We start from the raw sequence: 144,179 nt of genomic DNA on the forward strand, positions 1-144,179 counted from the left end.
ACGGCAGGAAACGGCGCAAAATGCAACGTGGTCGCACCTCAATTTCCCAGTGAAATCTTGCGCTCTTTGGACAAAGAGACTATCTTTTGTTTTTGAGCCCTAGCTCTGCCGGCACCTAGGGAAATCTAGCAAAGCTATATATTTTTTAAAAGTAGACACCCAGGGGAATTCAGGATGGGGTGACTCGACTACCTACCACCAGGTTTTGATACCCAGAATCCCTTGCAAAGCTAAATATTTGACAAAAAAAACACATTTTACTCACATTTCTGTGGTGGAAAGTTCCGGAATCTGCGTGGTTCAACAAATTTCCATGCACCCAGCGTTCCCCCAGGTCTCTCGAAAAAAATGGTACCTCACTTGCGTGGGTAGGCATAGTGGCTGCGACATGAAACAGCGCAAAACGCAACATGGTCGCACCTCAATTTCCCAGTGAAATCTAGCACGTTTTGGACAAAAAGACTACCTTTTGTTTTTGCGCCGTAGCTCTGCCAGCACCTAGGGAAACCTAGCAAACCTATACATTTTTGAAAACTAGACACCCAAGGGAATTCAGGATAGGGTGACTCGTCTGCCTACCCCCAGGTTTTGTTACCCAGAATCCCTTCCAAACCTAAAAATTTGACAAAAATAACAAATTTTCTTCACATTTTTGTGGTGGAAAGTTCTGGAATCTGCGTGGATCAACAAATTTTCACCCACCCAGCGTTCCCCCAGGTCTCCTGAAAAAAATGGTACCTCACTTGCGTGGGTAGGCATAGTGGCTGCGACATGAAACAGCGCAATACGCAACATGGCTGTACCTCAATTTCCCAGTGAAATCTAGCACGTTTTGGCCAAAAAGACTACCTTTTGTTTTTGCACCGTAGCTCTGCCAGCACCTAGGGAAACCTAGCAAACCTATACATTTTTGAAAACTAGACACCCAGGAAAATTCAGGATGGGGTGACTCGTCTGCCTACCTCCAGGTTTTGTTTCCCAGAATCCCTTGCAAACCTAAAAATTTGACCAAAAAAACACATTTTCCTCACATTTCTGTGGTGGAAAGTTCTGGAATCTGCGTGGATCAACAAATTTCCACCTACCCAGCGTTCCCCCAGGTCTCCCGGAAAAAATGGTACCTCACTTGCGTGGGTAGCCATAGTGGCTGCGACATGAAACAGTGCAAAACGTAACATGGTCGCACCTCAATTTCCCAGTGAAATCTAGCACGTTTTGGACAAAAAGACTACCTTTTGTTTTTGCGCCGTAGCTCTGCCAGCACCTAGGGAAACCTAGCAAACCTATACATTTTTTAAAACTAGACACCCAGGGGAATTCAGGATGGGGTGACTCGTCTGCCTACCCCCAGGTTTTGTTTCCCAGAATCCCTTGCAAACCTAAATATTTGACAAAATAAACACATTTTCCTCACATTTCTGTGGTGGAAAGTTCTGGAATCTGCGTGGATCAACAAATTTCCACCCACCCAGCGTTCCCCCAGGTCTCCGGAAAAAAATGGTACCTCACTTGCGTGGGTAGGCATAGTGGCTGTGACATGAAACAGCGCAAAACGCAACGTGGTCGCACCTCAATTTCCCAGTGAAATCTAGCACGTTTTGGACAAAAAGACTACCTTTTGTTTTTGCGCCGTAGCTCTGCCAGCACCTAGGGAAACCTAGCAAACCTATACATTTTTGAAAACTAGACACCCAGGGGAATTTAGGATGGGGTGACTCGTCTGCCTACCCCCAGATTTTGTTTCCCAGAATCCCTTGCAAACCTAAATATTTGACAAAAAAAACAAATTTTCCTCACATTTCTGTGGTGGAAAGTTCTGGAATCTGCCTGGATCAACAAATTTTCACCCATCCAGCGTTCCCCCAGGTCTCCCCAAAAAAATGGTACCTCACTTGCATGGGTAGGCATAGTGGCTGCGACATGAAACAGCGCAAAACGCAACATGGTCGCACCTCAATTTCCCAGTGAAATCTAGCACGTTTTGGACAAAAAGACTACCTTTTGTTTTTGCGCCGTAGCTCTGCCAGCACCTAGGGAAACCTAGCAAACCTATACATTTTTTAAAACTAGACACGCAGGGGAATTCAGGATGGGGTGACTCGTCTGCCTACCCCCAGGTTTTGTTTCCCAGAATCACTTGCAAACCTAAATATTTGACAAAATAAACACATTTTCCTCACATCTCTGTGGTGGAAAGTTCTGGAATCTGCGTGGATCAACAAATTTCCACCCACCCAGCGTTCCCCCAGGTCTACCGAAAAAAATGGTACCTCACTTGCGTGGGTAGGCATAGTGGCTGCGACATGAAACAGCGCAAAACGCAACATGGTCGCACATCAATTTCCCATTGAAATCTAGCACGTTTTGGACAAAAAGACTACCTTTTGTTTTTGCGCCGTAGCTCTGCCAGCACCTAGGGAAACCTAGCAAACCTATAAATTTTTGAAAACTAGACACCCAGGGGAATTTAGGATGGGGTGACTCGTCTGCCTACCCCCAGGTTTTGTTTCCCAGAATCCCTTGCAAACCTAAATATTTGACAAAATAAACACATTTTCCTCACATTTCTGTGGTGGAAAGTTCTGGAATCTGCGTGGATCAACAAATTTCCACCCACCCAGCGTTCCCCCAGGTCTCCCAAAAAAAATGGTACCTCACTTGCATGGGTAGGCATAGTGGCTGCGACATGAAACAGCGCAAAACGCAACACGGTCGCACCTCAATTTCCCAGTGAAATCTAGCACTTTTTGGACAAAAAGACTACCTTTTATTTTTGCGCCGTAGCTCTGCCAGCACCTGGGGAAACCTAGCAAACCTATACATTTTTGAAAACTAGACACCCAGGGGAATTCAGGATGGGGTGACTAGTCTGCCTACCCCCAGGTTTTGCATTTTCCTCACATTTCTGTGGTGGAAAGTTCTGGAATCTGCGTGGATCAATAAATTTCCACCCACCCAGCGTTCCCCCAGGTCTCCTGAAAAAAATGGTACCTCACTTGCTTCGGTAAGCATAGTGACTGCGACATGAAACAGCGCAAAACGCAACATGGTCGCACCTCAATTTCCCAGTGAAATCTAGCACGTTTTGGACAAAACGACTACCTTTTGTTTTTGCGCTTTAGCTCTGCCAGCACCTAGGGAAACCTAGCAAACCTATACATTTTTTAAAACTAGACACCCAGGGGAATTCAGGATGGGGTGACTCGTCTGCCTACCCCCAGGTTTTGTTTCCCAGAATCCCTTGCAAACCTAAATATTTGACAAAATAAACACATTTTCCTCACATTTCTGTGGTGGAAAGTTCTGGAATCTGCGTGGATCAACAAATTTCTACCCACCCAGCGTTCCCCCAGGTCTCCCAAAAAAAATGGTACCTCACTTGCATGGGTAGGCATAGTGGCTGCGACATGAAACAGCGCAAAACGCAACACGGTCGCACCTCAATTTCCCAGTGAAATCTAGCACGTTTTGGACAAAAAGACTACCTTTTGTTTTTGCGCCGTAGCTCTGCCAGCACCTAGGGAAACCTACCAAACCTATACATTTTTGAAAACTAGACACCCAGGGTTTTTCAGGATGGGGTGACTCGTCTGCCTACCCCCAGGTTTTGTTTCCCAGAATCCCTTGCAAACCTAAAAATTTGACAAAAAACCCACATTTTTCTCACATTTCTGTGGTGGAAAGTTCTGGAATCTGCGTGGATCAACAAATTTCCACCCACCCAGCGTGCCCCTAGGTCTCCCTTTAAAAATGGTACCTCACTTGCGTGGGTAGGCATAGGGACTGCGACATGAAACAGCGCAAAACGCAATATGGTTGCACCTCAATTTCCCAGTAAAATCTTGCACTTTTCGGACAAAAAGACTACCTTTTGTATTTGCGCCGTAGCTCTGCCAACACCTAGGGAAACCTAGCAAACCTATACATTTTTGAAAACTAGACACCCAGGAGAATTCAGGATGGGGTGACTCGTCTGCCTACCCCCAGGTTTTGTTACCCAGAATCCCCAGCAAACCTAAAAATTTGACAAAAAAAACACATTTTCCTCACATTTCTGTGGTGGAAAGTTCTGGAATCTGCGTGGTTCAACAAATTTCCATGCACCCAGCGTTCCCCCAGGTCTCTAAAAAAAAAGGTACCTCACTTGCGTGGGTAGGCATAGTGGCTGCGACATGAAACAGCGCAAAACGCAACATGGTCGCACCTCAATTTCCCAGTGAAATCTAGCACTTTTTGGACAAAAAGACCACCTTTTGTTTTTGCACCGTAGCTCTGCCAGCACCTAGGGAAACCTAGCAAACCTATACATTTTTAAAAACTAGACACCCAGGGGAATTCAGGATGGGGTGACTCGTCTGCCTACCCCCAGGTTTTGTTATCCAGAATCCCTTGCAAACCTAAAAATTTGACAAAAAACCCACATTTTCCTCCCATTTCTGTGGTGGAAAGTTCTGGAATCTGCGTGGATCAACAAATTTCCACCCACCCAGCGTGCCCATAGGTCTCCCTTTAAAAATGGTACCTCACTTGCGTGGGTAGGCATAGTGACTGCGACATGAAACAGCGCAAAACGCAATATGGTTGCACCTCAATTTCCCAGTAAAATCTTGCACTTTTCGGACAAAAAGACTACCTTTTGTATTCGTGCCGTAGCTCTGCCAGAACCTAGGGAAACCAAGCAAACCTATACATTTTTGAAAACTAGACACCCAGGGGAATTCAGGATGGGGTGACTCGTCTGCCTACCCCCAGGTTTTGTTTCCCAGAATCTCTTGCAAACCTAAACATTTGACAAAAAAAACACATTTTCCTCACAATTCTGTGGTGGAACGTTCTGGAATCTGCGTGGATCAACAAATTTCTACCGACCCAGCGTTCCCCCAGGTCTCCCAAAAAAAATGGTACCTCACTTGCGTGGGTAGGCATAGTGGCTGCGACATGAAACAGCGCAAAACGCAACATGGTCGCACCTCAATTTCCCAGTGAAATCTAGCACTTTTTGGACAAAAAGACTACCTTTTATTTTTGCGCCGTAGCTCTGCCAGCACCTGGGGAAACCTAGCAAACCTATACATTTTTGAAAACTAGACACCCAGGGGAATTCAGGATGGGGTGACTAGTCTGCCTACCCCCAGGTTTTGCATTTTCCTCACATTTCTGTGGTGGAAAGTTCTGGAATCTGCGTGGATCAACAAATTTCCACCTACCCAGCATTCCCCCAGGTCTCCCGAAAAAAATGGTACCTCACTTGAATGGGTATGCATAGTGGCTGCGACATGAAACAGTGCAAAACGCAACATGGTCGCACCTCAATTTCCCAGTGAAATCTAGCACGTTTTGGACAAAAAAAATACCTTTTGTTTTTGCGCCGTAGCTCTGCCAGCACCTAGGGAAACCTAGCAAACCTATACATTTTTGAAAACTAGACACCCAGGGAAATTCAGGATGGGGTGACTCGTCTGCCTACCCCCAGGTTTTGTTTCCCAGAATCCCTTGCAAACCTAAATATTTGACAAAAAAAACACATTTTCCTCACATTTCTGTGGTGGAAAGTTCTGGAATCTGCTTGGATCAATAAATTTCCACCCACCCAGCGTTCCCCCAGGTCTCCTGAAAAAAATGGTACCTCACTTGCTTCGGTAAGCATAGTGACTGCGACATGAAACAGCGCAAAACGCAACATGGTCGCACCTCAATTTCCCAGTGAAATCTAGCACGTTTTGGACAAAACGACTACCTTTTGTTTTTGCGCTTTAGCTCTGCCAGCACCTAGGGAAACCTAGCAAACCTATACATTTTTTAAAACTAGACACCCAGGGGAATTCAGGATGGGGTGACTCGTCTGCCTACCCCCAGGTTTTGTTTCCCAGAATCCCTTGCAAACCTAAATATTTGACAAAAAAAACACATTTTCCTCACATTTCTGTGGTGGAAAGTTCTGGAATCTGCGTGGATCAATAAATTTCCACCCACCCAGCGTTCCCCCAGGTCTCCTGAAAAAAATGGTACCTCACTTGCTTCGGTAAGCATAGTGACTGCGACATGAAACAGCGCAAAACGCAACATGGTCGCACCTCAACTTCCCAGTGAAATCTAGCACGTTTTGGACAAAACGACTACCTTTTGTTTTTGCGCTTTAGCTCTGCCAGCACCTAGGGAAACCTAGCAAACCTATACATTTTTTAAAACTAGACACCCAGGGGAATTCAGGATGGGGTGACTCGTCTGCCTACCCCCAGGTTTTGTTTCCCAGAATCCCTTGCAAACCTAAATATTTGACAAAATAAACACATTTTCCTCACATTTCTGTGGTGGAAAGTTCTGGAATCTGCGTGGATCAACAAATTTCTACCCACCCAGCGTTCCCCCAGGTCTCCCAAAAAAAATGGTACCTCACTTGCATGGGTAGGCATAGTGGCTGCGACATGAAACAGCGCAAAACGCAACACGGTCGCACCTCAATTTCCCAGTGAAATCTAGCACGTTTTGGACAAAAAGACTACCTTTTGTTTTTGCGCCGTAGCTCTGCCAGCACCTAGGGAAACCTACCAAACCTATACATTTTTGAAAACTAGACACCCAGGGTTTTTCAGGATGGGGTGACTCGTCTGCCTACCCCCAGGTTTTGTTTCCCAGAATCCCTTGCAAACCTAAAAAGTTGACAAAAAACCCACATTTTTCTCACATTTCTGTGGTGGAAAGTTCTGGAATCTGCGTGGATCAACAAATTTCCACCCACCCAGCGTGCCCCTAGGTCTCCCTTTAAAAATGGTACCTCACTTGCGTGGGTAGGCATAGGGACTGCGACATGAAACAGCGCAAAACGCAATATGGTTGCACCTCAATTTCCCAGTAAAATCTTGCACTTTTCGGACAAAAAGACTACCTTTTGTATTTGCGCCGTAGCTCTGCCAACACCTAGGGAAACCTAGCAAACCTATACATTTTTGAAAACTAGACACCCAGGAGATTTCAGGATGGGGTGACTCGTCTGCCTACCCCCAGGTTTTGTTACCCAGAATCCCCAGCAAACCTAAAAATTTGACAAAAAAAACACATTTTCCTCACATTTCTGTGGTGGAAAGTTCTGGAATCTGCGTGGTTCAACAAATTTCCATGCACCCAGCGTTCCCCCAGGTCTCTAAAAAAAAAGGTACCTCACTTGCGTGGGTAGGCATAGTGGCTGCGACATGAAACAGCGCAAAACGCAACATGGTCGCACCTCAATTTCCCAGTGAAATCTAGCACTTTTTGGACAAAAAGACCACCTTTTGTTTTTGCACCGTAGCTCTGCCAGCACCTAGGGAAACCTAGCAAACCTATACATTTTTAAAAACTAGACACCCAGGGGAATTCAGGATGGGGTGACTCGTCTGCCTACCCCCAGGTTTTGTTATCCAGAATCCCTTGCAAACCTAAAAATTTGACAAAAAAAACAGATTTTCCTCACATTTCTGTGGTGGAAAGTTCTGGAATCTGCGTGGATCAACAAATTTCCACCCACCCAGCGTTCCCCCAGGTCTCCCAAAAAAAATGGTACCTCACTTGCTGGGGTAGGCATAGTGGCTGAGACATGAAACAGCGCAAAACGCAACATGGTCGCACCTCAATTTCCCAGTGAAATCGAGCACGTTTTGGACAAAAAGACTACCTTTTGTTTTTGCGCCGTAGCTCTGCCAGCACCTTGGGAAACCTAGCAAACCTATACATTTTTAAAAACTAGACACCCAGGGGAATTCAGGATGGGGTGACTCGTCTGCCTACCCCCAGGTTTTGTTATCCAGAATCCCTTGCAAACCTAAAAATTTGACAAAAAACCCACATTTTCCTCCCATTTCTGTGGTGGAAAGTTCTGGAATCTGCGTGGATCAACAAATTTCCACCCACCCAGCGTGCCCATAGGTCTCCCTTTAAAAATGGTACCTCACTTGCGTGGGTAGGCATAGTGACTGCGACATGAAACAGCGCAAAACGCAATATGGTTGCACCTCAATTTCCCAGTAAAATCTTGCACTTTTCGGACAAAAAGACTACCTTTTGTATTCGTGCCGTAGCTCTGCCAGAACCTAGGGAAACCAAGCAAACCTATACATTTTTGAAAACTAGACACCCAGGGGAATTCAGGATGGGGTGACTCGTCTGCCTACCCCCAGGTTTTGTTTCCCAGAATCTCTTGCAAACCTAAACATTTGACAAAAAAAACACATTTTCCTCACAATTCTGTGGTGGAACGTTCTGGAATCTGCGTGGATCAACAAATTTCTACCGACCCAGCGTTCCCCCAGGTCTCCCAAAAAAAATGGTACCTCACTTGCGTGGGTAGGCATAGTGGCTGCGACATGAAACAGCGCAAAACGCAACATGGTCGCACCTCAATTTCCCAGTGAAATCTAGCACTTTTTGGACAAAAAGACTACCTTTTATTTTTGCGCCGTAGCTCTGCCAGCACCTGGGGAAACCTAGCAAACCTATACATTTTTGAAAACTAGACACCCAGGGGAATTCAGGATGGGGTGACTAGTCTGCCTACCCCCAGGTTTTGCATTTTCCTCACATTTCTGTGGTGGAAAGTTCTGGAATCTGCGTGGATCAACAAATTTCCACCTACCCAGCATTCCCCCAGGTCTCCCGAAAAAAATGGTACCTCACTTGAATGGGTATGCATAGTGGCTGCGACATGAAACAGTGCAAAACGCAACATGGTCGCACCTCAATTTCCCAGTGAAATCTAGCACGTTTTGGACAAAAAAAATACCTTTTGTTTTTGCGCCGTAGCTCTGCCAGCACCTAGGGAAACCTAGCAAACCTATACATTTTTGAAAACTAGACACCCAGGGAAATTCAGGATGGGGTGACTTGTCTGCCTACCCCCAGGTTTTGTTTCCCAGAATCCCTTGCAAACCTAAATATTTGACAAAAAAAACACATTTTCCTCACATTTCTGTGGTGGAAAGTTCTGGAATCTGCTTGGATCAATAAATTTCCACCCACCCAGCGTTCCCCCAGGTCTCCTGAAAAAAATGGTACCTCACTTGCTTCGGTAAGCATAGTGACTGCGACATGAAACAGCGCAAAACGCAACATGGTCGCACCTCAATTTCCCAGTGAAATCTAGCACGTTTTGGACAAAACGACTACCTTTTGTTTTTGCGCTTTAGCTCTGCCAGCACCTAGGGAAACCTAGCAAACCTATACATTTTTTAAAACTAGACACCCAGGGGAATTCAGGATGGGGTGACTCGTCTGCCTACCCCCAGGTTTTGTTTCCCAGAATCCCTTGCAAACCTAAATATTTGAAAAAAAAAACACATTTTCCTCACATTTCTGTGGTGGAAAGTTCTGGAATCTGCGTGGATCAATAAATTTCCACCCACCCAGCGTTCCCCCAGGTCTCCTGAAAAAAATGGTACCTCACTTGCTTCGGTAAGCATAGTGACTGCGACATGAAACAGCGCAAAACGCAACATGGTCGCACCTCAACTTCCCAGTGAAATCTAGCACGTTTTGGACAAAACGACTACCTTTTGTTTTTGCGCTTTAGCTCTGCCAGCACCTAGGGAAACCTAGCAAACCTATACATTTTTTAAAACTAGACACCCAGGGGAATTCAGGATGGGGTGACTCGTCTGCCTACCCCCAGGTTTTGTTTCCCAGAATCCCTTGCAAACCTAAATATTTGACAAAATAAACACATTTTCCTCACATTTCTGTGGTGGAAAGTTCTGGAATCTGCGTGGATCAACAAATTTCTACCCACCCAGCGTTCCCCCAGGTCTCCCAAAAAAAATGGTACCTCACTTGCATGGGTAGGCATAGTGGCTGCGACATGAAACAGCGCAAAACGCAACACGGTCGCACCTCAATTTCCCAGTGAAATCTAGCACGTTTTGGACAAAAAGACTACCTTTTGTTTTTGCGCCGTAGCTCTGCCAGCACCTAGGGAAACCTACCAAACCTATACATTTTTGAAAACTAGACACCCAGGGTTTTTCAGGATGGGGTGACTCGTCTGCCTACCCCCAGGTTTTGTTTCCCAGAATCCCTTGCAAACCTAAAAATTTGACAAAAAACCCACATTTTTCTCACATTTCTGTGGTGGAAAGTTCTGGAATCTGCGTGGATCAACAAATTTCCACCCACCCAGCGTGCCCCTAGGTCTCCCTTTAAAAATGGTACCTCACTTGCGTGGGTAGGCATAGGGACTGCGACATGAAACAGCGCAAAACGCAATATGGTTGCACCTCAATTTCCCAGTAAAATCTTGCACTTTTCGGACAAAAAGACTACCTTTTGTATTTGCGCCGTAGCTCTGCCAACACCTAGGGAAACCTAGCAAACCTATACATTTTTGAAAACTAGACACCCAGGAGATTTCAGGATGGGGTGACTCGTCTGCCTACCCCCAGGTTTTGTTACCCAGAATCCCCAGCAAACCTAAAAATTTGACAAAAAAAACACATTTTCCTCACATTTCTGTGGTGGAAAGTTCTGGAATCTGCGTGGTTCAACAAATTTCCATGCACCCAGCGTTCCCCCAGGTCTCTAAAAAAAAAGGTACCTCACTTGCGTGGGTAGGCATAGTGGCTGCGACATGAAACAGCGCAAAACGCAACATGGTCGCACCTCAATTTCCCAGTGAAATCTAGCACTTTTTGGACAAAAAGACCACCTTTTGTTTTTGCACCGTAGCTCTGCCAGCACCTAGGGAAACCTAGCAAACCTATACATTTTTAAAAACTAGACACCCAGGGGAATTCAGGATGGGGTGACTCGTCTGCCTACCCCCAGGTTTTGTTATCCAGAATCCCTTGCAAACCTAAAAATTTGACAAAAAAAACAGATTTTCCTCACATTTCTGTGGTGGAAAGTTCTGGAATCTGCGTGGATCAACAAATTTCCACCCACCCAGCGTTCCCCCAGGTCTCCCAAAAAAAATGGTACCTCACTTGCTGGGGTAGGCATAGTGGCTGAGACATGAAACAGCGCAAAACGCAACATGGTCGCACCTCAATTTCCCAGTGAAATCGAGCACGTTTTGGACAAAAAGACTACCTTTTGTTTTTGCGCCGTAGCTCTGCCAGCACCTTGGGAAACCTAGCAAACCTATACATTTTTGAAAACTAGACACCCAGGGGTTTTCAGGATGGGGTGACTCGTCTGCCTACCCCAGGTTTTGTTTCCCAGAATCCCTTGCAAACCTAAATATTTGACAAAAAAACACATTTTCCTCACATTTCTGTGGTGGAAAGTTCTGGAATCTGCGTGGATCAACACATTTCCACCCACCCAGCGTCCCCCCAAGTCTCCCCAAAAAAATGGTACCTCACTTGCGTGGGTAGGCATAGTGGCTGCGACATGAAACAGCGCAAAACGCAACATGGTCGCACCTCAATTTCCCAGTGAAATCTAGCACTTTTTGGACAAAAAGACTACCTTTTGTTTTTGCGCCGTAGCTCTGCCAGCACCTAGGGAAACCTAGCAAACCTATACATTTTTGAAAACTAGACACCCAGGGGAATTCGGGATGGGGTGACTCGTCTGCCTACCCCCAGGTTTTTTTCCCAGAATCCCTTGCAAACCTAAATATTTTACAAAATAAACACATTTTCCTCACATTTCTGTGGTGGAAAGTTCTGGAATCTGCGTGGATCAACAAATTTCCACCCACCCAGCGTTCCCCCAGGTCTCCCGAAAAAAATGGTACCTCACTTGCGTGGGTAGGCATAGTGGCTGCGACACGAAACAGCGCAAAATGCAACATGGTCGCACCTCAATTTCCCAGTGAAATCTAGCACGTTTTGGACAAAAAGACTACCTTTTTGTTTTTGCGCCGTAGCTCTGCCAGCACCTAGGGAAACCTAGCAAACCTATACATTTTTGAAAACTAGACACCCAGGGGAATTCGGGATGGGGTGACTCGTATGCCTCCCACCAGGTTCTGTTACCCAGAATCCCTTGCAAACCGAAAAATTTGATTAAAAAAACACATTTTCCTCACATTTATGTGGTTGAAAGTTCTGGAATCTGCATGGATCCACTAATTTCCACCCACCCAGCGTTCCCCTAGGTCTCCTGAAAAAAATAGTACCTCACTTGCGTGATAGACATAGTGGCTGCAACAGGAAACGGTTCAAAACGTACGGTGGTGAATTTACAATACCCTATTGCAAAACTACCTTGATTTTGGGGGGGGTGATCTGAGTTTGTTGCCCGGGGCTTGGTGGTATTCTTTGCAAAGTAGAAAACCTAAACAGTTCTGAAAACTAGACACCCGGGGGAGTCCAGGGAGGTATGGCATGCGTGGGTCCCCCAATGTTTTCCTACCCAGAACTCCTTGCAAACCTTACAATTAGGTAAAAATAGCACTTTTCCAAACTTTTTGGCGTGGGATCGCCGTGCCGGCAGAAATGTCCTACCACCCTGCGTTCCCCTTGTTCTCCCGAGTAAAAGGATACCTCACTTGTGTGGGTGCCCCAAAGCAGAACACGCCCAAAATGAATTTTGAAAAAAATAGTATTTAGTCGTATTTAAGTTTTACAAATTAAGCCCCCCAGCCTGAGTCACATGCCTTGGGCCCACCCACACAAGTGAGGTATTATTTTACTCGGGAGAACAAGGGAAACGCTGGGTGGTAGGACATTTGTGCCGGCAGCGAGATCCCACCCAAAAAAGTACGGAAAAGTGGTTTTTTTTACCAAAATTTAAGGTTTGCAGGGGTTTCTGGGTAGGAAAACATTGGGGGACCCACGCATGCCATACCTCCCTGGACTCCCCTGAGTGTCTAGTTCTCAGAACGGTTTGGGTTTGGTAGTTTCCAAAGATGCCCGCAAAGCCCCGGGCCAAAAGCTCAGGTGACCCCCTCAAAAAATAAGATTATTTGGCTAAAGGTAATTTTTTGGTCTCCACAGTAAGAATTGGGCCTTTTCCTAAAGCAGCCACTATGCCTACCCACGCAAGTGAGGTACCATTTTTATCGGGAGACCTTGGGGAACGCTGGGTGGGAGGTAATTTGTGTGAGCCTAGTGATGCCACTCTTTCCCACACTAAAACGTGTGAAAAAACTGATTTTTTCCAGCTAAAATGAGGTTTGCAAGGGATTCTGGGTAAAGGAACATTGGAGGATCCACGCAAGCCATACCTCCTTGGAAGCCCCCGGGTGTCTACTTTTCAGAAATGTGTGGGTTTGGTAGGTTTCCCTAGATGGCTGTCTCGCACGGGTCCACAAACCCAGGTAACCCCTCTTGCAAAAGCTGGTGGACTTGACATTGTCACCATTGTCAAATTCACCAGCTTTTGCAAGAGGGGTTACCTGGGTTTCTGGCCCCGTGCGAGACAGCCATCTATGGAAACCTACCAAACCCACACATTTCTGAAAAGTAGACACCCGGGGGCTTCCATGGAGGTATGGCTTGCGTGGATCCTCCAACGTTCCTTTACCCAGAATCCCTTGCAAACCTCTATTTTAGCAGAAAAAAATCAATTTTTTCACACGTTGTAGTGTAGGAAAGCGTGGCATCACTGGGCTCACACAAATTACCTCCCACCCAGCGTTCCCCCAGGTCTCCCGATAAAAACGGTACCTCACTTGCGTGGGTAGCCATAGTGGCTACAACAGGAAAAGGTCCAAAACGTACGGTGGTGAATTTAAAATACCCTGAAGCAATATAACTTTGATTTGGGGGGGGCACCTGAGTTTTTGGCCAGGGGCTGGGTGGTATTCTTTGGAAAGTAGCAAACCCAAACAGTTCTGAAAACAAGACACCCGGGAGAGTCCAGGGAGGTATGGCATGCGTGGGTCCCCCAATGTTTTCCTACCCAGAACACCTTGCAAACCTTAAAATTAGGTAAAAATAGCACTTTTCCAAACTTTTTGGCGTGGGATCGCCGTGCCGGCAAAAATGTCCTACCACCCTGCGTTCCCCTTGTTCTCCCGAGTAAAATGATATCACACCTTAACAGAGTTACTCAAAAGTCAAACATTCAAGCACGGCTATCTATTCCTCAAAGACACACACATACAGGTTGGATTTGGCACGAGGGCGAGTGATGGTTCAGTACATAAAATTTAATTAACAAGATATTTCAAAAAAATGAAATGCTCTGTCAATAAATAAATGCATAAAAACCGAACCAGTGACTCGCAACTCGTGAGCTGTAAAGCCACGACAAGGCACCAACCGTTTTACAGGCCATTCACGCACCTTTCATACCTGATACAAACCAGACCATTGACACCATCCGAATGGAAAAGCAACACATAACAACAATCACAATAAGGGACAAGGTACACCCTACTGCAGACAGAGAAAAAAAACAATTATTACTGCACACCCATCTAATCCGCAAGCACACACACATACTGGTTGGATTTGGCACGAGGGTGAGTGATGATTCAGTACATACAATTGGATACGCAAGTAATTTCATCAAAAATGAAATACACTGCGTATAATTGAAAGTATGATAAACTGAACCACTGACTCACAGCTCGTGAGCTGTAAAGCCACGTCAAGGCACCAACCTCTTTACAAGCCATTCATACACCTTTCGTACGCGTGACACATACAAAACCTTCACACCGCCAGCCGCGGACGCATCACATTTAAGCACTCACACCAGCAAACAGCGCCGTTCAAGGGCCCATCACTTTCACACGCCCACATTTCTGACACTGCAACTATACAAAATGATGGACTGTGTGGAGTGTCACTCAACTAGCAGTGTGTGTCGTGACCAACAGAAAGTAACTACTCACACACCGCCTGCCGAGCGCCAGTCCACCCACACCACCATCCAAGCACCAGACCATGCACACCGCCAGCCAAACACCACTCAGCGCACACCGACAGCCAAGTACCACTCCACACACACCACCAGCCAAGCATCACTCCACGCACACCACCAGCCAAGCGCCACTCCACAAACACAACACCAGCCAAGCACCACTCCGTGCACACACAGCCAAGTACCACTCCACGCACACCATCCAGCCAAGCGCCACTCCACACACACTGCCAGCCAAGCGCCACCCCACACACACCGCCAGCCAAGCACCACTCCGTGCACAGACAGCCAAGTACCACTCCATGCACACCACCAGCCAAGCGCCCCTCCACACACACCACCACCCAAGCACCACTCCACAAACACAACACCAGCCAAGCACCACTCCACAAACACAACACCAGCCAAGCACCACTCCGTGCACAGACAGCCAAGTACCACTCCACGCACACCACCAGCCAAGCGCCACTCCACACACACGACCAGCCAAGCGCCACTCAACACACACCACCAGCCAAGCACAACTCCACACACACCGCCAGCCAAGCACCACTCCACGAACACCACCAGCCAAAGACAAATCCAAACACAACACCAGGCAAGCGCAAGAGCATGCACACCACCAACCAAACACCAGACCACGCACACCGCCAGTCAAGCACCAGTTCGCAGACACCGCCAGACAAGCACCAGTCCACAAACACCGGCAGCCAAGCGCCAAACCATGCACACAGTTAGACAATGGACACTACACGCAAACCAACATCATACTTTAGTTTTTTTTTAAATAAAAGAGAAACAAAAACAAATTGCAAATTGATACAAATCTACTAACTCGACAACTAAATCTAAAAAGACTACACAAATACAAACTTTGAAACTGAACAATAAGTTTAACAGAATAAAGACCAACCAGTTCACTTTACCTCTCATTGATACTCCCAAAAATTCTTTTGCGTGTGGTACAATCTAAAACAAGCAGGTACACACAGCCCGGGGTTTGAAGGGCAGACGGGGCAGTACATGCGAACCTCCTTCCGCAAACCTCTTCGCCAACAGACTCTACATCTCCGACTGGGAAAGTCTTTTGAGGTTGTAGGAGGAATTGTATCAGGAAAGTGGCGATCTTTCAATCTGGCAACATCCTCCACCACTCCAACTCTAGGAACACTTGCCTGTTCCACTAAAACAAGGCTGCCTATTACAGACTCCTGAAACTTTACAAAAGTCATCTTTGACTGGGGACAAGATTTCTGGAACACAACAAAAGCATTAAAGGTTGCCAAGTGGAAAAGATGGATAGCCAACTTCTTGTACCAAATGTAAGCCTTATGAAGAGCAGCATACGGTTCCAACCTCTGATCTACTCTGTCAACACCACCCATGTACTTATTGTAGTGCAGTATGCACACAGGTTTGCGCACTTCTGCAACCTGACCCCAAACAGTCACCGGTTCAGTGCTTTCATCATGTATTGTAGTCAACATGTAGACATCTCTCCTGTCCGAAAACTTCACAGCTAGAAGCTCCTCACAACGCAATGCACTGCACTGTCCCCGAGCAAGCTTTCGACAAACAAGTTCTTTTGGGAAACCTTTACGGTTTGAGCGGATTGTGCCACAAGCAACAGTGTCCACTTTGGCCAATTCCCTGAACAACCGCACACCAGTGTAGAAGTTATCGACATACAAATGATGGCCTTTGTTAAACAATCCACGACCAAGTTCCCACACAATTTTCTCAGTCACTCCAAAAGTCGACGGACAACCAGGGGGGTTAATCCTGGATTCCTTACCAGTGTACACCCTGAAATTAGAGACATATCCTGTCTCACTGTAACACAGCATATACAGTTTGATTCCATAGCGTGCCCTCTTACTAGGAATGTATTGCCGAAATACCAAGCGGCCCTTGAACAACAGCAAAGACTCATCCACTGCAATTTCTTTCCCAGGATAAAAGATCTCAGAAAATCGATCAACCAAATGATCAATGACAGGCCGAATCTTGAAAAGACGGTCACAATCAGGGTGATCTCGTGGCAAAGCAAGACTATTGTCAACAAAATGCATCATCCGCAGCAAAAGCAAATACCTATCACGACTCATGACTGACGGAAATATAGCTGTTGCCATCAAGGGACTAGTAGACCAATATGAAGCCATTGATGGTTTCCTAAGCAAGCCCATCAAAAAAGTTAAACCCAAAAACTTTTTCATCTCCTCCAAATTTGTGGGAGTCCACTGGGTAGCTCTAGCGTGGGGCTTAAAGCTGGCACTGTTCACCCTCAAAAAAATTTCAGCATACAAATTAGTCTGCTCTACAATCTCTGCCAAAAACACATCATCCATAAACAACTTGAAAAAATCAATAGGCAAAACGTTTTCATTGTTCACCCTACACCCTGGAACACCAGTAAATTCAGGCAATGCCGGCTGCACCATGCCTGGTGCAGCCCAGAGGTCAGAACTTTCATCGTCAAGTCTTGCAGCCGCAGGCCGCCGCCCGGCTGCCTCTTGTCTCACTACACCAACTGGAAGTCTAGCAGCCCCAGGCTGCAGCCCAGATGTCTCTTGCCGCACTATTGGCACAGCAATGTCCTCCGCAACCACAGGCAAGACAATGGCCTCCCTAACCACAGCCACAGCAATGTCCTCCCCAACCACAGGCACATCATCCACACCAAAAGTAGCTTCATCAGCACTCAAAGTGTCTTCATCATCAGATGAAGCCATGTGTAGAGAAAACTCACTACCTGAATCTTCACCTCCCACCTCTGGCTCAGAACCAGAGTCAGACTCTGGACCATGGTCAGAGGAAGAATCAAAAAGCATTCGAACAACTTGCTGAGCAGTAATCCGGCGGCTAGCCATTATCCTTACAAATAAAGGAGTCTGCACAAACAACTCAACAACCCCAACACTGCGCAAAGTAAGATAAAAAATGTAAGACTTTTTCACAAAAAAATATATTTAGAAAAAATATACAATTCACTTACAAGACACAACTACACTCACCAGCACCTACTCTGCAAAGACACAGCAAATAGGCAACGATATCCCACTAGAAAGAAGAAAAAAAACTTACATCTACAGAAGGACACATCAAAAACAAATGCAAAACATGTTTTACAATCACAACAAACAGAAACAAAACATACTCGTATTACTACACACTTTGCAAAATAAACAATCACATTACAATTGAACAAAAAAAAGGTCTCTTACCAAACACATGCAACTACAGAAACAGCAGAACAACAGAACCACCAGTAACAGAACCGCACACTGCAACAATCTAAAGAGAAAAAAAAACAATACACATTAGAAGAAAAAAAACAACACACATTACAACAGGCTATGTCACAGGGTATGTCACAAATGGGGTGTCTGTCCCCAAGGGGGGAAGATTATAAATCATTATAAACGTGGGCCCCCTGGAAGCAACCCTACGGAGGGCAGAGAGGCCAAATAAAGACACGGCAGAACATACTGAAAACAAATGGGCCCAAGGAAGCAACCCTTGGCCAAGTGGTCGTTCCCTATAAAAAAAAAAAATAACGCTGGAGTCTAGTGGGCTTTTCTATTCCCCCCCCCCCCCTGGGTCCAGAAACGGTAAAAAAAAAACAGCCAATCTGCCCCCAGGGGGGGCAGAAAAGTCTATAAAAAAATTAGGGCCACTAGGAAGCGACCCTTCCCCAAGGGGTCGCTTCCTTTTCAAATCCAAACAAATCCCTGGTGACTAGTGGGCTTTTCTGCTCCCCCTGGGTACAGATCGGCCGAAAAAACTGCCGATCTGCCCCAGGGGGTGCAGAAAAGTCTGAAAAATATTTTATCCCCCAGAGGAAGCGACCCTTGCCCAAGGGGTCGCTTCCTTTATAAATAAAAATCAATCCCTGGTGTCTAGTGGGCTTTTCTGCCCCCCCTGGGTGCAGATCGGCCAAACAAAACGGCCGATCTGCCCCAGGGGGGGCAGAAAATTCTGAAAATATTCATGCCTCAAAAGGAAGCGACCCTTGCCCAAGGGGTCGCTTCCTCGACAAATAAATATGGCCAAATATCAATCCCTGGTGTCTAGTGGGCTTTTCTGCCCCGCCTGGGTGCAGATCAGCCAAAAAAAGGCCGATCTGCCCCAGGGGGGGCAGAAAAGTCTGAGAACCATTATAGCCCCCAAAGGAAGCGACCCTTGCCCAAGGGGTCGCTTCCTGCACAAATATTTATGGCCAAATACAATCCCTGGTGTCTAGTGGGGCATTCCTGGTGCACGATCGCGACGCTGTGCGCGATCGTGCACCAGGAATGCCATGCATTGGGACATCAGGGGAGAGGAAACACAGTTTCCTCCCCCGATGCCTCAAGGCACCGAAAACCGCCCCCCCGCCCCACCGGAGCACAAAACACGAACCTCTTTGCTGGACGCGCTGGAAAGAAATGGCTTCCAGCGCGTCCAGCGCTTCCTGATGACGTTGGCGCGCGCTGTGCGTGCTGACGTCACCAGGAAGCGTGGGGGGGCCAGGGGGTGGCAGCGGAAAGTCTTCCGCTGCCACCCCTGCAAAAAAACACAAGATCGCTGCACAGGGGGGGGAGCGCCAGCGCTCCCCCCAGGGCTGTACTGATGACGGAACGGTTCCGTCATCAGCACAGCCCAACCGATGCTGATGACGGAACCGCTCCATCATCAGCATCGAAGGGGTTAAGTATCTTCCAAACTAAGGATTTCACACATACTATTTGGCCATGAGGAATGGTATTTGAAACAAAAAATTAGTATTTCGGGTAAATGTTGGTAGCATATGTTTGTACATTACTTTATTTAGAGTGTATAAAAAAGAAGTAATAATGTTTTGTTACTTTGTGTTTGTTGGTAATATCCCTTACTTACGTAAAAAATTGCTGTTCGAAAAAGACATTTAAGATATGCTTTTTCTAATTGTTACATTCATATTAAAAATTTTGAATGTTTTTTTTAAAGACAATCTTATTGATTTGCCCGCTGTTATATGAGTACTATTGAACTCACTGTTTTCAGTGAAATTCAATATATTCTGAGAACAGCAAAATAAAAGACATAACATATTGTACAAATTATTTTGTATTGTGAAATATATATTATAACTCAATTTTTTCTTCTCTTCCACAGATATTATATTTTTTTCAAATATATTATTAACTTTTTATTACTTATAAGGTGAGTATGTCAAACAAAAAATACTTTCTCATCACTCTCTTACTTCTCTTTCACTTTTTCACTTTCTTCAGTTTGTCTCTTACTCCACTTTCTTTGCTCATATTACTCTCCTTCACTCACTCTCTTTACTCCCCATAATTCACCTTTACACTCCTTCTCTCACCATCAGTACCCTTCCCTCACCCTCACTTACCTTCTCCTGCTCCCTCTTTCCTCTCTGTGACCCTCACTTCTCTTTTCTTTCTTCCTCATCACTACCCTTCTTGTGCTCTATCCCTCACTCTTTTCTCTCTCCCCCTCACTCTCTTTCCTTCTCAGCATCATTCACTCACTTTCAGTCACTCCCCTTCTCTTATTCCCTCACTTCCTTTTGCTCACTCCCCTTCCTTTATTCCCTCCCTCACCCCCTTTCCTCCATCCTTCTCTAATTCTCTTCCTCTTTCTCATTCACTATAACTGCCTCACTCTCTCACAGTCCCTCACTCTCCCTCTCTTTCTCTCTCTCACTGTCTCCCTCTCTCTCCACCAATCTTCCTTTTCTTTCCTCTCTCTTTCCATAAATTCTTCTCTCTCACTCACTACTTTTTCCTCTATCTTAATATGCTTCTTTTTCCCTCACTGTCACTACACTTAACTCAATCTCACTCCTCTTCTCCTACGTCATATTCTCCTCTCTGTGCATCACTCCCATTCCCTTTCACCTGCTCCCATTCCCTCACTCCCCCTCACTTTCATTCCCACACTCCATCCTGTCCTTTTCCCTTACTTCCCTTTCCTCATTCACTTTTGCTAACTCCCATTCGTTTAGTCCCCAACTCCCCTTCACTCCATTTCTCTCTCCCTGTCTTCCACTCCTTATCAGTCACTCACTCTCCCTCTCTTTCTCACTCACTCACTCTCTCTCTCTCTCTCTCTCCCTCACCCTTCCTGTCGTTCTCTTTCTGTTTCCTTCACTCCTACTTTATCCCTCAGTCCCCTTTCCTCTCTCTTAATCTCCTTCCTTCTCTCTCATTCCCCTTTCATCATCCTCATACCCTTTCTCTCACTGTTACTGCCTATAACTCACCCTCAGTACTTTTCCCTCACTCACCTTCCCTCACTCCCCTTCCTTCACTCCTCTTTCCTCACTCCCTCACTCCATCTCACTTACTCCCCTTCATTTGTTCCTTCCCTCACTTTTTTTCATCCATTTTTCTCTCCCTGTCTCCCTCTGTCTCACTCACTCTAACTGCCTCACTCCTTCTCAGTTCCTTGCTCTCCCTCTCTCTCACTATCTCCCTCTCTCTCCTTTACCCTTAATCTGCTTTCCTCTCTCTTTCTGTCACCCCTCCTCTCTCTCTCACTCACTTTCCCTCTCTCTTAATTTTCTTCCTTCTCCCTCATTCCCCTTCCCTCACCCTCATACCCCTTCCCTAACTGTCACTGCCCTTCACTCACTGTCACTCCCCTTCCCCCACTCCACTTCCTCCTGTCTGTATTTCTCACCCTTTCACTTTCCCGCTCCCTTTTCCTCACCCCCCCTCGCTCTCCTTCTCTCACTCTATTCCTTACTCCTCTTCTCTCACTTCCCTTTTCTAACTCCCTCCATCCCCTCACTCCACTTCCCTCTCCTTCACTCCCCATCTCTCACTTTCCCTTACCCCACTTTTCTCATCCTCATACCCCTTCCCTCAACATCACTCCACTTCTCTTACCTTTACTCCCTTTACCCTGGTCTACTTCTCCCTCTCCATCTCTTACGCCCCTTCCCTGTCTGTGTACCGTGCTCCCCTTTTCTCATTCCCCCTCCCTCACCTTCCTTTCCTTACTGACCTTCCCTTACTCTGTCACTCCCCTTACCTCACCCCCTTACCCTTAGTCCCCTTGTTTCAGTCAGTCTTTGACTCCCCTTTCCTCTCTCACCATACTACCCTTTCCTCACTCATTCAATCAGTCCCTTCCTCCCCTTCACTCAGTCATTTCAGTCATTCATTTATACACTACACATTCATTCAAAAAAGTATGCCTCAGTATATAAGAAATGTAGCTCTTCTTTGAGAAGTGAAGTTAGTTCTTAAAAGAACTGGTTTTTTTTGGGGGGGGGTTCTTCCAAACAATTTTATATTTTTTTGGGATTTTTTAGAACAAAAATAAAAAACAGGTAATGAAAAATTGCTCAACAGGAACAAACAAAATAAAGAATAAAAATGATCTGCGGGAGCATGTGTGCTGCCTAATCTTCAACTCAATCACGTTGACACTCTGTTCACCATAACATAGAATTTCATTGCAAAAGTTGCAACGGAAATGAGCGTTAGCCAAAAGTGGACGGATATCCAAACTAGAAGAGGAAGGAGATAGTCCTGCAGTAGAGGTGCTGGGGACAGCAGCTGGAGCATTCACTGCAAGGGCTCTAGTTGAAGCCTTAGCAAAGATATTCGGGTGTACATTCTTCACGTGTCAAATCATGGTATGTATGCTGAAGGAATAATACCAACGATTAGCGATATTTATCGCTAACAAGGCTTAGCAACTATTTTTTTATCGCTAAGCATCGCCGGAAATTATCGCAGAGATAACTTGCTATTAGCAAGGATTATCTCAGAAGTGATAAAAATCCATGCTCTAACTGACAAATGAGAGATTATCGCTGTTAAACCAACGATAATCTCTCGAAGTTTGGCGTTAGCTTGATGATAGGGGCTCACAAACTTAGCCATGATATCCTCCTTCCATAGGATATCATGGCTAAGTCAGGAAAATACCAGGTGTAAAAAAGCGGTTAGCGCTGCTTTTTTTATCACTAACATGGTTAGCGAAATCCTTGATAATAGGAGAAATGTCGCTTAACAACATTTCTCCTATTATTTTTCTCTGGAACGCCCCCTTTGCATCTCATTAGAGATGCAAGGGGAAGCATAGAGAAAAAGGGTGCTAACATGTGAATTTGCGTGTTAGCACCCTGTTGCTGATAGGGAGATAATTTTATCTCCGCTTTCTTGGCTTTTAAAGCCAAAAAAGCGGAGATAAATCCCTTGATAATATGCCCCAATGTTTCTTTGGATTCCCTCTTGACAGCACACTTCTACAGATTTTACAGGTGACCTTCGGGGCATTAACTTTCCTCTGCCCCTCTGGAAAGGTGAAAAACTTCCAGAAAAAGGACTCCTTGCTCTTCTTAACACGTGGCTGTTCTTCAACAAAGTCCACATCCTAGTCAGATGATGTATCCTGTGGCTGCTGTTGCTCTGCCATTTTGTCAAGATGAAAAGCTGGAAGAAATCACCAAAGATTCTTCTCCCAGGAAAGTGAAAGAGATAGTGAGGGAAGTGGGTGGGGTTTTTGAAGATTCGGGAAAAGAAACTAGTATAAACCAATCAAAAGTGTTGTTGTCTAGTCACATGACTTTACGTGTGCGCACGGGTGCGTGCACGGTCGCGCGCACGTTGCGCGACCGTCGCATATGAATGACGTTTTACCCGATTTTCATAAATACTTTTAAAAACAAGAACAGGAGGCAGGGAAGTGACTCCCTGACCCCCTCGGCCTTCTCATGTGGTCCCTGAAGGACCCCTAAGGGCAAAAAAAATTTTATAAAAAAAAAATCGAGAGGTGCACGCACTTTGCACGCACCCTCGAGGCAGAAGTAACTCAAAAAGAAAAGTGGGGAATGTGAAAAGGGGGGCAGGGTAGAGACTCTCTAACCCCCTAGGCCTTCTCAGGGGGTCCCTTAAGGACCCCGAAGGGCAAAAAAAACTTTTTTTATTTTTTTAAACCGCAAGGTGTGCGCACGTTGCACGCACCCTCGAGGCAGAAGTGACTCAAAAACAAAAGTGGAGAACGTGAAACGAGGGCAGGGTAGAGACTTCCTGACCCCTGGGCCTTCTCAGGGGGTCCCTGAAGGACCCCAAAGGTCGAATAAATCTTTTTAAATCGCCAGGTGCGCACACGTTGCGCGCACGTTGGAAAAAAAACGTTAAATAACAAATTTGAGTGTTTATATGTTGATTGAAGATGTAGACTATACTGTTCAACTTTATCCAAATCATAAAAACTAGCTGCGCCGTTGCATATTACAGAATACAGTCAATATATTACAATATACAAAGGCAGTTTGTTGAAAAATAAATATATAAATCTAAAAATTGATACAGAAATTAGCATTTAAAAAACCTTGCAAATTCACTGAAAAAACCATAGGTTTCACACATGTTATAGTTAGGAATTAGCATTTAAAAAACCTTTGAAATTCACTGAAAAAACCATAGGTTTGACACACGTTATAGTTAGGAATTAGCATTTAAAAAACCTTAGAAATTCACTGAAAAAACCATAGGTTTTTACACCAGTTATAGTTAGCTGGACATTTTACTCATACAAAACCATTGAAATTCCCCCGTTATAGTTATAGTTAGTTGTACTCACTATAACTCGCGCGTCCGCAATCCGCTGCTGATGCTGTCACATATTACATCATTCATGACATGGTCAGTGACATCACCGATGACATCACTGATGACATCTCAAATGACATCACTGATGACATCACTGATGACATCATCCATGTGACAATGAAATACACCTCATCACACACTAGTATAATATTTCTACACTCACTGTAAAATAGAAAGTGTCATATTTGAAACGATTGACACACCAATAGTAATTTCTGAACACCCGCTCAGTGATTCATAGATCTATACACACATCTAATCACTTGCCTATAGATTCAGTGTTATATGCAGAGAATAATTAACAGAACACTAACAAATATACTTATACGCCTATTTCAACATTACACACCAGCACTTATAAAGACATCTAATTGACTTATGCAAACAATGGATCATACTTACGTTTACTCACCTACACACTTATACAAATACCACTTCATCTATTCATATAGATAGTAACACACACTTAGTGTGTTATAAAATGACTATTAGAAATATACAGTTATCCATACAGTGACTCATACAGTCTTAGGCTCACTTAATTAGATATTACTGTAACATACACTGCTTTTTTTCAAATTTAATGGAAATATACTATTGAGAGACATTTTTCAACACCACCACACCTATAAACATATACACTCACTGAAAGAACTATTATAACATGTAGTCCTAACCTCATTTACCTACTGAATTAACTATTCACACATTTTTAGGCAATTACACCCCCCCCACCAAACCACATAGACATTTATTTACCCATACAAATACTTACTTAAAAACCCAATAACAAACATAGGGGCACATTAGGGCTTTGCCCGCCCGCCACCCTATCGGAAAACGGGACTGCCCGCCTTATGGGCGGGGGTCCCGGGAGTGCCATTAGGATGTGCCCGCCACAGTGGCGGGCACATCCTGTATTTTCAGCATTGTGGCGGGCGGTGCTCTCTGCACCGCCCGCCACAATGCTGAAAATGCATTACAGCATTTGCATGATGAAAGCGACAGGCACCGCGCGGTGCCTGCCGCTTTCATTATGCAAATGCAGGGGGGTACCATAGGTACCCCCCTGTGCACCCCCCTACTGTGCTACTCTCTGGGGGCCCACAGGGGGCCCCCAGAGTGAAATCCGCCTGCCTTTCCGTGGCAAAGGCATTGAAATATGCCCATTATAATATGTCTGACGGTGTCTGATAGACACCGCCACCATGTTATCCCTTTTCCGCCCTGGCCGCAAGGCGACCGGGCGGAAAACAGGTGGGCGGTGTTTCCCACCGCTGCGGTCCCCTCCGCCATCGTAATATGGCGGGGGGGAATGCAGGGAAGGATGCCGGGTGGATTGCCTCCACCAGGGTGGCGGTGGCCATCGCTACCCTGGCGGAGGCAATCCGCCCGACATCCTAATGGACCCCATAGTCTTTAATATACCAATTAAGACAAAGCTATAAAGACTTTAACACAGTTAAATAACTACATATTATATATAGTGAGACTCTACAAATTGGACAAGGAAACAATCAATGACACTGTTACTAAATCCATCAGTCACACATTTACATTTATAAATCCACTCATTCTTCAATGCAAACTAGTGTATTTATAATACATATTTAAAAATCAAAGCAAACCACATTCACTGGATGATGTCATCAGTGATTTAATCAGTGATGTCATTTGAGATGTCATCAGTGATGTCATCAGTGATGTCACTGACCATGTCATGAATGATGTAATATGTGACATCATCAGCAGTGGATTGCGGACGCGCGAGTTATAGTGAGTACAACTAACTATAACGGGGGAATTTCAATGGTTTTGTATGAGTAAAATGTCCAGCTAACTATAACCGGTGTAAAACCTATGGTTTTTTCAGTGAATTTCTAAGGTTTTTTAAAGGCTAATTCCTAACTATATCGTGTGTTAAACCTATGGTTTTTTCCAGTGAATATATATATATATATAACCCACCTGGCAGGCCCATTGTGTCTGCCAACGATAGTCTTCTTGAGAGTACATCCATTTTCCTTGACACCTTTCTTTTCCCGTATGTCCTCAATCTTCCCTCGTACTGTAGGGACAGTACAGATTTTATTACCAAGATAGAGGGAATCAGATGGGAGGACAGTTTCTGGTTGGTCACGATAGACGTGGTCTCACTGTACATGTGTATCAGACACGCTGATGGTTTGAAAGCATGTAGACATTTTTTGAGGGATCGGTCTGTTTTCTTTTTACAACAAACAGAAATGCTGCTTGAAATGCTAGAATTTTGTCTGACGAACAATTTTTTTCTCTTTGATAACACTTGGTTCAAACAAGAGGTGGGGACGGCGATGGGAAGCTGCTTTGCTCCTAGCTTTGCCTGCATGCTGATGTGTTGGTGGGAGGAACAAGTCCTATGGTCATAAGATAATACCAGTCTCACTCGTCATATTGCCTTTTACACCAGGTATATCGATGATATTTTCCTGATCTGGGATGGTACCAAACTTGAGCTAAACAAATTCCTTGCCAGCATCAACAGGAATGGGGTCAATCTGAAATTTGCCAACAAAGTAGACCAAACAGAAATGGACTTCCTAGATGTTACATTAAGAGTGGTGGAGGGAGTGCTCCAAACCAGCCTATATAGGAAACCTACCTCAGGCAATAGCATCTTACGTGCTAAAAGTCACCATCCCAGTAACCTCAAGGACAGCATCCCATATGGAGAATTCCTGAGGGCAAAACGTAATTGCAGCTCAGAGGCAGCATTTAAGAAAGAACAGATCACCATGACCCAGAGATTTAAGGCCAGGGTCTATACTGACCAGGTACTGCTGGTGGCCAGAGAGAAAGCTAAAGCTAGAAATAGGGAAACTCTCCTGACCCAAAAAATAATGAGAGCAAATGAGAATCAGGGATTCAACAATGTCAGGATGATAACAACTTACAGTGCAGAAGCAGGCAAGGTACGTGAGATCCTGAAGAAACACTGGCACATCGTTAAGAGTGACCCAATCATAGTCAAAGTGATCAATAGACAACCACAGTTGATATATAGAAAGGCACGCTCTCTGAGGGACATGCTAGTGAGAAGCTACTTTGAGACACCTACAAAGAAAAAGAATTGGCTAAAAGAGCAGAGAGGCTTTTACAAATGTGGGAAGTGTAAGGCCTGTGCAACGAGCAAAAATGTCAAATCCTATCCACTGCCTACAGGCAGGAATGCTATGATTGGGAAATTTATGAACTGCAATACTGACCACTGTGTGTATGTGGTTGTTTGCCCATGTGCGAAATTTGACATTGGGAGCACCATCTTCCCAATAAAGAAACGTATATTGGAGCACATGAGGGCAATCAAGAATGTTGACATGAGCTATGCCACTGCGCGCCACTGGTTACGCTTTCATAACAGCGATGTTAATCAATGTTCCTTCTTTGGCATTGACAGAATTCCTGCGAACCCGAGAGGGGGCAACAGACTCAAGCAGCTACGAATCCTGGAATCTCAGTACATCATACGTCTGTACTCAAGAAACCCCTTTGGCCTGAATGAGGATGAGGAGTTACATGTGCACATTGGCTGAAAACCCTATGTTAGGCCTTCGATAGTACCTACCTGCACCTGACCCTCATCCCTACCATATCCCCAGCTGTTGTGCTTGCAATATCCAACTCATTCTTTCTCTCAGAGTGGGCTCTCTCTGTCGTTAGACGTGGAATTGGAAGCTTCACATAAGAGCTTAGACTAGACGACCTCGGCACGACCCACCTGGTCAAGCACATGGTTAGCTCACACCTGATGAGCAACCCATCACCACGTTAAATTGGTTTAAAACATTTTCCCATTCCCTTAATTGCACACTACCCAACTTTTAACTACACAATCACACCCAGATCAATACCTTTGCTGTAGGTCCTGTTAGGCTCTCAACAGATAGTATATGGTTCACCCTCTGCACCTTTCACAGTGCTGAAAGATTGATTTTAGCACATTTTGCTTGTACCCAGCCATTTCTTTGGATTGGTCTTTCAATTCGGTTTACCCCCTCACTCCCCGTGACCCAGCCCCATCCCACTGGACATACAATCTCTGTCACATTCTCTTGAGAGTCCGTTTGTATATATATATATAGAGAGAGTTATAGGGATTTAGTACGTAGGGTCCCCATTTTGTATATATTTATTTCGCCTTTTTTGGCCACTTGGCCTTGACTCAATCTGTATCCTTTGGTGAAATTTTGAAATTTAACCTTTCCTTTCTCCTCTCTTGAACTATTTCCGTGACGAAGTGTACTGACCGAATGTCAGGTTCGGAATGGATTCCTCATAACAAGAGATAACTAATTAAATATACTGACCGATGGTTAGGTTTGAAATGAACTTTCATACTAAAAGACAAGGAATGGCCACTTGGCCTTCATTTTCAAATGTGACTGTAATATTGTTATGGACCTGGACTAAATTTAGCAAATTTGTAAAAGTATTTTATTTGGCGCATAAGATTTGGCCACTTGGCCGGAATGTAATTTAACTTCTGAATTATTGCAAATGTGTAAGTTGACAAATCTGCTTGTTTATTTAAACATTAGAATGTCACTTTTATTAATTTGCTTTGTTTGTGCTCCAGTCTGTATTTACTTCGTATTTACTTTGGCGCTACAGAGTCTTTCTGTTATTTCATTTGTAGTCCTTTGAAAGATTGTAGTTCTGAGATGGGCTGTGGTCCTTTGTCAATTTTCACTACCTCTTTGGTGCACTTTAAAATGGTGACTGTGTGTTTATGTGGCTGGCTAACGAAAAAGACCGCCTGGTCGAAACGCGTCGCCAATAAACTAACTTCAAACACGGACCCTGGAGTGCGAGTCTTCTGTGTTTCCTGAAGCTGTACTGTGTGGGGAACCCTTTCTAATATATATATATATATATATATATATATATATATATATATATATATATATATATATATATATGTATATATATTTAAGATAAATATTAAAAATATGTTAAATGATACAATTAATATAAGAAATAAAGTAGATTTAATATCAATTTTAACAAATATAACAAACTTAATAAAAAAACACATACATCATTTATATATATTTACTTTAAAACAATTATTAAACTATACATCTTTATTTATTTTATAATTTTTAAATTGTATACACATTTACAAATATATATATATTCACTGAAAAAAAACTTAGGTTTCAGGGACATTATAGTTAGTTGGACTTTTCACTCGAACAAAACCAGGGAAATTCGGACATTATATTTAGTTGAGCTAACTATAACTCATGCCCTCGCAATGCACTGCTGATGATGTAACACATTACATCATTCAGGATATGGTCAGTGACATCACTGATGACATCACTGATGACGTCATCCAGTGACTGTGCGTTTCTGTAAAGTTTAAATATGTTTTATATATATGCCAAGCTGTATTGAAGAGTGAGTGGGTGTACAAATGTCTGAATACATGATTTAGTAGCTGCATGACTGACTGTATAAGTGAGTGATTAATCATTTCTTACTCAATGCATGGGTTAGTGACTAAACTGTGTGAATGTCTGTATTAGTCTGTAAGTTGGTGTGTACGCAGCTGCATGGCTTGGTGAGTAGCTACATGAGTGTCTATATCGGTTATTGATTGCTTGTCTAAATATTGGTATGGGTGCCTGAGTGTCTCTGTGGGTGGGTGGGGGGTGGATGACTCTGTGCATAGATGTGTGAGTGGGTGATTCACTGGGTGTATAGGTCCAGTAGTGCTTCTTTGAGGGACTGTATGGGTGGTTTGGTGTGTGTGTTGGTGAGTGAATGAATGTCTCAGTGGTACATGTTTGAGTAACTCCATATGTGAAAGGCAGGATATGTGAGTGTTGGAGTATATAAATGACTATACGTGAGAGTGAGTGATTGTGAGAGAGGATGTATGGATGAGTACGTGTTTGTATCAGAGATTGTAAGTAGTTGTTAGTATCTGTATGACTAACTGAGGTGGTGTGTGTATAACTGTATAGGTGAGTGAATGGGAATGTGATATATTCTTTGCATGACTTGTTGTGTTTTGATTTAGATTCCGTATGCATTCCCAGATTCATGCCCTTATATAAGTATAATTCATGATGCCCTTATATAGGCATAGAAATGCAGTCCTTATTTAGGCATAGCCCATGCTACCCAAATACAGGCATGGCTACTTACATCCGTTCATCTACGTCACAACGACTTCTTGGAAAACCAGACTCGTAAGCTTTAGGGACTTCCCCTTGCCTGGATATTGATTTCTACAAGAACTCATTTAATATGTATGAACATCTATTCCTTAGGGGTTCATTCGTGACGCTCATATGCCAAACTTGTACGTCAATACTGGCATACCTAAACACCTTCAAGGTATAAATATACCTTCACTTGCTATCAATTAATCAATCAATCAAATACAGCCGTCTTCAGCCGGGCTTGCTTGACTCCAGTGGCAAAGTGAGCAAGAGACACAGGGTCAGTCTGAATTGCATATGGCCATGTCTGAACTGGGGTGGCGGAGTGAGCTAAAGAACGGTGATGGATTAAATCCAGATCAGTTGACTGGGGATGAGTGTTTGTATTGTCAACGCTCCGTCCATCACCACCTTTGTTTTTTCTTTGTTCGCCCTAAGTTGGCAGGGTATGCTCAGACGTGAGTCCCTTACTCACTTTGCCACTGGAGTCAAGCAAGCCCGGCTGAAGACGGCTGTAATGCCAGAAACCGGTCCTGGGAAGCTTGATTCCGATCCAGGGAAGACATGGCTTGGCAGTTCGGGCTGGACTGTTCCCATGAGGCACAGGGTCAGACTGATTTGCATATGGCCATGTCTGAACTAGGGTGTCGGAGTGAGCTAAAGAACGGTGATGGATTAAACCCAGATCAGTTGACTGGGGGTGAGTGCTTGTATTGTCAACGCTCCGTCCATCACCACCTTTGGTTTTTCTTTACTGCTGACTAGGGCCTGGGTGACTGTTTTTCTTGTGTCTGTTGGGATCCATATATAAATCTTGCGGAGCATACGGAGGGTGTTGAAGCAGGTGGAGGAGACAGCGTTGACTTGTTTGGTCATGGTGAGTTTCAAGTCGAGGATGACTCCTAGGTAGCGTGCGTGGTTGGTGGGTGCGGGGGATTTCCCCAGTGACGTGGGCCACCAGGAGTCGTCCCATGCTCAGGAGTTGGGCCCGAGGATGAGGATCTTCGTCTTGTCTGTGTTCAGTTAAGGTGGCTATCCTCCATCCATTCGGCGACGACCTTCATTCCCTGGTGGAGGTTGGATTTGGGGGTGAGAGGGTCATCGGTGAGGGAGAGGATGAGTTGCATATTGTTGGCGTAGGAGATTATGTTGAGGTCGTGATGTTGGGCGATGCGTGCGAGGGGCACCATGTAGACATTGAACAGCGTCGGGCTGAGGTAGGATCCTTGCGGGACGCCGCAGATAATCTTGGAGTCTTCAGATCGGGGGAAGGCAGACTCTCTGGGTTCTGCCGGAGAGGAAGGAGGAGGTCCAGTGCAGGGCCTTGTCTCAGATCCCTGTGGAATCGTGTGCGTAGTGTGCGGTGGCAGACGGTGTTGAAGGCGGCGGAGAGGTCCTGAAGGATGAGGGCCGCTGTCTCGCCATTGTCCAGGAGAAGCCTGATGTCGTCTGTGGCGGTGATGAGAGCGGTCTCGGTGCTGTGGTTGCTGCGGAATCCTGATTGGGAGGGGTCCAGGATGCTGTTGTCTTCAAGATAGCGGGTGAGCTGGATGTTGACTATTTTCTTGATGACCTTAGCTGGGAACAGAAGCAGGGAGATGGGCCAGAAGTTTTTGAGTTCGCTCGGGTCCACCTTGGGTTTCTTCAGTAGGGCGTTGATTTAGGCATGCTTCCAGCTCTCAGGGAAGTTCGCGGTCAGACGGCGAGCCGGAGTGGATCGTGCACATGCTCTTGATTGTGTCTTCGATGCTCACGTTGGCCCAGGTTGTCAGGGGGTCGTGGTCGGTGGGGTGCAGTGGGTCCAGCGTGTTCAGGCCAGATGGGGTCATCCTTGTGTTGAAGCTGTTGTGCATGTCGGTGATCTTGCGGTGGAAGAAGGTGGCGAGGGAGTCGCACAGGGCTTGCGACGGTGGGATGTCCTTGGCTTTGGATCTGGGGTTGGAGAGTTCTTTAATGACGTTGAAGAGCTCCTTGCTGTTGTGTGCATTGTTGTTGAGGCAGTCTCTGAAGGAGGTTCTCTTGGAATTCCTGATGAGGTAGTGGTGGTTGCGGATGGCGTTTTTGTGGGCTGTGTGGCTGTCTGGTGACTTCATGCTGAGCCATATGTTCTCCAGCTTCCGGCAGGTGCGCTTAGATGCTATGAGTTCCGGGGAGAACCAATTGGCTCTCTTTGCTGGTGTCTTTGCTGGTTTGTTTTTTCAGCAGGGCTAGGGTGTTGGAGCAGTCGTCCATCCATCATCTGAGGGTGTGCGCACCATCGTCGGGGTTGGCGGGACTGGTCGGTGGGTTGAGTGCGAGGTTTGTCTGTGGTTGTACTTCATTGATTTTACCCCAGCAGCGACGGGGATCTGTGGGGTGAGGTGATGTGTGACGGGTTTCTGAAAGGTGAAGTGGATGCAGTGGTGGTCGGTCCAGGTGGGTTCGGACAATTGGCTGAAGGAGACGTGGGGGCTTGAGGAGAAGATGGCATTAAGCGTGTGTCCAGCGATGTGGGTCGGCGTCGTGACAAGCTGCTCCAGTTCGAGGTTGGCGAGGTTGTCTATCAGGGTGGAGAAGTTGCTGTTGTTGTTGTTCTCCAGATGGAAGTTCAGGTTTCTGAGGAGGATGTAGTCACTGGAGGTCAGTGCGTGCGTGCTGATGAAGTCGGCGATGGCATTGCAGAATTGTGGTCAGGGTCCGGGTGGTCTGTAGATAAGGGTGCCTCTTATGGTGGTCTTGGGGTCCGTGTGGATCTGGAAGTGCATGTGACCGGCGGTGCTGAGTGTGTCGTCGGTGTTTGTTGAGACCCTGAAGGTCTTATTGTGGACGATGGCGATTCCTCCTCCGACTCCGTTGGTGCGGTTTCTGCGGGCGTACTTGTATCTGTCAGGGATGGCTATAGCGATGTCTAGAGAGGAGGCTTCGTTCATCCAGGTCTCGGTCAGGAAGGCGATGTCTGGTGATGTGGTGTCAAGTTGGTCCCAGAGCTCGACTGTGTGTTTGCGTGCGGAGCGGGTGTTGATCAGGATGCATCGGAGCTTGTTGTGTTCTGTCATCACGGGAGTGTCTGTGTCTTCTATGCAGGAGAAGCTGCATTTCTGGCTGGTAAAGGGACCATGAGTGCGCTTTGGGGTGGCCCTGCTGCAGGTGGGGGTCCGTCCTGGGTTGAGAGTGATGAGGGTGCTGGTGTGGTGGGGGCGTGGCTTGGGTGCCGATGAGGACGGCGGCGTGAGCTCGGAGCTCCGCGCCAGATCCCGCATTTCTGAGAGGCGAACAATCTCCAGAGCACCGCTGGGATAATGTAAAATAACAATAACAAAACTTAATTAAAAAAAAATTAATTATTTTTTTATCAATATATTCAAATTAAATTCTTTATTATTCCTTTTTCATTGTTTTTTTTATAAACGTACAGTACGCGTACCGTGAACGCAACTTTTTAAATATATTAAAATTAATTTCGATATCATTCCTTTTTCATTGTTTTTTTTATAATTGTATCGTACTCGTATTGTAAACGCACCATACTTTTACAGTAAATTGTTCTATACGCGTACCCACGCACATTACGAATGTGCTTTGACGTTACGCATCGCATCTATGCTTGCGTATTATGTCATATACGTCGCACCGTGCGTGCACCCCGCGAAAGTTTCTAACTCTTTAAAATCATATATTTATGTATTTAATGTAGATATTAAGGGAAGACATTATCTAGGATACTCATAGCAATAATTTTTAAAACTTTTAATAAGCGTATATTACTTTTAAAATCAATTACGCACATCGCGACGGGACATCGTATGTAAACGCAGCGTAAGAGCACCGTAAGCGCACCGTGAGAGTCCGCAAAGCCATGTGACTTTAAAAGAAGAGATTTCATTGGTTCATAATACTTCCTACTCCAATTGTTGAAAGACCCCTCCCGTTTTGATCATTGTATTTGGACTTTCTTTGGAGCACCATCTATCCTGAGAAGTTCTAGTCCTTTAGAACAAAACTGAAAAATGGCTGGTCAACCTGAGATTTTTTCAGAACCTTCTTCAGAGGAAGAATTTGTAGCTGAGCCTCCTCAGAAAAAAAGGAAGGAAGCATTTATTCGGAAATTGTTTACATTTCCAGTGGGGCAGAAGAAAGTAAATGCTCCTAAGGTAACATGCAAAATATGCAATGTTACTCTTTCAAGGGGAGACCCCTCAAAAAAAATATTATTTTGGAACTGCTAGCATGGATCGCCATGTAAAGAACTTGCATCCTGCAAACTATGCAAAGATAGCCACACAGAGCTTGAAAGAGAGTCAACCACCTGCAGTGGCTTCTACTTCAACTGCACCACCACCACCACCACCTCCTTCAAGCACTGGTTACCGAATTATTGTCCCTCAGTTTGCCAACCTGACTTTTCATTGCAAGTTCTGCAAAGAACTTCTTTGTTATGGCGAGCAGTCAGTTGACCTTATTGTAAAGAGGGAAGAGGAGCACTTTGCCCCCAAATTTTTTTTTTTTTTTTTACTTTTTTGTTGCAGTTTCACATATTTTTTGGTTGTAGTTCTATTTTTTTGCTTAAAAAACCCCAAGAAAACCCAAAAACGTGTTAAAAAATTACAAAAAAACCAAAGAACTAAAAAGACAAAAAAAACAGTTTTTCTCAGAACTACCTTCACTGGTCAAAGAAAGAACTATATTTCTATGTTAGTGTGTCAAAGTTTGTCAGACTGAATGTGTAGTTTATAAATGAATGAATGAATAGATTAGTACTTTATGATGAATATGAAAGTGTAGAACTATAAGGAAGTGCTACAGCATTAATCTATAATGTGTTTACCGATAGTATACTGTAGTACCGCCGAAGCACTTGAATGTAACATATGCACATAAATATGTTACAAGTCTATGCTTCTATTTGTACACCTGGTGAAAGTGCCTGGATGAATTTGTATGTGTTAAGGGTGAATTTACAACCCCCTTCTGCCACTTTTACACAGCAGTGTTGCAAAAGATGTGCCATGGTAAGTGGTATTTACAATGTGATGCATTTGGAAGGTGCATCACATTGCAAAGCCCTGCGCTAGTAGGAGACATTCCTGCACAGGGAGAGGATGTGCTGGTGCAGGAACGCCTCCTAAAAGAAACTAGGTGAAATCTATAACATTTAATTCTGACACTTTTGGGCCTATGCTGCGTCAAAACCCTGCACCTGCTTGCAGCAGGTGTAAGGATTGACACAGCATTATCAGCATAGGGTCCCAACAGCATTGCTGGAGCTGTAATGCACTTGCAACACAAGTCAAGCAATGTGCCACCTTCCCAGCAGAGAAACATCACATATCTCTACCATGTTTGCTCCATAGTGCAACACATTGTAAATACGGTGCATGCATGTTGTTGAAGTTACACTGCACAATAACTGGCATATCTATGGGGATCTACTACTTATTGTCCATCTACTGATTAGGGTTTTAATGCAGTGAATACCTTACTACACAATGATCAATGAGTCACTATAAAAGTATACCAAGATTGACAGAGTGTTTGGTGAAAATGTCAGGATAGAAACTGTAGAATTCAACATATATAAGGCAAACTTGCAGGTGCATATAACAGTGTGTACATAGTCTATAGGGGTTTGAAGTAGTCTTTGCTCTAATGTGCACTTTGCACTATGAATACTTGGCTACTGACATAACGCCTCATTTATGAGATTGTGCCGTAGGGAAGCACAGCAGGCCTTTCTGCTACACTTCCGTACGTCAAATGAAAAAGAGAAGAATGTGCCGTATCTGAAACAGTAGAGTGAGAGTGATTGCTGAAAGTCTAATGATACAGACTGAAGAATTCAATGTATGAAGGACTAGTTAGTAGTTACATAGAAGATTGCATACATAGTCTATACAGTTTAAAGCAGTCCATGGTCTAAGGCACAGCATTTCAAACTTTGGGGTAGATTAGGATCGCGGACGGACTTGAGTCCGTCCGTGACCCCAGAGTAGGAGGGAACGTCCGCATGGGCTGCAGCGTTCCCTCCGTGCAGATTAGGATGTGACCGCCTGGTGTGATGACATCAATGCTGGGGCACATGCCTCAGCATTATCTGAGATTCTGACTAGCTTGAATTTGAGTCAGCAAGTCACTTCACCGACGCATGCAAAAGGCCACATACTAGATCAGGTCTGGACCTCGAATATAACCCTTTCAACCCCTTTTACACTCCCATGCGTTTGGTCAGACCATTTCATAGTCGACCTGACCATCACACTCAGTGGGCGAATCAAGGCCCCTCTAAGGGCAGGTGGCTCTGCACGCAATTGGAAGAACTACGACTCCAAGGGTTTCATAACCACCCTGGCTTCTACCTGTCCGAACACCCTCCCTTATGAGGATATCAATAGGTTCGATACTAACATCTGTAGCTGGCTGAAAGGGGCTAGTGATCAATTTGCCCCAGTAGTCAAATTTCCTTGTACCAGACATCCTAATGCCAACCGTGGTTCTCTGACAACCTCAAGCAAATGAAACTTGAGGTTAGTCAATGGGAACGTATCTGGAGGCGGGATTACTCCTTGTCTTCCAGACAGAAATTTGTTACTGCTCGGAGGGAATATAAATTGGCTATCTTATCAGCCAAATCGGAGCACATCTCTGATAGAATCCTCACTGACACCAACAAATCTCGTGAGGTGTTCAGGATTATGAACGAACTGACCACGGACGATAGGACTCTTCCAGCTCAAACTCCATCTAAAGAGACCTGCGATGCTCTTAACCTCTTTTTTGCTGACAAAATCATTAAAATAAAAAATTCTATCACCCTTACCCCTCAGCCGTCACCATCTTTGGACACCCCCCCGGGCAATCTATCCTCGTTCACTTTATTTCCCCATTCTGGATAGCCAATCGTGTAAAATCGGGCTCGCCGGAGGATCTTTGCCCTCCCGCGGTACTGCGTGAGGTTTGTCTAAAATTACCGGAGTGTATACTTCCCTTTCTGAATGCCTCCCTCACCTCTGGCACAGTCCCTGGAACCTTCAAGGAGGCCATTCTCTTGCCCCTCCTGAAGAAGCCAGGGGCTGATGCGGCTGAACTTTCCAACTATCGCCCAATATCTTTGCTGCCCTACCTGTCAAAACTCCTTGAAGCCCATGTCGCCTGGTGTCTCTCTAATTTCATCGAGAGCTCGGGCCTCCTTGAGCCCAACCAGGCCGGCTTTAGGCCGACCCACTCTACGGAAGCAGTCATCTTGGCAGTCATGGACACCCTGAGAGAGAACGCAGACGCCAAGAGACCGCAGGCTCTGGTTCTCTTGGACTTGTCTGCCGTGTTCGACACGGTGGATCATGACATCCTTCTCCACCGTGTCGAACAAGCCGGCATTCGGGGCATGGCCCTCAAGTGGGTGGAGTCATTCCTGACGGGAAGATCACAAGCCGTGCGCCTTGGTCCCTTCACCGCAACCAAATCCCCCATCACTTGTGGTGTTCCCCAGGGCTCTTCACTTTCCCCGTTATTATTTAATCTTTATTTGCGCCCTCTAATTTTTTCCCTTCATAACTGGGACGTCAGCGTCTTTAATTATGCTGACGACTTGCAGCTCGTCTTTCCACTTGATTCTCTTCAGGCGACTAACAACTTCCACGCCGCTATGATCCATATCCATCAATGGATGAATCAGAATCAATTGAAACTCAATCCTGGAAAGACTGAGCTACTCCTTCCTGGTTCCAGTGCCGCTTTCTGGGGTCCGCAGTTTTGGCCTCCCGACTTGGGCCCCCCCCCCGACACCTCTCAAGTCTGTCAGGAGTTTGGGGGTGACAATCGACGCCGAACTGTCACTCAAGGCCCAAGTGGGTGCCACGATTTCTTCGTGTATGTTCCAACTCCGAAAAATCCGGAAGATCAGGCACCTACTTCCTCATGCGGCCCTGTGTCAGGTCGTTATGTCCCTTGTCATATCGCGCCTGGATTTTTCTAATTCCCTTTATCATGCACTCCCACGCTTTCTCTTACATCGTCTCCAGGTGGTACAAAACCAGGCAGCCCGCCTCATATTTAAGATCCCTAAGTGGCAATCGGCGAGGCCTCTGCTCCGCAGGCTCCATTGGTTGCCAGTGAAGGAGAGAGCAGCCTTTAAGATGGGCTGCCTGGTATTCAAATCCCTTCACTGTCCTTGTCCTGCTTTCCTGAAATCTCGGATTACCCTGTATCAACCTGCTCGCTCTCTTCGTTCAGCTTCCCATCACTTGGTTGTCACCCCCAAATTTAAACTTCATAAATTTGGAGGCCGTCGTTTTGCTTTCCTTGCCCCCAAGTTTTGGAATTCCCTCCCTTTGATTATTAAATCCAGCAACTCCCTTTTTCAGTTCAGGAAACTCCTTAAGACTTTTTTGTTCACCCTTCCTGAATAAATTTTTCTCCGCTCATTCACATGTCCCTCCAGTCAGCGCCAAGAAACCTTCGGGTGTTAGCGCGCTTAACAAGCCTCATTTAACATAACATAACATAACATAACATAACATTGTGGCGAGTGCAGCTTCAAGCTGCACCCGCCGCAATGTTAAAGATGCATGCATCGAATTTGCGTGCACAAAGCAGCAGGCACCGCGCGGTGCTTGCTGCTTTGTTCACACAAATATAGGGGGGTACCATAGGTACCCCCCATGTGCATACCCCACCCCCCCTTCACCCAGGGGGCCTGCTACGGGCCCCCGAAGTGAAGGTCCGTATGCTTTTCCACGGCAGAAAAGCCGCCGCGGAAAAGCATACATCTTACACCATCCTAATATGGCTGGCGGTGTCTGATAGACACTACCAGCCATGTTAAAGCTTTTCCACTGCGGTCGGAAGGCGACCGCAGCGGAAAAGCTGCGGACAGATTTCAAGACCCACCGCCATCCTGATATGGCGGTGGGTCTTTTGAGGCTCCGCAGCGGTTTTCCCGCATCCTCCGGGCCGGTGGTGGCTTCCGCCGGCCCGGAGGATGCGGAAAAACCGCGATCCTAATCGACCCCTATGTGTCCCGACACAGTATTGTGTTATCTACAAATAGTGGTTGTGTCGCAGACACTTAGCACATAACGGCTGGGGACTAGTGAGGAAGATATGAAATCTTCTATCCCTGTACTAAACCTGAGTCCCATTAAGAGATGGACAGTCAGGGCCCTACAGATCAATGCCCTGACATTGGAATACAACCTGCGGGCTCTTAACGGGAGAACAACTTTGGACCCCAATGGGGCTATGACTTTTAACAGGCTGAATGGCCCCTCACGTATTGATTATATCATCTTAGATTTAAGATTATGGGGGAACGTGGTAGATATAAAGGTCAAACAGATGCCCGATAGTGACCACATTCCACTTTGTGCTGGCATCAGATGGGAAGTTAAAGGGCAGCTTATAAACCCTTACCTTTCCTCAAAAGCAGTAGTTCCATCTAACTGCAATCGTAGATTAAAATGGCACAGGGTGGCATGTCAGGAGGAAACACTGTCTATTATATCTCTCAAGGTGTAATCTAAGACAGTGGAATTCTCCCTCTTCAATTCCATGCTTAATCCTGTGCCTGGGTTTGATCTCAGTGAATCTTACAAGGCCTTTTTAGATATCATAGGCTCCCATTTTAAGATTGAGGGGACCAGAGGTAGGAAAAATCTTGTATATAAAAGTGGTAATCCCTGGTCTACCGCAGAATGCAGAGAAAGGAGAAAAGCCATCCCTATCGCTCTACGGAAAAAAGACCTTGTAGCCGTGAGGTTAGCGAGACGGGAATATAGAAACATCATGGTATCTGCAAAACGGGCATGGGAGGAGGATCACTGGCAGAAACTCAGGAAGGCGGCCTTTTTAAAAGACCCAACTCTTTTCTGGGACCTAATAAATAAACTAACTAGAAGGGGAACTGACTCTGTCCCAAACAATATAACCGAACAACAATGGTTTTCCCACTTTTTAGATCTTTATAGTTGTGAGGATGGTGCAGAGAAAATACCGGCTTTCCAAATAGACCCCGAGCCAGAGAGCACTGACCTTGAATTAGTTGACCCCATTACACTCTCTGAGGTTCGGGCAGCCATTAATAGCATAGCCCCTGGAAAGGCTGCTGGCCCGGATGGCTTACCTGGCGATTTAATTCTCCATGACCCCATTGTTTGGGCCAACCTCATTTTACACCTGATGAATCTCCTGCTACAGGGCCATTCAGTCCCAGATTCCTGGAAAGGAGCGGAAGTGGTCGCAATACACAAGAAGGGGGCGAGAGAGGATCCTGCCAACTACAGACCCATAAGTTTAATTGATGTAATCCAAAAGGTGGTTGGCAGGGTTCTGATCTCCAGAATGGTGGCTTGGTTAGAGGAGGGAGACATATTAACGCACCTACAAACAGGATTTAGGCAGAAAATAGGTACAATGGACCATGTTTTCAGATTTACAGCTACATATTGGAAAACTGTGTCCATTGGCAAGGGGTTGTTGTACTTGGCCTTTATTGACCTTAAAACTGCTTTCGACCTTGTACCGCGTACCAAATTGCGGCAGGTGCTGCATGACATGGGCCTACCGCGATATCTCCTAGAGTTAATCAAAAGATTGCACGATGGTACCTATGCGAGAATCAAATGGGGGAGAGCAGGAGAGCTGACTGAGAGAATACCAGTACAGAGGGAGGTCCGCCAGGGATGTGTGATGGCTCCCACCCTATTCTCCCTCTGGGTGGCAGACCATTTGAGGGAGGACCCAGTGGATGCCCCCACCCTGGCGGGTGAAAAGATACCGACCCTCCTCTTTGCAGACGACACCCTCCTAATGTCCAAAACCCCCTCTGGTCTCCAGAAACTTTTAAATAGGTTTAGTGCCTTCTGTGAGGAACGTGGGCACACAATTAACACCACCAAAACTAAACTGATGGTGCTGTCTAGCAGCAACAAAGTTAGGAGGATTAATGTTTCCCTTAATGGTATTTCACTAGAGGAAGTGGAAGCTTTTGACTACTTGGGAGTCAGGATAAACCATAAAATGAAGTGGGACTCCCACGTAGCTAAAATGATTTTAAGCCTCAAAAGAGTGGCCATTTCAAGAGATCATCGTGCGACCTCTAGTAGACCCATTAGCCCTGCTTTAGCAGTCTACGATGGTAAGGTCTTGGCTGCTGCAACTTATGGGTCAGAACTGTGGGGCTTCGGCAGAGTCCCAGATCTAGTTAAAGCAGAGAATACGTTTCTGAGAGAGCTAGTATGTCTCGCTATCTCCACCCCCCTAAAACCATTACTCCATGATATGGGTTGCCGCTCTTTTAAAGACATTGTTGGCCTCCGGCCTTTACTTTATTGGGTACGCCTCAGAAGGACACCGGAGCTTGTCAACCATGCTGCTGTCCTTGATGATCTTATTACATTGAACTCTCCAATGAAGATTGGCTGGCTGAAAAAATTGAGGGATCTGGCGATCAATTTGGGGCTAAGTGAAGAGTGGATTTGTCAGTCACCACCCCCGAAAGAAACCATTGAGAAACTCTATTGGGAGTGGATCCAAGCAAGAGACTTGAAAAATCTAAAGGGGGGCCCCTTAACCGATCAGTTCTTGGACCAAAAGCCAGAGAGGAAGCTAGAACCCTTTCTTGATTTCATTAGAAATCCGAGAGATAGAACATTGTTTTTGAAATTGAGGTATGGAACCCTACCCCGAATATCTTTACTAGAAGCTGGAGAGACTTCTCTCACCATCAAACTACCTGCCCGGGGTGTGCTAATCCCACTGAGTCCATAGCTCACTTCTTGTTTGCCTGTAGGGCGTACAGGGGGCCCAGAAGAAGATGGTTAAGACCAGTTTGTAGAGAACTGGGAACAAGGCAATACTCAGTGGCTCTCCGTATTTTAACAACAGATACTACATCCATGATGTTAATTTGTGGAGTTGCGAAATGTCTGGGGAAAGCATGGCAAATACGAACAAAGCTTGCTCAACTGAGAATAGGGTAGGACACCAAGTGGTATAACTGTGTTATTATATCAACTAGCACTTTATTAATTAGCACTTTCTAGCCCTGGAACAAACCAGACTGGACTTCTTTTTACTATTGATGTGTATTTTAATTCATTTTTTAAACTTGTTTCTTCGCTTTTGTATTTCGAAATCTGTTTTTATCTAATTTTACCTTTTGTGATGAAATTGTATTTACTTTCATGATACTCTGTTATCGAATAAAGTATTATACTACTACTACATAACGGCTGCTAATTAAGAGGCATTCCTTGACACTCTACTCTATGGTCTTTGAAACACCTGTGTAGTGCAGCAGTTCTGACAGCTTTTATCTCCAGGCTAGAGGAAGTGAAATGCCGCCTGTCTATCAGCTCCAAAAAAAGTTTACTAAAAGCTTTCAGTGTAAATTAGGGCACTACATTTACTTTCGTGGAAATTCCTTCAGTGTCTCAAACTTGCAAAACAAAGCCTTAACCTAGGCCTCAACTACCTGCGCTCAGCAAAGTCAGGAAACCCTCTTGCAGAGAAGCTGGATGTACAGTATGCATGCCAAGTTAAAAATGTGTGTCCATGCGTTTCTAGTTTATCTTCACTTTTAGTGCACACCAGAGCTATTCTGCATAGAACAATTTGAGACACGTTCCATGGCTACTTTCTGAAAATTCAAGACACGGTCTCTCTGCTTGCTCTCTTATTTATTGATGTAGAATATTCATGTTGTGTTGTAAGTTAAAGCTGTGCACAATTTAGCAAGAGTAAACCCTATTGAAGAAATGCTCTGCATATGGATCAAGGCTTGGCTTTTCTTGTGTTAGTGTTCTACACGCCAGATATCTGCTCTTGCAAAGAGTCTAGTAAACCCCTTTCAAGGTAGAAACCAGTATAGAACTCAACTTCACTTGGGTTTAGGGAGGGTTTCTTGCTGGAAGAAAATTACAAAACATGCTGAGTTCCCTCTCTGCGACCTTGTAGCAACAGAGAGAGAGGGAGGCAGAGAGACTGAGTGACAGAGACGGAAAGAGAGTAAGAGAGAGTTACAGAGCAAGCAAGAGAAAGGTAAATAGAGAGAAAGACGAAGGGAGACAGAAATAGACAGAGAGAGAGGGAGATAGACAAACAGAGAGACAGAGAGAAGGAAGGTGAAAGAGATAAAAACAGAGACAGACAGATACTGATAGATACAGACACAGAGACAGAGAGATAGAGACAGAGACAGACAGAGATAGAGATACAGAGAGGGAGACAGAGAGAGGAAGACATGGACAGATAGAGATGAACATAGAGGGTGACAGACAGAAGGAGGGAAACAGAGTAAAGGAGACAGAGAAAGTAGAATACTATGAGAGACAAATAGAAAGGGAGAATGAGGGAGACAGAGAGAGAGAGACAGAGGAATATAGACCTGGTAATAAAACCTATAAAACACAACTTTGCTAGTACATAGAAGAGTGTATACATAATCAATAGAAATTTAAAGCAGTACGTCTCCTAAGGTTCACTTTCCACCATGAGTACTTAGATACTACCTGAATGATTACAATTCTACAAGAACAGTCTCTCAAACCATTTTTCATTTTAAATCATAAATTTATTCCTGTAACATTTCATAATTTAATAGAGCGTCTAACATCAATCTGTCTAAAATTTCATTTTCTGGATGATCCATTTCAAAATTAATTTAATGAAACTCGATGTCATCTAATGCTTGAGCAAAATCATCATCCAATGTTTTGTCTAAAAAATCGCAGGTGACTTCTCCAGCAGCAATACCTTCATCTTCATTCTCGTTGCCCATGAAAGGTATATTTAGATATTCAATCAAAGTGTTACTAATTTCAAAACTAATTTCCATATTGATCTGTTCTTCTTCCATGGTACATTTTTTAATGTTGTTATTCCTTGTAGAAAAAGATAAACACTTCATGTTATCATTTTTCCTAATACATAATTCAAAACTAGGTTTATCAACTATTTTCCCATTTAAAAAATATTACACAAAAACCGTTCTCAACTACTTTATCCGATTATATCAATGAAATTGCTTATATTAATTTTTAGTTTTCATTTTTTCTTACATTTTTAAATCAGTCACTTTTTACCACTATAGAAAAAAACTAGGGCTATTAAAATAAAATGCAGTACTAAAAAAAGTACAAAATATCTATTCACCTTACCAATTTCAAAGTAGTTAATGTGTTGCAGTTAAATGCAAAGAATACAGGTACACTCTGTATATATTTTTCTTAATTTCTTGAAAAATCTTTAAAAGATACAAACCGTTTTTACAAACTTATGTATACCATGGACGTTCTCTTGCTTCAGCTCTGTAGAAGTACATCCCATCGATCATTTTTAACACTTAGTTATACTTACCTTCAAAATAATAAATACAAAAAAATATATATTATAAATTTAGCATCTGTAGAAGACAAAAAAATACAATTGCAATTTATCTTTTACAACACAAAATCATTTGTAAAGCATTTCAGATGCCTTTTTTGCTGTTCTCAGAATATATTGAAATTCACTTGAAACAGTGAGTTCAGTAGTACTCATCGCATAACAGCGGGAAAAAAAAGACAATCAATAGGATTATCTTTAAAAAAAACATTCAATATTCTCAATAACAATCTAAAAAATAGAAAGAAACATATCTTAAATGATTTTTTTTCTAAGAGCAATTTCTTACATAAATATGACACATCTCAAACAATCATAACATAACAAAACATTATGATTAATTTTCATATACTGTAAATAATATTACTTACAAATATATGCTAACAAAATATATAACAACAAGTACTTTATGGTTTCACATACTATTCCACACGGCCAAATAGTATGCGTCAAATTCTTAGTTTGGTAATTGTTCAATAGTAATCCTGAGCGTCTGCCTCCCAGCCTTCTGATCAAAAACCACCGACACCATTTGCTCTGTCTCCCAGTGCTTATCCCTCAGCCCGACGGTATTAAACAACTACATGGCCACCCTCACACAAATGACCCACCAAATGAACCACAACATTATCTACTACATCAACTACACCCAGCTCATCTTCTTCCTTACCAAGGACCACATACTACCAAAAACAACTTCCATGAGACAATTAAGCACATCACCAAGTGGATAAGGAGCAGCTCTTTAAACATAAATTCACACAACATGAAGATAATCTTTCTCAAACTCACCTCCTTACCTTCAGATACCTCCTGCTGATCAACTACACTGTGAACAGTACCAACATCTACTGACCATGTACACAACCTTTGATTCATATTGAAGTCCTCCCTCTACAAGTGTAAACAAGTCTATAGCATTTCCTCATACTGTTATAACACCCTCAACATTCTCCACAACATTTACAAGTACATCCTAAAGAAAACAATGAGAAACAGACTACACTGTGGCAACACACTCTGCAAAAGAATTACAGCCAAACACCTATAATTACTACAACCGATCCAAACCCCCTCCATCTAATTGATCAAGACGGAGGTCCTCATCCTGGGCTCCTCGCCCTCCTCCTGGGACGACTCTTGGTGGCCCCCCGCCCTGGGCACCGCACCCAAACCGACGGACCACGCACGCAACCTGGGCTTCATCCTGGACTCCTCCCTCTCCATGACCAGACAAGTCAACGCCGTCTCCTCGTCATGCTTCAACATCCTGCGCATGCTACGGAAGATCTTCTGGTGGATCCCCACCGAAACCAGGAAGACTGTCACCCAGGCCCTCGTCACCAGCCGACTGGACTACGGCAATGCCCTCTACGCCGGAACCACCGCCAAGCTCCAGAAGAGACTCCAGCAGATCCAGAACGCCTCAGCCAGACTCATCCTCGACATCCCACGAAACAGCCACATCTCCGGACATCTGAGAGACCTGCACTGGCTCCCCGTCAACAAAAGAATCACCTTCCGTCTCCTCACCCACGCACACAAAGCCCTACACGACCAAGGCCCGAGCTACCTCAACAACCGAATCAACTTCTACGCTCCCAAGCGCCACCTCAGATCAACCAGCCACGCCCTCGCCGCCGTCCCCCGCATCCGAAGAGCGACAACAGGAGGAAGGTCCTTCTCCTACCTGGCCGCCAAGACCTGGAACTCCCTCCCGACCGACCTGCGCCTGACCCAAGACCACCTCTCCTTCAGGAAGAATCTCAAGACCTGGCTGTTCGAGCAGTAACGGCACCCCCCCCTCCTAGCGCCTTGAGACCCTACGGGTGAGTAGTGCGCTCTATAAATGTCTTGATTGATTGATTGATTGATTGATCTACAATGTCCCCTGCTACAGCCACATCACCTATGACATCAATCACTTACTCTGCCTCAACATCAATAAGAGGATTACTTCCAAGTTCCTCACCCTCACTTACAAAATACTGCACAACACAAGACAAATCTACCTTAACAACAGTAATCCTGAAAGCCCAAATTTTGATCTTAAAATTGGGCTTTAAAATATTAGGTAAGAAGTTTGTAACTCTTTAGGCAAATGTTGCTTAAAAACTAATTGAGTATCATTACAATGTATCCGACCTTTCAGACATTTTAAATAAACAGTGTAATGTCCAGATGATGTAGAAGGTCCATCATGAAAAATAATTGAAACAGCTACAATAGTTCTTCCTGGTATTGAAACTTGACCAGCTACAACATTTTTAATTACAGTTTCCAATTTTCTTCCATCACCTCTGCAACGTTGCAGCATTAAAATAACATACTGTCCATATCTTTGTATAAATAATGTTGATGGCATTTCTGATTTACATTGACTACACTCCATGTTTTGACTTGCTCCTCTAACTGATTCACAGTCTGGTAAAGTCATATATATGAATCTTTCACTGTCTATGTTAGTGTTACATGTAAACAAACACTTTTTACACTCATGTTGCCATTTATAAGAAAGGCCAAAAAGATTTTCAATATCTATACCTTCATCTTCCAGTACACTAAGCATAAAGATTAAAAATTCCTGACAATCTTGTTGAATATTCTGCATACATTGAGTAGTACTAGAACACATGTCCAAAACATTTCGAATATCAGAAACACTTTGTATTTTACTTTTATCACTAGTACCTTTCTCACTAACAGAATACAACAATGAGCAGAATCTTTTGTCCCGATTTTCAAAAATTTGCTGTTGGAAACTTTCAAGAAATAAAACAACATTTACTACTACATTAGCATAACAGTTGACACCACAACTATTTTCAAACTGATAACCAACATTCTCTTCAACACTGTCCTTTTTCTTTTTGCTTGCAGGCGCAACTTCATCTTGTTTTTTTTCTTTCTCTACAGATTCGCTACAGATATTCTCCAATCTTCTTTTTCTACCTACCACACGCCAATATTCACTAAAGCACTATCTACACTTAAACTTTGAGATTTATGAATGCTCACGGCATATGCCAAACAAATAGGAAACTGTTTACAGCGTACATACAAATCTTTTACAAGCAAGAACCGAGATGAACAATGACTAAATTGTTGTATTTCAGAAATGTCATCAAATTTGATTTTCAAAAATTCAATTCCATCTCTATTTACATGATTAACAAAATCAACAATTTTACCCATTGCTCCATTTACTAAACCTTTTTCCACATTCAAATTATGTCGTAAAATTTCCCTACAGTTTACACATGCATTTAAATTCTTTTTTAACCACATCAATGCTGATGATATTCCCCTCCTGTGCTGAGATTTGTTGATTCCCATGTTTCATGACGAGCTGGGCTCGTCATGAGCGTGCGAGGAGGCTACCTCATGACGAGCCCAGCTCGTCATGAGCGTGGAAGGGGTTAAACCAGCAGTTTTTCTTTTCGATTTCTCTAAAGAATCCAATTTTCTCTTCAACTTTTTAGTCAAAATAATAGTGATTCCTTCATGTTCTATTTTATTAAAAGCTTCCAATTTTATAATTTCCTCATTTTCCAACTTTAGCATTTCTTCATCACGTAGTGTTGGCATTAAGCAGATTACAGATTGCTTTTCTGCAATTCTCATGTAGATTTTCTCTGGCACAATATTTTCATTTGGAAACAAATTCAAAAGTAATCGTCTCTGTAAAGCTTCTTTGCCATGTTCAGTCATTTTTCCAATTCTTATATCCTGAAGAATAGTTCCATAATCAGCATCATTTGCCTGTCGCATATTTGTAATAAGCTCCTTATACTCAAAATATGACCAAATGTTTACATTTCCAATGCTCCTCAAAGACTTTCTGATATCTTCATGCTACAGTGTTTTAAACACTGGCTGTCCTTTTACAGGAGTAAGTTGTAGAAGATCTCCAAAAACTATGACGTGTTTTCCTCCGAATAATACGTCATACTCTGTTTTAAGAATTTGCTGCATTCTTAAATGCACAAAAGCAAGCATTAAGTTTGATACCATGCTCACCTTATCAATAACAGAAGTTTCATTTTACTCAAGACACTTGAAACTTCACAAGAAGCTTCTCCAGATAGCTTATGGTATTCTAATTTATGTTCATGCTCTACTGGTAGCATTAATAAACGATGTAAAGTAATTCCTTTAATATTGTGAGCCGCCAACCCTGTTGGAGCAGTGACAACAGAAGACAAATATGAGTCAGTTGTTTTGTGTAAATAAGTTGAAATTACTTTAATTAAGAAACTTTTTCCTGTTCCAGCTTGTCCACTCACATTCAATCGGATAGGTTGAAATGATGAGCAAGAGCAGTCTTTCTTTTCATGAAGTAATCCATGGTTAATCTGTTCTCCCACTTGCTCATATATGTGTTTCTGCTCAAAATTAATTTGTTCTTCCAAATTTCTAAAATTTCTTACATCTTCTTGAGCTTGATGCATTGTTGTTTCAACCTCTTCCATAGCAGTTGCTGCTTCATTTTGAATAACTGGTTCTCCTAATGGATCCTGACTTAACGGAGCAGAAGATTGACTGTCTTGAGAACTGTCTCTAGCAATCTCAGCTGCAATTGTAGATTCTTGTTCAATTTCATCTTTCAACATTTTCACATAATTAGCAAAAACAGGACATTCTATACTATCTTTAGTTGCATTGAAAGAATCTTCATAGCTGTCAAAATCTCCAAGTAATTCCAATTCTGAACGCCATGGCTTGAAAAGTTGGAAAAGAGCTAAGTAGTAAAATTCCCTTTTGTCAGGAGTATCGTAACTCAGTTTTCGGTGATTAATCAAATGTCTTTTCTTTGTTTCACCAAACATCCTTAAAAACCAATCACAGCATATATTCCATTATTGATGTTTTCTGTAATATTCCATTTAAAAATATAGTTTTGCAACACTTCATAGAGACAAATGTTCTCAAGATGATAACTTCTATTTGGATAATATGATCTGTGCCACACTCAACTTGTCATTGCAACTTGCCAGTGTCCCAGCTTGCTGGAAACATGCAATGGTATCTCCCTTGCTGAAGAAACCCACGGCGGATCCTAAAGTTCTCTCCAACTTTCGGCCAATCTCATTACTGCCGGCCTTTTCCAAGGTCATGGAAAGGCATATTCTCCAGCACTTAGCCCAGTTTGTCGCCACCAACAGCGTACTGCACCAGTCGCAATCTTGGTTCCGTCCAGGCTTCTCGACAGAGACGACGCTCTTGCGCGTCATCGAGAACCTCCGCCTCATGCTTGACGGAGGAGACTCAGCCGCACTGATCCTTCTTGATCTTAGTGCGGCTTTCAACACTATCTCCCATGACATCCTCCTCAGATCATTGGCCGCCTTGGGTATCGGTGGCAACGCATTAAAATGGCTGGCATCTTTCCTAACTGATCGGACCTTTCAAATCTTTTCTCAGTCCTCGACATCCAAGGTTCACTCCTCACCTTATGGTGTGCCCCAGGGCTCGATTCTCAGCCCTCTTCTCTTCAATCTGTATGCCACTTCCTTGGCTTACATCGCCGACCGTGCAGGGCTCACGTTGTTCACCTATGCTGATGACTCGCAGATCGTTTTCTCCCTTAATTAGAAATAAATGACTTCCCAAAATGAACATTATAAAAACACAATATAATAAATATTAATAAATATAAAATCACCAATAATTTATTCGAACTCAATTACTTCCCAACCTATTCCCCTATAAACCCACAACCCACTACAGTACTAGAAAACACGAAATTCACTTACAATAAAATTGATAGCGACTAAAAATGTAACACATATGTTAAAAATATAAACAATACTTCTACAAAAAAACATACATCCAATACATTTAAAATACATAACATTAATTAAAAAAATGAAATTTTAAATAACTATATTTTTTCAAACAATATTAATAACTTCGATATTTTTTAAAACAATATTTCTTACCTTAAATTCGATATTCCTGACCCCGATATTCTTGCTTTCGATATTTTTGTGTTACTATATTTCCAACTCGATATTTGTGTAAGTTGACATTTCCAACTCGATTTTCTGTCTGAATACCACAATTTCTAGCTGGTACTTTTACGGAAACAGGCTTTTAGTGGTACACAGGTGGAAATACAGCAAGTTATAAAGAACAGCTGCTCCAGTAAGTATTAAGTCAGGATAGGTAATGGACGCAAAACTTAATTAATGTACTATTCCCACTCCAGTTGGTATTTATTAGGGGTCGGTGCTGGACACTTACCTTAATTAATTTACTATTTCCACTCCAGTTAGTGTTAATTGGGGATATGTGCTGGTCACTAAACATAATTAATTTACTACTCCTACTCCAGTTAGTATTAATTAGGGGTAGGTGCTGGACACTAAACTTAATTCATTTTGTATTCCTACTCCACTTAGTATTAATGAGGAGTAGTTGCTGGACACTAAACTTAATCAATTTTCTATTCCCACTCTACTTAGTATTAATTAAGGGTAGGTGCTGGACACTAAACTTAATTAATATACTATTCCCACTCCAGTTAGTATTAATGAATGGTAAATGCTGAACAGTAAACTTTTTTAATATACTATACTCACTATAATGACATTAAAATAAAAAGGATTGGTAGACAATTAACATATATATATTTCTTTTCCTAATAAAATTAATTTAATATAACTAACTACACTATACCTTACATGTTAATTGTTTCACAATACCTATATTAAATTAGTGCAATATTTAATACAATTAATTTCAATATTTTCTTACGTCAAAAAATATTTTCTCTCAATTTCAATATAAATGTACTAATTTCTTAAATTTTTAAATACATTATTTTAAACACTTCCCACCCTTATCCCCTATAAACACAAAATCCCACTACTAAAAAATATTTAAAACTTTAAAAAATATAATTTCTAAAATATACATTTTAATTCCAAATTTCTAAATTTTAATATGTATCTTTTTTTAAATCATTCCCAAGCTTTATCCCTATAAACCAACATCCTGCTCCTAAAACCTTTTTTTACATTTGAAAATATTATTTCTAAAATCTAAATTTTAATTTCGAATTTAAATTTTAAAAAACATTATTTTAAAACATTCCCCACACTTATCCCCTATAAACCCAACATACCACTCCTAAAAAATGTTGTTCTAAAATTGAAGTTATAGATTTTAAATTATAAATGTACATTTCAAATTTTTTATGCATTCAAATCGATTATTGAAATAAACTCCCCACCCTTAACCCCTATAAAGCCAATATCCCGCTCCTAAAAAATATTATTACATTTTTGTATTACATTAACTATTATAATACTACAAACAAACTCTATATACATTACAATAACCTGCAATAATGGTATTTTAACATAAGGATAGTTTAACACTCGATATTACAAACTTTGATTTTTAAAAATACTTAAATATGATATTTTTAACATTGATATACATAACATCGATTTTTAATAATTTGATATATTAAACTTGATATTTATGTATATCGATATCAAAAGTTTGATATTATGTCTACTTACCCCTTGGGCATGTGTGTGCCTAACATGTGATCACATGCAAATTTCAGGGGTGCATCGGGTAGCCTTTTGACCCCCTTGCACCCTTGAAATTGCATGAGCAATTTGTGAGTACCTATTTGGTACTCGCAAATTGCACATGAACTTCCCTTTCATTCCAATGGGCCTCTAGGCCCATAGGATTGAATGGGAAGCTATAACTTATTTGCAAATTGCAATTTGCAATTCAGAATTAAGGAATATGTTGGAATCGCTAATATTTTAGCGAAACCTACATGCATAGGCAATTGCGATCTCATGATTGTGATTCCTTAATAATCACAATTATGGAATTGCAATTGCCTATTATGATGCATGTGCCTCTAAATGTCATAATTATAAGAATACAAATCTTTTTACACTTGTCAATGCTTGTGGCACTGGCTGGAGGGAATTAGTGAACTATGTACATATACACTTTCAACATATTTGTGAAGAAACAAAAGAATATTATAAAGATATTAGCTTGTTTCAAACAATATTAATTAACCTATTGAGTATTTCACACAAATGGGGTTTCGTTGACAAAGCATCACAGCCGGAAAGCACTTAAAGTAGACATATAATCCTGACACCCACTGCTCTGAAAACAAGTGAAACATTGATATTTATAGAGTTTTTCACAAATTTCGCTATTCTCGCAGCAGAGATTGTGATGGAAATGAAAAGGGTTTCACCTCCATTTAATGTCAGGGCCTTTCTCTTGCTTGCTGCTGGTATTCTCTTTCCTGGTGCACAGCTCCTTAGAAAGCACTCCAACCTGTGCAAGCCCTGACTATATCTCAATATTGGTGTTTCTTTTGTCACTGCCACGTTCTGGGTGTCATTTCCAACCACAACTTATTGGAAAATGAGGAGGTGATACTGATGGCTTTTTCTAGGGGAGAATTTGCAAAATGGGATGATTGTACCATCCTCCTCAATAGCTGAGCGACCTTCTCTTTTTCCATCAAAGTGACCAATACCTTCAACCCTTTATTGGATATAAAGACTTAAACCAATTTATGATCAAGGATTGACATGATTTGAATCTTATAAATGACACTTTAGACTCAGTCACAGGAGCAAGAGTGTTCACTGATCCTTATTTGTGAGGCTGTTATTATCTTATGCGTATTAAGAAGGGCAATAAGTGGATGATAGCTATTTCCCACTCCATTTGGGTATCTTGAAAATTCTGTAATTCCTTTTGCGTTGTGTATTGCCCATGTCATTTATCAACGCTACATAGATTCAATATATTTTGATGGTTCGAATCAATCTATACTGCTTTATCTTGGTGTATTCGAACAACCAGATGGAACACCAAGGTAATTTAAGCTTGCTGCTACCATGACTCTTGCAGCATAATAAGTCCTGTAAACATTAGGGGGTTGATTCTGATATGGTAAAAAGCGCTCCGAATTGCCGTTCGGAGCGTTTTTTCCATACGAATCGTACCCTGCTACGCCCCCGTACGTACGACGAAGTACGATCCGTACCGGGAGCTGGACTCCGTATGAATCGTACAAGAACCGTACGAATAAAATCCCCGTACGAATCTCCCTCGGGAACCCGCTGTACGCGACATCTGTACGGTTCGCAGCTGCTTTTTCCGAACCGGCAAGTACGATTCGTGTTGGGTACGCACCGTATGACCCTTTTTCTACGGGAGCTGAAAACAGCCGTAAAAGCAGAGTTCGCCCCGAAACAGGTACAACCCCTCCCGGGTACGGTGCATAACCCCCATGATCGCAGGGATACGGTGCATACCCCTGCGATCACTGGGTGTATGCACCATACCCCGCAATCTGGGGGTGTACGCACCGTACCCCATGTACGCTGGGTGTACGGTGCGTACCTCATGTACGCTGGGTGTATGGTGCGTACTCCCCATGATCGCAGGTATACGGTACGTACCCCTGCGATCATGGAGGGGTATGTGAATGTGCGCTTTTCCGTACGAATCGCCCTTACCTGACGTGGACCTTACGAATCGTGTCCTGATACCCCGGTTCGGATCGTACTCGGCGAGTCGTACGGTGTGTGTACGAGTCATACGGAAATGGCTCCGGATGCGAATCGTACGGACGGGAATTTTACCGGATCGGAATCGGCCCCTAAGAGTGTGAATTTCGAGTAAAAATATTTTGTTTCTGGGATTTATGTAGAAGACTTCTTGCTTTTCCGTAATTACAAGGCAGGTTCCAGCTATTTTGGAATTGCCCTCACCTGCCTATGTTATGTTATGCTATGTGTATTTGTAGGGCACACAACTCACCTGGGAAGGCGTCCTGTTGCAGGAGAAAGAGATGTATGGGCTGAGCTAGGATCTGGGGTAGGTGGAGAGCCAGGTCTTCATTTTCTTGCTGAATTCAAAAACTGAGGAGGAGGCTTCCATGTACAGGGGCAAGTCAACCTGGGCTTCATGAGCAAGGTAGGAGAAGGTACAACTGCTGGATCTGCTTCTACACAAGTAAGAGTCTGGCTGAGCGGAGGTGTCTAATAAGTTTGTGGAAGTTTATGAGGTACGTCGGGCCAGTGTTGTGTAAGGCTTTATATGTGCATTAAGAGTTTGAAGAGTGCTCGTTTGTGGATTGTAAGCCAGTGGAGCTCTTCATGGTGTGGGGAGATGAGAGTGCATATGCGAGGTTGAGGGTGAGCCTGGCTGCTGACTTTAGTATGGTGTGGAGTCTTCTGGTCAGTTGAGTGTTGATTCCAGAAGAGACCATTGTCGTAGTACACCTTACTGGTGATGAGGGCTTGGGTGATGGTTCTGTGAGTTTTTGTAGGGAGTCATTTGAAGATCTTCTTGAGCATCTCTTGAGTGTGTCAAAGCAAGAAATGGAGACTGTGTTCACTTGGCTGGTCATGGTGAGGTGGTTGTCAGTTACTATTCTGGTTGTTTCGTGGGTTGCTGGGAGGAAGTGTGTCTGAGTTTGCAAGTCCACAAAGTGGAGTCCAGACCAAGCTGTCTTTGGCAAAGATTTCTACTTTCATCTTGTCTGTGTTGAGCTTGAGGTAGTTGTTCTCCATCAATCTGGCAACTGCAACCGCTTAGGTGGAGGAATTGGTCCTGGTGTTTGTGTCTTGATGGAGATGGAGATTATGAGCTAGGAATTTGATGTTGACTCTGAGAGTGAGGATGATGCTAGTGAATGGGGTCATGCAGTTGTGTAACAGGGTGGGACTAAGTGAGGATCATTGTGAAACTCCACAGATGAAGTTGACACCTTCAGAAGTGAAGGAGGCCAGGCTGACCGGCTGCGTGCAGTCTATCATGAAGGAGCAAATCCTGCAAAGTGAGGGACCTTGAATGCCAGCTTGATGCAGTCTGTGAATGAGTATGGAGTGTTAGAAAACATCAAAGGCAGTAGAAAGACCCCAGAGGATGAAGGCCACGGTGTCACCTCCATCCATGATCATCCATATGTTGGCCGTGGTGAGGATAATCGCAGTCCCTGCAATGTGGATGGGCCTGCATCCGGACTGAGTAGTATTGAGAAAGTGTTTATCAGTGAGGTGCTTGGTTAGGCATTTGTTAATCATATTTTCCATTACTTTTGCTGGGTGTGCTAGTAGGGAGATAGGCTGGTAATTGGCTAGCATCTTTCGGTCTGCTGAGGTTTCTTAAGGAGGGGGAGTACTGTGGTATGTTTTCAGGCATCCAGGTGTGTGACTGTGAAGATTGAGTCATTTAGGATTAGAGTGAGGGCTGTGCTGATGTCGTCATGCCCTTCAATGAAGAAGTGGTGAAGGCATGGGTCTTGGGTGGTCTATGTTATCTGGACTACATGGTTGTTGAGGTTTCTTGAGTTGTGATGGTTGGCCAGGTGGTCAGAGTGGTCCTCTTGATGTTGGTAAAAATGAGCTAGAGGGCTGTATTAGCCACAGGGTCTGGTATGAGCTCGAACATTTTATAGATCCTGGTGATCTTGTTGCTGAAGATTAGGGACAGCTGGGTGCAGAGGTCCTGAAAGGGGATTACACTGCTGTAGCTTACTGCTGAAGAGTTTTTCACTATGTCAAAGATTTTCACCAGTGCTGTTGGTGGTGTGTTCAATGCAATTGTTTAGCACAGAATATTTAGTGGCACTGATTGACTGAAGGTGGTATCTGAGGGCAGATTTGTAGGTGTTCTTCTCACTGTTGTTCTGACTTTGTCTCCATTATCATTCAAGTTGCTTGAAGTGGCATTTAGTGAGCATGAGCTCTTCTATGTACCAGCTTTCTTGCAGTCTCATTCTCATGGCCTTGTTGGCTTTGAGAGGAGTCAGGGTATCTGTGTAGGTAATAATCCAGGTGTTGGAATTGTAGATGAGTTCAGTGGGGGTAAGGGGGTTGTTGTTGTATTGAGGCCGGTGGTGTAATGTTTGGAAGACAAGGATGTTTCTGAGAACTTGTTCCAGTCGCGTTGTAAATGTTTGCCAATAGTGTTTCTGCACTAATGTAGGATGAATATGCTGAAGTGTATGAGGGGGTGGCCGGATGATTGGTGTGGGTTTGTCTTCTGTGATGTTGCTAAAGCTGGTGAAGATGGTGTCCAGTAGGTGTCCGGTGGTGTATGTGGAGCCTTCCACTTGTTGGGTGAGTCTGAGGTTGGACAGGTCCTGAATGAGATTGGCTGTGTCAAAGGATAACATACCTTCAGTGTTGGACAGCAAGGCATGGAGGCATGGAAGCAGCGCTGGGCAATGCAACTCAGGTTCAGGACATGGAGGGGTGTAGTGGAGAAGTGACAGGAGTGGTGGTTGGGAGGAGGACCAAGGTTCTTGGTACTGGGCATGGACAGGTGTAGATGTGCCTGCCTCATCTGCTGTGCATCTACGCTGCAGGCTATATTAACTGAAGACAGTTTTGGTTGGAGACCAGCAATGTCACTTCCTGTCAAGATGGATCTCAAGTGATGTCACTTCGGGTGAAGATGGATGATGCAAACTCAAGTGATGTCACTTACAGTGCAAATAGATGATGGGAAATCCAGTAATGTCTGTTCCAGTGCTGATGAAAGAAGGGGAATTGTCACTTCCTGTGCAGATGGATGATGGGAAATCCACTGATGTCACTACCTGTACAGACAGACGATGAGAAATCCAGTAATGAAATTTCTGGTGCAGATGGATGTTGAGAAATGTGTCCTCTTGCTTGACTTCTTTTTTAATACAGTTATGGCGAGACACCCTTGACGTTACTTCCTGTCCCAATGAATGATGGGAAAGTCAATGAATGAGCAAATGTTATTTAAAAGGTTTCTTGGAGTTACTCATTTCTATCATTGATTAATTAAGATTTCACAGAAATAACTAGACATCACTGTCTTCTAAAAATGGAAAGCAAAATAAAGTTTATTCAGAAACAATCAAGCTGTAAGAGCATTTCAATATATTGTCTTTCATAATGAGTTGACTATTATTGCAAGCCGTAATTATTGCACCCAATAAAATCCAACCCAGAGGTGTTCGGTATTTTTTGACTGTAATAAATATCACCTATCATGATATTTGAGGAATAAAATGCATACTTTGGTGTTTTTCACACCATAATCCGCGCATTGCAGTATTTCCTGGGCATTCCCCCCCCCCCCCGATAAATATCAGCAGGTTTGATCTGCTAAATTATATCCATTAAATTGTTTTTATAAAAACCAAACTTACAATTTTTATATTTACAGTAACAGGAGATAATACACATGTCATCCTTTAACAACCAACTTGCAAGGAACGCCTCAAAAGGATGTTTGCTCAATCCCCATCAGCATCTCTGAAATCTTTAATGCATAAATAGTCGTTAAGGTAGTTGGGCATTTTTCTTCCAACAATATTTCTGTTGACAGATGCCTATTTAACAGTCAATGTAAGGAACCACTTATTTATGATCAGCCTATTATTCCTTATCAACACATGGTTGGAACTGTGCAGTCGTGTTACCATAAATCATAAGATTCTCATCATTTTGCACATTCACAGCCTTTTTCAGCGACTCTTGAACATTGGCATATACTTTCTAGAGATTTTCTCATGAACGTCCTCTTTCAGAAGAATATTGTATAATATTGCTTAGACTATTAACGATTAGGGTAGATATCTTCTGAAAGATCGCACATTTTTCTCCATTATCCATGTTCCTCACAGCAGATGGAATGGCTTAATATTTTTGATTGACATTTTTTTTGTCTCACACCATTATTTCTGAGTGAGGAACTCCATATCTTTCTTGATTTTGGAAGGCTCTGTGGAAGGCATTAGGAATTGATGAGGACAAGCTCTTTTTTCTGGATTCCATCATCGTCCAATTGGCAAACTGGTTGAGTTTCCCGTTTAGAACATATCTGTGATTCTATTGTAATGCTACGCAAGATAATTGAGCTTTCAACTTACGAATTGTGCAATTTTCCTATACCAGTGCAACGCATAGTGTTACTATAGTTTCACCATTTTTCACTGTGCATGTTTCCCAGGTTTTTCGGGACTTTCCGTTTCCTTGGCATATTAATCTTTTGATTTTACTGACTACTGATTGTTTGAATAATAAAGGAAACACAGACAATTGACTTCTGAACGTTTATGCGGTTCTAAGATGAAGCAACATATTGATAAATGTACAGCAACTTCTCCTTTTCTTCTTGTTCATACATTTCCAGCAACATTTCAATCACAGTGTTGGTTAATTTTTCATTGCTCACAAAATTAATCCTGTGTTTTTTTCCTTGACGTTGCCTTTCACTTGGAAGTTTCATTCTGTTGTTAATTGTTGTCAATTAAAACCATACATTCCTGATCCTTACCGTTGACTTCTGCTTAATACACTGCCAGTCTTTTCACACTGGCCACCAAAATGTGAAGTTCAAGAAGTCTGAGACTCTCTGATGTTTTGAGGTCGACTTCAATTCTTGATTCACCAGAGTCAATATCTAGAGAGCTGTCGTGGAAAGATACTTCTTCTGTTCTTTCGACATTTTTTTCAACAACGCCCTGATAAGCCCGGAGCTTCATAAGGAGAGAACACTATTAAATCCATGCTTGCAGCTTACCTGGAGTACTGACTGTTGCAAAGAGCATGCTGTGTTTCCTGGGCATCCAGAATGTATGTCTCATGGCTTTATGTTTTGGTAAGTGGACGGGATATCCCTGTGCTCTGGACCACTCTGGTATTCCTGTTATTGTGACGAACGAGAGGGGTACTCTGCAACTTGCGTTGGTTACCTGTGTCAAAATGCAGGGGCTGGGCTATGGAATCTTGTATCAGAGGAATGATGTTGTACTTGGTTTCTGCCTTGCAGGACTTATCGAAGCTAGGTGTTAGAATAAAAGGGTTGTACGCCATCTGAATGTGGTGTACTTTAAAAGCATACGCAGCTGGCACAGGTTATGATGGTGGGATGCTGTGGCGGTGTGGGGGAGGGGAGTCAACTGACCATGGGATAGGTACAATTAAATGAAGAAAAAAAATAAAACCACTTGCCTTGCGCTTGCCGCATTGCCAAGTTGGGGATGCGGTGAGCGCAAGGTAAGAGGTTCTGTTTTAAAAAAAATAATTTTACCTATCCCATCATCTGTCGACTCCCCCTTGCCCCGCCCCACTGCTCATACCTGTGTTGTTTGCCCCTGTTTAAAAGATGATAGCCTGTCCTAGGATTGCTTCCTAAGGTTTCCAATTCACAATGAAGTCGTGTATTTTGCTGTAATCCCGGTTCCTTTTTCAATCATGTAGAAAGAAGACACTGAATGATTGATCCACCTCAAAGCATTCTCTTCCTTATTTGAGAATTCACAACATATTTTCTTTTAGTTTTGTATCTGATATATGCTCGTTGCAGTTGGATTTGCATTTGGATTCTCTACCGGGAGATCTTTTATAGCTTTTATCCCTTCTCTGATATCACGTGGGCTTGGCGCCTTGTTTATGTTCTTCTACATAAAGCTTTATCTTCACTGCCAAGCTGCAAGATTGCCAAAACTTATTTTTTGCCTTCTATGGCTGAAACTGTACATCTAAGTTCAAGGTATAAAATGCTTTATATCCTTGGACAATCAAGCAGTAACCTGACAGACTATACCAGCGACCAGTCCCTGACATATTGCCTCAATCACATTGATCAAAGTATAAGCAAAAATCGGCTGTGATATGCCTAACATCATTGCAACTGCTCCTTGGAGGAATAAATTGCACACAACTGCAGGATTTTCAGCAAATTTACTGGTGGTGCCACAGGCCTGTTAATACATATATAGAGTTTTAAAAAAAGACAAGCTCCCTCACATACCGCTATATGTATCAACAAACCATTTTGCATTTCCTAAATAGCGAATTTTAAGGAATCGCTATTTAGGAAATGCAAAACGGTATGTATGTACAAAATCGCTTTCCAATAGCGATTCCTTAGCATTCCTTAATTTGAGATTAGCAAATTGTCAATCGCAAATTACCCCTTCATTTCCATGGGCCAGGAGGCCCATAGGAATGAAAGTGCAATTTGCAATTAGCACTTTGCTGATCGCAAATTAGGGATGTTTCCAAGGGTGCAGGGGTGTCTCAAGAACACCCTGCTGCACCCCTGAAAAAGACATTTGGGGGCATATGGCGCACATACATGCCCTAAGGGCATGTATGGGCGTCATTTGGCACCTTTGGTTTTTATCAAAAAAGATTTTTGATAAGAATTCGCAAATTACCACCAACTAGAAGTTGGTGGTAATTTGCTACTCCTTAATGGCATTTTTTGCATTTTATTTGTTTGATACATTGCATTTAAGGAATCGCAAAATTTGCAATTCCTTAAGTGCAATCGCAAAATAAGAATTAGCAAATTTTGCTAATCCTTATTTTGCATCAAACTTGTTTGATACATTCCATTTGTCTATTTAGCATTCGCAAAGGCCGAAATTCGCAGAATTTCGGCCTTTGCGAATGCTAAATAGCTTGATACATATAGCGGATAGTGACCACTGAGAGTGCTAATGTAAGGCTTGATCTATGTCACAGTTATGAACTGACTTTTGATTTCAAATAGTTGAGGAGCAGGGGAGGTATTTTGCCACCTTAGACAGTGGTAAATGGTTCTTTGACACTGTACGTTTTCTGGAATATGTTGTTTAAAGATGGCAGCATTTGTTGACCGCTCTAAAGATATTATGGAGTACAACATTACAACACAATAACATAACACTAAGCAAAATAGAAGTACAACAAACATACAGCAGGGCACCCGCTACAAAAGAATCATCACAGAATAGAACACAACGGCAACCATGGTACAGCAAAACAACACAATATAATAACACAGCAGATAACATAACATCACAAACAACAACACAACACATCAGTACAAAAAAAGAACAACAAATATGTACAAACATTTGTGCTACACATTACAATTTCAGTAAATCAGCTATCATATTAGAGAGTTAAAAGCTATTAGCACCAAGCACTGCCTTAGTTAGATGCCACACCAAATGTATTTTTCAATAATAGAACATTCTTTGGCGTTTTTTTTATTAAACTGTCTCAAAGCATGTGGGCAGGAACAATTCTTAACATGAGGACAAAGCCTTTCCAGACCCTTAGATGAAACAAGTTAGGAGAACTAAGAATAACAGAAGGTTGTCCCTTGACTCTTGTCCTTCTCTCCTTCTTCACTGTGGAAAGACAAGTTGGGACATATGTACAAGGAGTTAACGCAGCCGTTGAGAGAGTTTTCTTTTGCTACAGCAGCTTTTCTTTTAGCACCGTATGTACAAGCTGCACTAACTGCAGTTATAGACAGTTTACGGGCGGTATCGTTCGTTTTCCTATCGCCACCACTGTTAGCGATAGACACCCAACATGAGATGCAAGGTAGGCGTTCCTGTGCAAAAACCGCTGCTGACCCCACTTCGCGATATTTACAATGATCGCCGGGCCAATTGAAATGTTAAAAAAACAGTCGCTAAGACCCGTTAGTGGCAGGTTTTTAAGACCAGAAAAAAGGTGTTCTTAAAAATGGAGATAACAAAACAGGATATAAGGGGGAGTAGCCCAGAACCACATTTGACAACCCACTGATGCCATGGATGTGCTGCTGTGCAGCTTGGAGCACCAAGAAGACCACAACAACCACCACCACCGCCCCTGCCCCCAGGACCACCAAGGAGGCAGCGCCAAAGAAGACAGTGGGTCTATTGTCAACACATCACCCTGATAGACCTAACGCCAGGAGATGTGATAACCCTCTACAGGCTGTAAAGGTCCTCCATCCTCTGCATATTGACCCAGATAGCCCCCAGGCTGCAAGCACCAACACAGCGTTGCAACAACATCCCTCCGTAGACGAAGCTCCTAGGAGTGCTGCACATGTTGGCCTCAGGTACCTTCCAACTAACCACTGCCAGAGTTGGGGGAGTCTCCCAGTCATCCTTTTCAAGGTTCCTCCCAAACATCTTGGATGCCATTATCAGCATGACACCACAGCACCAACGCTTCCCCAACACTGCTCAAGAACATCTTGACACAAAACAAGGCTTCTATGCCATTGCTGGGGCAATTTACTGCACTCATGTCCTACTTGTGCCTCCTGTGGACACTGCACACATTTACAGGAACAGGAAGCACACACACTCCATGAATGTGCAGGCAATTGTGGACCACCGGGACTTGTTCACCGATGTTGTAGCCAAGTTTCCCAGGAGGGTGCATGACTCCTACATCTTCCGGCAGTCCATCATCAACCAGCGGTTTGAGAATGGCACATATGAAAATGGACTGCTAGTTGTTAAGTACAAACTGAACACACCACACACAGCAAGTGTCACACACAAATGTGAGAATGCACATGTAGCAAATGTCAAACAACATGGCTTTGAATATCTCCACTCACCATACACAAGAACCTAAGGTAATGCGGTCTTTGGGGTTAACCTTGTAGACAAACTTCCATCCAAGGCCTTTGCCCTCCGTAACACAGCTGCAAATTCTGGGTGAGGTTGGAAACAAATAGGTGTGATGGTGGGTCAAGACCAATGTGGAAAGTGTGAACACAAGCCAAAGTATGGTGGCGGTGTCCTGCATAGTCATGAGCTTGCGGAGCACAGACTGTCCCATGCTGGTGCAAAGGACACGTCTGCATCCCAGTCTGATGTTGTCAGATCTCGCCTTGGCCCTCACAAGATTCATCCTGCTCACGTTAAGGGTCCTTTGATTTCAGGTACCACTCCATTCCTGTCCATTTGGACTTGGCGGCAGAGAGTGGCTCAAAAGTGGGCCGATGGAATGTAGGTTGGTTCCTGGTTGTGCCGCCCTAGTTCTTAGGTCAGCGTTCTAGTGTTCCGCTGATTGTCCGCCATTTCGTGCGCTAGAGTTCTCTGCTCTGCGCACTTCAACTGTCGTTTTGGAACGGAAGGTCGCTTTTCCTCAGCGCTTCCGAATTTGAACATATGATTCGTAATTTGGGCACAGTTACCTGTGCAGGGCTCTTAGTAATTTAGGAGCCTATTGTTGCACACGAGACAAGACTTTAGAGTTAGTTTTTTGGTCCGCGTGCAAGTCTCGTATTTTCTTCAGTTCACGGAGGAGGTAAATCCTGCCTCGCTTCTTCGGAAAAGCTTGGTTCTCAGCAGACTCGTCAAGAAGTCTCCAGCTACTCTCGTTCCTGAAGAGTCCAAGTGCTTGCGGGTCCCGGCAGCAGCTCCGACTTCACCGGCTGAGCAGTAGGATAGTTCTTGTTGTTTTTTCCAGTTGAACTCATATGTGAAACTCTTCCTGCAATTAGACTTTGTGTACTCTGCCCTAGATAGTCTCTTTCGGGGGCATACCTATAAATTCACTGAACTACTGGAGTGATTGTAACTTCAGGAACAGTTATTCATTATTCTTCATAGCTTCCTGCAGCGTCCAGCAATCTCTCTGGTTGAGCATAGTAAATGGGGTATTCATTGTATGCATATAATTAATACTGCTGTCTACCTCCATATCTTCATCCAACCAACTGCAACTTCTGGATATTGAACTGTATGCATCGAATATTAATAGGAAGCATGTTATATCCTATGAAGAATTAGAGAGCTGCAAATTCCACACTTGATCAAGGTAAAAAGAGAACCTAGTGGGAAACTAGTAGTTTAGGAAGTCAATCCTTGTGGGAACTGTATTAATGATGTTCTTCATGTTTTAGGTGCGGTTGGGCCATATAAGAAGAGTCCTTAGGCACCTGTGTGGCAGTCTCTCTTGTCTATCCACTTCCCCTTTCCCTTCCGTTCCTGGCCTTGGAGAAATCCGGGTCCAGGGAGGTGAGGGAATTAGGAAATACTCAGCTGGGCTCCTCCCTTCAGTCATCTGCTTCCACGGAAAAGCCAAGAATTCAGGTACACTTCTGACAGATTGAAGTGCCCTCTAATTCTCTTCCGTTGAGCAAAATGGCTTAGGGGTTTGATGTAAAAGCGCTAGCCTCTATTTTGGAAGGGTTGCAGAAACAACTTAGTGAGACTAGGGAAGAGGTTAGAAAATCTAATCAAGAGGCAAGTTTTCTTCGGCAAAGAATAGATCAGATGTCCACAAGTCCTAGTCCTAATTTTGGGGGTTTAAGGGCCCCAGCTTTTGATCCTTCCCCAACTACTTCATCGTCCCTTACCACTCAAGTAGTGCATGCTATGTCCCCCACAATTCCCTTGGCAGCCCCAGAGAAGTTTCAGGGGACCCCAATAAAGCGCAGATATTCATGACTCAGTGCTCTCTCCATTTTTTATGTAAGCCCATTTTGTTTAAGGAGGATCAATCCAAGGTGGCTTTCGTGCTCTCTTACCTGAGTGGAGACGCAGCTTCGTGGTCTATGCCATTGGTCTCCTCTAATGATCCTGTGCTGTACAAGTTTGAAGATTTCAAGAAAGAATTCTTACGAATTTTCGACAGAAGAACCATATCACAGGCTACAGATAATGAACTATTGGATTTGAAACAGGGCAATCGCGAACTAGTGGCATACCTGGCTCAGTTCAATAAATTAATTGTGGAAACGAATTGGCCTTCAGAAAAAAGAGCAGCAATTTTTTACAGGGGTCTTAAGGATGAGTTAAAGGATGGGTTGTCGCAAATTCCCCAGAGACCCACGGATGTGTCAGAGCTTATCGATCTTGTGCTTCAAATTGATCAGCGTCAGTCAGAACGACGTAGTGAAAAAAGAAAAGACTTGAAACCATTTCCCCCTAGATTTGATCGTGCAAGAGCTGAACCGGTAAAGAATTCTGAAGGGATCGTTCCTGAAGAACCCATGCAAATTGGCACAGTTCGTGGACCGCTTTCGAAGGAAGAAAGGGAGAAATGCCAAATGGGAAGGCTCTGTATGTATTGTGGACAGCCTGGTCATTTTGTCAGAGAATGTACCAAGAAACCAAAATCTAAACAATGGGTAAAAGACAGGCTCCACCAGTAGACGGAGTTGCTCTGGTGGGAGCTCCTTTAGAGTCAACTCCCAAACCTCAATCATTAGCGAACACTCTCCAATCTGCAGCTCCACATCTGATCTTGTCCTGTAAAATTCGCTTCGGGGAAAGACGAGAAGAAGAGGTTGACATCATGTTGGATTCTGGTGCCACGGGAAATTTCTGTGATATCCAGTTCGCGAAAGCTATGGGCATAAGATTTGAGAAGAAACCAAGGCCGGAGCCGGTTAGAGTTGTGGATGGTACCAACTTATCTTCTGGTCCTATTGTCTTTGACACAGAGGCAATTTTGGTAGTAGGTCCTGGAGAACATCGAAGCAATATTAGTTTCAATTTAATTGATGCGCCTCAATTTCAGATGATCTTGGGATTGCCCTGGCTCACAGAACACAATCCACAGATCGATTGGTCAAGGCGTACTGTGGAAATGAATTCAACCTTCTGTCATGAGCATTGTTTCTGTGAGCAAGTCGAAGAGGTGCAGACCACGTTGTCGTCCAGTTTGGCAGATTAAGTACAGATGATTTGTGCAGTAGAGATTCCTGAGATTCCACAGGAATACCAAGATCTGGCAGAGGTGTTTAATGAACAAGAAGCCAGAAAATTACCGCCTCATCGGGACTATGATTGTCAAATCGAGTTGGAGCCTGGAGCAACTTTGCCCTGCAGTCGCATTTATGCTTTGTCTGAGCCAGAGAATTTGCACTTGAAAGAATACATAGAGCAAAGTTTAGCGTGTGGATTTATACGACCCTCCCAGTCTCCAGTGTCATCTCCTCTCTTCTTCATTCCTAAGAAGGATGGTTCTTTGAGAACCTGTATAGATTACAGAGCCTAAAATCTAGTGACAAAAAAGAATCGCTATCCTTTACCTCTCATTTCGGAACTCCTAGATCAGGTCAAGGACGCGTGCATCTATACCAAGTTGGATCTGCGAGGAGCGTATCATCTTGTGCGAATGGCGGAAGGAGAGGAGTGGAAGACAGCCTTTCGAACGCGGTTGGGGTTGTTTGAATACCAAGTTATGCCCTTTGGGTTATGTAACGCCCCAGCTGCCTTTCAGCATTTCGTAAATGATGTGCTTCGAGAATTTTTGGATCGATTCGCTGTGGTCTACATCGATGATATTCTCATTTTTTCGAACAGTCTGGAGGAGCATGTTGGTCATGTTAGGGTGATTTTGGAACGTTTGTTGGAACATCACCTGTTCGTGAAATTGGAAAAGTGTGTCTTTCATTCTTCTACGGTGGAGTTCTTAGGATTTATTCTGTCTCAAAAAGGGGTTTATATGGATGACTCCAAGCTACAGGCAATCAAATCTTGGCCAGCTCCCAGATCTGTGAAAGAGATACAAAGTTTTTTGGGATTCGCCAACTTCTATCGGAGGTTCATCCAAAAATTTTCGGAAAAGGTGGGTCCCATTACCCGCCTTTTGAAGAAGGATGCGCGATTTGTTTGGGGCCAAGACTCTGAAGACTCTTTTCAATTGCTAAAAGAAGCGTTTGTATCAGCCCCAGTGTTACAACACCCGGATTTGAAAGAACCCTTTTACATTGAAGCAGATGCCTCAAATCTGGCCATTGGAGGAATCCTTTCCCAGCGTCATAAACAGACGGGCCAGTTACATCCTGTGGCGTATAATTCGCGGAAATTATCTCCTGCAGAAATCAATTACTCCATTGCGGACAAGGAATTATTGGCCGTAAAGGATGCCTTTCAGGTTTGGAGGCATTATTTACTCGGGGCAAGACATGTGATAACAGTATTCACAGATCACCGCAATCTGCAATTTTTGAAATCTGCTCGTACCCTCACACCTCGTCAACTGCGATGGTCGCTTTTCTTTGCAGATTATGACTTTGTCTTAACCTACAAGCCTGGATCCGCAAATGGAAAGGCAGACGCCTTGTCCCGCCTCAGTTCAGAAGGAGAGATTGAAAAGGTTTCCGAAGGATATATTATCCCTCAAGAAAGAGTCATAGCAACTGTCGCAGAAGATGACCTGGGAAATCTAATCAGGGAAGAATTTCGAGGAGAAAAATTTTGCAATTGGCTGGCAGAAGGTGTGGATCGAGAAGTCCGAGATGGAAAACCTTATATTCAAGGAAAGATGTTTGTGCCTAGTGAGGAACTTCAGAAAAAAGTCATTTGGCTTCTACACGATCATCCACTTGCAGGACACAAGGGAGAAGTCAAAACTGTGGAATTGGTGAAGAGGACCTTTTACTGGCCTGGAATGGAAACTCAGGTGAGACAGCACGTAGCCACTTGCGAGCAGTGTGTTAAGGGGAAAAGTTCTAGGCAGTCCCCACAGGGTTTGCTCATGCCTTTGCCATCAGCCCCGTCCCCGTGGCACACTATCCTAATGGATTTTATTGTGGATTTGCCCTCCAGCCAGGGATTTTCTGTGATTTGGGTGGTGGTTGACCAATTTTCTAAGATGAGTCATTTCATTCCACTAAAGACCTTACCTACAGCTCCACAATTAGCCTCCTTATTCATTCAACACATTGTCCGGTTACATGGGATTCCGAAGGTTGTCATTACTGACCGGGGACCACAGTTTGTTTCTAGATTTTGGAGGTCCTTTTTGAAGGGGTTGGGGGTGGATTCTCGTCTGTCCACCAGTTTTCATCCAGAAACGGATGGACAGACGGAAAGAGTAAATCAGGATTTGGAGCAATATCTTCGTCTGTATTTAATGGATCAGGAAGGGGAATGGCCTTCTTTATTAAGTACAGCGGAGTTTGCATATAATAACTCAATTCATTCAGCAACAGGTTTCTCCCCATTTTTTCTAAATTCTGGTCGACATCCCAACATGCTAGTTGGTCGGGAGGAGGTGGAGGTCCCAGCAGCTGAGGAGGTGATTCAGAATTTGCAGAAGGCCTTCCAGTCTGCATCTCTCAATCTATCCAAGGCAAAATCTGGATACAAGAAACAAGCGGATAATAAACAAAGGGAAAGTCCAATTTTTAAGGTTGGGGATTTGGTTTGGATTTCAACTAGACACATGAGATTAGTGGGGAATCGAAAATTTCAACCTCGATATGTAGGTCCATTCCCAGTTGAGCGTATGATTAACCCAGTTAGCGTGAGAGTAGCTCTTCCTAAATCCATGAGAATCCATCCTACTTTCCACGTCTCTTTGGTCAAGCCAAGTCCACCCAATTTGAGATGTGAGCCATCTCCAACTCCAGTTCAAGTGGAGTCTGCACAAGAGTTCGAGGTGAAAAGAATTCTGGACTCCAAATTAAAAAGGAACAGACTGTTCTACCTAGTGGATTGGAAAGGTTTTGGCCCTGAGGATCGTTCTTGGGAGCCTAGTTCTAATGTTCACGCTCCCAGATTGGTAGCCGAATTCCACAAGACTTATCCACAGAAACCTAGAGAGGGGGTTTTAGTGGGGGGTACTGTCAGATCTCGCCTTGGCCCTCACAAGATTCATCCTGCTCACGTTAAGGGTCCTTTGATTTCAGGTACCACTCCATTCCTGTCCATTTGGACTTGGCGGCAGAGAGTGGCTCAACAGTGGGCCGATGGAATGTAGGTTGGTTCCTGGTTGTGCCGCCCTAGTTCTTAGGTCAGCGTTCTAGTGTTCCGCTGATTGTCCGCCATTTCGTGCGCTAGAGTTCTCTGCTCTGCGCACTTCAACTGTCGTTTTGGAACGGAAGGTCGCTTTTCCTCAGCGCTTCCGAATTTGAACATATGATTCGTAATTTGGGCACAGTTACCTGTGCAGGGCTCTTAGTAATTTAGGAGCCTATTGTTGCACACGAGACAAGACTTTAGAGTTAGTTTTTTGGTCCGCGTGCAAGTCTCGTATTTTCTTCAGTTCACGGAGGAGGGAAATCCTGCCTCGCTTCTTCGGAAAAGCTTGGTTCTCAGCAGACTCGTCAAGAAGTCTCCAGCTACTCTCGTTCCTGAAGAGTCCAAGTGCTTGCGGGTCCCGGCAGCAGCTCCGACTTCACCGGCTGAGCAGTAGGATAGTTCTTGTTGTTTTTTCCAGTTGAACTCATATGTGAAACTCTTCCTGCAATTAGACTTTGTGTACTCTGCCCTAGATAGTCTCTTTCGGGGGCATACCTATAAATTCACTGAACTACTGGAGTGATTGTAACTTCAGGAACAGTTATTCATTATTCTTCATAGCTTCCTGCAGCGTCCAGCAATCTCTCTGGTTGAGCATAGTAAATGGGGTATTCATTGTATGCATATAATTAATACTGCTGTCTACCTCCATATCTTCATCCAACCAACTGCAACTTCTGGATATTGAACTGTATGCATCGAATATTAATAGGAAGCATGTTATATCCTATGAAGAATTAGAGAGCTGCAAATTCCACACTTGATCAAGGTAAAAAGAGAAGCTAGTGGGAAACTAGTAGTTTAGGAAGTCAATCCTTGTGGGAACTGTATTAATGATGTTCTTCATGTTTTAGGTGTGGTTGGGCCATATAAGAAGAGTCCTTAGGCACCTGTGTGGCAGTCTCTCTTGTCTATCCACTTCCCCTTTCCCTTCCGTTCCTGGCCTTGGAGAAATCCGGGTCCAGGGAGGTGAGGGAATTAGGAAATACTCAGCTGGGCTCCTCCCTTCAGTCATCTGCTTCCACGGAAAAGCCAAGAATTCAGGTACACTTCTGACAGATGTAGATTATTGCGTTGGTGACTGTATTCTTGGATTCGGGGGATCCATTTGAGGCTCTTACAGAGGATGCAGAGGATGTTGTTGTAGCTAGATGTGACAGTGATGACCTTTTGGTACATGGAGATGGGGATTTGAGTACGATGCCCAGGTCTCTGGCCTGGTCTGTGTGTGATGTGGGACTGCCAAGGGTGGATGTGCCAACAGGCACTGTCACATGCTGCTGTGGGCTTTCCAAGGGTGACAACTTATGTTCTCTCTGCGTTGAGTCTCATACAGATTTTGCTCATTGTTGGACCTGGCATCATTGGTGTGAGTCTCCCTTCCATTTTGACGGATTGCCTCCTATGTTTTTATATGTTTTTGCTGGTTTTATGATTTGGGCACTGCGCCACTGCTATTCAGTGCCACCGTGCAAGTGCTCCCTATGTTAAAATTGATATACTAATTGGTTATTCCATGATTGGGTTATTTGATTTATCTGTCAGCCCCTAGTACAGTGCACCATGTGTGCCCAGGGCTTGTAAATCAAATGCTGCTAGTGGGCTTGCAGCACTAGTTGTGCCACCCACAGAAGCAGCTTCTAAAGTTTGTCTCAGGCCTGCCATTGCAAGGCCTGTGTGCAGTCTAGCATTGCCATTTCGACTTGGCCAAGTGCACCCACTTGCTAATCCCTAAACCTTCCCTTTGCTTCTTATTAGATACCCCTATTGTAGGCCCAAGGGCAAGGTATATTGGAAGTATAAGGTAGGACATGCTCTGATGTAGGTACAATGTTCTAATAGTGAATTACAGGGATTTTCGTTTTTCACTATTGAAGGCTAACTGTTCTCCATAGGCCAGAATGGGCAGTTAGATTATTACATTCTTATAATCCTAACTGACTTAGGGAACATGGTAGAGATTCGAATTTAGTATGCCTGAACTCAGAATAATAAAATACATCTTTTAGTAAAGTTGGTTTTAATATTCTGTGTTTGAGAATACCACTTTTAGAAAGTAGGTATTTTCTTCCCTATTTATCCAGGCCTGCCTCTGCTGGGTTGTGCATTCCTTGTCTGGGTTTGTGAGTGACAAGGCTGGGGGATTCCAGGAGACAGGCTGGGGCAGCCCAGTGGTGAATAGAGAGATATGCATCTAGATGGGAGGGAGGAGTTGCACCTGAGACCTGAATAGGACCGGGCCTTCCCTCTACAATGCTGGCTCCACTTCCTGTGGCTTGTCTGATGTCTCTGCCCTGCACTGTGGAAGGAGAGGAGGAATTATGTTAACAGAGTGCGCCAGAGTTGTATCTTCCCTCCCCTGTGCTGGCTCCACCTCCTGTGGGGTGGCTGATGTCTCTGCCCTGCACAGTGAAAGGAAGAAGAGAGTCATGAAACAAAGTGCTCAGGAACTGGTTTGGACTAGGCAGAGGCCTCTCTGCCTTCAGAGAACAAAGGATTTTGGGGTATACATTTTGGGACCCTGATCCCAAGAAATTAGATCACTTTTGGACAAGAAACCTTTCTGCCAAGGAGAAGAACCAATGAAGCTGCATGAGTTGTACTGCCCCTCTGCCAGTGTGCTGTTTTCTGGGTTGGCCTGAAGTGGTTGCTTCATTACCAAGGGAAAGGAGAAGGAACTTTGTAAGGACTCTCATCTACAGAATATTCTCCAAGGGCTTGAACTGTGCTTGCCTCCTGCCGAAGACTCAGGGACAAAAGACTTCACCTCCAGCTCCCCACTGAGTTTCCATGCTGGGAATTCTGACTCAAGACACTTGCGTGCCGCTAGGAGCTGGAAACGTGACGCATCAAGAAGAAGCATGTCGCCGACGCAGCTGAAATCGTCACATCGCCGGAGAAGCATGCCTTCACCGCATCTCCCTGGAAGCGTGTGTTCATCGAAGCTGTCTGCTGTCGTATCACCGGAGAAGCCTGGCGCCATCGCGAAAGTCACCATCGCATCACCGTAGAAGCATGTCGCAGGGCCTGTCGCGGCTCCAAAGTACAGAGTCGTCGCAAGTCTGCCAGGGCGTCATCGAATCGTCATTGCATCGCCGCATCAAGGGCGCCATCTTCTCGCATCGCAACCGGATCATCGCATCGCATCAAGGCGCCATCTTGCGCACCGTAGTGGGCACGCAGGCTGAGAATCTACGCATCATCTCCGCACCGATAAGGCTCACAATGCATCCCCTAATCTGCGCAAGCATTGAGGCACGACGCATCCTCTCCCCGGATCATGGAACCGATGCATCTCCTCTTTTGCGAGCCTTTTGTTTACTTTGCGTTACGCATCCAGGTACTTTGTTGAGAACTTTGTTGCATTTACCAACAACTTGAACTAAGCAACTTTAATCATCTTTTAAGCAATCTTAAGTGTAGTATTGTGAATTTTTGTTGTTTGTGGTCTTGTGTTTAAGTCTATATAAAGAATACTTATTTTTATAAAACTTGTGTTGTGTCCATCTGTAGTGTTTTCACTGTATTACTGTGTATCTTCACAAATGCTTAACACACTGCCGCTGAGATAAGCCTGTCTGCTCGTGCCAAGCTACCAAGGGGGTGAGCAGGGGTGATTAGGGAGTGTAATCCTCTTATCCTGACTTAGAAGTAAGGGTCCCTATTTGGACAAAGGTGAATGCCATTGCCAACTAGAGACTCCCAGATCTAACACTCATTCAGTCTACAACTACGTGCATTTGTTCCTGGAAGTTGAGTCTGGTGGTGGTGGGCTCCTTGGTGAGGGAGAGGATGAGCTAGATGTACTTGACCTATGAGGCTATGCTGAGTTCGTGCTGTTGGATGATGGCGGCGGGGGAGCCATGTGGATGTTGAAGAGTGTTGGGCTGAGCAATGATACCCAGGCATTCAGCATGTGAATATTAGTGGGTTCAGAGAGGAAGAGGCAGTCTGGCCCCTTGGCTTCTTCTGGTGATGAATAATGGGAAACAGTCAAGGGTGGTTTCTTGTATTCCTACATCATGTAGTCTGCCCGCTAGTGTGTGGTGGGAGACGGTGTGGAATGCTGCTGACAGGTGAGGTAGAATCATGGCTGTGTTGTGGCCTTGTCAGAGGCGGTTGTTGATGTTGTCTGTGGCAGTGAGTAGGGCTGTCTCGGTGCTGTGGTAGCTTAGAAATCCAGACAGAGATGTGTCCAGAATGGCATTGTCCATGGCTTATATGGTGGTCTTATCAATTCATGGATGACGTTGAATATGGCTTCTGTGTACGCGGCGTATGTAACTATTATGTTGTGGCAGAAGCTCTTATCAGTGCTACCGATGCGTTGGTGGTATTTGGACATAGTGTCCTTATACGTTTCTTGTGTATTTCGCCAGGGTTCCGCAGGTGTGTCTGGAATAATTGAGTCTGGTGGTGAAATATGTGGATTTGCTGCTGCGATGCCTGTCGGAGTTGTGTGCTGTGGTGAGAGTGTCTGTGCATTTGGAGATTCATGTGTGAGATTCACTGGAAGGGCATTTGGCATCTGCTGCAGTGTTGGGGGAGTTGCAGTTGAGGGTTGATTACATCTGCTCATTGGTGACCCAGCTCTAGTACCTTTGCATTGTGCGATATGTGGATGTGTCCGGCTTGGTTATGTTGCCAAGGAAGTTTAAGCAGTGATGGTAGGTCCATGCTTGCTGTGTGGTGTGGCTGAAGGGTACGCTGTTTACACCTGCAAAGAAGCGGTCTAGGGTGTCTCCTGTCTTGTGGGTCAGTGTGGGTAAGAGTTCTGTCATTCACATTTTGGCAAGCTCTTCATCCAGAGGGTAGTTGAATGGGTGTATTAGGGGTTGTTGAGGTGGAATTCCAGGTCTACGATGAGTAGGGAGTCCATGGAAGTGATGGCGTGGGATGCAAAGAGGTAATTGGCAAAGCAGTCCATGTGTCCTGGGGGTCTGTATGCAAGTGTGCCACAGAATGTGGAGTCGGTGCTGAGCTGGACCTGGAAGTGCATGTCTTGAATGGCGGCAAGTGTTTTGCTGGAGGCGGAGAGGCAGTGGGACTTTTTCATGCATGACGGTGAGAACTCCTGCCGGACGTTGGGAGCAGTCCTCCCTACGGATCTTGTCTCCATCTGGGATTGTGACTGGGATGGCAATGTCAGTGACAGAGGAGTTGGTGGTCCAGCTATCCACAAAATAGGCAACGTTGGGTGATAGTGTGTCCCGGAGGTACCATTTGAACAAGGCAGCACACATTGAAGAATCTACTAAATTGAGAAATGCAATGGTTATCATCCCTTTGACTAATTATGACCTGGATTCTCAAGGTCTCATACTTGTTGCTGACTCATATGTAGGCCACCCCTGTACATAGGGGACAGCATCAAATACAATGGGTGTTGCACTGGAATGACCCACACAACACCCACTGGACCCACCTTTCACACTAAACATAGCGTGAATGGGTGCTTGATGTACGAAGCAGCGTTAAGCCATGATAATGTGTCTTAATGCTGGCTTGTACATAATGTGCAGACCTTTTCTCCACAATAATGTCACTGAAAGTGATGTTATAGAGGCGATAGTGGCTTGTACATATGCCCCTGACAGGGTCATGGGGGTATGACACTACCAGTCACATGTCATGCACTGTCATGTCAGTGTTGCCAGCATGTTGTAACTGATCATTGATTCTACATTGCATTGTACGTTATTCTCAAACTTTACTATCATTTCTTAGAGTGTAGGCTCCCATGTTCCACTGACCCTGTGTTACTGTGTTCAATGTAGAGAATTTACATAGTCTTCATGACTCACATTTGCTCATTGCTCTTATTTGACCGACAATATGTCATAAGAGGAGGTCCATGCATTCAGGGTCAGGAAGGATTAGTATTTCCACATCTGCAAGGTGAAAAAGGGATACCGAAACATGTCAAGGAGATATCAAGAAAACCGAGCAGCTGGTAGGTTGAAATCGATGTCCAATGTAGGCCAAGGACACAGCCTGAGTGTGACACTGGGCACTTCTGGAGGCAGGCGTGGGCCCCAACATGGGCAGGGATTTGCACATCTCCCTGGGATTACACAGAGACAAGCTGCAACCTCAGTCTCCGCAACCCATTCTGGTACCCCCTCAAAGTGCCAAGGGCAAGCTACATTGGCAGCAGGAGGAGCTGATCATGTGGTTCCATTTACCATGCGGGTCCGCCATCCTATAATGAACATTAATGTCAGGTTGGCACGTCTAGAACGTGAGATGGCTGAGCAGCCCACACACATGCAGGACTTAAAGGCTGCCCTGGGTCTCCTATCTTGAACTGGCCAATGGGGACCCATCCCCCTTTCCTAAATTCCCCCATGTAATTTATCCTTAGTAGTTAGTGATAGGTTAGGGTTTTAATTGTTAGGCAGTGTAGTTGTAGTGTAGTGATAGTTAGTGTTAGATATTAACCTAGTACTTTATTTATTATATTTTAGTATTTGTGGATATGTTTCCTTTTACTTTGGGTGGGGGTTAATGTCTTTGTTCTGCAAAAAAATATAAAAAAGCCCAAAAATATATATGTGGGTATGATATATGTGTAGTTAGTTTATGTTTAGATAAGATGTATTTGTCCCGTGTTATGAGGTACATTCAGGGTGGGAAGGGGGGTTGATGTCGCTTATATGTTGTTGCGTGGTAAGTATTAGTAGAGTTAGATAGTTAAGGTTATTATTCACTTTGTCGTAGTTAGTTTAGATTAGGTTATTTGTAGTAGTGCTTAGTGTCAGTTTAGGGTAGTTGTTGGAAATCTGTTGGAACTTATGTCTGAAGTGATTTCGTGGTGTGTTGGTTTTTACCTTGTTTCCCACTTATTCAATCTGAGGGCAATTATTTGAATATGTATATGCGGTCATGATGCCATTTTACTTAGCTGGAGGAATGGTGTCAGGATCCTTTTGATTTGAGCAAAGTCAGCTTGTATGCATTATAGTGAGGCAAGTCATGGCCTAGGCTAGGGACACTCTTTTGTACAGTTGAACATCTAATGTGTAACTCACAGGTTTGCAATGCACATTGATGCACATTTGCAACACAATGTTGGACCATGGCCTTGGACAAACATCGACATTGCAAGTCATGTCCAGCATGATGATGGATGTCTGCACTGTGTTTCACAGATTACATCCACACCCTTCTTATCTTAAGACCCTGGCGCTGACTCCATCTAACAAGCACATACATAGGCACACTTGCTAGGTAGTGCAAGTGTGTCCTCATCATAGATGTTGGTTGTTCCTGTGGCTGGTGTCTCACCCTCCTGCCCATGCACAATGATGTAAATTATCTGGTTAAATGTGCATGGCACACAGCCGAACACAGTCCTGCAGCAAACAGTAGGGGAAATGTAGCATTGGTCCCTGTAGAGCCAGTGTCATACCCACTTTACCATGCTGTTACTTTTGTCATTGCCTCATAGGGTTGCCACACTTGAAATGGTGATGCAGCATCTGATTATGTGCCAAGTGCTGTGCACTAACCATCCCTGGACACATTGTCCTCTCCTTTTACAGTGAGCATGGCATGAGAGGGTTCCTTGTTTAGAAGGCATTGGTAAGCCACAGTAAGTGTATGACAGTGAACTTACACTTAAGGCTAAGGGCTAGATGTAGTTAATTGAAATTTACCGATTCTAAAATACCGAATTTTACCGATTCAGTATTTTTTACCGATTCAGTTAAATTTGGTATCTGGCCATTCGGAATTTACCGAATCGGAATTTACCAATTCGGTATTTACCGAATCGGTACTTCCCATTCAATCCTATGGGCCTTTTGGCAGATGAGAATGAATGAGAAATACCGATTCGGTAAATACAGATTCGGTAAACACCGAATCGGAAAGGAAAGAAAAGTGAAACTTAGGAGTCAGCCAATCAGGTGCTATCACCCACCCCCTCCCAACCAGGAAGTGGCTACACCCAGGCAGCTGGAAGTAATTAGAAGCTTCTGGAGAGGCTGTGAAAGTAGAGCTGAGTCCCTGAGCCACAGGAAAACTTTTGTGCTTTTAAAGTTTGAAAATGGCAAGAAGCAGTGAAAAGGAACTTCCAGTGAGGAAGAAAAAAAATCTCATTTAGCACCATGGAGCTGCAGGTCCTCGTGGAGGAGGTGGTTAAAGAACACCAGAAATTGTTTGGAAAGCAGTCCCTGACTGTGGCTGAATCTGCCAAAATAAAAATTTGGCTGGAAATACAGTCGAAGATGAATGCTGGAGGAGTGAGTCCAAGGGACATAGATGACCTGAAAAAGAGGTGGTATGACCTCAGGAGCATGACTAAGAAGAAAATTGCAGAGCTCCACAAAGAGGCAAACAAAACTGGAGGAGGGAAGAACCGTGCACCTCCCCTGACTGAGCTGGAGGAACTGGTGGGGTCCACCATTGAACCAGACAGCGTTTGTGGACTGGGAGATGCAGACAGCTCAGCCAGAGCTGCCACCAGAAAAGGTAAGACGCATGCACAGCAATCACCCCATCCCATCACCTTCCCTTTTCCCTATGTGGCAAAGTTAACCCCACTCCAGTAGAGGTAGCACTATACAGGAGCAATGCATTATGGGACATGTAGTCATTGAAAGACCTACCATGTCATACACCACAGCAAGCAACAAGTTAGGCAAAACATATCAGTCATAATGAAGCTGAGGCAATATGTACAGTGTTTCAGTGAAAATATTTTTATTGTAAAAGCAGTGAGGCAGGAGCACAGAGCTAATGTACGCTTTTATGTCCACAGGCGAGACATCTCGCAGGCATACCAGGGAGAAGGAAGACACTGTACCACAGAGGGATGACAGCCAGGAGGCAGGCACAAATGCAGAGAATGTCACAGAGAACACTGGTGCATCAACACAACTGCCACCATCCCAGGACCTTGAAATGTCTCCACATCTGCAGGCGTCCCCAGAATGTTCAGGATCCCCTCTGCTACTGTCCTCACCTGAACTGCCTGCGCCACTGCCGCAAACAACACCTGCACCTCAAAAGAGCAGTAGGCACGCAGTTGCTCCACTGGTCGAAATGGAAACTCAGCAGGTGAAATGGAGGGGGGTGACACTTAAACCTTGGCTGGGGAAGGAAGCACTGCATTACAGCAGTCCAGTGCAGAGGGTGCCCGTACGGTACCAGACGCCGCAGGGCCAGAGATAGCAGTGCTGCACAACATGTGGAGGGTCCCATTGTCTTCCGTGGGCTGGAGGGTAGCATGGTAAAGATTTAAAGAATGCAGGGGAAGGCCATCCAATCTGTGCAACGCCAGATGAGGCACCTGAATACAAATATGAAAAACATAGGGAAGGGCATCAGTGCACTGGTTGATGAGAACAAAGAAATGGCATCAGGTATGAGGGAGATGGCTGCAGGGATGCGGAGATGGCCACAGGTGTGCTGGACATGACACAATCGGTGCAGCTTCTGTGCACTAAACTGGACCAGGACAGGTTAGCAAGGCACAAGGACAGGCAGCATGCGCAGCAACAAACTAAGGCAATGAACTGCCTGGCCATAGCCACTTCCCTTCTATGCAGACGATGCATCAACATGCAAGAGGGACTAACACACAGCAGCAATTAGGTGTCTAGGGGCCTTGCAAGGGTGACCAGTGCTGTAGATGTGCTGATTAATGCATAGACAGCACAAACTGCAGCTCTGGATGTACCGGAAAGTGAAGAAAGCACCGGTAGGAGCAGCATGACAAGCCCCCTTGCTGTTGAGACACGGAGGAGCAGCAGGCGCTATGGTGAGCCAACAGCCCAACACCCAGTGAAGACAGCCAGCCACTTTCATCGGCATTGGTAGGCGTGGCCGGAAATGACTTGTACGGCCCACACTCCATGACCTTAAAAGGGGATGTGAGCCAGGACTACCATTATTAAATGGATGACATTTGTGTTGCACATTTGTGCTTTTTAGTACCTGCGTAGTGCCAAATCTTAAACTACGTTGGGTGCATACTCCACCTGTCTGTGTATCTTTACTTACTCAAAAAAGTTCCATGTGATCTCTGCCCGTCTCTGGCTGCCATCTGTTGGTGTCGCAACTCCTGCTGTGTTTGGTTCAGGCAGTGCATGTTCATCATTGTGGTCCTCAAAGTCGCTCAATTCCACCTCTGTGCCCTTCTTTGTAGCAAGGTTGTGCAACATTGCACAAGTTGCAATTATCTTACAGCAGATGATTGGTGAGTACTGCCGTGCCCCTTCACTTTTGTGGAGGCAGCGGAACCTGCTTTTTAACAGCCCAAAGGTGCGCTCCACAACGTTCCTAGTGGATTTGTGTGCCACGTTGTATCGTCTCTGGCTGGGCGTTGAAGGGTTGAGGTAGGGTGTCAGGATGAATGCGCGGACCGCACATGCACTATTCCCTATTTGTAAATGAGAAAGCCATTACTCACATGTACACATACACATACATCTGCAATATCTATCAGGGTGTGTCTCAGTGTTTTACCTAGCAGGTATCCTTCGCCAAATTCCCCCGCTGTCAGGCGTGTGTAGATCCCACTGTTCTGATAGATGTAGGAGTCGTGGGTACTTCCTGGGAACTTGGCCACAAAATCTGTGATTATATTGTTGGCATCACAGATTACCTGTACATTGATAGAGTGGGTTTACTTCCTGTTTCTGTAAATGTACTCTGTGGCAGCAGGTGGGCATATAGGGATGTGGGTGCCATCAATACAGCCAATGACGTGTGGGAAATGTGCAATTTGATAAAAGTCAGTCTTGGTTTTCAGCAGTTCCATGTGTGTGTTAGGGAAGCAGATGTAATGATGAATCCTCTGCATCATGGCCTCTAGGAACTTCCTGAAGAAACGGGACAGGCAGCTCTGAGACACCCCACCTACCACAGCAATCACCCCCTGGTAACTCCCAGATGCAAGCAGGTGTGGGCTACAGAGCCCCTGCACATGGGGTGGGATGGCACGCGCCCTTGGGGTTGGGTGCTCCAAAAGTGGGTGCAGGTCCCTGATCAAGTCCAGGATGGTTTGGGGGTGTAGCCTGTACCTTTGCAATATCTATGGCTCAGTGAGTTGAAATAAAAGTTATCCTCTGTCTGTAGACTTGCTCCTCCCTTCTCCAGACCCTCTCTCCTGCTGTCTGTTGCCATAGCCGCCTTGCTATCACGTAGAATGCCACCATTCTGGTCACACTGTTGCATTTTGGGGCCTTTTTTGTAGCCTGCACTTGGTTACCACCAGCTTTCAATCCATGGTAAATACCGACTCTTAAATCCCGAATTTCATGAAATTCTGTATTTTAGTAGTTTCCTACATCGCAAAACTAATTTTTTACCATTTCTTATTTCCCGATTCGGAAAATAAGAATTCGGTAATTTCCGAATCGGTAAATACCAATTCGGCAAATTTGGAATCGGCAAATTCCGATTCGGTAAATTACCGACTCGTATTTACCGATTCGGTCTTTTTTGGGCCCCTACATCTCAATATCCAAGTACCGGTCGGTAGCGGACGAAATTCGGTATTTTCGGCTGTTACCGACCGGTATTTGGCTACCTACATCTGGCCCCTAAGTCCTTATTGCCAACACAGCTGCACTGAAACAGACGTTGTCATTCCAATAGCAGGTGGGCAATATGTGCCATAACGAAAAATCATCTATGTGCATGTGGTGTGCTCTATCTTGGAATGTGACATGCAATGATCCCCATCACAACAAGCTTTGTCCACCCCGTAGAGTGTGAGTAGATCTGCCAAGTGAGACTTGCTATCAATGCTAAATAAATGGAGACTCTACTTGTGGCATGCAACAGACTTGGACCTATTTCCACACATGCCTATTGCCATCATGACATACAATTGTCTGCACAGGGCTGCATCTCTTTGATGACTAAATGAGAATTCGGTAATTTCTGAATCGGTAAATACCGATTCAGCAAATTCGGAATCGGTAAATTCCGATTCGGTAAATTACCGACTCGTATTTACAGATTCGGTCTTTTTTGGGCCCCTACATCTCAATATCCAAGTACCGGTCGGTAACGGCCGAAATTCGGTATTTTCGGCTGTTACCGACCGGTATTTGGCTACCTACATCTGGCCCCTAAGTCCTTATAGCCAACACAGCTGCACTGAAACAGACGTTGTCATTCCAATAGCAGGTGGGCAATATGTGCCATAACGAAACATCATCTATGTGCATGTAGTGTGCTCTGTCTTGGAATGTGACATGCAATGACCTCCATCACAACAAGCTTTGTCCACCCCGTAGCGTGTGAGTAGATCTGCCAAGTGAGACTTGCTTCAATGCTAAATAAAGGGAGACACTACTTGTGGCATCCAACAGACTTGGACCTATTTCCACACATGCCTATTGCCATCATGACATACAATTGTCTGCACACGGCTGCATCTCTTTGATGACTAAATGAGGATGCACTGAGAATCTGACAGATGATATGCACAAGTGAGCATGCCCCCACCGATGTCAGTATACATGCACCATTGTACAAGGGTGTTTGAGTTGATTTTCAGATTGTCTATGTGCATGAAGGGGGACCATACTGCACATACACATTCTTGCACACAACTCAGACAGACTCGCACAATGATGCATGTGTGCTGACATCAGTGGGGGCATCCCCACTTGTGCACATCATATGTTGCATTCACTGTGCATCTTCATTTAGTCGTCAAAGAGATGCATCCCTGTGCAGACAATTGTATCTGTGTGGTGTTGGGGCAATGGGAACATTTTGCCAGCCTGCTGCATCTCAAAGCAATGCACCACTTAGGTCTTTCTTGCTGCCCTTATATCGTGGTCTGATATGGATCTTTGGCTATGTTTAGAATTAATTTTCTGTGAATGTTTCCAAGTGAATGACCCCACCAATATGTGTCTTGCAATATATTTTTTTGACTAGGGTGATATGTGTCTCTACACCCGGGAACAAGAGTATCTGTGACAAAATCTGCAGTCATTGTGGATGTGCACTGTTTGATATTTAAATGTGCATGAGTGACATTGGGCCCATACAGCCCCAATCCCTCCAGTCCCTGGCTGTTACTCATCATTTTGCTGATGTTGCTGATCATGTTCAGCAGTGTCCTGTCCCTGTACTCCAACCACCGACTCCTCGCAGATGACTGCAGACACCTGTTCCTCCAAAGCATACAGCTCCTCCTGTGGCGCTGGACTCCCACCTCTGGTCTGTAGTGCTGCATTGCAATTGGCCACCAGTTTCCACTTGGTCTTGCGCTTGGTATCATGCTTGCGCTTCTTGCAGTCGTTCACTGCCGCCTCATCTCTCCGACCGCATTCACCTTGGCTGCGATGGACTGCCATATTACATTATTTGTCCCCAATGACACAGTGGTGCTGACAAACAACTGCTGTTGTTTATCGGGCACCTCCACAATCAAGACCTGGTTTTCCTGCTGGCTGAACCTGGCTTTCATCTTTCTCTTCTCCTTGCCCTTCTCCATGCTCTCTAGCTGGTCCTCCTGGCTGTTTGGGGTGTTGTTTTCTCCTGCATTACTGGGTCCAGCTTCATCCATGATATTTTTTTTCAATTCGTGATGCTCTGTGGGCGTTTTATACTCGCTTTTCAGGCCTAATGTGAAAAAAGTGGCATCAAGCTAATTTGCATGCAGTTTTTGGATGCTGACTGGCCTATCGCCATTTTTTTCACGTTAGTGGCAAGATTTTTATCACCGTGGCGCTATTTTTAAAGTTGACATTTCCCACTTAGGTCTGAAATTATTGCCACAGTGTCTACATACGTCGCTAACGTAGCGATAGTTTGCAGCAGTGCGCGGCGATAAAAGTTGTGCCGCTAAATAACTTTAGTGATATTCTTGTACATATGCCCCTAGTTGTCTTTGTTACACCCTAAACCCTCATTTCAAGCATAATAACAATTCTGATTCAACAAAGAGTAGGAGTTAGTGAACAAGTCAGGTTTAGGAGGTGCTAGTCTTACGGTCTGCGCAGGTTTTCCTAGTACATATGTTGCTAATAAAATATGGTGCAACATGCCAGCTTAAAAGAAGCAGTAATGCTGGAAACATCTGCAGAATTAAGTGCGAAAAAAATGAAAGGATGATTCCACAGTAAGTCACCAACCTTCAGGAGAAAACTTGAATTGGTGTGGTAATTGCATTCTATAGCAAAACCCGAAGTGTCAGTGAATCTGAGTGCAAAGTGATTGATGCAGAGTTCCTGCATAAGGTACTATGCGGACCTTGAAGTAAGAGCGCTAAACTGAGCAGAATTCTGACCCAACTCTTTTTTTCTCCCTTGTGATTTCCAACATGACTACAGGATCGTTTAGAATAAGTACCCCTGTGAAGTATTCTAATATCCGGAAAACTAGGATTTACCGCTGTATTCTTCCATCATTGCTGGGAATTTTCCACTGCTTTTTAAGTTACTGACATTCATGAAGAGTAATATTTGGCATGAGTTTAAAGACAGATGCAACAGCATTTTCTACTCTGATGAGTAGCACTGTTCTATCTAGCATTAAATGATGCGTGAGAATGCTCCTGTCAGCCTTGCTAGCAATATTTTTCATTCTGCTTTTGCAATCAATATACCCAGTGGTTGATGACCAGTGGGGAAACTGACATGCAGCACTTTCGATGGATTGCCTTTAATTCATAGTATTCAAATTCCTTTTAAATGTTGTTTTTAGACAAGAAACAGTTCCATTCTTTTTTCTGCTGCAATGCAAGTGTTTACCATGATGATACCTAGGAACAAGGTGATCTACTTTAATGATTCACTGCATTAAATCAGAGAAAACATTCTAAATGCTGCACAACAATAGAAGGAGAGATATTTGCGCCATAAATCCTGGCACAAATGCCACCCTTTTCTAATCATCTTAAACGTTGATTTGTTTATCAAAAATGCATTTTATGTATAAGTTGTTTTTAAATGTAAAACCCTTTTATTTATCATTCTTGCTTCGTACAGTTTTACCTATAAAAGGGACATTGTTAAAACAAAGTTATAAATTCCACTGATGTAGGCATTTGAATTGATATTTAGATAGAATGGGTGCGCCTTAAAGGGCAGTTGTTCAGCTATCTCACAGCTATCTCACAGCTAGTATAGGTCATGTTCTCACTTCGTTGGTGCAGGGTGTGAAATAAAAGTGTGCTTTCTTATTGGCTTCTTTTGGGTGAATAAAGTGGCTTGAAATACTTTCAAAGCCAGTAGTCCTACTGGCTATCACATCAATAGCATCGTGGTGCAAGAATATTGAGGACAGAATATCGAAGGACAAAATATAGAAAGGTTATTGCATATGGGAAGCATAGATTTACCATTCTTAACTCCACATCTATGCGTATGTACTTATCCATAGAGTTAGGTATAGAACATCTAGACTTACTCACCTTTTGATATTTTATTTTTGACATTTTGTCCTCGATATTGGGTCCCATCGATATGCAGGGGGGACACCTCAAACGTCATCCCCTTTTTTGCCTCTCCTGCTTTTTATCCCCTCTGTACAGCATACAGGGCCAGAAATGTGAAAAAAGCATTTTGTGATTCCCAAATGGCGATTTTTACCAAATCACTATTTAGGAATCGCAAAATACTATGCATGACCAAATTCGCATAAAAATACCGAATCGATAAAATTCGCATTCACAAATACCAATTTACAATTAGTGATTTGCAAAATAGCAAAATACTATTTGGTAATCGCAAAATTGTAAACCTGCAATTTCAGTGCAGGATGATGGCCTCACAACCAGGAAGGGAGGCATGCCATGCTGTTACCTGTGTTCCGAGTGAAAGGATGAGTCAGACTGCAGGAGCATAGCATCTGAGAGCCTTTTTGGATATTTGAGACGGTGGATTACAACAAGAATGGCAGCGGTGACAGTGGGACGGAGGCAGTACTGTGCAAATGTAAAATCAAGTTTAGTGAGAATGAGCTAGAAGTCCTGACTGAGGACGTGGTTAAGAACCATGAAAAGATTTTTGGGAAATGTTCACTCCATGTCTCAGAGTGTGAGACGAGAAAAATTTGTCAGGACATCCAAATAAAAATAAATGCAGTGGGGGTCATGAGCCTTCTAAACGCTGGTATGATCTGCTCAGCAGGGCAAAGGAAAAGGTCGCCACAAGGCTTGCAGAGGTGAAGAAGACAGGAAGAGGCTCATCCACACAATCTGGGTCCACACTCTTGGAGGACTTGGTGGAGTCTACCCTTCAGCTTGAAGCTCTCATAGGAGTGACTGAGGTAGACACCTCAGCGGGGCCCAGTACTACCCAAGGTAAGATGCATGTAAATTTACATGTGAATGTCATGTGTAACTACTTTCCCATTTCGGGAGTGCAGGCATAAAGCTGCTAATACCATTCCGATCCACATATTAGTTGCAACACAGCAATGCATCAAGGGAGTAGTAATTATAAAGCACAAGAGGGAAGGCAAGGAGGTATAACCAAGCAGCATAGGTGAATTTAAGTAATACAAGCAAGTGACATGTAGACACATTGGGTGATGCTAAATACCTTTATTCTGCAAAACAATGTGAAATGTGACATACAGGTAAAATAAAATAAAACAAAACAAACCAGTACTGTTTAATGTCAGATACCCAAGTGCAAAAGCCAGATGAAAGAAAATCCAATGACCCCGTGGAGACACAGCAACAGTCAGGAAATAAGAACACTAAGGGGCCCCCTCACCCCCCAACACCTGCATCTACAAGATGCAAGAAGCTAGTGACACCACTACCTGACATTGAAGTGGAAGGAGAGGAGAGCCATCCTGACCTGCCCACAACACAGGCAGAGCATACACCCGCCCAAGAGCCAGGTCCACATGCTGCACCACAACATCCCAAACAGGAGGTGGAGGGCAATGGCACAGTTGGAAGATGAGGAACGCAACAGCTCTTCAGTCTTTGGTGGCCGGGAGACAGCGATGTTGAAGGTACAGCACCTGCAATGTAAGCAAATGCAGTCAAACCAGGCACCGTTTGTTTCCATCAAACACAACTTTTCAAAGATGAAGGACAGTATTACACAGCTCAGTACAGCAGTCATAGAAGAGGAGAGCGAATTTTCTGATGGGTTCAGGAACATGACAGATGCCATAAGGGAAATTTGCAATGTCCTGAAGGAAGACCATGTGTCCCACTGCAGACGGCATCATCAATTACTTGGCCGTTTAGATGGCTACACTAGGGCCATCAACTGCCTGTGTAAAACCACGGTACTACTGTCTTGACGCGCAGTGGCCATGCAAGTGGAAATGGTCCATTGTAGCGGTGATGTGGCCGGGGCCCTGATTCAGGTCACAAATGCTGTGGAGCACTTGCAAACTGTTACAGTTGGTGTTAGTGATATACTGGGTGGGGGGCCTCAGGCCTAAGTAGCATCATGGCACCAATGACAGCATGGAGAAAACACAGTTCCAGACATGCCTCAGAGGCCTCATCAAGGGAGGCAACAGAGCGCACAGACCTGGCCACGGAGTGCATGGCCACATAACATAGAATGGCATTGAGCCCTGAAATGCAATTTGGTGACATAACCTGCAGCATTCAGTTGACAGGAAACACAGTCAAGAACTATAGAAAAACAATTCAGCATCATTAATTTCTCGGTTACAATCTTTTACTTTGAATGTGTGCATATATACTACCTAAATTCCGGTATTTATAAACCACATTAACAGTTAAACTTATGTAGTGCATTGTCTCATCATCACTCACAATAAACAAAAAAGTCTGTGTTATTTTGGTTCGTATCGGTCTGCTGTCTGCTGCCCATGCATCATTTGCTCCTCAGTGAGGTTGACGTGGGACATCCGCTTCACCAGACTCAGAATCTGTCAGGTCCAAGGGTATGCTTTTGGTAGCTGCTCGGTTGTGGAACATGGCAAAAGTGACCACATTTTTGCAACAAATCTCTGGCCTGTTCTGCAATGCACCTCCACGTTTGTATAGGCAGTGGAACCTATTCCTCAGTAGTCTGAAGGTCCGTTCTATCACATTGCATGTCTACTTATGTGCATAATTGTACCGCCTTCCACTTTCAGTTGCAGGATTCAGGTATGGGGGGAGTATTAAGGAGAGCACAGCATATGTGCTGTCCCCTACAAGGGAAAAGGCAATGATACTCACTATACTGTTTCACCATATCCAGAGAGTCTGCCCAACTGTTTATTGGGTCTGCCTAGGTACATTTATGGGTCGGAGCACTGACTCTCTACAGACCGGGCCGATTGGTGATCCATGACGGCTTCTTGATTCGAATTCTTCATTCTGAAGCCCCTGCTTCAGCGGATCCACGGCAAGCATTCACAGAATGCTCCATAAGTTGGGTCCTGGACTTAAAGAAGTTGTCATTCGATGCTTGTACAGGACCAGATCAGTTCTCACCAAGAGACGATGACTACAATAGTTGTCATAAGTATTATTTGGTATTTCCACCTGACTACACCAGACGTATTCCTACCTTAAGGCCTCAACTTTGAAGGAATCAGTCCTTCTGCATGGTAATAATCCTATTTAATGGAATGGTATTGGTCCTGAGAGTCTGATGCTGCAGTAGTGGATGCAGTTCAGCTATCAAGTCTAGGATTGTAACTGTGTCTAATCTATATTTGTCATAGATTACTTCCTCTGTCTGCTGAAACAATGCCAGGTGCATTCTAAAAATGCACTCTTGTCTTCTCCTCCTTCTCTGTGCTTCTGCTTGAATTCTCATTTGCCTCCCTTTGACATACAGTGCTGCCATTGTGAAACATTCCAAGGCCCTCTGAGCCTGTTTATATAGTTTGCACCTGGTTACCACCTAATTGGTTTTGATGGTAATTTGCATGTGCAAAATTGCGAATTTGGGTTAATTCGTGAATTGCAAATGGATCATACATAGGTCTGCATATAACCGAATTTGTGAATTAGCTATTATGGATTCGCAAAATAGGTAATCACAAAATAAGGATTCGCAATTTTTGCGATTAGCAAGATTGTGACTAAAAAGCCTTTCGTACATTTGGAAAGGTCATTTTGCATTCACAAACAGCCAACTTTTGCGATTCACACCATTTATGAATGCAAAATAGTTTCATACATCTGGCCCACAGTCCTTGCACTTTTACCATTTTACTATTGTTGTTATAGTCTGTATCGCTGTGAAGATTTGTCTTGCTTTTGAATGGTCTGATCCATAGCCTGCACAGGGCTGCTACAGGACTCTTACAGGGTCCCACTTTTTCCACTAACACAGCCAGTAAAATAAGGACTCATCTTGAGGATTTGGGCATGACAGAGGTGCCTGTCACTGGCTGAAAGGGAGAAGATGCAGCACATGAGGGCCCAGCAAAATGAAGCCTCTGGAGCATCTTCAGCCACAGAGATGCCGCTATGGATGTGTCCATCTGCAGGTAAGCAGTCCTGATTGTGTAAAGGTTGACACTTGGAGACTAACTGGCACATGCATCAAGGTAGGGTTTGCTATTCCTTAATTGCGATTATTAAGGAATCGCAAAAGCCTATGCATGTCGGAATCGCTATAAAAATAGCAATTCCTAAACATTCCTTAATTGCAACTCGCAAATTGTGAGTCGCAATTAAAGAATGCCGACCCATTCATTCCTAGAGGCCCATAGGAAGGAATGGCAGATTCCATGCATAATTTGTGAGTATCAGTGGGTACTCGCAAATTGATCGTGCAATTTCAAGGGGAACAAAATGACACCCTGTTGCACCCCTGAAATTGTGATGTGCACCCATGTTGTGTACACACATGCCCCAAGGGCATGTGTGCGTAACCTAAAACTTTACAAAACGCATTTTAGTGCATTTTTCATAGTTTTTGCAAATTACAGACAAGTTTGATTTGTCTGTAATTTGCTGTCCCAAATAGCGAAATCGCTATTTGAAACTGCTTTTAGCATTGCATTTAAGGAATTGCAAATTGCGATTCCTTAAATGCAATCGCAATTTAGGAATTCCCAAATAATTGCAAATTCTTAAATTGCGCATAGGAAACACTTTCATGCATCTCCAAAGGCCAATTTGCGATCGCAATCGGCCGATTTTTGCAAATCGCACCATTTGCAATCGCAAAAACCTTTGATGCATGTGCCCTTAAGCAACCCTACTTTACACAGATATACCTTTTTCTCTCCTGTTAATTTCTCCCAATACAGGATTACATAACTGTTAGTTTCCAAACCTCCATCATAACACATTATACATGCAGAATCTGGTTGTATTTTGATGTCTGATCATGTCTTCATTATATTGGATTTAGATCTTCTCCCTGTAGGTAAACTTAACAAACAATGGAAACTCAATAATTCACTTCTGCGTGACCCCGTTTTCACCTGAGGAAACTTTTTCATAGAAAATCTCTCCAACATAAGAATCATATTAAAACATTGTAACATATGTACTAAACTTCCAAATCAAAAACATCATTGAATAACTTTATTAAAGCCAAATTTGAGTTCAATAGGCTTAAATATGTAATTAAATAAGCTGTAAGCAGAGGACACTGTACTTTCTCGTCTTAAGTCCAGTGCTAAATTTTACAGAGGTCAAGCAAAGCTGGAAAACGTTTCACTAATTGTCTTCAATTTAAGATAGATCGGGTCAAATTGGATTCTTTTTTATGTGATAGTGGTACAATGGTCCTCAAGTATGAAGATATTTTAACTGAATTTACTAATTACTACCAAACTATTTATACTCCTTACCAGGAGGAAATTTTCCATTATTTATATTCCATTGTAAAAGTTTCAAATACTGAGTTGGATTCTTCACCTCTAAAGGTTTATATCACTCTTCAAGACATCTCCCCTGCCATCCAATACATCAAGAAAAGTAAAGCTGTAGGGCTTGATTTCCCATAAATTTGATCTCCACTTCTCTAAATGTTTAATTCCAAACTTTACCAACTTTTACAATTTTCACATCCTCTGGTATAGCAGGAGGTTATTTTCAAGATGTCCTGATATGACTGAAATTTAAAGAAAACAAAGACCATAAACTTTTATAAAAACTATAGGCCAATCTCCTTAGTTAAGTCAGGTTACTAAATGTATGCTAAGATTTTGGTCCTACAACTTAATTCTATGGACCGATTGCAATGGCTTGAAATCCGCGACCGCCGGGCCAGCGGTGAGGACCGGCGACACGGCGGTCGTGGATTTCCCGCCATTGTCCTGAATATTCCCACCGCCAAATTAGGATGGCTATGGGAATGGGAAAGGTACCGTGGCGTATGGAAAGACCATCTGCCGTGGTCCCACAAGGCAGGCCTTTTCCGTCCGCCTTGTGGGACCAGGTACAAGGGGTCCATGGAGGCGGTGCTGTGCAGGTTCTGCCGTGGGCATTATGATGCCTGTCCTTTGCGGTGGAGTTCCCGCCGCAAAACGACAGGTGGAAAATGCCTTTGGGGGCCCGTTGCGGGGCCCCAGGGGGATTTGGGGGTGGGGGTGCTGCATGTACAAGGTGGGTGGTTGGACAGGATTATTCGCACAACAATTCCCCAGACACACAGTCAATCTGTACCATGTGACCCCTGGATTAGTATTCCAAACGAATTTATTTTTCTTTTTTATACATTTGTCAACAAATTTTTGAAAAGCAGACACAAACAGAACCACTGTCAGATCAAAAGGTTCATATATACAGTATCTACAAATGTACACATTTACAAATGTGCAACAATGAATTAAACAAAAATGGTTTGACACACCAAAGAAAACAATAACAAAAAGTGGCAGTGGTGATCCTGACCTTCGCCTTTCTCAAAAAGAGGCGTATCTTATCCTGAAGTTTGATACATCCAATTCTGGTTTGAACGAGATGTCTGAAACTGTCAATCTATGAACTCGTCCTTGACCGATGTTGTTGAGTTTGGCTGTGCTGCATTATCATAATTCTCACTGTGTACTTACCCTTTACCCCTCACTCAATCTCTACACACTATCCGCGGGGTCCCACAGGTCTATCATTGAGTTGCCTTGGACACTGAGCTATGGTTTGGTCCATTGTTATAACGAACTTGAAGCGCCATGTTTGTTATTCACGATATTAGTTTGCACAATGAATTGAGCATTTCCATGTTTTGAAGAGTATAATGATATGTACTACTTTAGTGAAAATAATGAGTATGACGACATTTAGTATTTTTGTGTAAGTTTTGCTAAATGTTTTCATTGCGTCGGCCTTGTGAATATGCTCCGGGTGGGGAGTAATGTCACCTAAATCTGTTGATAAAGCTGTACTAATGCCACATGGTAATGCTTGTGGCGGTCATTCAAGTATCAGGTTCCTTAAGAATACCAGGAAACTACAGATACCAGCATTCCATAGGGGCTTTGCTCCGTTTTTGACCACACCCCCTAATACTGTGACCCGGGTTTAAAATACTCAATGGTGTCCCGGCGCTCTACCTACAGACTGCTTGTCATTGGGAGTGAGGGAGCAACAACGATCCTTGTGAGGCTGGATTAATTTCTCCATTGAAGTAAGCAGACCGTGCGCAGCGTTTTGTAACCAGCTCCGCTGCTGCCCTTTGATCCTGGCGCTTATACAAGGCTGTTTCTTTTCTAGCGGGCCAACCTCGCCTGCCGGCCTGAATTGGGGTCAGTGACCGGTCGCTCTCTTCACTGTGGTCCCTAGACTCAGGTAGGAACCTCGCGTCATATGACTTTGGCGAGTTGGGGGTGTGTCATACCGTGGATTTGCGCTAATATATATATATACCATATATTATTTTGTATCATCCATCCAGACCAACGCGCAATAATAATGTGAGCTGCTTTGATCTTCGAATGCTCTTGAAGTCTGACGCCACGCCCAAAGTCCTGCTCTGCGTTAATTGCAGGTATGATGCATACGTAGGTTAGACCCTTTGCCAACTATAGTGTGACCCAATTACTTTTCCGCACTGAGCACCTTTCCATATGTCTTTTAGGTGTGACCACGAATCACGACATACCTACACTACGGCAATCTTTTGTGCCCCCGTGCAGGTAAATATTTTTCACTTTTCCTGGAGTCAGAGTAGGCTCTCTACAGTACTATTTTGTACTTTTCTGACACCAATTCTGTACTTTTTTACAGAATCTTTCTCCCAGTCCCCGTCCTGAAGAGAACCTCGAACATTGAGGTTCGAAACGCGTCGACAATACCACCCTGTGGCTACAACTAAGGGTGCCGCTAGGATGTAAATCATACTTCCACTCTGTACCCTAGCTTCGTAACCCTGAAATACATCATACCACAGGCTTTTGTAGACAGGCAGGCTTGTTTTCAATCTCAATCCCGCCTGTCACCTGGTTCTTCAATTCCTAGGACTGGTGCCCGTTTTCTGTTTATGGACTAATTTTTGCACTGTATATAATTGTAATTCATTTGGACTATTATATATGTTATTGTTTTCTTTGGTGTGTCAAACCATTTTTGTTTAATTCATTGTTGCAAATTTGTAAATGTGTACATTTGTAGATACTGTATATATGAACCTTTTGATCTGACAGTGGTTCTGTTTGTGTCTGCTTTTCAAAAATTTGTTGACAAATGTATAAAAAAGAAAAATAAATTTGTTTGGAATACTAATCCAGGGGTCACATGGTACAGATTGACTGTGTGTCTGGGGAATTGTTGTGCGAATAATCCTGTCCAACCACCTTGTTCTGTTTTCCCTATTGTTGAGATCCGGGTTAGGCAGATGTAGGATCCGATACCTTTACTGTTTCACAGCATGTACAAGGTGGCAGCCCCGCACGGTGCCTGCCACGTTGTACATGCAAATGTAAAACATGTATTTTTACATTGTGGCGGGCGCTGCCACTCGCCACAATGTAAACATACAGGATGCGCCCGCCAGTGTGGTGGACGCATCCTAATTCATTTTGCGGGACCGCCGCACCTGTGGTGAGCAGTCCCTTTTCCACCAGCGATGGCAGGCAGACTTTGTCCGCCCGTCATCGTAATTGGCCCATAAATTCCTTAAACCTGTTGGGAGAGAAAAATCAAGCTTCATTAAAGGCCAACACATCTCTGATGATACTAGATTGTTTTTTAATGTTCTCAGTAAATCCATATCTTATGTTCACTTGTTACCAACGATATCCTTGGATGTCGAAAAAGCCGTGTCATCGACATCTGAAGCAGCAGTCAGACTGCCGTATTATAATGCGGTCATCTCGCCGCATGTTTGAGAGAAAGACTGCTGAGGTTCCGATGGGCTCAAGGAGCCCGTCAGACCTGCAGTCAGGTTGGAATCTCCACAATGAGGGCAGTGCCATGTCTGGGACTGCTTTCAAATAAAGCAGTTTAAAAAAATGCAGCCTGTTTTCCTTAAATGAAAACGGGATGCATTTAAAAAATAAAAATGAAACCTTTCTGTTTCATTTTTTAAGGGCAGGCACTGGTCCCTGGGACCAGTGCCTGCGCTTAAAAAATATTTTGATAGACACTCACAAAGGAGAAGGGGTTCCCTGGGGACCTCAGTCAGTTTGCGAATGGTCTACCACCCTTCTGTAAAGGGTGGTAAACTGCGACTGTTTTGCAACTGCAATCGCAGTCGCAAAACATAGCTTCAGGAGTTGCTATTAGGAAGGGACGCCCTTGGAATGCCCCTTCCTAATAGCGAGTTTCTAATCCTAGTTTACGACTCGCAAAAAAGGATTAGTACATGGGCCACACATTTTCTGCATTCGTTAACAGGTCTAAAACCCAGTTGTGCCCGAAAACAAACGTGAGTACATCGGGCCCTCACTCTCTAGTACTTGACTGGCCTGTAGTTTGGATAGTGAAAATGAGACACACATAATGTTCCTCTGTCCAGTGTATCACGGGCCCACCGAAAATGGAGCCGCCCAATATGGCAGAACCTGGGTTTTACCAGATATCTTGTGGCACATAGAATTTCTAAAAGTGATACTTCTACTGTAATTGTCTTTGCTATTAGTACGTTTTGCAGGTGGTACTGCACAAGCAAAGTCCATTTGTAGCAGCAGTATCCTAGCATATTCTGATCATTAAATTATTTTAATTAATATACCATGTTTTATGTTTTTAAACCTTTAAGTGATTTGCAATAAAAATGTGGTATTTTTTTGCTTTTTACACACTGTGATTGACTGTTTTGGCACTGACTGTATGTTGAGATGGATTTGCATGACAATGATTTTATTGCGTGGACAAGATGCCATTTGCTGTTTTAATCTAAATTTTATAAATTATATATATTGCTGCTGTACCATGTATATATACTTTGATGGTGCATGGAAACCGAATAAAGTACTACTTCTACTCTATAACTTTGTATATAGTATGAGCAGAACTCTGACTCCCAAACTATTGACACAGTGGAGTTTGATTTATACTTATTAATTATATTTTGGTAGTCAACATGGTTATTTCAACCACAATATTGGGACATACAGCCACCACAGTATAAAATGGCATAACCTGTGTCATTCGATATGACTATATGATATGATTCTAGGCTGGTAAGTATTGGGTCAACAATGATTTGTAAGAGGGACATTAAATCATGCTGATATATTCATGAGGTTTGTATTATCTTTCAACTGGAGGATTGAAGATTTCACAGCAGTGCTAAGAGGAATGGTTGTGGACAAATGAAAGGTTTTGGAAACTGTTTTACACAAGTGCAAACATCAATGTGATTGATGGATGTTCTTGATTTTGCACTAGCATACCCCATGCAGAAAATATGGAATGAGTTAGAGCATGATAAAACTGCAATGTATGCAGTATATGTTATGCCTATTTTTAATTAATTAATGCATTGTCAAAACTCAACTTTATTGTGATGTGTTTTGGATCAGACAAAATTGCTATTGCCCATGGGCCATTGTGGGTGTTTTACAGAAATAGTTATATTTACTAATAGTCCATGCAACCCAGCACAGTTTGAGTGAAGTGCTAGTGCTGCACAGCATGAAGATGTGGTTCAGTTGTGCTCACTGCTCTCTTCGAGGGTGCCTGCTTTGTAATCAGGATAGTTTTTGTGCAGAAAGGGATACTATCAATGGAGACTATTTCTTCTTTGTATGTGTGCTGCAGAATGCAGCAGATATGCAAAGAGGAAAAATGAGACAAAAAAAGATATTTCTCATTGTGATGTCACCTTCAGGTAGGCATATCATTTTGGCACACACCCATGTTTATAAGTCTTCGTAAATTAGGGTTTGTGCTAAAATTCATGGATGCATATTTGGGAACGCTCATGTACCACACATGTAACATATGCCTGAAGCAAGATAATGCAAGTCAGTGATAAGCAGGTGCGGTTTCCTTTACAGGATAGGGGGCTGAACCCCCTATTACTGCACCACCAGCATCCGCTCTGTGCATTTGTTTTAAATTGAGATGTAACACCCAGCAGCAATGGTACTTAACAATTTAAAGCAAATGTGGAAGCGTGCTTGAGTCCTGCTGCCTGCTTGCAATGCTCCAAGTCAGACACATCTCTGCATCACTGCATTAGGCAGGACAGACAGGCAAGTTTCTAGCACAGTTCTGACACAAAAACTTTATTAAACAAACTGGGCGGACAAGTTGCCAGCACGATAATCACTGTTTTGGTGCTCATGGGGCCCACCAACAAATTACACCAGGCAGTGTAATATTTTCAGGCGGCCTTGGGCTGGTACAGTACAAGTCCTGGACCTCCTGAGGCGGCATTAAATGCTAAGCTAGGCTGGCAATGACAACCCCTTCATCCTGCCCGTTCACAAGTCATCACTGGATGGGGTCAAGCATAACTGACCACACCCATTTCTATACTTTGTATTGTGCTGTTATTTCTGTAGTAATGCTGTACTTTATTTAACAAAAAAATTCTTTACACTATTTCTTGATGTCACAGAGTCATGAGACTTAACTAATTCATGAGAATTATTTGCAGTTCAGGATTAGCTACAGTCCCTTCTGTTTTATTTTATTTTCCAGACCCCAGAATAAAACTACTTTGGGGATCCGGTTAAGATCATTTTATTATCAAACACACACACTCACTGACACAGGTCCACACACCTGCATGCACAACTGCAGCACCTCCTAAAAAAGATATCTGATAAACAGGCACATGCATCAACCTGTATAAGGTAACACCGAACCTGCAAAGGCTAAGGCTCTGATTTTTAGCGCGTCGCGCAGCTTCTTTAGCGAGGCATTTTGCTTTTAGGAATTTGTATTTTAATATGAGTTTGGTGGGTTTCCATTTTCACTGAACATCATTTTACTTTTGAATGCCCCGCTTACCTGCACTTTAATTGTATCTACACCGCTGCTTAGCGGGTCTCTTGCCACAGTCACGATCATTCCTGGGACGCCATCTTGGGGATAGTTGGGACGTCTGGTGGGCGCCATCTTGGGGCAGCATTCTAGCTGTCAGACGGACACCTAAGACGCCTATTTAAACTTGCAATATGCAAGCGCGCAGCGCATGCGCGCAGCGGGTGCGCCGTGGGCGAGCCGGAGGCTCGCCAGAGGTGAGCCCATCTACACCCATCCACGCCCAACCGGGACCAGGGGCCACAACCCCTGGCCAAAACCATTAGGTACAGTAGAGCTGCACTGATGAAGCTCCACCAGGGGGATATGCAGGTTAGCCAGGAATGCTTGATTCTGTTACGCCAGGAAGGGCTGCTTAAATCTTTGCGGGCACGGGAGGGTAGGGGAAAAAGGAATGTAGACAGGACTTTGAACTATGGGCTTTTAAACACTCGATCATTACAGAAGCACAATCTGGAAATCTTTTCGCTACTACAGGACGGGGAGGTTGATATCCTTGGGGTCATGGAAACGTGGCTTGAGGATTCCTCTACCCCGGATGTGGTGGCCTCTCTCCCTCCAAATTTTATGGCTATTTGTCAAAATAGCGTGGGCTCGAAGAGGGGAGGTGGGGTTGCTCTCCTCCACAATAGTCGGTGGAGGGCGGAAAGAGTCTGTGCTGAAAGTATAGGCGGCGCAGACGTCTTAGGAGTGAAATTTGAGGTGGGCACTAATTGCCTGGTTATCTTATTGGTGTATCGCCCTCCCTGGGCCAAACCAGTGTTTATGGATCTTTTTTTGTGGAGGTAGCCCACAACCTCAGATCTCGTTACAAGAATCTGATGGTGATGGGAGATTTTAACTTCCATTGGGAGATATCCCCCAAAGAAGGGCAAGCTAACCAGCTAGAAGAGGCGTTAATGGCCCTAGGCATGGTTCAACAAGTGATCGGCCCTACGCACAACAAAGGCCACACCCTAGATTTGGTATGGACGACGGATCCAGTACCAAGTCAGGTTGTTGCTACGCCGTGTATCTGGTCTGACCACTATATATATAGGGGCCAGAGGGTGGCCCACAAATGTGGAGGAAAACCCAGGGCGGCGTGGAAAATGGTGAGGAGGTGGAACAACATAAATGAGGAAGAGCTGGCTGGTAATTTACTGAATTCCACCGTATCAAATACAATCAATGATAACATAGAGATTGTTAATCGAAAGTTATTTGACAAATTAAAGAAAGCCATTGACGTTGTTGCGCTGGCTAAAAAGGTGAAATTGGTGGACAAAGGGGTGGGGGCACCTTGGTTTAACAATACTCTGAGAATTAAGAAGCAGGCTCTACGGAAAGCGGAGAGAGCCTGGCGGAGGAACTATAATATGAATGCACAGAGTTTATATGTGCAGGAGCTCGCACTTTACAAAAAGGCTATTCAGGCTCGAAAATCTGAATTTCTTTAGACCAGAATCGCGACAGCTCGAGATCCGCAGAAAGAAATTTTTAAGGTACTCACGGAACTGAGGAATAATAAAGAGCAGAAGCCTGAGTTCTCGCAGGAGGACTGCCAAAACTTTCAGGATTTCTTTACGAGTAAAATTGAAGATCTCCTGATTGAAATCTCTTGCACCCCAATCCTCGATTGTCCATTACAAACTATGCCAGCCATCCCTGAGGTCCTCTACTCCCTAAACACATTGCCCTTGATTACGAAGGAGATGTTAACTAGCTTAGTGGAGAGATTGAAGTCAGGCTCTCAGGTGGATCCCTGCCCTCCTAGAGTTTTTAAGCTTGCAATGTCAGGGATAGAGGAGGACGTCCTTGCTCTCCTAAACAGGTAATTGGTGACAGGACAGGTTCCGACTACTTTTAAAGAGGCCCGGCTGATCCCGCTGCTCAAGAAGCCAGGGGCGGATGTCAAAAATTTAAAGAACTTTAGGCCCGTCTCCCAACTACCTTTCTTAGCTAAGGTGGTGGAGCAGCATGTTCTGACGCATCTCTCGAAACATCTGGAGACAAATGATCTGTTAGAGCGAAATCAGGCTGGCTTCCGGATACATCACAGCACGGAGCTGGTGATGTTGTCCATTTTAGATGAACTAAGATGCAGAGCTGACAAGAAGATCCCCGGTGCTCTGGTGCTCCTTGATCTCTCCGCCGCTTTTGACACGGTGTGTTATAGTCAACTGTTGAAGCGTCTGAGAGATCTGGGCATCAGGGGGACCGCACTAGGCTGGCTAACTTCATTCCTGCAGGGAAGATCGCAGAGGGTTCAGTTATCAGACCTAGTATCTACAGCAGCGGCCATAACCTGTGGTGTTCCGCAAGGTTAGCTCTTTCACCGCTCCTTTTTAACATCCATCTGCAGCCACTGATTTCAGCTCTTAATCAGATGGATTGTCAGATATACAACTATGCTGACGACACACAGATTATCATCCAAATTGAAGATTTGTCAGGAGCCCAAGCCAGGCTGCATAACATCTTAAAGTATACAATCAACTGGATGTCCACCAACTCCTTGAAGATTAATCCAGATAAAACCGAGGTGCTGCCTATCACCATCTCGGGCAACCCTTGGAACGATCGTTTCTGGCCCAAGGAGTTGGGCAGGACTCCAGTACCGGCAGTCGTGGTGAAAAGTCTTGGCATCCATATTGATGGTAATTTGTCTATGAAGAAGCAAGTGTCTTCTGTGGTGGGCACATGCGTCGGCCTCCTTAGGCAACTTCGTAAAATCTCCCAACTGTTGTTTTTTCTACCTTGAGGAGCGTGGTGTCCGCGATGATTCTAGGACGGTTGGATTATGGTAACGCCCTTTATGTCGGGCTTCCCCAGAAACAACTGTCAAGACTGCAAATGGTTATGAACGATGCAGCTAGACTGATTTTTAAGAAACCCAGGAGTACGCATGCTTCGCCTCTCCTGCGACAATTACATTGGCTCCCTATTAGGCAGAGAGCAATGTTTAAAGGTCTATGCATCTCGCACAAGGCAGTATATGGCAATGCGCCCAGTTACATCAAAGCCCGACTGTCTAGTTACACTCCTGGGAGGACATTGCGGTCATCAGAGGATACTCTTTTGGTCAGCACTCGTTTCCGCCTGTCCACCTTGGGCGGACGTGCCTTTTCGACCATTCTTCCGGCAGTTTGGAATAAACTGGCATTGCACCTTCGGAAGGAGTCTATTCTACTGCCGTTTCGTTGGATGCTAAAAACGGTGCTTTTTCAAGAGGCATGGGGCGTGCTATAAGTTGGTTGCCTGTTTCTGTAATGTCCGGTGTTTCCACGTACAAGCGCTTAGAGACCTACAGGTGATAATTGCGCTATATAAATTGAAATTGAAATAAATAAATCAACGATAATTGCATTCGCAAACGGTGCAAATCTCATTTTTCGGCCGTTTGCGAATGCAATTATCAAAATTGGAATGCATCATGTATTTCGCAAATTTAGGAATCGCAATCATGTTACGATTTCTAAAATTGCTATTGCATTTAAGAAATCGCAATTTCAGATTTCTTAAATGCAATGCATGATCATTTTTAAATTGCGAATTGGCAATTTGGAAGTGGTAAATTAGCATTTAGCATGAGGTTGAACCTCATGCTAATTTACCGAAAACCTTCAAACATGCACAAAAACGCATTTTTAAAGTTGCATTTTACACACACACATGTCCTTGGGACATGTGTGTGTAAATTGCACTTAAGTTTAATTTCAGGGGTGCAGGGAGGGGTTCTTTGGACCCCCCCTGCACCCTTGAAATTGCATTTTCAATTTGCGATTCACAAATATAAAATTGCAAATTGTAAATGCCTTCCCATTGATTCCTATGGGCCTCTTGGCCCATAGGAATCAATGGGAAGGGTTTTCCTTAATTGCGATTCGCAAATTGTGAATCGCAATTAAGGAAAAATAAGAAATCGCTCAAAAAAATGCAAATTATTCAAGCATTGCTGTTTGCAAATTCTTAATTGCGATTCCTTAATTTTCGCAATTAAGGATTCGCAAACGGCAACATTGATGCATGTGGCCGAAACAGCCCTCTCGCGGGGTCAGTGGGTACTGCAGCACCACCCCCACGAGGAGCAAAGCCCGATGATGAAGCATGATACCGGCCAGGGTATGTGAGGGCATCAATTATAAAAGGAGGAATTCCCCTACCTTAACTCACATCCCACCGTATTACTACTAAGCTGGACATATTCACTCTTAACCAGAACAGGTTGTAGAGAATAATTCTTCCTTTAGGAAGGCGACCATCCATTGTGCTGACAGTTAACCTTGAAAGCATTGGCACTGGACCTTAGCTTTTACTTCGAACTGCTCCCTGTCCCTCCTTCTTGATATTGTGAGACATATGTAAGATAGCCTGTGCTCATCATCTGGTAGCTTGGCGCAGAGCAGGCTGGCTTACAAAAGAGGTACTGTGTAAAGTATTTGTGCAAAGCATAGTTAAGTAACATAGTAAGAGACACCACAAAAAACTCCACAGCAGTTGTAGAAAAATAGGCCATCTTTATCTAATTAAAACCAGGCCTAAAGGACAAAAATCTAATCAGTATATCAAGAGTTATGCCAGTAGTAAAGTTAATTGCTCATTCTCCTGGGGAATCACAGTGCTCAAGAAATATGCAGGTGCTCCCTTTAAGTGAGTTACAGTAAACCTCAAATGAGCCCATTGGACGTCTCCACCTTGGAAAGTTCTTTGATGCAGTGGCGTTTGAAGTCAGGACAAGTGGGTACTTGGGACAATACCTGGGGCTTGGAGTCGCTGCTCTGGCTGTCGGCGGTCTCGCACACAGGGTCCACATGGCAGGAAGATTAGTTGGACTCTGGCATACTGCTGTGTTGGCAGGCATCACACACAGAGCCTGTGTTAGTAAGAAGCACAGAGCAGGCAGGTCTGGGTTCAGTCACAGTAGAGGCAGTCTTGTGAATCTTCAGCCCAGAGAGCCTGGAGAGAGCGTGCTCAGCTAGTTGTGGTTGCTAGGCAACCAGAATGCCCCCACACCGGCCTGTTTTCCCGCTGCTGACCGAGGGGCAAGGGCTTCACTGCGGCACTGAAAAACTGCAAACTCGACTATGACCAGTAGCAAAAATTGATCGGGCACCAACACAGCAGGTGCTTGACTGTGGGAGTGTATCTGGTGGCCCAATAAAATATGGAAATACCCCGCAGCAGATGTTGGTTGGCATGCAGTGCTCGGTCGGGGTACACAGCAGTCTTTTATGGCCCTGGTTCTTCTATAACAGGAGGCAAGCCAACAATCCCTTGGAAATTCTTTGGAACTTGTATGATGTAGAGGGCAGTTGTCTGTCACTACAGAGGTAGTAGGGAACAGGCCAACACAGCATAGCACAGTGAAAAGAGGCAGTCACTCCTGACAGCACATCAATCAGCAGACACAGGCCAACACAGCAAAGCAAGTCGGAGGGGAGTTGGCCTAATGGCTAGGAAGGTCGACCTTGAATCTGGGGAACAGGGTTCGAGTCTCTGCAATTACGCTGAACATCCTGTGATTCTGGGCAAATCCCTTAATCTCCCTGTGAATGTGTGTCCTCATGTAACATAACTGATGCTATGTAAAGTGCTCTGATACCTGATTCAGGTCAGGTTCGTGCTAAATAAAACTCTGCAAAAAAAAAAAAAAAAAAAAGTGACAAAGGGGCAGTCCCTCCTGGCAGCATAGCTCTGTGTAGTTGAAGAGTCTCCTCTAGACCCCACATTGAACTCATTTGGGGGTGTCACAGGTCCAATACTTATACTAAATTTTCTCTTTGGAGTGGGGGAGACAAAAAAAGGGCTGCCTTTGATCCTCAAAAAGTTGCTTCCTTTCCTTCACTGGCCGAAGACACACTGCAACTGGGTATGCAGGTATTTGTGTGGGAACAGGTATAGCCCTATGCAGGTGTAAGTGTCAGCCCCTCCCTCCTAACACTTATAATAAAGTCTTCTCAGTGCGGTACTATCATTTGAATTGATAATGTCAAAGCTTTCAAATGTTAAAAAGGCACACTTTTTAAATGTTGAAGAGCGTACACTTTTCACATTCGAGTCCTGTCGAGTACCAGGCATCAGTGGTCAGACTAGTGCTGGTGTCCGCATCACCAAATTAGAATGCATTATTCATTCAAACTATAGCACCCCTGGGCCCGACCACACTGTGTGTTGTACGTGTAGCTGCATTTAAGCAGCGAGCACACTGGCAGTAATTGTACTGTGGAAAGCATGCCGTCTATCCCTCTTATTTACTTAGTACAATCAAATTTCGGCACTGCCTGGAAAAATATAACCACCAATCTCTTGACAAACTGGCTGCTTTCCTGAGTGTAAAACACTTGCTTTGGTCAGTGCAAGGTCATGAACAAAAATAATTCCAGACCCAGCTGGCAGACAGTGCCCCAAGTAGAACCAAGGGGTGGCACTTTACCCACTGTTGTTTTCCAGAAAGACATAAAATTATAGGCTGCTTTGAGAGGGCAGTGGGATTAGAGCTGAATGTTTTTGACCTTGGGGTCTGGTTGCTGGGAATTTTTCACTGGCTTACCTGTCCCATACTCTCCAGCACCCTGAATCTAGCTGTTGTAAAAGTTAAATTCACCAATCCTCCTCTAGCCACATGAGGTGTTCCCATACCACTGCTCACTACACCAACAGAATTCTAGAGTTCAGGCCCAGTGCCACAGGCACTCACTGCAAGGGAAACATACACACTTATTCGTTCACATAGATTCATGTTTAAACATGTGCATGCACTTCTTTGCAGAAACATGCAACTATACACAAAATTGCACACAACACCATGCTTGCAGAGACCCAAGAGCTCGCTTGCACTCATACACATTCCATTAAAAGCCACTGGAATGTATTATTTTAAATGTTTTGTACAGGAAGCACATTTGCTAGAAACATTACATGAATGCAATGTAATTGTTGGTAATAATTCTTGTTTTATATCTTTTAGCACGCGAGAAATTGGAGTTAAGACTGGTCGTAATATAATCACATTCAAGATCAGTACTGAGAGATATCGAAAGATGACACATGGTGACTCTGGCTCTACAACAGGACCTTGACCAAAACTCAGCCTCCTGATCATTTACCTTAGGCCGCAAGGTAGGACATGCTTCTCTATTTACTGCAAAGGTCCAAATTTAGCTAAATATGGGTGCCAACTGTGTACTCAATTGTGGAAGTGTTTTTGGGTGTGGAGGCTTCTTGGTTTATCTTAGCAGTACAGTGCTGACAGTATGAGGATGTGGCAAATAAAAATTTCAAGGGAATACTTTTGTGTTTTCATTATTAACTATGAAATTTCCCAACATTTTGATTTTAAAATCTTTTATTATTGTATGCACTCTTTCATTTATCTAACTGTAGCCTAATAATCCCTTTATGCTTCCCATCCCAAAAGCCTTAAAACTCCAAACTGTCCATAAATTCTATCCTTTCTTGATGCTTACAAAAATGTACTACTCGTTACTGCTACCATGATTCATAATAGCCCTCTACTACTCCTTAGTGCTACCCTAAAATCCCCTAACTATCCATTAACGCTAACTTTCCCTGAATTATAAACATTTATTTCTCGTCTCCAGTCCCTTTCCCATACCTCATTTTAAATGCTCCTGTGTACTTTAGGAGGATGCCCCTTACCCCTGCTCCCAGTACACTTATGTTTGCTCTGCCATGCATGACATTTTACCATGTTCTAAGCCGCTACTTATTTTCTTTCTATTTTTTCAGGTGACAATATTTTTTACACCAATGTTTTTCAGGCTACTTTTTCCCCCACAATATTTTTACTGCACATAGAGTATGCACAGTGAGTAGGATATATAAAATCTATCTAATGTGTTGTGACTTTGTGACTGCTATTCATTTAGTAATAGGATCACTGATAGGACTAGCACTGTCTATAGGCTAAAATTATAGCCTGTTTTGTGTGCAAAATAGCTCCATTCAAAAATGTTGAGAATTTTGAAATGGTCTAACTGCAATGTTACAGTCTTAATTGGAAAAATATACATTTATTTTGCTGTGCTTGGTACAGATGGGTACTGTATATATCCGAGATCTGCCTAGAACTCAGTCAGTCAAAATCACTTTATTCGGTTATTTAAAACCATAAAAGCATGTTAAAACATCCATTGAGTAAAAACCAGATAATATGTAACCATTAAGCGAACCTCAATCATACTTGATATACAGTGCAGGTGAAAAGTACACATAATTAGAAAAATGCACTAAAAAGTTCAAGTCATATAATATAAAATACATTTGATAAGAGAGAAAAACATTTCACATTAAAAAGGGATTAACATTTGGTTTCTCAGATCATGTGGACCCTCTTTTTTACCTTTCTCTGACTGCGCTACTAAGAAGCTAGCACATTAGAGGTTTCCCAGGGATTATTCAGCATCTGCAAGTATATTAGGGCTGGCCTAGCCTGCCAAAAACCTTTGTCCTTTAAAATAGGAAAGATAAAACGTTTGTGAATGTGCAAATAATGCTCACAAAACAGGACAAAGTGCAAAGTGTCTTGACTCAAAAAATTATCACAATTGCAGGGTCCCAGATCCTCTATCTTTCTCCAACCCTAGGGTTCCACCAATAAAAGGTGCGGATAGTTAAACCTCAGTTTTGTTAAAAGGAAATGATGTTGGTGCTTAACACCTATATCTAAATAAGGCTCCATAAAATAGGTGATTCAGAAAAGGGGGTGGTGATGAACAGAGTGTCTGAATTAAGCAGACCACTCTTACCCAGTCCAAAGATCAGGGCTTGATCCATCACCGTTATTTAGCTCACTGCCCCATCCCAGCTCAGAACCTGGCTATATGCAAATTAGTCTGTCCCTGGCCCAGTGCATCATGGGAACAGGGCAGACCAAACTACCAAGCCAATTCTTCACCAGAAAGGAGACAAGCTTCCGGGGACCGGTTTCTGTCATTTCAGGCTTTGTCGGCCCGGCTTGCTTGAATCCTGATGGAGCAGTGAGCAAGGGACTCATGTCTGAGTATATCCTTCCACGCTTATGGTGGACAAAATGATTCAGAAAAGGGGGTGGTGATGAACAGAGTGTCTGAATTAAGCAGACCACTCTTACCCAGTCCAAAGATCAGGGCTTGATCCATCACCGTTATTTAGCTCACTGCCCCATCCCAGCTCAGAACCTGGCTATATGCAAATTAGTCTGTCCCTGGCCCAGTGCATCATGGGAACAGGGCAGACCAAACTACCAAGCCAATTCTTCACCAGAAAGGAGACAAGCTTCCGGGGACCGGTTTCTGCCATTTCAGGCATCGTCGGCCCGGCTTGCTTGAATCCTGATGGAGCAGTGAGCAAGGGACTCATGTCTGAGTATACCCTTCCACGCTTATGGTGGACAAAATGATTCAGATATTCAGATATAAAATAGGTGGTTTTTACAATTTGGTGAGCCCGTACAGTAGGGTTCAATAACTCTTTGGCCTCTCTTTCTGCAGATGCTAGACATAAAAATGAGGTCTTAGCCCACACCAGCTCTATTTAATACCTCTGGGCGACCTATCAACCTTGCTATGCTTTTCACGTAGCTAAGCCAAGTGATTCTACTTGCCATATCTAGTGCAGTGCAGTCTTGTATAATTTCCTGATTCATCACTAATTCTGAATTGGTCCAAATCGAGATCCACTAAAGAAAGGGGGCCATTGTAATAAAGTCTACCACAAAACAATACCCACATCTTGATGAATAATATAAGAAGGTATTGGTTGTGGACCTGAGAGTAATCTTCTAAAAAAAAAAACACTGTTTGAAGCTCTACACAATCGTTGTATCTCCAGATTTCAGAAGCATAATTCGAAATAGCAATACTCTTGGCTTTGTATATATTTTATATTGTTTGCATGGGCTTGGCACCCAACCTTGAAGCAAAATCAAGCACTACGACCGTCAATCTTACCATGGCATTTCTCTCCACCATTCTTTGCGGGCCCATGAGCTCCTGTTGTAAAATAAGATGCCTAGATGCGGGAATTTGGTAACCCTGGTTATTTCATTTCATTCGCAATAATGCGTTCTGGGTTTTCTTGGCTTCACTCCTATGATAATAGTGTGTGATTTTGAAAAATGTACGTTCAGGTCCAATGAACCCATAAAATCGGCAAAGGAGTGCAGAAAGCACTGGAGACCACTGCTCTGCATGCTAGCAAAGCAGCGTCGTCTGCATATAGGAGTGCTGGAATCAATTGATTCCACACACATGGGATATCTTTACTAGATCCACACAGGGCCAAGTCTAGATTGTTAATATAAAGGGTGAACAGCAAGGGGGTCAATATGCATCCCTGTCTGACTCCTCTTATAATATCAATCTCTTGCATAGGATTACCCTTTTGATCAGACCCTACTGTTGCCAAAAGATCCCCATGCAAGTCTGACAAAACATTAACAATGTTTTTATCTATGCCCATTAAGAGCAGCAGCACTCAAAGTTTGGATCTGTTCAGTCAGTCAAAAGTCGAGGACAGATCCATAAAAGCAAGATGGAGTGTCACTTTATTTGCTATGGTATATTTCCCTACTAGAAGATGTAGGGTTAAGACACTGATCCAAGGTGCTCCTGCCTTTCCTAAAACCATTTAGAAGGTTGACCGGACATTGCATTTGTTAATCCAATCTATTAATTTACTAAGGACCACTCTACCTACACCTTGACCGCAAAGCCAATCAATGATATTGTCCTACGGCACATGGGATCTCCTTTCTGCCCTTTTTTGAAAACTGGAACAATAATTGACTTGGATCCTGGCAAACCATGTTAACATGCCATATAAAATACATTTGCCAATTTTTTTTTACCATTTTGTAATGTCCACCATAAAAAGATCATCAGAGACCCCATCCGGGCCAGGTGCTTTATTGCACATCATTTGGGCAATGGGCACAGCCACTTATTTTTCAGAGAAATCCATGCTATATGCAGCAGCCATATGTGCGGTGCCTATGACTCCCTGGTCTGGTTGATCACCGTAAATGTGTTTGAAATGGTTAAACCACGCCTCTTCCGGTATATTACATTCAACAGTGGTACCCCCAAGACCAGAAAAAGAAGGTTTATTTGCAACGTCACCAAACTTCTCACTGTTCCTAATAACATCTACGGACAGCAGTTCATTCCAGGCTTCATGTTTAATCTCTGATTTGTGAATACGCAAAGCCTGCTTATACTCTATCCTCAAAGCAGCCATCAAGATTCTATCTTGAGGTTTCTGTTTTAAAGCAGAAACTAATTTTTGATGGTGAGCTGTATAATTATGATCAAACGACCTCTCGCTATTATTGATAGAAGAGGGCACTAGCTACCTGCTTTCAGATCCTATCAAATTCTGTAATACTCTCAATTCCCCCTTGGCTACCCTCTTGACATATAACTATCTCATTCCCTACACTATTTAATAAGTCATTTAAAAAAAGATCTGGTACAACCTTGGCCCATTTAAGTCTAAGAACTTGATCCCTGGTTTTTGTGATAGGAGCTGGGGTGATATTCTCCACTTTAACTGTGTCCTTAAGGCACCCTTGTAAAGAGAGGTGAATAGGACTATTGTCACTAAAATGTGACCATTGAGCAGCATTATCCAATGCCAGGGGAAGTAAGGTTGTATTAACAAATATGTAATCGATTGTTGAAAACATACCCCTGCCCTTAACCCGTTGTGTGCGCATGACGGAACCACACCGTTATTAGCCAGGGGCGGCGTGTGCTCATGACGGCATGGTTCCGTCATGTGGCTGCCGCTCCGCCCACGCGGCATTAAATCCCCGCCTGTGTGGGTGAATTAATGAACAGGTGGACCCGTGACAGAACCACGCCGTCATGAGCACAGGCTGCCCCTGACTCATGATGGCGCAGTTCCGTCACGAGCACAGCGGCACCGCGCTCACCCCTCCCTCTGCGCTGCAGCGAAATTCATGCCGCTGCGAAGGGTTTAAAGGAGGGAATACCAGCCCAGTCCTCTGTCAGGTTTGGATGCACCAATCCAAATGCAGCTAAAAACATCCTCTGAATACTTCCCTTGTTGAGTGTGTTCAAAGTGTGTCTCTAAGTGAAAACCTGGACCAAGGTCATCAGAGACCTGACATTTTCTTTTTGCACAAATGATTATTAAATTCTCTCAGTAAAATTATCGAGAACTGAGTGACTTGTTTCTCTCTATATGAATCTAAAAAGTGATTTAATTGCATAGATGTTCATTTTTACTCAATTTTTCAAAAGAATTATAAAAATTAAGGACAAGTGCTTTGGGTGCATTCACAGGGATAACCTCAACCGCTAGACAATTAATGGACCCAGAATCCAGTTTACTATGATTCCCCCTGACATTTAAGGAAATCAATGTTAATAAACCACCCTTTGGCCGGCCAGCTACAGAGGGTTGTGCGGCCTCTGAATAAGTTGTGTAACCGTCAAGCCAAAATGTGTTCTCAGTCTCCCATGTTTCTTGAGACCTCACTATATCATACTCCCTTACCAGACCAAGCCACCTAGGATCATCTATCTTATTCTTTAAACCTGCTATGTTCCAGCTAAGTACCTTAGAAGTTTATTTCGATCTTCCTTCATCCTTAATATGCTCGGAATAGAAATGCCCTGATTTGGCTGGCACAAACAAGGCGTAGGGGGTGGTTTGATAGTCAGTAGTTGGAATCTAACTGACTCAGAGGGAAACATTTGTTTGCTAATTTTAAGGTGTTTCCTGCTACTATTTCACTGGTACCAACCTCTGGTGTTGACAAACTTAAGGTTTGATGATTCGGATTCAGAGTGAAAAAGTGTCTGTCCGTATTATTACATCTATTGCCCGGCCCTTTGTATGCTCTTGCTGAAGGGTATCCAACCAGGGATGTAGGACTTCTAGCCTGATTTCTCACAACCGGGTGGTAAAAGTACCTAAGAGGGAGCATGTTAATGCCCACTGGACCATGATTGCTTCCCTCTTCAAAAAGGTGGCCAGCTATGTTATCCTTTTTAAAATTTATAATGACACAGTCACCCTCATCCGTCTACATACCCTGACCCACCCGCCTAGCCATTATAATGTGAGATGATGCTTTGGCCCCACCATTAGACAGCTTGGTACACCAAAATTTGACTTTGCGGATCAATTAATCAGGGGTCTCATTTATGTTATCTTTAAGGTGAAGTACCCCTACTAACACCACTGATGAAGTTGTGGCCTCCGGGGGTAAATGGAGCCTGCATTTATTACCAGCCCCTTGCGTGGAAAGATTACTCCGCTCTCAATGAACAAGAGTTTCTAGATGTTCAGGGGGTAAGTGGGACCCCATGAGAATTTTTTGCGCAGCCAGCTGCTGCGGCTCTTTATTGTTATTCCCTATTTTATTGTAGTTAGGCTTAGGGTTTCCAGAGTGTTGGATGGTATGTTGAGCCCCCCTCGATGGTCCTGCCTGTGGAGGACATAAAGCAGTTTGAACACCAGGCACCACATTACTCAATACATTGTTATCATTTAACCCCAGTTTGCACTCCCTTAGCACACTTACTTTTATCTCTATGGAGGCGAGTTTCGTCAGAATGTCTTGTCTTCTAAAAGATTTGTAATACATGTAGTCAGGTTTACTTTACTTCCCAAAAGAGGTCTCAAGGCATGTTTGAATAAGGTCTCCTACTGCAGCAGTGAGATGCGCTTTTGCCCAGGCCTCAATACCCAAAGGTCCTTTGCTTCCCACCTGAGCTTGAAAGTCAGCTGCATTGGCCCCCTGCTTCATGCCTTTTTTCTGCCTTTTTTTGTTTGGGGCTGCCATCAAATCAGGGGAAACATCTCCACCCTATCTTCTCCCAGTTTTATTCACAAGTCCCTGAATAGAGGTCGTGGGGTATTGTGCGACCCCGATATAAAACGCCCTCCTCCACATCAAAGTCTGTCTCGATATTAACAACTGGTATCTTGTGTCGTGAGGCTTCTGTAGAAGTGGTAGGGGGGTTATTACCAAGTTTAGATCCCCCCTTGTCCCAACTGCTCCTCTACATCATGAATTTCCTTATTTAACACCCCAACAGCTGTTATTAAATATGAGATAATGGAGGCGCAATTTCATGGGATCTTAGCTTTCACTTTACCCCGCCGCTCTTAGAAGGCAATTTTCGGGCAGCCTTGCCGATTTCCAAATGAAAGAGAGCTGGCCCGATCCAGCCTCTGTCAGGCGCTGACGGGCAGAGCCTGGGTATGCCCGTGAGCGTCCCATGCTGTGGGAGCCCTGCCTGGATCAAATGCACCTCCCGGTGCACTAGAGTGAGCGTTTGCAGCGTCTGTGCGTGCCACGATACAGACTGGACGAGGTAGGCCCCCATAGAGCAGCTGATATTGGCTCCACTAGCTCTCTTTTAAAGGGTATTGCTCAATGAGAACCTTATGTTTTTAAAGAAAATATTCAATACGTTTTGTATTATTTGCATCTAAAGCCAAGTACAAATTTATAAGTACTTTGTTTCAGGTTTACTCCTAACTTACATGTATGTTATCCTTATAATAGTAATTCAAGGACCCCATCATTTGAATACACCTGTTAAATTCTAGGCAGATCATTGAATTGACATGCTCAAGATTTTCAATCATCACTGGTGTAGTGCATGCAATGGCACCTAGCCTCACAGCTTACGCCATATTTTAATTATTAACAGGATCCAAGAGGAATTCTGCAAATAGTTACGTATGTGCGGCTGCAGTTTCATTCCTGTCAGCATGAGGATGGATTACTAATTGCTGTTACTTGTATGTGCATGCCAATTCATATTAGTGTTTATTTAGTATTTTGCGTAATATTGTTTTTGTGTCTTCATCCGAGGGAATATTTAATAACATGCTAGTTTTTCTATTTTCAGTTTGATCTATTACTGGACAAAATTAACACAGTTGACAGTTTACTCATAAACCCATTTTTGGGCTTGACACATGCAGATAAACTGCAAGTGAAAGTGTTAGGTGCTGATAAACCTGAAATTAATATTGAGCAGTCTGCAAAAGATAGGGGGAAGGGTTACAGAATACAGTTTACCAGAAAAAAGGTATGATAGGATGGGATGGGTTGCTGGTAGCACTTCTAAAAATACTGTATTCTGTTTCCTTTGCTTACACTTTGGAGGTGAAGTTACCTGGACAAAAGCAGGAGTTACTGACCTAAATCATCTGGCAGAACAAATAAATAACATGATTCTTTTAAATCCAATTTGACAAATATGTTGAAATTAACTCCTTTTTGGAAAATTAAACATTGTACAGCAATTGAAAGAAGCATACCATGTGGGAGTAAGAAAACATAAGGCAGAAGTGGATAAAAACCGATATATTTTATCAAAATTGATTGAATGAATTCGTTTTTGTGGTGCCTTTCTATTGGCATTACTAGGCCATGATGAAACTGAAGAGTTAAAAAAACCTTGCATGTTTTTGGGCCTAGTTGATTTTGTCTCCAGCATTGACAGTGCTATAGAAACACATTTCAAAACAGTCACAGTGGTTAAAGGCATTCCTATAACTTTTCAGAATGAATTGCTGGATTGTATGCTGGAAGTAATAAGAGAACATAATACACAGCAGTTGAGAAGCACTGATTATGTGGCTATCCAAGCTGACAATACAATTGCTGTCTCTACTAAGACTCAGTCAGTTGTGGTCTTTTGCTACATTGAAAGAAATTGCAAGGCAGCTGAAAGATTTAACACATCTAAAAGACTAATCTGCAGAAACAATTGCCTTAGCCATTCTTAATTAATTAATCATCATTTTTCCTGAGCAATGTGCTAAAGGAAAAGTATATGTTCAAAGCTACGATGGTGCCAGCATCATGTGTGGTGCAACTGTTGGGGTGCAAAATAAAATCAGGGATTTGTACCCAAATGCACATTACATGCATTACTATGCCCACCAACTTAGACTATTCACAGAACAGACTTCCTCCAAAATATCTAGAGTCAAAATTTTCTTTTCAGAAGTGGGAGGGATGACAGCATTTTTTGCATGTTCCCTGAAAAGAAGTGATATTCTTGAACAAATAGTTTCAAGAAGACTTCCAGGAGGGCCGGCTATTTGCTGGAACTTCAATATTCAAGCAATAACATAATTTATTAATACAGAGACGATCTTTTCGAATGCATGACAACCATTGCAAACAGTGGTGATTTTGAGTCCACTACTATATGTGCAGCTAAGGGGTTTACTAGAAAATTTGAAGATAGGGAGTTTATATTCTTTCAGTTACTTTTTCATAGTATAATGCCTCATCTAGACATTTTATATAATCAATTTCAAAAGGGAGACATTGACACTGTGTTTGTCCAGAAAGCTACTACAGACTTTCTGAAAAGCATCACCAAAGTACGGGAATCCATTGACAGTTTGAATTCCACACTGCCACAGGAATCAAAATGTATTAAACGGAGACTACAAATAAATACCTTGCCCCAAGAAGCAAAAGAAGTTCTGTGACATTAGTGTGGTCCATGCCAGAGAGTGCTTTGCATTCACAACGCATCCTGTAAGTGCAACACCATTGTTAAGTGACCTTTTTGAAAGACATGCCAAATCTTTCCCAGCCAAGGCACTCTCAGAAACAGTAGAAGCCAATCCCATGCTAGAGAAAGCCAGATTGTGTACAGAACTTTCAGTCCTGTATGGAAGAACTGACTCCCATCAGGCTACTGGTGGTGCCTTAGCTTTATTTTGATTTTTGTTTGAAAATAACTTACAGAAGTCTTTTTCTGAGACCATCAAGCTTTTAAGAGTTGTCATTACAACACCCATGACAACAGCAGAGTCTGAGCGATCTATATACTAATTTCTAAAAATGTTCATGGGGAGAACCCCCTCAAACCGCTCTTATTGCCATCATGCTCTCTCGTTTCACTCGCTCGCTAGTATTTATTGATTCATTGTGCTTTCACTTCATCAGTTTAAAAATACTTATCCAAACACAACTAAATAGCCTGCAATTATAGCTGATCGCTAGAGGGAGCTAGTGTGTTTTGCAAGGACGGTGGACGCCATTGTGATCGATCGATCGGAGAAAAACTGGACGGGCGGCTGGAAGGTTGAAGGCGTCCAGCATCGGCTGGGCTTGTCCTGGGGGTTCAGGGGAATCACCACAACCCCTGAAACCCCCGTACCGCTGCCGCTGTACTCACACGGTTTGCCCACGGTTTGCCGCCGCCGCCGCAACACCCAAGGCATTTGGCGGGCGCGAGCGAGGCTCTATTCTGCGGCGCTCTGCTGCAGCTCTGTAGCCAGCGGCTCGGCTCCGTGTGCTCTGTGTGCTTGCGAGTGGGGGATACGGCGGTTTGACAGGCTGCCTGAAACCAACTGCAAACAGTCGGGTTTGGAGCTTCACGGAGCTGCGACCTGGGACCTGAGTGCAGATAGCAGGTCCATTCACTACAAACATTAACCGAAATTAATTCTAAAGAACTAAAAAGGAGAAGAAAAAAAAACTTGATAAAACCACGGATCGGACTGGATTGGATTGAACGCTGCAGTGCTCCTAGAGGAGAGCATTAAGGAGCATTAAGGAGCATTAAGGAAGCACAAAGCATAAACAAAGCATAAACCATTGCTAAGGGGTGCTAAGGTGTGCTAGAGAGCAAAAAGCAAAAAGAGAACTGCTTCTCTGGAAAAACACAACTTACATATCTAAAGGACCCCCAGCAAGCAAACCTTCGTTCCTTGCCTGCTTTTGCTTGCTTTTGCTTATCTCATCTTATTTTCCTACATTTGCTTGAAACTTGCTGGAATTTGTTGGACAAACGACAAACGACAACCGGCAAAAAATATATGGTAAGTGGAAAAATCACATTAAAAAGAACTGATACTGTGGCGTCAAAGCCAGTGAGCCTACCTAACCTAACCTTGCCTTGCCCGTTGCTCGCCAACTCAACAGTCGCAACTCAGTGAGTACAATTGGGGTGACTGTGAATTATGCATTTGTGAGCTGCTTACTGGGAATCTGTGTACTGTGTACCGTGCATTATATACTGTGGGAGCTGCAGGGGGGAGAGAGGTTCGTGGATAACTGGGAGAACCTGGTCTGGATAAGGGGTCCCCATTATCACCATTATCACCATTATCACCATCTATCGTGGTCCTTTGCTCTATTTGCCATACTACTATAGTGCACAGCTTTTTCCTTCCTGCCCTTGCTCTTGCCCCCTCCCTGACGGCAGCTGTCCACTCCTCAATTGGGCAGACGGGCCTGGTAGGGTAAGCATCCAAGGGTGAATGGGAGGTAGTGACGTGTAGTAAATCTGAGCGGTCATCAGAGGAGGGAATACATACTAACCCAGTCTCTGCAATAAACTGTTAACAGCAACTTGGAATATAACTGAACTGTGCACACCGCCCTCGCCAAAATCGGGGGACGGTGACAAGGAAGAATATAAGGAAATATGCGCTCTGGTAAAGTGAGAACAACGGGAACAACTACCAGACGTATAAAGAAAATACAACAGCCAAAGGTGAAAGCAAATATTGCAGGAGCAAATCAAACTTTAATCTCCCCAATAGCCAGAATGTTTGCAAAATCAGCAAAATCAGGAAAAATCCCGGATAAGTTTGAATTCATGAAGGATCCAGCTGGTGCTCTTATTACGATGTATAAGGATAGGGAAAACTATAAACTTCAAACTCCAATAAGGCCGACAACTACAGAAAAATACAGTGGGCAAATTATCCAAAGTACTCCCCAAAACGGAGGCTGCAACTTTGAAAGGAAGGAGAAGGAATTCCAAATCTCAGACCAAGATATCTTAAATGTATCCATCCATCCTGATATAAAAAATGGAAAACCAATAGATTTGGAGGACCTAGAAATATTGGACATACAGGATATACAAGACGCACCTATTAAAAATGGCACGATGGAATCAAAACAAGCAGTAATTCCTATAGAAGTAAATGTGGAAATTTTGAAAAAACCTCATTCAACAGTTGAGGAAACCAAGACCAAACCAACTAGTACAGTAAATCATAATACCAGGTATGAAAACAAAGAAGAAAAGGAATTGTTGAAAATGTGGCAAAATAATAAAATAATTGAGGATGTGTTTTCAAAAACAAACAACTTCCCTAAATCAGACTGTACCACATCAACGGAACAAACAAACGGAAGGTCAATTGAAGGTAATGTAAGAGATACAAAAATGCTGGATGTTGGAATAAATTGGGATATATTCTATCAAACATCGACACTAACTCTAGAAGCGTTAAAATACCAATCGAACAAGATGGATATTCAGATAGACCTACTCACAATGATGGCAAATGCAGTAACAGGGATAGATAGCAAACTTGCACAGCTAAACAATTTAATAGTCAGAGTCCAAAATGATAAACAAAAAATGGACATTGAATGTATTTGTACTACAATTATGGATAAACTTATAGAAATACCTGATGTTTTGCATACCATAATAGAAGACACAAAAAAGGCTATGAAAAAAGAAAATGACCAGGAAGTGAACATAAGGAAATATAAAGGGGAAGAGACGGAAATAGCAAAAAAGAAAGAAATGAATACCACATCAAATGTTGATAAAGAAGAAGTAATAAAATTGAGGATGTCCCAGAAAAAAGAAAATGCACAGGATGAAAGAGACTTGCTAATAGAAACCCTACAAAGGGATGATATCCAAGAGGAAAAAACTAGTATAGTAACAAAGGTAAATTATGATTGTAAAGAACAGGACCCAAATGGTTATATTATGTCAAAAAGACAAAGGAAAAAACTTCGCAAAGCAAGGAAAAATCAAAACCCTAACTTTCACAAGTATGAGGAGTCAACAAAAACTGATGTTACAACAAAAAATGATGGACTGCAACGAGAAAAAACATCTGAAGAAAAAACTTCTCCTATAACTAAAAAAGAGCCCAAAAAAGTTTTTCCAATATTTGTACAAAAACCACTACTGGAACAAGCGACTAATAAAGATGCCACAAAAGGACAAGAAATGATGAAAAAGAACCAAATGGCCACAACCAATACTCTAATAATTACAGAAAAAATAAAGGAAGAAGACGAAACCCAGGTGGACAATGTAAAATATGTATATAAGAATGGATCAATTGACATTATGCCACTAAAAATAACTATGAAACCAAGTGAGCAACAATACCAGCACCAGAATGCGAACACAGAAACAGGCTTTAAATTAAATAAGAATGATGAAAGAAGTTTGAGTACAGAAAGAACAGTAGAGCCTAAAATCAAATTACCATACTGGGATCATCTGGTAATTGAAAAACGGGAAGGAGAAAAAATAATTAGATACAGACCAAATCAAACAATGGCAGCCTCGCAGAAAGAAAACCAATTATCAGAAGAGAAAATACAGCTCATATTTAAACCTGAATATGAATCCAGAGGTAGCTATGACATACTGAATAGAGGGAACCTCCTTAGACTATTTAAAACAATTCCAGCTTTAGACAACATCAAGAATGAAGATATTAATTCTATTGAATTCATTGCTGACAAGAAAAGTACCCAAGAACTAACACTGGTCACATTAAAATCTATGTCAATAGCAGAACAAATATTAAAAGAGTTTACAACATTTAAGGCCTGGGGAATATTTATCTCAAAACTGGAACCAAAAGCCTATCCTACTCCACTTATTAATGAGATACATTTTGTTCAAACAGAAAAAAGTACCAAACAAGAAGGAACAGTTTTAAGGAATGCCCGGGGGAGATCAAACAGCACATCCAGAGTGACACCACCACCTTCAATACTAGAAACAACCTCACGAATAAATGAAAAATGGATTGCACAGGCTCTGCATAGTAATAAAGCACAATGAAGGAATAGTATCTCAACCCCCCAGAGAAAAATAACTGAATTGAGAATGTGTTCATGGAACATAAATGGTGTAGGGACAAAGCTCTCCAATGCAAAAATAAGGTCTATTCCTTTACACTGTCAAATCCTATTCCTTCAGGAAACCTGGGAAGCACACCCATTTATATTGGAGGGTTATGCTGGATACTATGAAATTGCAAGTAAAACTCATAGGTATGGACGTCCGAGTGGGGGGTTAGCAACCTTTATTTCCAGTAGCATACAAGCTGATCATGAGCAACTTGCAACACATAGTAAAAACATACTTATAGTCAGACTGAAATATAAAGGTACAGACCAAAAGGATAGGTCATTAATTATGATCAATGTTTATATCCATCCAACAAAAACAAGTAGAGCAACCATATGTGCGACCCTCAACTCCATATTATTGGAACAAATCCTAGAAAATCCATTAGCGGATTATGTGATGACTGGGGATTTTAACCTTAATTTACTAATACCATTCATAAGGGATGACGTCTCACAATCACAAGACCTACAATGGTCAATTCCGCAGCAGGAATATCAAGGAGTAACGACCAATAAGGCACGAAACCAAATAGGTATAACATTCATCAAAGACATAGAAGCATTAGGGCTGCGAGTACTTAATGGCCGGTTTAAAGAAGATACTCCTCCTGCAGATACGTATATTGCACATAATACAAGAACTAGGATTGATTACACAATGGTCTCACTCAACATATTTCAAAACATAAAATCTTATAGAATAGTCAAGGTTGGAGATAGTGACCACTGCCAGCAGATAATAACTACCAACATTAGACACAATATTAACCAACCGTACCATACAGTGCTGGGGTATACTGGAACAATAAATTATAAAAAACTAATTTGGACTAATCTGAATAAGGATATTATGAATGAGAAAGTTGAGAACATTATAAAGAGCTGCTTTACCGAAAAAATAACAGAAACTGCAGTTGAACAGTGGGTGGAATTTACTAAGAAAATAGTGAAACCCCAAACCCAGGTCAACCCTGACAAAAGGAATGTAAAATGGAAAGAAGAAGGAAAGGACTCATATATGAATCTACCGTACACAATATCAAAATTAGAAAGAGACCGTAACAGAATAAGAAGACAAATAAAATCGACAGCGACTAATGATGAAAGCTTGAATAATCTAAAAACATTAAATCAATCCTTGAAGAAACTAATATGGAATGAGAAACACCAAGCCAATCAAGAAATGTGGTCAAAATTATTTCATGCAAGTAAACAAGCAAACGCAAGAGAATTTTGGAAAATTATAAATAAATTAGTACGGCCGAACAAATTGGTAGTGTCATCAACTTTAAGTGAGCAAGAATGGGTCACTTTCCTTGAAAAGCATCTAAACACTAAGGGAGTGACAAAAATCATTGCAAACATACAAGTGAGCTCTACAATAAGTAATGAGATCCAAGAACAACTTATAATCTCAAAAGATTAATTAGTAAAACTAATAAGGAAGCAGAAAGATGGGGCACCAGGCCCCAACGGGATACCATTTGCCCTATATAAAGAAAACCCAGACTTTTGGTCGAGCTATTTGGAAAAAGTATTCACAGAAGTTATAGAGACAGGCAACATCCCTGAGTCCTGGCGAGGATCTCTAATTTCCCCCATATTTAAGAAAGGCAATTGGGCACTTGCGGAGAACTACAGACTCATCACACTACAAGATACAGATGCCAAACTGTTTGCAGGAGTTCTGTTAATTAAATTAAATGAATGGGTAACAGAAAACAAGATTTTACCATTAAATCAAACTGGTTTTATTAAGGGGCTTGGAACAATGACAAACATTATGGCATTATCATTAATAATTGAAAAATCACTCAGGGTAAAGCAGCCCTTGTATCTGTGCTTTGTAGATTTCAAATCTGCTTTTGACTGCGTGCAAAGGAATCTATTGTGGAAAAAACTTACCGAAAAAAACATTCCAATTGAACTATTAAAAATGATTCAACTATTGCACAGTAAAACCTGGGTAAGAGTAAGGATGGGGGATGGTCGATCATTAACAAAGGAAATTCCAGCAACAGAAGGGCTAAAGCAGGGATGTGTGTTGGCCCCCCTCCTTTTTAATCTATTCTTAGGAGATCTATCAGGGAACCTTGATGAACTTAATGCGCATCCGCCGAAGTTAGGGGATAAATTGATATCCAACCTAATGTATGCAGATGACGCCATCCTTCTAAGCCATACTAAAATCGGACTTCGGCGCCTAATTAATAGAACGGTTCTGTATGCCCAGGAAAATGGAATGGTAATAAATGAAACCAAAACAAAAACCATGGTTGTCACTAGGAACACTAAACTGAGACAAAATAATAAATGGTACATGGAAAATACCGAACTAGAACAAATAGAAGTGTATAAGTACTTGGGTGTACTATTCGACCAAAAGGGAAACTATAAACTTCAAAAACTGGACATACAAAGGAAAGCTAACTCATTAATTGCAGCATTTAAAATAGCACAGAGATCACTTGGAAATCTGACCTATCGTCCGCTCTTGAAAATTATAGGGGCTAAATTGCTCCCAACAATAACATATGGCAGTGAGGCATTAATAGGGACAGATGCAGAAATGATAAACAAGGTCCTATCCAAAACATATAAAACTCTATTCTATCTCCCAAATAATGCTTCACCTGCTCAAATTAGACTTGAGTTTGGGTTAAACAACCAAGCCTATGCAAGAAAAGGCCAATTTATTAAAACGTGGTATAGGATTAAAAATGACCACGACAACCCAATATCTCAGTTACTTTGGCAAGAAATAAATAGGAACACAAGAACACCTGCATGGAAATACCTCAATGATGCACTACAAGAGTTTGCACTAACGCCCATCTGGAACAATACGATAAGTAATGGATCCTTTAAAAAAATAGTAAATCGAACAACAAACCATCTATCACTTATAAAGGACAAAGATTTGCTGGCAAAAAGAAAACACTCGTGGTCCGTAATAAATGGATATGAAAAAAAGAAGGTACAGGAATATCTGGAAATACCTTGGTCTGAAAAAAGCAAACAATGTCTGGTGAGAGCAAGATTTGGGATTCTACCAGGCCTTAGTCATGCCCCGCCATGGAAAAAAACTAACAGCACTACATTGTGTAGACTTTGTAATGGTGGAGAAGAGAATATTGTCCACCTCTTATGTGTCTGTCCCGGACTCCGCAACGAAAGATGCACTATACTCAAATTTCACTTTAATATGCGTGGAACAAGGACATGTAGACAGGCATTGAAAGTCTGTCTACATTCGAATGATATAGTCATGAACGCTGCCTTTGTAAAGTTCCTAAAGATAGTATCTATAAAACTGGGAGAATGAATTAGAAAAATGTTTTTATAAATTCTTTTAAAAGAAATTTTTTATGATATAATTGCTTTTACTCTATTGTATTTATTGAATGTGTTTTTGTATGGGAAATGTTGTAAGATTTTAAATAATCAAACAATAAAGAATACTGCCTGCAATTATAGCACTTTCTAGTCAGTGGTGATTAAACACAATGGACTCTTGCAATACCCAGCAATAAATATGTAGTTCAAAATACTTGCATCATCTGCAATGTTGTGCAGCTTCTTTTTACGGCAAGCATGTCTTCTTGTCCAAAATGGATACAAAGATGAATTTCAGTCTGAAAAATACCATCAAATGGCAGACTAAGATTTCCCTCTCCAGCACTAAAATAAATATGTTGTGCAAGATATTGGTATATGCATTAGATACTTTCTGCAGTCAATCAACTGCTCTGCTCCGATTTTCTGACTGGTGGTGACTCCAATGACAGTGATTACCTGTAGGTGGTACCTATTCCTACACTGAGTGAAAACGTTGGTGTACACTAGCCCCAATGCCAGATGTCAGCCTCATCATGAGCAGGCCAAACTGAGATTTTGTTTAGGCCTGCATACTCTCGCATAATTTCTGGCTTTTCTCGTTACACTTGTTACTTGAAATGCCTGAAATTATGATATTTTATATTTGAGATGCGGATCAGGTCAAAATCACTGTAACATGGAAGCAATGCGAATGTACAGAATGTAAGTGGCTGTTGTCTGTATCAACTGCAATATTGCGCTATTTTTTGACAGCAAAATGTGTCCCTCTTTCCCAAACTGGATACAAGATGAATTTCTGTCACAAAATAGCACCACATGCCAGACCGACATTTCTGAAAATATGAGTCAGGTCATTCATTGCATTCTTCTAATTAGGATAACATCAAGAACTCGGTTTCACTGGTGTCTTGTTGATTGCATCTATTTTTAAAGGATATTATTTGTGAAGTGTTCTGACAAGGGGGCAGGAATTTGTGATACAGAATATATTCAAAATGGAGCCACAAACCACAGAGCACAGGCACAGCCATCCTCACCACTTTACCTCAGTAAAGATAAAAAGTCCGGGGTAATCGTTTAGACTCCCTTTATTATGTGGCCACGTTTTCACCAGCAACAAGTCAATGACTTATTTTTATCCCGCCTGTTAAAATATGAAACACTACGATTTTAATGCAAAAAAATGTAGAAGTCTGGTAAAGAGACATCTGTCTTTCAAGGCTATAATTTGGCAGAAAGCTATTGTGCATTTTTAAATGAAGCCATACATGGGAATACAAAGACATGAACAACAATACTGCAGTTTAATGGACTTTTACCTATTCAAGCACATTTTCCGCACAATACATTTTCACATCAAAACTGCGCTTCCTTCCAAATCAGCAAAACGTTCATGTCGCTTCTGGCTTTTTAAAATGCTGAAAGCATTGGCGTTCCTAGAATCACACTGCGGCCTCATCTCTTTCAGCCCAACTCTTCCCAGAGTTATCACACTTGAAGCCAGCATGCCATCCGTCTCGCGGTAATTGGAGCCCATTGCAAATGTGCCAATTCCTCTAACGTGTAGGGAGCTGGGCACTGTCCCTCGAGCCCTGGAAAAAACAGCGATTGCAAAAACAGAGCAGAATCAGCGACAGAATATATCACTGGATACCCATATTAAAATACTATTGGTGCGTTCTGGCTCGGTTACTACTCTAAAAACGAATTACTTGTAAATGCCAGTTAAAGTATTGATTACAGTGGTAGGTATTGGTGGCATTTACATTTTTTATTAATATATAACTGTACCTCAGAACTCGTCAAAACTATAGACTTTTATCATTGTACGTTTCTTGTATATAGTTCAAGTTCACTATCCTGCAGAGTTGATTGTGACAAACACATAGGGGCATATTATTTACAAGCCCCTATCGACACCGGAGAGTCACTTTTATTGATGCTCTGGTGGAGTAGCGCCATTTTCAATATTTACTAGCTATTTACATGCCACTTGCACTGTCGTTTGATCACTTTTTCCCAATTTAAAATTGACACACTAATGTCGCAAGGGGCTTGTAAATAAGCGCCTGTATGTGGCTTAATGCCACCTTGTTAATATGCCCCTTCCTGCACACAAACAATTATTAAATAATTACATTTTGCTACTTCTATGTGTGCTGCAGAATGCATAGAAGTAACAAATAGCCATTATGGTTTGTTTATGTGCAGGAAGAGACACCTTCCTGCACATAAACAATCATTCCCTGTAACGCAGTAACCCTTGCACTATGGTGCAAGCCTGCCTGAGTTGGTGTTTGGCAGCTAATTTTAGCACTAGGGACAAAACGGAGTGCGCTGTTTTGTAGTAAATATGGCACATCCCTGCGTTTTGAAAATGTCGCATCGCGACGGTGCAAAATTTGGCATCGCACCCCTCTCCAACATGTTCTAGTAAATATGCCCCATAGTTTAAAAAAATTACATGCAATAGCACTGGTCTGTACTATTTGGCAACAAGATTGTAAAACATCCATGTGCATCAAGTGTACATGTCTAGGGTAGTTCTTAATGTTGCTCGCATAACCATTCATGGATTTTAATTCGGGCAATGAGGGGGACGAAAAGTCAGTCCCTAGTCACTAGTTGTTGTAAATACCACCAGGGACATAGCACAGGCCCTGCAGCCCCTGTGTTACAGGGGATGGTTGGTAACCTTCCAGGGGACCCGAGCCCTTTAAGGGGATCCACAGTCCAAGGTCCAAGAAGATCCGTGATATACGGGAGACTCAGGGGCCCCTCATGTTAGTCTGCATTGCTACCTCATCATTCTTTGTTACACCACTGACTAACACTTAGGGGTAGAATTAAAAACATTTAGCGAAGGGTTAGCATCACAAAAGTGACGCTAACCAGCACAAAATGTTTTGCACTTGAAAGTTACCTGAAAGTCTTGCAAAGCAGCACGAAGCACTGCTTTGCATTACTTAGCGCTAAGGGGGCATTAAATAAGTGGTACATGGGCGTTCCTATGCCGTCACTCATGCCTTTTGAAGCATAAACCTATCTACTAACAATAGGTGATGGGGTTTAGCGCCAAAGTTAACAGCATTTGAAAAAAGGCGTTAAAAGGAGAAATATTGTTATTTCTGCTTTTTTTCTGATTTTGCATGTGTACTGCACTGGCAAAGCATAGTATTTTGTACTGTAAGGATACCCTTCCAGTACAAAACCTATGGTAGACTCAAGCACACACCCTTGCACTATGGCACAAATGTGTGTGCCTGGTGACCGACAGCTAAAATCTGTACTGGCACTTAGAAGCGGGGAGGAGAGAGCCATATCTCTGTAGGGTAACAAGACAAAATATCGAATAGAAAATATAGAATGAACAAAATATCGAATAGCCAGAATATAGTGGTGAAAAATATCGAATTGAAGGTAAGTAATTTAATATCGAATAGTAATTTTTACCACTACGCCATCCAACGCTTTCCCTACTGTTGCACTCACTGGAGTGGTAATAGTAAATGTTATATTTATTATTTCATTATTTTTAAATTACTTTTAAGACATTTAAAAAAATGCCATATTTTGAGTAACTATTTTTTAAAACTATATTTTTTATTCGATATTTTTGTACTTACGTGTTTGTAGATAGGAATTCAATATTTCTGCATTCTATATTTTTTCTTTGATATATTGGTAATTCTATATTTGTGTATTCGATATTATGTCAGCGATCCCTCTGTAGATATGGCGCTCTACTGGTCCCTTCCTGTCATGCAACGCAGAGCAGCATTTTAGACTGTTGCACTGCGTTCAGTGACTGGTTGATTATTGAAACTGTCAAGCATGACATGTTTGTTTTAATTCCTCGCAAACATTTCCTTAGTAGGCCTTTCATGTCAGACCACTTATTGAGAGGTGACCCTGCTCGAAATTTCTTTTTTGTGTTGTTTTGTTTTTTAATATTAATGGCAGCTTTTGGTACTGAGCTCCTTTACTGGTATATGCAGCAACAACCTCCCTATCACTGCCCACAGACCACATGGATGAGCACCAATGCGCATTGCAGTGTCACACAATTTTATCTCAATTAGTCCTATTGTGAACATTCATACTTTTGTTGGTTCCAAAATGTCACTTTCCTCAAAGTAAGAGGGTTTGACTTCTTGGGTTTAGCAAGAATGTAAATGTAATTGGCAGCATAATAGATAATCTCATGCTTCCTTTGAATGTCAGACTTAGACTGCACATACACAGCCCTTCAAATATTACATCTCATGAACCGGGGATTTAATGTCACACTAGAGCCCTCATTATGAGTTGGCCGGAAACAGCACTGGGAGATTCAGGAGCCAGAATTAGTGACTGTGATGGTATGTGCATACCAATTTCCAGGTTTCCCTTTACACTGGCAAAATTCGGATCCAGACGTACACGGCTAGGCACTCGGTGGGACTCTGCAATTTTGGAAGTAGGTGTGGTTCGCTTCGGGTGGGAGAGGGGCCCCTTTCCCGACTCGTTGGGAACTAACGGTTTTGCTTCCATTCTCTTGCCCCACAGAACTCCTGGCGGGTCCCCTGTCTGTGTTCCATGAAGTAACTTTATCATTTGTCACAAGTAAGCAATCTTCCTCACGCCGCCGCATTTTTTAACTCACAGCTCTGCCTGAAATAAGCCTTACATTGTGGGCACCGGGGGCCACTTGTTTATGCATGTTTGGTACCTGGGGCACCTTTGAAGGCTGTCAAGAATAACGATACTCTTGAGACACTCCCCACCATGTCTGACAACTAGAGGTTGGGGGTGTTTTGCGCCTTCTAAGAGAGGTGATGTCATTTAAATGTCTAACAGTTTGTAGGCAGCGGCGTTTTGTATAATTAGCACGAGACAGCCGACCAGACTGCCAGTTATTCTGAGTAATGCGGCTGTCCCTATGGGACATTCTGTTTTTAAACACACAATGAAGATGTTTTTTGTAGCCACTCCATGAACGAGATTTTAACAAGGCAAGACTAGGATGCACCATCACTTCCTGTGTTTTCTTTCTTGCAGGTTACTACCGGTCTGAGAACTACTTGAAGACCGTTTCACGTGGTAAAACCGTGAGTTTTATTCATTGCACAAGACCATAGGTTAGGGTACTCCTTAGCGAGCGATATACCGCCATGGTCTCACTAGGTACAAGGTCCTGATGAAAGCATAGCAGAACATGCATTAAATCACAAGCAGAAACATGTCGACCAATTTTTTCACCTTTTGTTCCTAATCGGATCTCACAGCCTCATTATCTAGCTGGCATAGATCCGCCACTTGTTTTTAGCTAGTAACCAAATCACCCAGAATAAATAATTCCTAAGGTAGTATCTGGTTACTTTTTAAACTACACTACATCACCTTCACCAGCACAAAACAAAAACCTGCTCCGCTGCAATTGCAGGCGTCGTAGCACACCGGAACGGCATTCTGCCGATCCAGTGGGGACCCTATGATGAAGCATGTCATCAACCAGGTTGGTGAGTGAGGGTCCTTCTACAAACATTTGTGTGTTTCTTCTTTTTTAGCGCTTCAACTAGTCACTCTTTCGTTGTTACTGAGTATATTCTCCAGGGGGATCAGGAGTGTCTCTCTCCCTCACTCTCCTTTTGTTTTGAGGCATACCAATTTCCAGTCACCATCAGTTGCAGGTCTTAAAATGGGGAATAACCTGTAGGACTCAGCATTACTGCATAAGACACTACAGGTTTTTCTTGATTATCTGGCTTTTCTTGGGACATTTTCTTTGTGATCTGAGCAAGTGAATAATTTTAGTACAAATACTTTACATTTTGCCGTTGCGATAAGCCTGTCTGCTCATGCCCAGCTACCAAGGGGGTAAGCATGGGTTATCAAAAGTGTGTAACTCCCTTACCCTGACTAGAAGCAAGGGTCCCTACTTGGACAAAAGTGCATACCTCTGCCAACTAGAGACCCTCATTTCTATCACCAGGGCAAATATATAGGGCCTCATTGCAGTACCGGTCAGTCAGCAGTCCTACTGTCTGCATTACAGTGCAACTGCCTTCAAGGGGGTCGAAATGTGTATACTTTGTATTGTGGGCTGCAGCAAATGCTGCAGTACAAAACATCCACATCTGACATAGCCTACTGTGCCTGCCACATGGTACAGGGATATATAGGGGGCACCAAAGGTTCCCTCCAGGGCCGTTCTCAGAAGGGCTAGGAGAGAACTTGGGCCAGCTACAAACCCCAAAATCACTTTTTGCCTGCATTTTCATGGTGGGTTAACCGCCATGAAACGGCTGGTGGAAAGGGACATTGTAATCCCGATTGCAGTGCCTGAGCAGGCACTGCCACTGTTGTAGGAATTGCAGTCCCTCCAACGGTCCAATGGGCTCCTCGTGCCCATCTGCTGCATGGTGATCAGTCTGTCCACCCACCTTCCATCTGCCCGCCATTGTAATGCGGCAGGTGGTCTTGCAGGGTCTGATGGTGGTGAACAAACCACCGACGGCCTGACAGTGGCAGTTTCACCGCCATCGTAATGGGGACCTTGGTGACTTATTGCAAATTTAAATGAAAAAATACTGGACACTATAATTGAATTGGCACTCAGACCAGTTACTAATATTTAATTACTTGCAAATATTCATAAAATAAACATTAATCAATAAATATGCATTTAAGCGCTGGAGATGTATTCATAAGGGTTGCCCAGTGGCAGTGATAGGTCAAAGAGAATTAGGGGTCTGCAATTTTTTTTTAATAGAAAGGATTGTGCGTGTGTTGATGTTCTGCTCAAATATCAACTAGATTCATCTCATTTTGGATGATTTTGAACGAAGAGGAAGACATCTGTTAGGAAGAAAGAAATCTATCCGAATGTTTCATTGGTTAATCTGGGCCATGACCGCATGATTTGGAGTATGAGATTAACCAGAGCACTGCTAAGGATATGTGCTCAGCTCAGAGAATCACAAAGGATCCTAGATCTGAGCTCACAGCACACTGTTCTGCTGCGCTAAGCAGCAATAATGTACAAAGACTGCAGTACATAAACAGACACAGGACATCACATGTGACTGCATGTGAATAACGAGTCCAGCTGCACTAACATGAATGAATAGTAGAAGACAGTAGTTCTTAACCTTTTTTTATTTATATTTGGGGTTAATGTCATAAATAGTACAGATAACCAGTGCATATGAAATATTGTGTCATTGCAAATTGCTGTTTCTGCATAATGCCATTACCCACCCCACCCACTCATAGTTGCATGGGTACGAGGCAGTAATAATAGGAAAATGTTACTTTTATATATTGATTTAATACACATTTTCTGCTACTAAGCACTGTGGATAACATACAATGCTGAACATTAGACTAACCCAGTTGTTGAATATTTTTAAATGATCAGTATATAGGGTGGACAATGGGTAATCTGGTGGGGGTTCACAATTCTAACCATATGATAAATGCATAGATTGTAAGGTAAACTTCGCTTGAATAGGTACTTTTTAACGAATTGCTTCTAGGGGCCATTGTAACTAGCTGGTTTCCTGTCTCGCCCGGCTCAAGTAATCAATTTGTTTAAACTTGGCAGTTTAATGACGCATAGTTTCTGTATAACTGCACTTTTATAGAGGGAAAAACCATGGTCCATCTAGTACTGAATAAATTCCCGCCCCAGCCCTGTATATTGCATTTAATCATCCATAGCAACCTACGTATGTGAATTCAAGTTACATGTAAGGCCATTTTGCACTTTGAACATTCTGGGAATAACCAGTCCCCTATTAGCCATTCCTGTTCATTTATTATTTTAATCTGGCACCCCTATCAACATACTTGGGAAAGAAAGCTAAGGAAACCGAAGGACTCATGATGAAAGATGTTTTGCGGTTGAATTAGATGTATGACAAATCTTTTTAACTTCCTCTAGTATTCTTTTTTTAAACTTTATGAATTGAATAATCTTGTTTATGGTTTTAATTGACTAATGTATATATATATATATATATATATATATATATATATATATATATATATATATATATATATATATATATATATATATATATATATATATATATATATATATATATATATATATATATATATATATATATATATATGTTTCCCAAAGTGCCCTAAAGCTTTGAGAGGTCACTCAGCAGCACTCTCACCATTCGGCATTTAGATGCAGCTCGCCTGGATGTATATATATATATGTGTGTGTGTGTTTGTATAACAGGTCTTTTAGTCCAAGTTAATAGTTCTCAATGTAAGCAATATCAGAGCGATAGAGGACGTTGTTGGACATGCTGAGTTTCTAACTCAGGATGTACAGATTATTGCATATTTCAAGTGGCAGAGTTAGCTCCAAGCTGCAGGTGCAGTTAAAACCCCATAAGAAAGATTGACAGAGGGCCCAAGGTGTTTAGTAGAATGTTCAGAGATTGAGGCGGTTTTCTGTTCGGAAAGTGAGCCCTAAGACATGATTTTCAGTGATAAAAATATAGTCCAAGATCACACATTGAAGGTGACCAGATGAGTGGACCATGTGCTCTACAGCCAAGTTATAATTAGGCTTTTCTGTTTTCAGTGTAACCCTATAAACACTGGTGAAATCCTACTGAAACATTAACAATCATAGCAATAATGGGACCATCATGCATTTCTCACGACAGAGTGGATTAAAGTGTCATTGAAGCAAGTCACAGCTCCTTTCACATCCCAGAACAGTCTAAAGACCCTATTTATATATGCTATTGACTGAGTTGAACATGCAGTACCCTCAGAGAATCCTATCATTCTACTTTATCTTTTTTTCCCTGTAAGTAGCCTCGATGCAACCGAGGGCCCGCCCGACATTAGATGATTCTTTGGCGAGTGCAGGATGACTGATGATGAGGCATGACACAGGGTTTAGGAGGATATATTGTATATTTTTCTTAATATCCCCTAGGCCCTTTCTATTGACAATCAGGACACATAAGAATCCTAAGGAAAAGGGCATTACTCCCACATAGAGGATACAGGGGTTTCTCATTTGAACTCCATATGGGACACGTTTGTTCTTATTTGATAGTGATATTTAGCAGAGAGAGTGCAAACGTGCATGGCCCAAACCTGTCTCTCATTCCTCCTATCCCGTCCCATTATAAGGGATGTTTGTGTATGCTAGACAGGACCGACACTCAGACTACATAGATTCCTCTGAAGACTAACTACAAAGGGCACAATAATAACAGTCATAACTCCACATGCCAAGCATGGTGAGAATGCTGTATAATGATTCCCACGAGAAGACAATTTTGCATTAAGCATGTTGAAATTGCCTGGGTCCCTATTTTATAATCTCACTATCCAGTTACACTCAGACACAATAGACAAACCAACCACCGAGACATGCTGATCACATGTTGGCACGAGGTATGCAGTGAGATGTGTTCACGTACATGATGCCAACAACATCATCACATAAATATCTATGCATCGCATCATCACCCACATGTAAAATGAAGTACGTAATAACGTAGCCACCTCTCGAGCCCATGGCAGAAAATTGCAGTGCAGGTGGCAAAGGGGCAGGAATAGAAACTGTGTGCGACCTATAAGCTAGGTCCCTTAAAACACAGTGAGCATCCTTCTCTAAGGAAAACATACACAATAATATTAAGTATAACTGGATTTTTAGTCTAGAATATTAATTTGCCCAAATACCCATACGTCCTTCGCCTTTATATCTTTCGCTGTCCGAAGCAAATGACCAGGGCCATAAGTATTACTTTGTTCTGCCTGGATGATTCCCTTACCTATGTCCACAAGTAAATATATAGACAAATCCCTAATTCTATTTTGATTTTGAACAGCATGATAATTTGCAAAATACCTGTTTTACTAAAATAAAGACTCTATTTCAAAAGCATGCCCTCGATTTTTAAGCAATTGGTGCGAACAAGCAAAGGTCAGTGTTGAAGGACATGGTTGAATTATTCAACCTTCAACTCATGAAAATGCTATATAAATGTCCCTATGACGTGTGACCCCATTAGTGAACTAGAGCTTGTTTGCTAATACCAGGAGATACCTAGCACCATGACATAATCCAAATCTTAACTACGTCTGTTAGGGAAGGACAAGGTGTATTAGCGGATATTGCATTAATAAATTAATGTTTTGTTTGTAGGAGAAGTTGTGGCACTCTCTGCAAGAGATTTTTTGATCATTGTATATTTGTGTATATATATTCTTGTGAAAGCATCATACCATGTAGTACATGGAAACATGTGGAATTGAATGACAAGCAGGGCCTGAGATACAGACCACTAGTTTTTATTTCAATCTAAAGTATGCGGGGGATGTAAACTTGATGCCAGATTGCATTCTAGTGCTAGATGACAAGTCAATGATGAAGCCTGCCACAGTTGGTATAGAGTACTCATCACTCTGCTGGGGATGGCTGTAACTGGCTGTATGTACATCATGGTTCAGAATTCTAATATGCGGTGGGCTCTACTTAGTTTTCGACAGATGTCCTATCTACGTCTCCAGGTTTTTGGATGATGTCCAACCTATTACTTCTTCAGAAAAAAATCTGATCTCTGCCTCTTTATTTCATTCTGCCACCTATCAGAAATGAATTATCAATCTGGGAGGGATGGCGCTCATATCAACTTATTAAATGTACTCCGATCAAGGTAATACCAAGTCCATAGAGAATCTTTGCTCAACGTCTGCTAATTATGGCACAGACAACAGCCAATTCCTTGGAGCAAAGCAAGTTAAGTTCAAGCAGTACCAACAACATTGAAAGTCATAAAACAGGACAATAAAATTCCCAAACCAAAGTCAAAAAGCGAGAAAGTTGTAATGAGCAAAAATACATCAATATCATAAAAGTAGGCTTGGAGTAACTGTATTTTTGAATTATTTTTTATTTATTTTTAGATAAGTAAGAAAGCACCTAGTAGACTAAAATTCCAAAGAAAAACAAGGTGAGTAGGTTCTATGCATGACTTCAGCCCAACCGCAATGGAATAGAGATCAGGTAGACAAAATAGGTTGTGCAGGTCAAATATGTTATGCCCAACCTTAGAAATGGAAGTTAAAATACTCCAGCACAGCAAGGTCCGTTGCTTTCACTGGTGATGGTCCCTCGAAAACAGATATGTTGTTTCTGAGCTCTTGTGAAAGCCACTGATTTTGGTACCAAAGGCTCCAAGGGACACAAAGTCTGATTTAATGGTCTCCAAGTGAGCTCTCTTGACCAGCTAAATTTGCCACTTTACCCCGGTCCAAACGTTTTTACTTTTTAACTCCAGTAACTCAAGGCTAGACACTGTAGCTAGGTGTAGATCCAAGAGGCTAGATACCTTTATTGTGAGGTCGCAGTGTATGTGCTCCCATCATGTAAAAATCTATGAGCACGACAAACCTAGTTTTCTTGCCCACCTAGGGTAGGATCTCTTTGGGGGAGACTCAGCACCTTGTTCCATTCCTCTCTGGAGGTGAAAAGATTACTATGACCCACTTTTCCCCAACTGCTGGGAAAGTTGGTCCTAAAGGAGTTATGCAACCCCCAGCTCCTTAGGGAAAAGTTTAGCTATATTCCACTGAAATATTTCTTCCGTTTACACTTTGCTCTATTTCTGCTTCTGAGCTATGACCTGTTCACATGTTCCACTTGGTGCTCACCAGAATTGCAGTTCACACTCTTCACATAACAGTTTCAGTGACATGAACTGTAAAAATGTTCAAATGTTGCTTTGAAGTTCGAAAGGACAACTGTTCAGAAGAAATGAAGGGCTAGGTGTACTAACATTAGCAATATCGATTTCCTAATTGCAATTCCCTCCGAATCACAATTAGGAAATCGGTATTCCTATTGTATGAAACACTTTTGAGTTTCATTAGCGAATCTTACTGGTTCGCAAATAGACCTGCCTCGTGAATATTAATCAGGTAGGTCTTCAGTTGCAACCCATTAGGAATCACTGCTATCGCAGGGATGGTGGCCTGCCGAGGTCAGCAGACCACCATGTCTGTGTTTGCTTTTTGACATAGCATCTATTTTTAATGCAGCCCGTTTTATTTAAAGAAAAACAGGATGCATTTAGAAAAAAAAATGAAACTTTGCAGTTTAAGTTTTTATGAGTAGCCAGTAGCCCATGGGACCACTGTCTGCTCTTAAAAAAATATTTGATTTACATTTTCAAAAGGGAGGGAGTCTTTACCCATTTGCTAAATGGGTAAAATATTACTGTTTTGCAGAATTCAGTTGCGAAATAGTAATACGTACCATATTGATTCGGTATTAGGAAGGAACTCACTAAACATTCCCCTTCCTAATACAAAATCAGTATGTATTTGCAATTCCAAACTGCAATTCTGTAGCATGTTACCGAATAGCAATTTGGGATTGATAGATACCAAAATGCATTTTTACTTTCAAAGGGGCATATTATCAAGAAGGGTGTTACCAGTATCGCCGCTTTAGCGGCAGGAAACTGCCGCTAAAGCGACGATAATGGGCTTGATAACATGCCGTTGAGAATTCCCATAGAAACCCATGTTCACACCAGAACATGGGCTTCTATGGGAATTCACAAGGGCATATTATCAAGCCCATTATCGCCACTTTAGCGGCAGTTTTCTGCCACTAAACCAGCGATAATTTTAACGCTGTTTCTTGATAATATGCTCCATAATTACCTGATTCTATGAATCAGGCAATTTGCAACCGGAAACATGCTTGATGCATCAAGTTCGAAGAAACATATACATTTCCAATATATTTTGTCCAGTGGCACATGCTGTAAATATTATTTACCAAAATGCAAACAAAATGGATATTTTTGCACACCCAAGCTGCTATTTTTTGCTAACTTTGATAAGCAGTTACATAATATACACACCACTTCCTGTTTTATGGAACTGTGTGCAATGTTTTGTTAATATTCGAAGGTCAGTCATCATTTATACCAGGCATCTTATATTGCAATTTCTGTAGTCTTCACCTTCAGCAGACAAACGTTTCATCTATAGAAACTTTGAGTTCCAGGTCATGTTGGTTTACATGTGTTTTAGTAAAATCAATAAATTGCCGTGCTCTAGTATGAAGAAAAAAAACATCAATACGGCACTGGCCCGCATCCAATCCCAATACTTTCCATCTATTAGTATTCAAGGCAGCAGCCAAGATTACAACTACTCTAAATGCAGACCATTATTTGGTTTCAATATCCAAACTCGGGGAACAGACTTGCCGGATAAAGCCATGTAAGACAAAAGAATGATTCCTCTCTCTGAGGATTGCTTTAAGCATGCTGGAAGCTGTTCGTTATTCTCGGGAGGGAAAAGGCATGCATGAAAATGTGAGCTTCTCATCTCCTCTCTATTCCTACAGGTTACATATAAGAAGATTAGGAAACAAAACTGAGATGTAGGCTAAAGCCGTCCTGAGAAAAAACCGAATTGCCATATGCTCTGATTTATGCTTCAGTGCCAGCGCGGCAACATAGAGTGCATTACATTTGTCAGTTATCTTCTGACACACTGCTGTTGTCCAAATTGGAACAGTCCGCTAACTTTGAGAAAAACTACACATTGGTATTGTCTAATTCTGAAGTTTTTTTTTTTAAAGGGCATTCCTTGAAGCTTTTTATTTTGAGTTCCAGGGAATCGTATCACGGCCACCTTGAATTAATGGATGATATCAAATATATATATATATATATATTCACTGAAAAAACCATAGGTTATAGACCATATATAGTTAGGAATTAGCATTTACAAAACCTTGAAAATTCACTGAAAAAACCATAGGTTATAGACCATATATAGTTAGGAATTAGCATTTAAAAAACCTTATTTTACTCACACAAAACCATTGAAATTCCATATATAGTTAGTTGCACTAACTAAATATCGCGCACCCGCAATCCACTGCTGATCATGTCACATATTACATCATTCATGACATGGTCAGTGACATCACTGATGACATCACTGATGACATCTCAAATGACATCACTGATGACATCACTGATGACAACATCCAGTGACTGTATGTTTCTGTAAAGTTAAAATATGTCTTACATATTGAAGAATGAGTGGATGTATAAGTGTATGGATGAAGGATTTAGTAGGTGCGTGACTGACTGTATGAGTGAGTGATTAAATGTGTCTCACTGAATGCATGGGTTAGTGACTAAACTGTCTTAATTTGTGCATCATTATGTCTGTTGTTCTGTAAACTGCTGCATGTGTTGATCATTAGCTATACGAGAGGCTATATGTGTTATTAATTGGTTGCCCAAGTATTTCTATGGGAGATTGAGTTTGTGTGGGGGTGGCTGGAAGGTGTGTGACTCTATGCATAGATGTGTGAGCAGTTTATTCACTAGGTGTATGAGTTCAAGAGTGCATGTGGAAACAGCTACATGGGCAGTTGACTGTGTGCCTGAGTGTATTGATGAGTGAATGGATATCTCAATGCTACATGTCATAGTAAGTACATATGTAAAACACAGTACATGTGAGAGTTGGCATATATAAATAACTGTGCATGAGAGCCACTGAATGAGTGAGTGGTTGTATCGATCATTGTGAACTTGTATCAGGGATTGTATTAGAGAGTAAATATGTGTTAGTATATGTTTCAATAAGTAAGGTGTGTTTAACTGTATAGTTGAAGAAATGGAGGTGAGATTGTTTCTTTGCATGACTGACTGGGTGTGTGAGTAACTCCATGGATGAGTGGCAGTGTGTGAGTGTCTGTATACACTGAGTGTATCTAAGGTTATATTAGAGTCTGAAGAGGTTTATCGTATTAGCACAAGAATGATGTCAAATGAGATGTCATCAGTGATGTCATCAGTGATGTCATTTGAGATGTCATCAGTGATGTCATCAGTGATGTCACTGACCATGTCATGAATGATGTAATATGTGACATGATCAGCAGTGGATTGCGGGTGCGCGATATATAGTTAGTGCAACTAACTATATATGGAATTTCAATGGTTTTGTGTGAGTAAAATAAGGTTTTTTAAATGCTAATTCCTAACTATATATGGTCTATAACCTATGGTTTTTTCAGTGAATTTTCAAGGTTTTGTAAATGCTAATTCCTAACTATATATGGTCTATAACCTATGGTTTTTTCAGTGAATTTCAATGGTTTTTTAATAGCAAATATCATAAGCTGTCGAATGTCAAGTACGTGGTAAGTGAAAACATTTTCGTGTTTATGCACACTGATCTGCTTTGAATGGTGCCCCCCCCCCTCATTTCTATTAGGAGTACTCTCTCTTTGCAGATAGTGAAAGGTAGTTAACGCAGGCCTTTGCCCCCGTTGTAATCCGTCGTGCCTGCTTCTCTCTCCATTTGATTGATTGTTATCCAAGTATTTACTGTTTTAGAATTAGTTCTCTTTGGTTCATTCTCTATTTACAAACAAACACAGAGTCGCAATACTCTGTTTAGTCTTTGCAGATAACGAAAAATCGTGTAAAAAAAAAGAAAAGGAATCGAGCAAAATCAGTAGGCCACTAATGGGATCTCTTTTTGACCTCGCTAAAATAGAAACATTAGGAACAACCCCTCATGACAAATACAAAACTAGTGAGATGAACTGAACTCCACACAATGATGGCTGCAAAACAGCTCGGCTCCGCCACCCACCCCGCCCAAAATAACGATAAAGAACGGCTGCCATGATTGGTTGCGGAATGACCACGACGGAGCTACGAAATGGTGCTGCTCTCATGCTAACCCCAGCTTCAGTCTGAAACATCCAGAAACACTGTAGACTACCAATTCGATCAGTTCCGGTAGCGCCCCAATGTAACCCGGTAGAGAAGAACTAGCCCTCCCCTCTTTGACTGATGGTTCTTGTTGCCTGTCCCTTCTGTTGTCATTTAACAGAACTATTTAGCCTGCTGAAAGGGGTTGTGTTCCGACCGCTGGTTGGTGGAGACATTTTGACTATATTCTGTACCTGCGTTGTCGCGTAATGCGTCATATGACGCGCCGCGTTAGCGCATCCGGAAGTCATCCGGGGCGCGCAGCGCGTAACGTAAGCATAACAAGTCATGTGACTTGTTAATAAAACTTTTCATTGGTTCATTTTACTTTTCTTATTGTAATGATGAAAGGCTTGGTCATATGACCTAAAAATTACGCTTTTCATTACTTCCGAACATTATTTTTTCTTAAATATATGTTATAATGTTCCAGGCTAATGTACTTTCCCGGAAATTTTACAACTGTCCTGCAAGTAAAATATATTCTTTTTTCGAGAAAAAGAGCGTTTCTTCGTCCCATGACGGAGTCGTTGAGCAAAAGAGGGTCGACCTGCTATCTTAGTCGCCGATACGCCTGAATATGAGATTCTTATCGATCACTTTATGTTGCAGGAATAGAAAACACAACAGCCCTTGACCATTTATCTTTACTGCGTTCCTTCGTATTATACCTTTTACCCTTCATGTAATTGGTCTGCTTTATTTCACTTGCCTTTTAATGATTCTAAAACAGTCACTATTATTAAAAACTTTACCAATGTATATACTACTACCATGTTTTCTTTTAAAAACCTTTATTGTGAAAATTTCATTATACAAATACGAGCCTATAACCACGTGGGCCTGCCACAGAGCAAACTGTAATCATATATGATGAATAGACATTTACACTGTAGAGGAACGTAACGGGCGGGCCATTAGGTTGCAAGAACTAAGGTGTCTAACAGTTACGGAATCGGTGGACGTACATTTTATAATTAAAATACGACAGGGCCAGTTACAATAAAATTATCTAGATATACATTTGCGGGCAAGTACCATGGGTGACGTTAATTCGAACTTTCAACAGTACAGTAATCAATAACACATCAGAACTTAATATCAATAGGGATGTCGAAATAGTCAATCAATTCTCGTCCCCGCCCGCCATGTGCTTCAAAACTGCATACGTATCTCGTGATTTCAAGGTTCTGCAACCAGTACACAACAAGGAGTTACGAGTCCCATTTATTCCGGCGCCATTTTGGGCGAGGACGGGCAGGTCCAGGATATAGTCAAAATGTCTCTACCAACCATCGACTATGATGATGTTCATATGCTGTATTTATTAGAGTAACACTCATCTGTCCACATGAAATTAATTTGCCACAATCTAAACATGTCATTTTAATCTTTCCAAAGTTCTTCTAAATATTTGGGACCGTTTCCCTTGCCTCTGAAGCTCTCAGTGCCACTTCTTTGATGAATGTACTAGCATGTCAGGGGTTCTCCTCCAAATCTCTCTTTTATGCAGCACTATAATTAATTGGTGCCACCTCTCCATATGACGATGCATGGTATAGTGCATGGCACTATATTTTTTTTCGGTTCCTCTGGAGAGTTCATCGTGGCAGATGAAGCGTGTAACGTACCGGGCATTTACCTTTTTTTGCATGTACAGGAAAGGAAAAAAAAATCGAGCGTCCGAGTTCTAAGGTGTCCCAGGGCCATTTTAGTGGACCAGGCCCAAATCCAAAGAACAGGCCGCCATTTTGAGAGTCCTCTTGCAGCCGCCTGTCGCTGTAGCATCAAGAGCAGCCGAAACTCAGCTGAATGGCAACTGAAACGGTAAAGGGGCTCCCCACTACAGCAGACGAGCCTCCACCTAGGAAGGCCCATTCACGCCGGCTCCCCCCCCTTCGGGCACCCCACGCCGTTATTCGGAGCAGTATTGTAGGATGGCCACACCAGTGCGGCAACTTGCTAGACATCACCTCGGTGGTAACCGAATCTCAACGCCTTGTGGTGTCTTCTATTCAAAAAACATTGTTATGCTGCCTTCAACCTATTCGCCGCAAGTGCGCACACAACTCAACTGCATAGCTTGCTAGACACCACCTCGGTGCCATCCGGATCTTGGAATGTCAGCACCTTTTGGTGTCTTCTCTTCAGAAAATATTGTTGCGCTGCCTTTGGCCCCATTCACACATCAGTCCGCTACTGACGCCATCTCACAGGCTAATGGGGCGCCCCACGCCGACTTTCAGCATTGTAGAATGACCACACCAGTACAGCAACTTGCTAGACATCACCTCGGTGCCATCCGGATCTCGGCGCCCCACTGCAGATGAAGTGCCTCTCAACTATGAAACCACCACGGTGACATCCGGATCTTGGCGCGTTGTGCTGCCTTCGGCCTATTCGCACATCGGTCCGCTACTGACGCCATCTCACAGGCTAATGGGGCGACCCACGCCGAGTTTCAGCATTGTAGAATGACCACACCAGTACAGCAACTTGCTAGACATCACCTCGGTGCCATCCGAATCTTGGCATCTCAACGCCTAATGGTATCTTCCATACAAAAAATATTGTTACGCTGCCTTTGGCCCCATTCGCACATCAGTCCGCAACTTAGACATCACCTCGGTGCCATCCGGATCTTGGCATCTCAGCGCCTTGTGGTGTCAGTCAGAAAATATTGTTGCGCTGCCTTTGGCCCCATTCGCACATCGGTCCGCTACTGACGCCATCTCACAGGCCAACGGGGCGCCCCACGCCGACTTTCAACATTGTAGGATGGCCACAGAAGTGCGACAACTTACTAGACACCACCTCGGTGCCATCCGGATCTTGGCGCGTTGTGCTGCCTTCGGCCTATTCGCACATCGGTCCGCTACTGACGCCATCTCACAGGCCAACGGGGCGCCCCCACGCCGACTTTCAGCATTGTTGGATGGCCACACCAGTGCGGCAACTTACTAGACACCACCTCGGTGCCATCCGGATCTTGGCGCGTTGTGCTGCCTTCGGCCTATTCGCACATCGGTCCGCTACTGACGCAAACTCACAGGCCAACGGGGCGCCCCACGCCGACTTTCAGCATTGTAGGATGGCCACACCAGTGCTGCAACTTGCTGGACACCACCTCGGTGCCATCCGGATCTTGGCGCGTTGTATTGCCTTCGGCCTATTCGCACATCGGTCCGCTACTGACGCCGCCTCACGTGCCAACATATTTTCTCCGCATTTTATACCCTATGCCGCATAACAAGTCATGTGACTTGTTTATAAAACTTTTCATTGGTTCATTTTACTTTTGGTTTCCTAATGATGGAAGGCTTGATCATATGACCTAAAAACAACACTTTTCATTGGATGAAAACTTTTTTTTTTTCCCAAACGATGAAAGCCCCACCTTGTTTCTGGATGTTTCAGACTAAACTGGCGTCAGCATGAGAGCACCACCATCTCGTAGCTCCGTCGTGGTCATTCCGCGAGCAATCATGGCAGCCGCTCCCCACCAGAAGCCTGCAGGAGTCGGGGCCCCCAAAACTTTTGATGAATTCTCAAGGCGGAGGGGACGCTTTCGAGAATGGGGTCCAAGACCTAGCAGACAAGCGTCCGATTTCCAAGGTGTCCCAGGGCCATTTCAGTGGACCAGGCCCAAAAAGGAAAGAGCCTGCCGCCATTTTGAGAGTCCTGTGACAGCCGCCTATCGCTGCACCGCAAGAGTGGGCGCAACTCAGCTGAATTGCGGCTTTTGACACAGTGGACCAAAAACGGACGGAATGGCAACTGAAACGGTAAAGGGGCGCCCCACTACAACAGATGACACTCCACCTGGAGAGGCCCGTTCACGCCGCCTCCCCCGGGGCGCCCCACGCCGTTATTCGGAGCAGCATTGTAGGATACCAAAACCAGTGCGGCAACTTACTGGACATCACCTTGGTGCCATCGTTCTGCTGCCTTGGAACTATTCGCACAACAGTTTGCTACTGATGACCCACCCCCCGCGACGCCCCACGCCGTTATTTGCTGGGGGGCAACTTACTAGACATCACTTTCGTGTCATCTAGATTTCGGCGCGTTCTGCTGCCTTGGAACTATTCGCACAACAGTTTGCTACTGATGACCCACCCCCCGCGACGCCCCACGCCGGAAATCTGGACGTTGTGCTGCGTTGGGACTATTCGCACAGCCGACCGCTACTTCGTTGTTTTTCCCTAAAAATGTTTATATGTTATTACTATTTTTGTTTTCTTGTATATATTTATAAATTTATAAAGTTTTATAATCTTACTACTTTGTCGGAGTGCTATATATTTTTAATGTGACACATAATTGTAAAAACTTTGATGTACAAAGAGTCATCCCTGGAATCTTCCGCTTCACGCTCGGTCCCCTCCCCAATCACAATACAGGATGGTTTTCAGATAATAGCAACGCTTCTGCTGTGACGGATCTCATCGAGTGTGGGCCTTGATCTACTATAACTCCTTTGAAGAGGGGTGATTCTTTACAGCTGTGGCCATAAACTACATCTGCAGGGCTAGCTGATAGCCTAGGACCGGCCTGGACAATCGGACACAGAGGAAAAGGAGTGTCAGAGGGTGCGGTAGTGAATAGGGCGAAAGGGAGGTGTCGGGCGGGCACAGGGTGTGATTCTCAGGGAAGAGCAGCGCAGATGGGGGGAGGTTTATTACCCATGCATAAGACAGAGAGCGGGGGTGACCACTGCCTGGGTGAGATGCTTGCGAGGGTGGGGAGCCATGCTAAGGATCGACAGCGTGCACAGAGTGGGTCTGGTCAAGGCATCTAAAATGGCTGCCGTGCACGACAAAAGTGTGGCATTTGAAAAAAGACAAGATGGCGCAGACAATGTTTTTCAACACTTCCTGATTTCCTTCGAATCGAACGTTAACAGACGTTGGGGCATATTACCAAAGTTAAGCGATATTTATCCCTAACGATGCATTGCAAAGATTTTTTTACCGTCAGAAATTATCGCAGATAAACCTTGCTATTATCAAGGTTTATCGCAAATACCATAAAAAACGACCGCAATGCATTAATATCGCTGAAAACTCAGCGATATTCATGCATTACCGAGCTAATGCTCTTAGCCATGTTATCCACCTCCCATTGGATAACATGGCTAAGAACTGCTCAGGGCAGCTGTTACTTTTTGGAGATATTCGCGCTTATCTCGAATATTTCCAAAAGTTGATAATAGGAGATAGCGATGTTAGCAACTGTTTCCAGTCGCTAACATCTTGGCATGCCCACTTTGCATGTCATTAGTGATAAATATCACTCACATGCAAAGTGGGGCCCAAGATGGTCGCTATCTCCTACTAGCCGTCGCTAACTGGTGTTAGCAACAGCTAGGTAATACAGATATAATTTTATCTCCGCGAAGCGGAGCGCTGTTACAGATATATATCTTGTTTTTGAACGTTAATTTCTCAAAATGCACTGAAGCACATATATTGAGACCTAGCAAAGGCACATCGGGCTACCAGTCCCTAATATTTTACCAAGTTTCGTGCAAATCCATTCAGCCGTTCGATTATTATTATTATTTTTTTTTTTGCCCCGCGGGGCCCTTTTAAAACCTCCACATCAAACCTAGGGGGTCAGCGAGGATCTACTATGCCCCCTTATGGTCATTTGCCCCTTCGCTTTGGCCTCCTCTTGTCTCTCGATCCTACCGAGAGACAAGATGGCGGCCGCTACGTACTGTTTGGAATGTTTACAGACACCGGAGAGCCAATCAGCTTCGCTTCGCAAAGCTCCATAACGCGAAAAGTACGCGAAGCGGTGCGCTGTTACAGATATATATCTTTTTTTGAACGTTAATTTCTCAAAATCCACTGAAGCACATATATTGAGACCTAGCAAAGGCACATCGGGCTACCAGTCCCTACAATTTTGCCAAGTTTCGTGCAAATCCATTCAGCCGTTCGATTATTATTATTATTTTTTTTTTTTGCCCCGCGGGCCCTTTTAAAACCTCCACATCAAACCTAGGGGGTCAGCGAGGATCTACTATTCCCCCTTATGGTCATTTGCCCCTTCGCTTTGTCCTCCTCTTGTCTCTCGATCCTACCGAGAGACAAGATGGCGGCCGCTACGGACTGTTTGGAATGTTGACAGACGCCGGAGAACCAATCAGCTCCGCTTCACAAAGCTCCGTTGCGCGAAAAGTACGCGTCCTGGAGCGCTGCCCGGTCCGCTGTTACAGATATATATCTTTTTTTAAACGTTAATTTCTCAAAATCCACTGTAGCACATATATTGAGACCTACAAAAGGCACATCGGGCTACCAGTCCCTACAATTTTGCCAAGTTTCGTGCAAATCCATCCAGCCGTTCGGGCTAAAAGTGAGGCCAACCGCCCTATGGAAAACTCAATGTTAAAAACACGTTTTGGGACCCCCCTTTTTTCTCGACCCCCCCTGGACGAACCCCCCCCAATTTTCAGGGGCTGCTCAGAAACAAAATGTGCCATTTTCCTGAAAATTTCAGCCAATTCCGTCCACAAACGCCAAAGTTATTAGACATAGAATTTTCAAAAAACCCATAGAGAAAAAATCCTAACTATATATACCTACTGGCGACCGCCAGTAGGTAATATATGTGTATATATATATATATATATATATATATATATATATATTACCTACTGGCGATAGCCAGTAGGTATATATAGTTAGGATTGTTTTCCATAGGGAAATCGCACCATTCTATTGGGAATAACTTTGGCGCATGTTGAGGAATCTTCCTGAAATTTTCCTTAACTTTGCCTCGCGGCGCTCCGGTCCTTCCCTGAAAGTTTGGGGGGGATTCGTCAAGCGGGGGCCGAGATAAAAGGGGGGTCCCAAAACGTGTTTTCCCCATGTTAATTTCCATAGGGCGGTTGGACTCACTTTTAGCCCGAACGGCTGAATGGTTTTCCACCAAACTTGGCAAAATTGTAGGGACTGGTAGCCCGATGTGCCTTTGCTATGTCTCAAGATATGTGCTCCAGTGGTTTTTACGAAAATTAACTTTAAAAAATATATATTGGGCTACATTGGGCTATATATATGTTAGAGCCCAAATGTAGCCCAATGTAGCCCAAAGATGGCCACCAGAGACAAAAAAAAATCAAATGGAGCCCAAATATCAGTCAGATATAGCCCAACTATAGCCCAATGACAGAATGTCCCAGAGTGTTCTAAAGAACAACTAGAGCGCTAACAGTCTTACTTATGACAAAAGTATGGCGCACCTGAAGTCATCTTGATTGGAATAAAGTGTTAACACTTAAAATATTTAATTTG

Source organism: Lissotriton helveticus, chromosome 6 (assembly GCF_964261635.1).
Source record: "Lissotriton helveticus chromosome 6, aLisHel1.1, whole genome shotgun sequence".
Taxonomy (NCBI): domain Eukaryota; kingdom Metazoa; phylum Chordata; class Amphibia; order Caudata; family Salamandridae; genus Lissotriton; species Lissotriton helveticus.